The sequence below is a fragment of the Phyllostomus discolor genome, chromosome X (genome assembly GCF_004126475.2).
Source record: "Phyllostomus discolor isolate MPI-MPIP mPhyDis1 chromosome X, mPhyDis1.pri.v3, whole genome shotgun sequence".
Lineage (NCBI taxonomy): Eukaryota > Metazoa > Chordata > Mammalia > Chiroptera > Phyllostomidae > Phyllostomus > Phyllostomus discolor.
Window position 1 is genome coordinate 55,772,319 of NC_050198.1, and position 113,826 is coordinate 55,886,144.

At 37.3% G+C, this 113,826-nt stretch overlaps 1 protein-coding gene and 1 long non-coding RNA gene across 4 annotated transcripts; one reads left to right on the forward strand and one right to left on the reverse strand.

Moving 5' to 3' along the window:
* Positions 1 to 15,576: 15,576 nt before the first annotated feature.
* Positions 15,577 to 79,837, reverse strand: DNAAF6 (dynein axonemal assembly factor 6). 3 transcript variants are annotated; one of them, XM_036016499.1, is made up of 7 exons: positions 79,763 to 79,837; positions 71,386 to 71,544; positions 66,002 to 66,074; positions 63,544 to 63,649; positions 58,515 to 58,611; positions 29,279 to 29,364; positions 15,577 to 15,951 (listed from the first exon to the last, which is right to left on the reverse strand). In XM_036016499.1, exons 2-7 carry the CDS (start codon positions 71,524 to 71,526, stop codon positions 15,822 to 15,824), a joined length of 633 nt encoding a protein of 210 aa, XP_035872392.1. In that variant the 5' UTR covers positions 71,527 to 71,544; positions 79,763 to 79,837; the 3' UTR covers positions 15,577 to 15,821. The 3 variants fall into 3 exon arrangements, with proteins under 3 accessions (XP_035872392.1, XP_028378953.1, XP_035872393.1); XM_028523152.2 differs by having other exon boundaries at positions 71,389 to 71,544; positions 79,763 to 79,834; XM_036016500.1 differs by lacking the exon at positions 79,763 to 79,837 and adding an exon at positions 79,059 to 79,276.
* Positions 79,838 to 79,908: 71 nt separating this feature from the next.
* LOC118498437 lies at positions 79,909 to 80,949 on the forward strand. Its single transcript, XR_004900926.1, has 2 exons — positions 79,909 to 80,248; positions 80,434 to 80,949. It is a non-coding gene; the product is annotated as an uncharacterized LOC118498437 (long non-coding RNA).
* The last annotated feature ends 32,877 nt before the right edge of the window (positions 80,950 to 113,826 follow it).

Below are 113,826 nucleotides of genomic sequence, written 5' to 3' on the forward strand. Positions count from 1 at the left end.
GATGTTGGCTGAAAGTCTCTGATATATGGACTTTATTATGTTAAGGAAAGCTCCCTCTAGTCCCACTTTGCCGAGTGTTTTTATCATGAATGGGTGCTGTACCTTGTCAAATGCTTTTTCTGCATCTATTGATATAATCATGTGGTTTTTGTCTTTGCTTTTGTTTATGTGATGTATTACATTTACTGACTTGCGAATATTGAACCATCCTTGCCTCCCTGGAATGAATCCCACTTGGTCATGGTGTATGATCTTTTTCATGTATTGTTGGATGTGGTTTGCCAGTATTTTGTCGAGGATTTTAGCGTCAATGTTCATCAGTGATATTGGCCTGAAGTTTTCTTTCTTTCTTCTGTCTTTATATGGTTTTGGAATTAGGATGATGTTGGCCTCATAAAAAGAGTTTGGGAGACTCCCATCTTTTTGGATTTTTTAAAATAGTCTGTGAAGGATAGGGGTTAGCTCTTCCTTAAATGCTTTGTAGAATTCTCCTGTGAAACCATCTGGTCCAGGGCTTTTGTGTGTTGGGAGTTTTTTGATTACTGCTTCAATTTCTTTTGTTGTTATTGGTCTGTTCAGGCTTTCTGCTTCTTTTTCATTGAGTTTTGGAAGATTATATTTTTCTAGAAATTTGTCCATTTCATCTAGGTTTTCAAATTTCTTGGCATAGAGTTCTTTCTAGTAATTTCTTACAATCCTTTGTATTTCAGTGGTATCTGTTGTAATCTCTCCTCTTTCATTTCTGATTGTGTTTATTTGGGTCTTCTCTCTTTTTTTCTTGATGAGTCTGCTTAAAGGCTTGTTGATTTTGTTTATCTTTTCAAAGAACCAGCTCTTGGATTCATTGATCTTTAGAATTGTGCTTTTAGTCTCCATGTCATTTAATTCTGCTCTGATCTTGGTTATTTCCTTCCTTCTACTTGCTCTGGACTGCCTTCATTGTTGTTCCTCGAGTTCTTGTAGACCTAGGGTTAGGTTGTTTCTTTGGAATGTTTCTAAGCTTTTTAGGTGGGCCTGTATCGCTATGAACTTCCCTCTCAGGACTGCCTTGGCTGTGTCCCATAAGTTTTGGGTTGTTGTGAGTTCGTTTTCATTTGTTCCAGAAACCTTTTGATTTCTTCCCTAATATCATTCTTGACCCATTCATTATTTAATAGCATGCTATTTAATCTCCATGATTTTGAGTGTTTATGGTTTTTTTCCTTGGGGTTGGTTTCTCATTTCAGTCCCTTGTGGTCCGAGAAAATGCTTGGTATGATTTCAATTTTCTTGAAATTCTTGAGGCTTGTTTTGTTACCTATCATGTGGTCTATCTTTGAGACTGTTCCGTGTACATTTGAAAAGAATGTATATTTAGCTTCTTTTGGATGGAGGGCTCTGAATATATCAGTAAAGTCCATTTCCTCAAGGGTATTGTTCAATGCCACAATATCTTTGTTGATATTTTGTTTAGAAGATCTGTCCATTTTTGATAGTGGGGTGTTAAACTCTGCCAGTATAATTGTGTTGCTGTCAATATCTTTCTTGAAGTCCTCTAAGATTTTCTTTATGTATTTGGGTGATCCTATGTTGGGTGCATATATATTTACAATATTTATGTCTTCTTGGTGGATTCTTCCCTTGAGTATTATGAAGTGACCTTCTGGGTCTCTCTTTATGGCCCTTTTTTGGAAGTCTATTTTGTCTGCTATGAGTATTGTTACCCTGGCTTTTTTCCCTGTCCATTTGCTTGGATGATTTGTTTCCAGCCCTTCACTTTCAGCCTGTGTAGGTCTTTTTTCCTGAAGTGGGTCTCTTGTAGAGAGCAGATATGTGGGTCATTTTTTGTTATCCATTCAGCTATTCTGTGTCTTTTGATTGGAGCATTTAATCCATTTACATTTAAGGTTATTATTGATAGGTACTTATTCATTTTCTTTTATGTACATGTCTCTCTCTCTCTCTCTCTCTCCCCCTCTCCCTCTCCCTCTCCCTCTCCCTCTCTCTGTCTCTGTCTCTCTCTTTTCCTTCCCTTCCTTAAAGCAGTCCCTTTAGGATCTCTTGCAGAGCTTGTTTGGTCGAGGTGTATTCTTTTAGACTTTTTTGTCTGGGAAGCTTCTTATTTGGCCTTCTATCTTGATCGACAGCCTTGCTGGATATAGTAGCCTTGGTTGCAGCCATCTGGTTCTCATTACCTGGAGTATTTCTTGCCATTCTCTTCTGGCTTGAAGTGTTTCCATTGAGAAGTCAGCTGTTTGCCTTATTGGGGCTCCCTTGTGTGTTACCTCCTGTTTTTTCCTTGCTGCCTTTTAGATTCTCTCTTTGTCTTGAAAGTTTGCCATTTTAATTATGATGTGTCTTGAGGTGGACCTCTTTGGGTTCCTCTTGATTGGGACTCTCTGTGTTTCCTGGATTTGTGTGACTTTTTCTCTCATCAAATGAGGGAAGTTCACCTTCATTACTTGTTCAACTAGGTTTTCGATCCCTTGCTCTTCTTCTTCTCCTTCTGGTATCCCTATTATACAGATACTATTACGTTTCATATTGTCTCGCATTTCTCTTAATCCCTCTTCATTCTTTCTGAGCCTCTTTTCCTTTTCTTGCTCTTTCTGGGTGCTGTTTTCTACTTTGTCCTCCTGTTCGCTAATCCTATCTTCTACTTCATCAAGCCTGCTTTTCATTCCTTCTACTGTGTTCTTCAGTTCAGAAATTGTATTCTTCATTTCCTCTTGACCTTTGTTGAGAGTTTCTATTTCCTTTTTCATGTTTATGTAGTTTGCAGTGAGATTGATGTAGTTTCCCTGTAATTTCTGAACGCTCAATGTGATTTCATTGAACTTCCTGGTAATCATTGTTTTGAACTCACTATCTGATAGTTGAGTTGCCTCTATTTCATTTAGCATTTTTCCTGAGGCTTCCTTGTTTCCCTTCAATTGGGGGTTGTTTATTTTTTTCTCATTGTTCGTGGGTTTCTTCTTTTTTCTTGTTTCTTAAATTGATCTGTTCTGATTCCCTGTAATTATGGTGTGAACTTCTGTGGTAGAATATTTGTGAGATTCAGTGGTGCAATCTCCTTCGTGTATCCTGGTGTTCACATCTTCCCCCTACTCTTGTGATCAGTTGGAGGAATAAGGCAAAATGGTTTCAGACAGCAAGACAGTATACTATGATATTTACATTAGCAGCCAGTAGAGAAGAGATGGGTTATCCTTTGGCTCCTTATAGTGTTAACCGTGATCCTCCACCCCACTATCCACGTTTTAGAAAGGATGGAAAGAAGGTAAGACTCTTATTGGGGACGAGAGGATTGTTAGTTGGATCCAGAAAGCTGTGAGGCTTTGGGAGGTCAGATTCCAAGGTAGGGTTGGATTAAAGATTAGTATGTAGGAGTAGTGTGTAAAAGAATAGAGACAACCCCCACAATAGTATAGTTCAGAAAATTGCAAAGTGGGCTGAGATCCGGTAGGGGTATTGAGAAGTATTTACAATTGTATAGACTAGGTCTTACTAAGTGTAATAGTAAAGTGACAGTCTTGTGGCAGAATTGATGAGGTCTAGATAACAAGAATAAAGAGTATAGAACCTTGAGAGGTGTATTAATGGAAAACAGATGAAGGATAGTAACTTATGAACACATTGTGACTGAGATACCAGGGGGAACCTATCAAATGACAGTATAACCAGCCAAGCAAAGAAGATTATACAGAACGAAAAAGAATACCAAAATATTATTAAAATAAAAAATGTCGGAAAAGTGAGAAAAAGATAATACAAATTTACAGTAACTTGCCAGATTTAAAAAAAAAGGAAAGAAAAGCAGAAGATGTAGTGCAGGAGAGATAAATTTGGAATGGAAAGAATCATATTAGGATGAATGGAAGAGAAACATAAGGGATTGTGAGATAAAAATAATAAGAATTGAAAAATAAAATGTCACATAAAACAGAAGATAAAATCAATCAACTAACAACAGCCACAAAAACCAAACCAAACCAAACCAAAGAAAAAAGAATAGAGAAAAAAAAACCAAAACCTCTTGTTGGTTTCTAACTGGCCAGACCAGTTTTTCTGATCTTGCTGACTTCAGCTGGCTGAGGGACCTTTGAAATGCTTCTGTCTCTCCCAGCCCAAATCTCAGCAAGTCTGTCAGGTAACCTGGGCGCTCCCGAGCACATTGGCTCTCTGGATCTCACTTCTCCGTTCTTTCAGACTCCGGGGTCCTGCAGGGTTCCAGCTCTATGATCTTAGTAGGCACCCGCGACGTTTTGGGATTCACTGCGCCCTCCCTGGGAATCATAAAAGGGCGTGCCACTCCCTGAAACATTTGAAATTCGGGGTCTAGGATCACCCTAAGAGCCTCGCCGCAACCGTTCCGGGTTCACAGCGAGCACGAGACAGTCTTCCCAAGGGTGCACGAACGGAGCCCTTTTCAGCTCCGTGGTCCCTGCTGAACTGCACTCCGACCGGGTGTTGGTGCCTTTCCCCGCTCCCCGGGTCGGGGTGGCTGGAAATTTCTGAGCCACTACTGTAGGAACGCACCAAGCGCCACGTCCCTTCCGGGATCAGGGCGCCCGATTCAGGCCTCCCTATGGGGCATGAGCCAAGCGCAGCCTGACTCTGTGCTCTTCACCGATCTGCACTTCCACCGCGCTTGGGGTGCGGGCTCTCTTCCAGGCTGCCCTTGGTCCTGTCGGCTAGAGGTCCTCACTTCTCCCAAGTCTCTGGGCGGGTGTTCATAGTCCCTGGGTGATTTTTTTCCCAGTCCAACTGGCCAATCTGTTCCTTCTAGCAACACGTTCTCCCCTGGAGTTGCTCACCCCCCATATTCGGGGAAGGGAGCAGCGACTCCCCTCTCCTGGGCGCCCCGAGGCAGACCCGGGAGCACCGGGCCTGGAGACTGCACACCCTTAGTCCCCGCACTGATCCCTGGGCCCCTTTTGTCCTGAAGAAGTCTCCTTACCATCTGGTTTTTCCGTGATCGCAGTAATTTTTGATGTCCTGCTTTCAAAAGTGATTTGGTAACCTAGTCCACTTGCTCTGTTTCTCCACTGATCTGCGAGTTTCCCTCCTCTTCACAGAAGCCGAGAAAAACGGTGCCTAGAGTAAAGCCGCCATCTTCCCACCTGGAAACGAATATTTCAAGCAAATGGACAGGAAAAAAAAAGCCAGAGAAGCAATACACATATCAGACAATATAGACTTCAAAAAAAGAACCATAAAGAGAGACCCAGAAGGTCACTTCATAATACTCAAGGGGAGAATCCATCACAAGATATAAACCTTGTAAATATATGTGCACCCAACATAGGAGCACACAAATACATTAGGAAAATGTTGAGAACTTCAGGAAAGATATTGACAGCAACACAATAATAATAGAGGATTTTAACCCCACGGTGAAAAATGGATACGTGTTCCTAAGAAAACATCAATAAAGATTCTGTGGCATTGAATAGCGTCCTAGATAAAATGGACTTAGCTGATATATATAGGACCTTTCATCTCAAAGAAGCAAAATACACATTCTTTTCTAATGCACGTAGAACATTTGCAAAGACAGATCACATGATAGCACACACAACAAGCCTCAACATATTCCAGAAAAATAAAACCATATCAAGTATTTTATCTGACCACAAGGGACTAAAACTAGAAACTAACCTCAAGGAAAGAACTCAAAATCGTTCAAACTCATGGACACTGAATAGCATGCTGTTAAACAATGAATGGGTCAAGAATGAAATTAGGGAAGAAATCAAAAAGTTTCTGGAAACAAATGAAAATGAACTCACAACAATCCAAATCTTATGGTACACAGTGAAGGTAGTCCTGAGAGGGAAGTTCATAGCAATACAGGGCTACCTTAACAAGATAGGAGCATTTCAAATATAGAACCTAACCCTACGCCTATAAGAACTTGAGGAAAAACAACAAAGACAGCCCAAGAGCAAGCAGAAGGAAGGGAATGACCAAGATCAGAACAGAATTAAATGTCATAGAGACAAAAAGCACAATTCTAAGGATTAATGAATCCAGGAGCTGGTTCTTTGAAAAGATAAACAAAATCAACAAGCCTTTAAGCTGACTCATCAAAGAGAGAGAGTGAGAGAGAGAGAGAGAGAGAGAGAGAGAGGACCCAAATAAATACAATCAAAAGAGAAAGAGGAGAGATTGAAACTGATACCACACACATACAAAAGATTGTAAGAAATTACTACGAAGAAGTATATGTGAAGAAATTTGAAAACCTAGGTGAAATGGACAAATTTCTAGAAAAATACAATCTTCCAAAAGTCAATGAAGAAGAATCAGAAAGGCTGAACAGACCAATAACAGCAGATGAAATTGAACCAGTAATCTAAAATCTCCCGACACAAAAAAGCCTTGGATGGTTTCACAGGAGTATTTTACAAAGCATTAAAGGAGAGCTATCCCTTATCCTTCACAGACTATTCCAAAAAGTCCAAAATGATGGAAGGCTCCCAAACTCTTTTTATGAAGCCAGCATCATCCTAATCCCCAAACCTAGGTACTAAAGTACCTAGGAATAAACCTAACCAAAAAGACAGAACAAAGAGAGAAAACTTCAGGCCAATATCACTAATGAACACAGATGCTAAAATCCTCAACAAAATATTGGCAAACTCCACCAGCAATAGGTTAAAAAGATCATACACCATGACCAAGTGGGATTCATCCCTGGGATGCAAGGATGGTACAATATTAGCAAATCAACAAACGTAATACATCACATAAAGAAAACAAAAGACAAAAATTACACGATCATAGCAATAGATGCAGAAAAGCATTTGATAAGGTACAGCACCAATTTATGATTAAAATATTCAACAATGTGGGAATAGAGGGAGCATTCCTCAACATAATAAAGGCCATATATGAGAGATCTACAGCCAACATCATACTCAATGGGAAAAATCTTAGAGCTTTCCCACTAAGATCAGGAACAAGACAAGGATGTCCGCTCTCACAACTCTATTTCAACATAGTATTGGAAGTCCTAGTCACATCAATCAAAGAAGAAAAAGAAATGAAAGTCATTGAAATTGGAAAGTAGGAAGCAAAACTGTTACTGTTTGCAGGTGACATGATAGTGTACATAGAAAATCCTATAGACTCCACCAAGGAACTACTTGATCTAATAAGTGAATTTGGAAAAACAGCAGGATGCACAGTCAATATGCAGAAATCAAAGACATTTTTGTACACAAACAATGAAATATCAAAAAGAGAAATCAGGAAAAAATCACAACTGATATAGCAAGAAGAAAAATAAAGTACCTAGGGATAAACCTAACCAAAAAGGTAAAAGACCTGTACTCATAAAACTACACAACATTGCAGAAAGGAATTAAAGAAGACAAACACATGGAAGCATATACCTTGTTTGCAGATTGGAGAATTAATGTCATCAAAATGTCCATATTACCATAAGCAATTTATGGATTCGATGCAATACGTATTAATATACCAATGGCATATTTCACAGATATAGAACAAACATTTCAAAAATTTATATGAAACCATAAACAACCCTGAATAGCTGCAGCAATTTTGAGAAAGAACAAAGTTGGAGGGATCACAATACCTGATATTAAAATGTATTAAAAGGCCATTGTAATCTAAACAGCCTGGTACCGGCATAAGAACAGACACACAGACTAATGGAACAGAAATAGAGAGCCCAGAAATGAACCTAAGTCTCTACGGAAAATTAATATTTGACAAAGTGGACAGAAGCATAAAATTGAGTAAAAATAGCCTGTTCAACAAATGTTGTAGGGAGATCTGAACCTATACATGCAAAAAAAAAAATGCAACTCAATCACCAACTTACACAACACACTAAAATAAATTCAAGGTATAAAAAATACTTAAATATAAGTTGTGAAACCAGAAAAGTCATAGAGAAAAACTTAGGCAGCAAAATCTCAGATATTCCATGCAGCAATATTTTCACCAAAATGTCCCCTAGAACAAGGGACATAAAGGAAAGAATAAACAAATGGGATCTCATCAAATTAAAAACTTTCTGCTTGCCTAAGGAAAACAGCATCAAAATGTAAGGAGAACCAACTGCCTGAGAAAACATATTTGCCAATCATACCTTGGGCAAAGTTTTGATCCCCAGAATATGTAATGAACTGACACGACTCCACTCCATTAAGACAAACAACCCCATTAAAAAATGGGTAAAGGACTTGAACAGACACTTCTCCAAGGAAGACATAGAGAGGACCCAGGGACATATGAAAGGATGATCAGTTGCACTAGCCATCAGTGAGATACAAATTAAAACCACAATGAGACGCCACTTCATACTGGTGAGAATGGCCATCATAAACAAATTAACAAACAACAAATGTTGGAGACATTGTAGAGAAAATGCAACCTAGTGCACTGTTGGTGGGAATGCAGACTGGTGCAGCCACTGTGGGAAACAATATGGAATTTCCCCAGAAAACTAAAAATGAAATTGCGTTTTCCCCGGCAATTCCATTGCTTGGATTGTACCCTAAAAACCCTGAAACACCAACTCCAAAGAACCTATGCACACCAATATTCATAGCAGCACAATTTACAATAGCCAAGTGCTGGAAGCAACCTAAGTGCACATCAGTAAATGAATGGATCAAAAAACTGTAGTACATTTACACAATGGAATACTACACAACAGAAAGAAAGAAGGAGCTCCTACCCGTTGCCACAGCATGGGTGGAACTCGAGAGAATCATGCCAAGTGAAAGAAGCCAGGTGGTGAGGGACAAATATCATATAATGTCACCTTTAAGTGGAACATAATCAACAAAACAAACATGCAAGCAAAATATAACCAGAGGCATTGAAATTAAGAGCAATCTGACAGTAACCAGAGCAGAGATAGGAGGGGATAATGGGGAGTAAGGGGGGAAGGGTTTTCAGGAATAACTATAAAGGACACATGGACAAAACCAAAGGGGGTTGCAAGCAGGGGAGGGAGGTAGGGATGGCTGCAGTGGGGGGAATGGTGGGGGGGGTAATTTAAGACAACTGTACTTAAACAAGAATAAAACAATTAAAATGAATAAATAAAAGTAAGCTATGGAAATTAAAGTAAAAATAATTCAAGGAGGAAAAAGTATAGAAAAAGGCAGAAAAGAGAAAAACCCCATAATAAATTGATGTAAATAAATCCAAATATATACTTAATCACAGTGAATGTGACTGGACTAAAACTTGTAAGTTTAAAGACAGGAACTTTGTTGCACTTTAAAATCCAAAATTTAGCTAATTTCTGTCTGTAAAAGACATATCTAAAAAATAACGGTGTGGTAAGTGATGGAAAAATATATTCTAGGCAAATATTACCTGAAGTCAATGTAGCTATGTTAATGTTAAGCCAACATTACTTTAAAGCAACAAATATTTTTGGAATAAATTGTGTCATGGCATACTGATAAAAGGAATAATCCACCAGGAAGATATAGCAATTCTAAGTCTGTCTGCACCTAAATATATAGCCTCGAATGATATAAAGAAGAAATTGACAGAATTATAAAAAGAAACCAATAAATCTATCATCAGCCATAAATTATAATACACCATTTCATGTTGATAAAGAAAACAGACAAAAATTAATAAGAATGGAGCTTTGAACAACACAATTTTTTAAAATTTTATTTTAATCATTGTTCAAATAGCTTTCTCCTTTTTACTCCCACTCCAGCCCCCCCACCCATCCCCACTTCCCTCCCATTACCACCCTCCCCCTAGTTTTTGACCATGTGTCCTTTAAGTTTGTTCCCGTGAACCCTTCCCAATGTCCCCTGAAATTCCCTCTACTCTCCCCTGTGGTCACTGTCAGCCTGTCCTTTATTTCAGTGTTTTTGGTTATATTTTGCTTGCTTCTTTGTTTTGTGAACACAATTAAAAAAAAATTCTTGAATTTGTATACAGGGTAGGGAAATGTAGGTTTACAGTTGGGAGTATGTGAAATGTAGAGTTTATTTGTGTATTGTTACTTATTAATTATTCTATTATTTTCCATATGAACAATGGTAAACCTACTTTATCTTCACCTTGTATATAGAATTCTGTGCAGAATAACTACAGAAACTTGTTCTTTAAAAATACACATAGATCATTTATCATGATCTTTATCATAATACAATAAAATTTGAATTCTTTGAAACAAAACAATGATAAAAAGGAATACACTTTGAGTAAGAGTTCTGGCCAAGATGGAGGCATAGGCAGAAATGCTTCAGTTCCTTACATAACCAAAAGAAGGACAACAATGAACAAAAAACAAAACAAAACAAAACAAAACAAAAAAACCCAGAACTGCCAGAAATTCAAACTGCATGGAATTCTGACAACCAAGGAGTTAGAGTAACATTCATCCAGACAGACGGTGCCACAGTGAAGCGATGTGAGTTGTCCCTCCCTGGCAAATACCAACATAACATGTGTACCAAGACAAGAAAATATGGCCCAAATGAAAGAATAGATCAAAACTCCAGAAAAAGAACTAAGCAACAAGGAGATATCCAACCTCTCTGATGCAGAGTTCAAAACCCTGGCAATCAGGATGCTCACAAAAATCAGTGAGCTCAGTTGCAAAATAAAGGAAGAAATGAAGGCTGTAGGGAGTAAAATAAAGGAAAATATACAGGGAGTGAAGAGTGAAGGGAATCAAACCGGGAATCAAATCAACAATTTGAAACAAAAGGAAGAAATAAACATCCAGCCAGAACAGAATGAACCAACAAGAATTCAAAAAAAATGAGGAGAAGCTAAGGAACTTCTGGGACAATTTTAAATATTCCAACATCCAAATCATAGGGGTGCCAGAAGAAGAGTAAGAGCAAGATATTGAAAACTTATTTGAAGAAATAATGAAGGAAAACTTCCTCATTCTGGCAGAAGAAATAGACTTCTGGAAAGTCAAGGAAGCTCAGAGAATCCCAAAGAATATGGACCCAAGGAGGAATATGACAAGACACATCATAATTAAATTATCCAAGATCAAAGATAAGGAGAGAATCTTAAAAGCAGCAAGAGAAAAGGAGAAAGTTACCTACAAAGGAATAATGATAAGACCATCAGCTGATTTCTCAAAAGAAATCTTATAGTCAGGAAGCAACTGGAAAGAAATATTCAAAATCATGAAAGGCAAGGAGCTACATCCAAGATTACTCTATCCAGCAAAGCTATCATTTAGAATGGAAGGCAAATAAAGTGCTTCCTAGCTAAGGTGAAGTTAAAGGAGTTCATCATCACCAAGCCCTTATTATATGAAACATTAAAGGGGCTTATCTAGGAAATAGCAGAAGATCAAATCTATGAACAGTAAAATGACAACAAACTCACAACTATAAACAACTAAACCTAAAAAACAAAAACTAAAACTAAGCAAACAACTAGAACAGGAATAGAGTCACAGAAATGGACATTACAGGGAGTTATCAGTTGGGAGTGGGAGGGTTGAATGGGGGAAAAAGACACAGGGAATAAGAAGCATAATTTGTAGGCACAAAATAGACAGGAGCAGGTTAGAATAGTATAGGAAATGGAGAAGCCAAAATACTTATATGTACAACCTACGGACATGTACTAAGGGTGAGGGGAATACTGGATGCAGTCGGGTGAAGGGAGGAGGGGAACAAAAAGTTGGGACAACTGTAGTTGCATAATCAATAAAATATACTTTAGGAACATGTATAAAGGACACATGGGAAAAGCCAAAACGGGGTAAGATCGAGGGTAGGAGGTAGAGATTGGTAGGGTGGGGCAGAGTGGTGGGGTGAAAATGGGGACAACTATGTTTGAACAACAATACAAAATCCTATTAGAAATAATAAATGAAATATACTTTAAACATATAAAAAATGAAATGTGGAAGAAAATTAAAAATTTTTAAAAATTACACTGGAAATTAAAAGTAGGTTATAAAACCAATAGGTGTAATATCATCCCATTTGGGGAAAAATAATATCCATGTTATGCATTGGGGGAAAGAGGTTGGAAAGAGCCACTAAAAATGGTAAGAGTGATTATTTATGGTTTCTAAGCTTAATGGTGATTTTTAGTTTGCTTATTTTTAATTTTTATTGTTGACACTGTTACAAATATGCCCCTCCCCCACTTTGCTCACCTCCTCCAAATCCCTGACCCCCTTCCCTCTGGCTATCACCACACTGTTCTCTGTGTCTATGAGTCATGCATATATGCTCTTTGGCTAATCCCTTCACCTTTCATCTGGCCACCACCTCCAGTTTTGCTTTATTTATTTTTTCTTTTTTAGATTTTATTTATTTTTAGCTATAAGGGAAAAATTTACATTTTTCTTCTGGTAATGCTGTTGAACATTTTTATGTGTGCATCAGCATATCTTCTCTGGTGAAGTATCTATTCATATCTTTTGCCCTTTCTTTAAAAAAAGTATTTATTTATTTTTAGAGAGAGGAAAGGAAGGATAAAGAGGGAGAGAAACATCAATGTGTGGTTGCCTTTCGCGTGCTCCCTACTGGGGACCTGGCCCTCAACCCAGGCATGTGCCCTGACTAGAAACTGAACCTGCGACCCTTTGGTTGGCAGGCTGGCACTCAATCCAGAGCCACACCAGCCAGGGCTATTTAATTTTTAAAACCATTTTTTTACATTCATTTTTGTTCAGTTACACTTCTCCTTCATTTTTCCCCATTGCTCTCCCCTACCCTGCCTGCCCCACTCCCACAGTCAATCACCCCATTGTCCATGCCCATGTGTCCTCTGTTCATGTTCCTTGACTTGCCTCCTCCTTTTTTCCCCTGTTATTCCTCTTCCCCCTCCCCTCTGGTCACTGTCAGTTTGCTCTTTAGTTCCATGTTGATGGTACTGTTTTGCTCATTTGTTTTGTTGATTAGGTTCCACTTATAGGTGAGATCATATGTTATTTGTTTTGCTTTATTTTAAAAGAGATTTTCTGTATTGTTAAAAGTTCTCATATGGAGCATGTAAGCATGTTTTTTTTTTCTAATTAGAAAAAATATCAACAATGAACTTTACTTAGGATAACATATAGAATAATATCTTTTGCCTGGGCTAGTGCAATGCCTCCTAACTTGTCTACCCATTTCAATTCTTGCCTCCTAAGACATTCTTTTCCTTAAAGCACTTAGCATAAAATCGAAATTCCCAACCATAGCCTGCAATGTTCTACATGACACTGCTCCAGACTACATTTCCAGATTTACATCCAATCACACTCCCCAGGTTGACTCTACTCCAACCACACAGCTTTAATTTCCTTGAACTGTGCAAGTTTTTCTAGCCTGGTTCTTCATATTTGCCACCCATAGCCCCTAGAAACCCTACTGTTTTCCTTACCCCAAGACTCTCTTTGCCTGACTAAGTCCTAGGTGTTTTTCAAGTTCTAGCTGACGTGTTAAATCCTTAGGGAAGCTCTTTGGGCTCTCCCTCCTCAGACTAGGTTTGGTTTCTCTGATAGATATACTCAAAGCACTTATTTTTTCTTTCATAGCAGTAAAAACAAACTTGAACATATACATTTATGTGTTTACTTGGTTATTGTTTTTCTCCCTTGCTTAACTGTTTGTTCTGTGAAGACAGGGACCATATCCAGTTTTCTAATTGCTGTTTCACTAGCTCTTAATTCAATGCTGGATGGATATTTAATGAAAGAATGCATAAATGAATGAATGAATAAATGACTGAATCTTCACAAATTTTACTGGAAATTATTGTACCAAAAATTGAGGTAAAAAATTGTGAAAGAGAAGGCTAATGATATGCCACAAACACTGTTTTAACTTCCAGTTCTGGTAATGGCTAAGATTCATTGAAAAATGCTGACAAAATAAATTTCCTTTTGTATTCTCTTTTCCTACATTTGCATTAGTGGACTATTCCTCTTTAAAGGGAAAAGAAGTCCTGTGAATTAGCTTAAAAACAAAATAACAGTAGAGTTGTTACTTCTGATGTTAAGGACACAAGGACAGTGAAATAGGATGGTCTGTAGATGAGTATAAATTAGTGTATCACATTTCATTGTCTTGAAGCTCTGTTTCATCATATAATTGATACAGTGCCACATAACCATAGCCCAATACAAGTTGGCCTCATATGCTCTACCTTCTCTTCCAGAGACAACTTGTACACATTCAGTCAGCTTGAGTAATGACCATCTCTGTAATTAGGGCCAGTACATAGGAAAAAGAGATACATTTTCTGATTTACTCACTGTTGCTACTCTAGAGAAGAAAAATATTGGTTACAGTTTAGGATTTCTCCAGAGTTTACACATTATGGTATAATCTTAAATTCTTAAAATACAGCCTTGTAAAAAGATGCTAAGAAAGCAGTGCAGGATGCTCTTTTGATCCCGCAACATCGTGCAACATTCACATCTAGCTTTCTTTCAGTTAAACCCACCTTCAACTCTTAACCTCCATAGAAGAAAGTCATGATGGTAATTTCAATGTCAAATTCTCTAAAAGAGCTTAGTGCTTCAACACAACCACTTTTTCCAAAATCTCAGGTTTTTTTCTTAAATTTGATCTAGTCACAAACTAGATGCTTGATAGTTATCTACATAAGTAAGTATAGAGAATATCTGCTAGAGCCCTAGCCAGAGTGGCTCAGTGAGTTGATTGCCGGCCTGTAAACTGAAAGGTTAAAGGTTCGATTCCCAGTCAGGGCACATGCTTGGATTACAGGCCAGGTCCCTAATAAGGAGCATGTGAGAGGCAACCACGCATGAATATTTCTTCCCCTCTCTTTCTCCTTCCCATCTCGAAAAATAAATAAATAAGATATTAAAAAAACAATATCTGCTTGAGTATTTAGTCCCTTAATAGTTCACATTGAAGCAATACATATCTTTCAGTTATTCATCTCTTCAGAATTTACTCCCATGTAACACCACAGTTCCACAATGATGTGTGAGGCAAAGTCACACAAGCTTTAAAATATAATTTATCCATAAATAATTCTGAAATAAACTTATGCAAATCAGTAGAGAAGAGGTAGGGGACACTGGCATAATTCATAAAATAGGTATGGCCAATTAAAGAATAAAGACAGGAAATGAGAGAACAGGATTTGTAAATAAATCACACTTTTCTTTATATTCCTTTTAAATATCAAGGATTTCAATTACTAAATATAAACACAGTATGCTGAAAGGCACTGTTAATAATTATTAGTGCGTAAAAGGAAAAATATTTTTAACCTAACTAGATCCAAGCACTGACAGCAGGACTGATGAAGCCAAATAATACAGTGTGCTCAGGAGTATTTTACATTCAAGTAAAACACGTTATCAGTATGGTGCACAAAACTATTTATAATCCTTTGTTATTTGTATATTCTAGAACAACAATGAGACCCTAAAATGGAGAAGAGTCAGTAAGTCATTTGATAAAATCAATGCAAAGACAACCAAATACACTTTTCTGGTGATAATAATGACCAAATGCTATGCAACTGATTGTATCAGGGCATAATTAAATGGCTTAAATGTTTAAGACTACCAAAATACGTAGAGCAACTACTTCATGGTCATATCTGTTATTTAATTGATCATACAATAATCTAATGGTCAACCCATAAATTCTATCTGGTTATCACTATAAAAATGGAAGAGCTTATTAATATGAGAAAACAATGTTCTCTACCAGTATAACAGAAATGACTGTAAATGATCAGAATGACAGTATAATTGAAATTAGGCCCTCTCTGAAGTATGTCAGAATAATAAAGAGAAGATAGAAAATATTAACCAATCTTAAAAACTTTATATCAGGATTATTTTGCCATGTTTTTGCTTCATTCATGCAGCTTCAGAAAAAATTAACAAAATCCAACTCTCTCTTCACATTTACGGTAACTTCAAGAGTTTCAGTTTCCAGGATATAGAAAGCTTTGGCACTGTTGCAATCCACAGGATGGGGGAGGTTCAGCAACAGTTTTCTAGACAAAAGTAAAACAAAAACAAGAGAATCAGCTTCCTAAAGTAATATCAGAAGATATTACTTTTATAAGGCAATGGAAAGCAATATATACCATCTGAACATTAGAAACCAAAAACAAACAAACACTATTTAGATAATATAAGTACATGATTAAAAGTATGTTTAAATAACATAAATTGTATACCAGGGTTTTGACCTTAAAAATCCTAGCAGTGGTCTTGACTTCTCCCTCTTTTCTTCTAAACTGACCACAATTTGTATCATGGAAACATAGTCTTAGGCTATGTTTATAGGCATAGAAGTAGAACCATTGCAACTTTCAGCTAGTTAGATAGATCTGCTGCCAGCCACACATAAGTGTGCATGAAAAATCTGAAAATTGTAATGGTTCTATAAGAACATTGCTAACACAATTTTAGCCTGTCTCTACTGAAGATGTAGTTATTGAAACTCAGGCCTGCAATGATTTCAATACCATATCAATGACAGTACTTCCCTCTGCTTGCTTCTGATTCTTTCTCCTGTACATTGACAAAAATTCCCTGTGAGGGATTCCTGGTTTATTTTGCAGTTGATGGCTCAGTCACTGGATAGCTTCAGGGTTTAGACACATTGTTGGGATGTGATATACATAATTCTGTCATAGTAGTATGAACCTGACTTATGCATGGGGTTGGCACATGCTGGTATCTGAAGAAAATTAAATGTATGAAATGCTTGTTACCTCACATTCTTGATAAAGAAAGCTTAAGTATTTCTATAAAAAGTGGACAGAGGGAGGAAGATGGTGGAGAGGTGGATGGGTGCTAAACCCACTTAACCCACTTGCTGGAACACCTAGCGAATCTTCTGAAGAACACAGTGAACAGCCAAGAGAATCCCAGCTGATATGAAGTTTGGAAGACAAAACGTGCATAAGTTGCTTAAAAAAAGACGGTAAGGAGATTCTGTAGGCCGACAAGAAGGTCCCTGGGCCTTGTGACAGAGACCACAGCTGCTGTGGAAGCATTGGAGGAGAGCCAGGTCAGTGACAGCAACTGAGCAGCTCCCTGCCCTCCCAAAGCCAGAAAGTCTCAGACTGATGCCAACTGAGACCTAGACAAGTTAAGTTGCTAGGGAGATAAAAAGGCCGTAAGTGACAGACAGCTGCCAGCATACCTCAGCTGGGGTGGCAGTCACCAGCTGGGACAGTACCGGAGAAGTTGGGGAGTGGTGACACCTGGAGTTGAGAAAAGAGATGGGCCCAACTGGCCGTGACCTGGTCAGAGAGTTGACTGTGTGGAAATCCAGGTGCTTGTTAGGAGCTGCAGGCAGCACCCAGGGGGACTTCTCAAAAAAAAAAAAAAAAAAAAAGAACTGAGGAGCCATGTAGGGACCTTGTGTTGGCAGGGATTGCATGTGCCAGCAGCCAGGCCAGAGAAAAGGGGTGGGGGGAATGATTTGCTCCCACTCAGGGCACCTCATGGGTTGATGAAAGGGTCTCAAAATGAGGTGGTTTATTGCCCAGATGGAAAAAATGTACAGAGTGGACAGGGAGGGCTCCATAGTGCTTTGAGGGCATGGGATGGAAACTGGGCACCTGTGATTATTGTATCCGGACTGAACCCCATCTTTGCAGAACCACAGGAAAGAAAATAAGGGATCTCAGTCAGCTTCTTCCTGCAGGATCCCGAAAGACCTGCAAAACTGGTTTGGCAGGTGTAAAATATGTAGGAGCCTCACCTCTTCCCAAAAGTAAGACAATAAGACCTGCAACTGTGAGAAAATCAGAGGATACAGAAAGAAGTCAGTGGAGCACCCAACAGCTGAGACAAATTTAACTCTGATATCTTTCAGCACTTGCATGTTTTTTATTCTCTTCTTCCTGTTTATATAGTTTTTTTGTTTGTTGGTTTTTATTGTTTAATTTGTTTTTATTCTCCTTTTCATAATGCACTTTCATTTTTCTCCTTTCATTTCACTCGTATTCCAAATAACCCACTACTTTTTACTTTTAATTTTTATTGTTATTCAGATTATATATTTCTTTTAAAAAATATTTTATTTATTTATTTTTAAAGAAGGGAAGGGATGGAGAAAGAGAGGGAGAGAGACATCTATGTGTGGTTGCCTCTCAAGTGTCCCCCAATGGGGACCTGGCATGCAACCCAGGCATGTACTCTGACTGGGAATTGAACTAGGGACCCTTTGGTTTTGCAGGCTGGTGCTCAATCCACTGAGCCACACCAGCCAAGGCCAGATTATATATTTCTTATCATACTATTGTTATTCCTGGTCTTAATACATTTTGTCATCCTGAGCTTTATTATTGTTGTGGTTAACTTTATTTTGTCTTACACTTCTATCCCTTACTCTCACTATTCCTCCTCCATCTAACCTTGCATAAGCACTCTTCTTTCTGAAGTCATCTCATAATCTTTATTCTCTTCTAATAAGACTATTAATTCTTTTTCTACTTTTATAAACAGGGGAAGTAGGGTGAAATATCATGGTTATTGGTGTACTTCTGCAAAGGAACTCCTATTTGTTCACTACTTGTTTGCATTTTAAATCCCATAGAATACTCTCCCTCTGTTTTACCCTATTTTGCTTTAGCCCTGCCCAAGATCAGTTGAGTAAGAAATTTTATTTCATTGTATTCTCTCTCCCTTTTTTCCTTGTTTTTCTTTTTACCCCCTCTCTCAACCAAGGCTTTACTCCTTCCTCTTACTGGATTCTTTCCCCCAACTTCTCAAAATCATTTTTCTTTTCTGTAGACATTTAATATTCACTTTTTGCTTGTCTACAACATTCTGATTCCTGTTCCACCTTTATTAAATGTCATTCAGCAGTCGTTGTTATCAACCCTGCTGTGGTTTTTATGCACTTTTTCTCCTGTTGGTCCAGTACCTTTTCAATTTTACTTCAAACCTCATAGTACACTCATCCCTCTTCTTACCCCATTGTTCCCATTACTTTTTTTGTGTTTTACTTAAATTGTAAATTTTGCTCTCTCCTTTTCTTTGCCTCAGTTCCAGCCCAACTCTTATCAATTATCCTCCATCATACCACAGAACATTTCCCCCTTTTCAGTCATCTCATATTCCTTCTGTCATACTTTAAAATCCACAATCTATCCATAATCTGTATTCGCCTCTATTAATCTTACTTCGATTATGGTGGAGACTGCTGATATGATAATGGGGTTCTTTTTGCTGGTGTAGGTTGGGTTGTCTAGTACTACCGCTTTGTTAACCAATACCTGTACAACAGCATTCAAGACAAGGTGGGAGTTGTGAATACCAGTAAACCCACTGAGAGGGGAGAAGCCATCAATAAGTGAGTCACCAACAGGTAGAGCCCAAGTACAACAAGAGAGCCCACTCAAATGAAATAAAAGGCAACTCTAGAGCATCCGGACAAGGAGATCTAAAAGACAACACCACTGAGTCCTACAGAACTCCTATCACAGAAGTTCACTCTTCAAAGTCAGCTGACAAAGCAGAGCATCTAGAATTACAGAAACAAACAAAAACAGTCACCTAAAATGGGGAGATGCAGAAAGAACCCTCAGTCAAAAGGAATGGAAGATTCCTCATTAAAAGAACTAAGAAATGGAGGCAAGCAAAGTATCTGATATATAATTCAAAAGTATGGTTTTAAGGATGTTCAAGGAAGTCACTGCAACTACAAGGAGCTGAGTGGAAACTACACAGTATGAAAAAGGAAATAGAAACTATAAACAAGAACCAGGAATAAATGAAGAATATAATACCTGAAATAAAAAATACTATAGAAGGTATTACGAGCTGACTGGATGAAGCAGAGGACTGAATTAGTGTGCTGGAAGACAAGGTACAAAGAAATACCCAGGTAGAGCAACTGCATGAAAAAAGACTAAAAAATATGACGATAGCTTAAGGTAACTGCAGGACAACAGGAAACACAGTAACATTCAAATCATAGAAATATCAGAAAGAGGAGAAGAGGAGCAAGGGATAGAACAACTGTTTGAAAAAAAAAACAATGACACATAACTTCCCTAACCTGGAGAGGGAAAAAGCAATGCAAGTTCAGGAAGCACAGAAGGTTCTAATCAAGATGAATCTAAAGAGGTCCACTCCAACACACATTATAATTAATATGCTACATTTTATAGACAAAGAGAGAATCATAAAGACAGCAAGGAAGGATCACATAGTAACATATAAAGGAGCTCCAACAGGCTAGCAGCTGATTTCTCAATAGAAACACTAGAAGCCAGAAGAGAATGGCAAGAAATACTCCAAGTAATGAAAAGCAAAGGCCTGCAACCTACTACTGATACAGGGTGCAGCCAGGGTGGCCCCAAATAGGAATTTTTAATGGGGCCCAGAACTCAGGGTGTCCAGGACATATTAGAAAAATATGTATATAGGATGCCTTTACCTCCACAAGTCTGAGCTGGGGGATGGGATGCCTGGAGCAGGACTATTGAAAGCTGTTTTGCATAGCAACAGTTTTGCAGTTAACCTCTGGCATGGTCTATCTATAACTTTTAACTGTTTTTGTGGATATGTTAAATAGCTGTGGCCATGCTTTGAGCCAGGGGGATAGGAGTGATTTCAACCCCTGATGTAACTGGAAGGCAACTTCCTCTGGTTAGAGCACCCACGTGAGAGCATGGAGATGACTGGCTCCACACAATGAAGCCATGCCTACCCGGACTTACTATGGCAGCCCAGTAAAGCTGGACAAATATAGGAATGCTGGCAGGTATAACTGATTATGGGAGGACTCAGAAATGGGGCTGCAGAGGAAGACTGGCACTGGGATTTAAACCCAAGTGTGGCAGCCATGCCAAGGGGGTACCTCTCGGCTTTGGTGAGAGTCAGGATCACACGGGTTTGGGGTGCTCCCTTTTGCCACATGGCTTAGGAAGCAGGAGAGACCTTTCTGGGAAGAAAAGGGGTGAAAGGACTCTTGTCGGTGGGCAATGAGAAGGTGCCACATAGTTTTGGATTAACTGGAGATCATGGCGGTGACACAGCTGATAATGCCAGGAGCCGAGGGGCTACCTAAGCCACAGACTTCTACTTCTTTTCCTGAGATACAGTACCCTGGACTGGGCAGAGTGAGGTGGAAGGACTGTGTGTGTTTGTGGATATTCTAAAGGAGTTTAGTTAAAATTTTAATGAAGACATTAAGTCATTACTCTAAATCTGTATAACTTTTTGAATAAATAATTCCTTTCCTTTTCACCAATCTATGGCATTTTCCTTTTCACTCAATTCCTGGCAGTGGGTGACACAAACCTAGTATAGGATGGGGGGACACTGGGAGCAGAAAGGGGGATCCATTCAGTAATAGTATTTTGTTCCCCCACATCTGTTCTGTAACACTACTCTATCCAGCAAGGGTCTCAATTAAAATGGAAGGGGAAACAAGGAGTATCCCAGACAAATGAAGGCTGAAAGAATGTATCTCCACCAATTCAGCACTGCAAGAGATTCTAAAGGGACTGCTTTTTTTATTTGTTTCATAAATTATTGTTGTTCAATTACAGCCATCTGCATTTTCTCCCCAGCCTTCCCCCCAACCCAGCCAAACCCACCTCACTCCCTTGCTCTTACCCTCCCTCTTGGTTTTGTCCATGTGTCCTTTATAGTAGTTTAAAGGGACTGCTTTAAAAAGAGGAAGAAAAAGAGAGAGGAACAGTACAAATTGGGGAAAATGATTAAGTACCTATCAATAATAACCTTAACTATAAATGGATAAATTGCTCCAATATAAAGACACAGTGTAGATGAATGGATAACAAAACATGACCCACACATATGCTGCTTAAAAGATACCCATCTCAAAAAGAAAAAAAGGCCTACACAGCCTGAAAGTGACGGGTTGGAAAAAATACTCCAAGCAAAGGGACAGGAAAAAAAAGCTGGGGTAGCAATACTGGTATCATACAAAATAGACTTCAAAACAAAGGCCATAAGAAGAGACTCAGAAGAACACTTTATAGCACTCATGGAAGAATGTATACACACACACACACACACACACACTATATATATATATATATATATATATATATATATATATATATATATATAGTTTCCATTTTCCCCAATTCCCTCTCCCCTGCACCACTCACCCAAACCTCGTGCCCTCAATCCTACCCCCTTTGTCTTTGTCCATGAGTCCATTATATATGTTCCTTGACAACACTTCCCCTTCTTTCACTCATTATCTCCCTCCTCCTCCCCTCTGGTTATCATCAGTCTGTTCTATATTTCAATGTCTCTGGTTGTATTTTGCTTGCTCCTTTGTTTTGTTGATTGAGTTCTGCTTATAGGTGAGATCATATGGTATTTGTCTTTCACCACCTGGCTTACTTCACTTAGCATAATGCTCTCCAGTTCCATCCATGCTGTCACAAAGGGTAGGAGCTCCTCTTTTCTTTCTGCTCCATGGTATTCCATTGTGTAAATGTACCACAGTTTTTTGATCCACTCATTCACTGAAGGGCACTTAGGTTGCTTCCAGAACTTGGCTATTATAAATTGTGCTGCTGTGAACATTGGGCTGCACAGGTTATTTTGAATTGGTGTTTCAGGGTTTTTAGGGTATAATCTCAGCAGTGGAATTGCTAGGTCAAAAGGCAGCTCCATTTTTAGTTTTCAGAGGAAATTCCATACTGTTTTCTATAGTGGCTGCACCAGTTGGCATTCCCACCAAGGGTGTATTAGGGTTCCCTTTTCTCGACAGCCTTGCTGGCTTGTATTGTTGATTTGTTTATGATGGCCATTCTGACCGGTGTTAAGGGGTATCTCACTGTGGTTTTACTTTGCATCTCTCTGATGGCTAGTGATGCTGAGCATCCTTTCATATCTCTATCGGCCCTCTGCATGTCCTGTTGGAGAAGTGTCTGTTCAGGTCCTTTGCCCCATTTTTTAATTGGAATGTTTGTCTTCCTGGAGTGGAGTCGTGTGAATTCTTTATATATTTTGGAGATCAAACCCTTGTCCGAAGTATCATTGGCAAATATATATTCCCATATATTTGGTTCCCTTTTCATTTTGCTGATGTTTTCTTTAGTTGTGCAGAAGCTTTTTATTTTGATAAAGTCCCATTTGTTTATTTTTCCCTTAGTTCCTTTCCTCTAGGGGACATATTGGTGAACACACTGTTGCATGGAATATATGAAATTTTCCTGCCTATCTTCTCTCGACTTTTATGATGTCATGGCTTATATTTAAATCTTTTATCCACTTTGGGCTTATTTTTGTGTATGCTGTCAGTTCTTGAGTTCATTTTTTTTGCATGTAGCTGTCCATATCTTCCAACACAATTTATTGAAGAGGCTATTTTTACTTCATCTGATGCTTCTGCTCCCTTTGTCAATTGTTAATTGACCATAGATACTTGGGATTATTTGTGGACTCTGCATTCTGTTCCATTGATCTATGTGTTTGTTGTTCTTATGCCAGTATCATACTGTTTTGATTATAGTGGCCTTGTAATATAGTTTGATATCAGGTATTGTGATCCCCCCAACTTGTTCTTCTTTCTCAAAATTGTTGTGGCTATTCAGGATCCTTTATGGTTCCATGTAGATGTTTAAATGTTGGTTCCCTATCTTTGAAATATGTCATTGGTATTTTAATAGGGATTGTGTTGAATGTATAAATTGTTTTGGGTAGTATGGACATCTTGATGATGTTAGTTCTTTCCATCCATGAACATTGTATATCCTTCCATTTATTTGTGTCTTCCTTCATTTATTTCCTTAGTGTTGTCTACTTCTCTGAGGACAGGTCTTTTGCCTCCTTGGTTAGGTTTTTTCCTAGGTACTTTATTTTCTTGTTGCTATAGCAAATGGGGTTTTGTTCCTGATATTTCATTGTTGGGGTACAAAAAAATGCCTTCAATTTCTGAATATTGACTTCATATCCTGCTGCTTTGCCAAATTCATTGTTAAGTCGAATCGATTTTTGGTGGAGTCCATAGGGTTTTCTATGTACACTATCGTGTCCTTTGCAAACAATGATAGTTTTACTTCCTCCTTTCCAATTTGGATACCTTTTAAGTTTTTTTCTTGTCTGATCGCTGTGGCTAGGACTTCCAATACTGTGTTGAATAGAAGTGGTGAGAGCAGACATCCTTGTCTTGTTTCTGATCTTAGTGGGAAAGATTTTAGTTTTTTCCCATTGAGTATGATGGTAGCTGTAGGTGTCTCTTGTATGGCCTTTATTATGTTGAGGTATGCTTCCTCTATTCCCAGTTTGCTGAGTGTTTTTATCATAAATGGGTGCTGTCCTTATCAAATGCTTCTTTTTTTCCTCATCTATTGATATGATCATGTGATTTTTGTCTTTCCTTTTGTTTATGTGATACATTACATTTATTGGTTTGTGAATATTGTACCATCCTTGCATCCCTGGGATGAATCCCACTTGATCATGGGGTATGATCTTTTTAATGTATTGCTGGATACAGTTTGCCAATATTTTGTTAAGGATTTTAGCATCTAGGTTTATTAGCAATATTAGCGTATAGTATTCTTACTTTGTTGTGTCTTTATCTAGTTTTGGGATTAGGATGATGCTGGACTCATAAAAATGTTTTGGGGTCTCTCCTTTGTTTTTTTGGAATAGTCTGAGAAGGCTAGGGGTTAGCTGTTCCTGAAAAGTTTTGTAAAATTCTCCTGTGAAACTGTCTTGTGTGTGCTGGGAGTTTTTTTGATTATGGCTTCTGTTTCATTAGCTGGCCAAAACAGACAGTTTTGTGAATTAAATAAAGTGTTCTTTTGGTTGAATAATGTTAAATATCTGGGTACTATTAATAATTACAATGTAATTGATTGTCATTTGACTGATATTAGTAGTCCATTCAGTGAAAATGAATTCACATGTTCTCTGCCCTATGAACAAAATGTCTTCTCTTATCTTTCTTAAAGCATGTAAACATAGTTTTACAGGATGTGAAAGTCAGAAACAAAAGAAAGTACACATGTGAATGTAAATAAATTCAAAAAGAAGACACAGATCACTTCTGGCATATATGAAGACTGAGGTAGACATACTTTGCCTCTGTGCACAACCAACAGAAGGAGAGCAACACATTAGAAGCAAAAAGCAACCAGAATTGTGAGAAAATGGAACTGTATATAAGTCTGACAACCAAGGAGTTAAAGAAGAAACATTCATTCAGACTGGAAGGAGGGGTGGAAAGAATTAGTGCAAGGCATCGGGTGGAAGACTGGGTGGGCAAGGCACTGGCTGGCAGATCAGAATGGTCAAGGTGGTGGCTGGTAGCAACCTAAGGGTTCCAGTGTGGGGAAATAAAACCTCAAAACCTCTGGCTGTAAAAACCAGTGGGCCTTGCAGTGGCAGGAGAAACTTCCAGCTTCACAGAATTCACTGGAGATACCCACAGGGTCCTAGGACATACACAAAACCACCCACCTAGAAATCAGCACGAGGCAGGCTGAATATGCTTGTGAGTAGTGGAGGAGGTGACTGGAAGCCTGCCGAGAGCTGAGCAAATGGTATTGTTCCCTCTTGGACCCCTCCCCCACATATAGTAGCACAACACAGAGACTGGGTTGCTCTGCCCTGGCAAATACCTAAAGCTCTGCCCCCTACAACATAACAGCTGCACCAAGACTAAAAATTATGTCCGAAATGAAAGAATAGATCAAAGCTCCCAAAATAGAACTAAACAATGAAGAGACAGCCAACCTTTCAAATGCAAAGTTCAAAACACTGGTAATAAGGATGCTCACAGAAATAGTTCAGTATCATTGCAAAATTGAGGAAAAAGTGAAGGCTATGCAAAGTGAAATGAAGAGAAATGTATAGGGAACCAACAGTGAAGGGAAAGAAACCAGAAATCGAATCAGTAACTTGGAGAAGGAAGAAATAAACATTCAACCAGAAAAGAAGGAAGAAACCTCAATTCAAAAAATGAGGAGAAGCCCTGGCTGGCATAGCTCAGTGGATTGAGCATGGGCTGGGAACCAGGCATCGCAGGTTCGATTCCCAGTCAGGGCACATGCCTAGGTTGCAGGCCATGGCCCCCAGCAACCGCACATTGATGTTTCTCTCTCTCTCTTTCTCCCTCCCTTCCCTCTCTAAAAATAAATAAAATCTTTTTAAAAAATGAGGAGAGGCTTAGGAACCTCCGGGACAACTTTAAATGTTCCAACATCCAAATCATAGGGGTGCCAGAAAGAGAAGAGGAAAAGCAAGAAATTGAGAAAATAATGAAGGAGAACTTCCCCAATCTGGAGAAGGGAATAGACTTCTAGGAAGTCCAGGAAGCTCAGGGTCCCACAGAAGTTGGACTCAAGGAAGCACACACCAAAGCACATTATAATTACATTACCCAAAATTAAAGATAAGGAGATAATCTTAAAAGCAGCTAGAGAAAAGGAGACAGTTACCTACAAAGGAGTTCTCATAAGACTCTCAGCTGATTTATCCAAAGAAACCTTGCGGGCAAGAAGGGGCTAGAAAGAAATTTTCGAAGTCACAAAAGGCAAGGACCTACATCCAAGATTACTCTATCCAGAGAAATTATCATTTAGAATAGAAGGGCAGATAAAGTGCTTCCCAGATAAGGTCAAGTTAAACAAGTACATCATCACCAAGTCCTTATTATATGAAATGTTAAAGGGATTTATCTAAGAAAAAGAAGATGATTAAAAATATGAATGTTAAAATTTCAGCAAATTCACAACTATCAACAACTGAGCCTAAAGAAATACATAAACAAAAACAACTATGCAAACAACTAGAATGGGAATAGAATCACAGAAAGGGAGATTACATGGGGTTTATCAGCAAGGAGGGGAATAAGGGAGAATGTGGGAAAAGGTACAGGGAATAAGATGCATAAATGGCAGGTACAAAATAGACAGGGAGAGGTTAAGGATAGTATAGGAAATGGAGAAGCCAAAGAACTTATATATACAACCCATGGACTTAAAGTAAAGTAGGGAAATGCAGGTGGGAGGCGACATGCAGGATGGAGGGGAATAAAGGGAGGAAAATGGGAAAACTGTAATGCCATAATCAATAAAATACATTTAAAAATTTAAGAAAATAAGATAAAAAAAGAAAACAGAAAGCTGTGGATCAAAAGTAGGTTATTGGCATTAGAATTGCTAAGGCCCTGTGTATGACTCAGTATCCATGTGTATGAAGTAGGATTATATCTTCAAGTCAGTTGGGGATGGACAGGGAGTTTAAGCATCATTCTCAAAAAGACCTTCTAGTTCAGAGTTTTAGCTGCTAGAACACGGATAGTAGTAGTCCAGGCCAGGTACTGACTTCTATTAGTTTTCTGCCCTTGGTATGATTAGCTAGAATAATAGGGAAGTATTATGTCATCTGATTTAATGGAGTAATATATTTATAAATAAATTTAATTGCAGATTATATAATAGCTGAGATGCTCTAAATACAAACCACAAAAAGAAAAAAGAAAACAAGACACTTTTCCAACAATACAATTTTAGTGAATAGTATGGCTTCAGAGAATGCTCCTGTGTTTAAGAAATAAGGTAAAAACCTAATTCTGTCTTTTGTCTTCTATCTTAATGATTTTTTCCCTAAAAGCCAGTACCTCTCTGAAGTGGTCATTTAATATATGAGTACAGTATGATTCAAATGACCTAATGCAGCCCACATTCTATATGGAAATGTGTATCTGTGTGAGTCTTTCATTTAGTGGGATCTCATAGATATCTGGAATGACAGCACCGAGAGCAGCTGCCTAAAGATTGATGAGGAAAATGAGAACTGCTAGAGGAATGGAAATTAACTCCATGGTGTTAGATATGTGTGTACTTTAACATGCACACAAATATAATGGAAGATTGTCCATTTTACTAACTTTCCTTGCAAAGGTTGGGTGCAAGAATAAATGTGTGTATAATATGCAATGAAAAAAATTACAATACTCCTTGAAGTGAGTGGTAGGAATAGTCAATGTAATTTTTATAACATGAGACAAACATGAGGATACATTTTTGAAATTACTATATAAATAATGAGAAATATTTGCTATTTTCTCATTTGGTATTCATCTGAAGATCATTTTGGGTTAAATGCATCTAGTGTAGAAATCAAGGTTAAGCTATGTGTATACATTGTGTTGTTTACACATATAAGTCATTTGTATGAGGGATCCACTTTTTTTTCAAGCTCTAATATCAACAAAGTAGAGCTACATGTACTGATAATGGAAAGAAGAGAACGTGTCAGTAGTTGACAGCTCCTCACACCCAATTTAAAATGTTGATGAGTTATGAAGAAAGAGCCACTGTAGTCAACCAGAGTGTGCTCACTGCTATATATCCAGATGAAAGTGAACAAAGCAGTGAGATATTTAGATATTTTATCTGGCACACACCAGGTTCCATCGATTCCCTCTTTATAGCATTAATTTTGAGAAACAGGACTGATTCATATGGGTTTCAGGATAAACATTTTACATTATTTTTTACTGTTTGTCCTCTGTTTTTGGAACATGATTTGAACTTGTGTAATAAAAAGAATATTTTGAGCCCTGGCTGGTGTGGATCTGTGGATTGGGTGCCAGCCTGTGAACCAAAGGGTTGCCAATTCAATTCCCAGTTGGGGCACATGCCTGGGTTGGAGGCCAGGTCCCCAGTAGGGGAAGTGTGAGAGGAAATCACACATTGATGTTTCTCTTACTCTCTTTCTCCCATCCTTCCCCTCTCTCAAAATAAATATGTAAATAAATCTTTAAAAAAGACTATTTTGAAAGTATCAAAATATTTAATTGAATCATTATATTATCATCTGTATCATATGTATTATTTTAAAATGTATTTACATGACTTGAGGATCTAGTGATAAATTAGGTCTTAGAATTTTTGTTTTAAGTAATTGATGACAAGAAATTTTGTTGATTTTTAGATGAATATAACTAAATTTATCTTAGAGCCCCACAATATCCAACACATTTAAAGATATCGCTTCTCTTATGACATCACTGTACAGAAAACATACACAAGACTTACAATTTAAGGGATTTTCACCTCTAGTTATTTTTCCTGACAGATAAGCCAACCAATTTTAATGTCAAGGACTGTGTTTTGGTGATATCAACCTACTCCAAGTGTACAAATGCACAGTAGAAAAAAATCTAGGTATTCCCAAATACATTTATGTTTATATTATGTAGATCAAAGATCTGAATGATTAGCTGATTTTTTAACTTTTCATCAGACTTCATGGATGATGCAAAATAACTATGTACATTTAAAAAAAAGAATATTGACTAAAGATTCATTAATATTATAATACAGTATTCTAGTTCTAAGTTTTACTCACTTATCAGGAGTACAAAGGTCAAGGATCATTTCCTGGACATTAATTCTAATCTCAGAAGGGTTTGTATTTGGCAGTTTAATTTTAACCTGAAAGAGAAAATGAGAAGAAAATGCTGTGGTCTTGAAGAACACTTAATTTGGAGAGTATAAGAAAATATAGGGAAATGAGAACTAATATTTATTAAGTCCCAACTATGTGCCAGGCTATGCCCTTTCTTCATAACAATCTTGAGTAGCAGGGATCATTACCAACATTTTACAGATAAAGTAACTGAAATACATGGAAGTTTAGTGAGCGACCCAATAGTTTCTAATTTGACTAACATCTATCTGACTGAAAAGCTATATAGAAATACTTCAATTACTTGCCTGTAGCCTTCATTGTCTGAAGGTGCATTCCAGTGTACCTGCTCAAGTTGAAGACCTTCAACTGCCTTTATATCAGTGGGCCCTTTGTATAAAAAAGTTTAGTTTTTATGTTAGGTACAGGTAGATGATGCCATCTGGTAGTCTACTGGTATAAGCTCCCATACCACATAGTGATGGTTACACTTCCTAGAGAAATATAGGAGTCTAGAAAGGTTGTTATATAAGAGAAATAAGAATCTCTCTTCCACATAAAATGGGAATATTTATTAGTTTGGTCAGATTTCACTTGAAAATGATTCACTTCAATTATCACAAGCCCCAGAAATTATACTCCTGGATATATACCCAAGAGCATTAAAAACAGGTGTTTAAACAAAAATATGCATAATATTTTTGTTCACAGTAGTAGTATTCACAATGGCCAAAAGAGAAAACCACCCAAATGCATATAAACTAGTGAATGGATAACCCAAATGTAGTATATCCATAGAATGGAATATTATTCAGCCATAAAAAGGAATTAAGTACTATTTCAAGGATGAACCTTGAAATCATTAAACTAAGAGAAAGAAGCCAGGTACAAAAAGCCACCTATTGTAGGATTTTTATGTGAGATATCCAGAATTGGAAAATCCATAGAGACTGAAAACAGATGGGTGGTTGCAAGAGGCTGGGGAGAAGGAAAAGAGGAGTGACTTTTAAATGAGTATGGATTTCCTTTGGGTTGATAAACATGTTCTGGAATTATATATTGGTGATGGTTATACAACATTATGAATGTACTAAATTCCAGTAGTTTTATGTGTAATAGTCAAATTTTTATATATAATAGGCAAATTTTATATTAGGTGTATTTTATCATAATACAAGGTCTCATCCCTCTAATTTAATTAATTTTTGATAGAAGTTGATTATTTATGTATCTGTCTATCTGAGATGTCATGATATATTATTTACAAAAACAAAGAAAAACAACATAAGCTTAAGGTAAATTATGAAGCCCTATTTAAAATGATCTAAAAGACCTGAAATAGTGGACATCTAGCAATTTCAGAGCTAGAATGGCAAGGACAAAAAGCCAAAGATTTTGAGGGCAATGCATATCAAATAACTAACGGGAAAAAATGGAGTTCCCCATAATAAGCTTAAAGGAGGTAATAATATTTTTGCAATATAAATTATGTACTCACACATGTCTGTGAGTTACAGCTTACTTTATTAACTGTGTATATATAAATATAGGTAAATAGAGCTATAGAGGTCCTACTGTCTAAATATATCCTATCCTTCTTCTCACAGGGGATTCACTAGCCCCATCCTCCAGACTCCCCATTCTTCCTCCCCTGCTGAGCTCAGGCTTCTGGCATAATCTTGGACAGACTGAAATGTGTGGATATAGGATGGGGTTCATTTTTCCTTCACATGTCCAACTGGAACACAGCCCTTCATTCATATAGCCAAATCTTGGTCTGTTTGGGCTTGATAAACTCTGCTGGCCTCACGGTGATGCCTCCCTGAGAACCAGCCCCATCACAAAAGTCTGTAGCACCCAGTGGGTGGCAGCTAGATTTGGTATACCCAGGGGCATTTGCTGAGTGGCTTCAGACCCAGTATGGGAACTGAGTTTGAACCTGTATCAATCTAGTGAACACCCTTACATGGTGACTCATTGAGACCTACCTTATGCACATTGAATACCAACAGAGGCTCTTTCAGTGACTGAGGTTATCAATGGTTCAAAAAATGGTTATAAACTGACTGGTAGAGGCATCCAGAGGCAGATCCCGGGGTACCTTGAAACTTTTCCTGACTTTCCCCTGCCCCTGGGCCCAGTGATAATAAAAACTGCCCTTTGTGCAGAGTTTTGTCCTTCCTGCACACAACTAGGCCCAGCAGAGGCAGCCCAAAACTGTGGAACATTTTGTAGCTCTGAACAGGTTGCCAGGGCCAGTTACAGGTGTAGTCAGATACTGCCCAGCACCAGAGTCCCCCCCTCTAGAGGCCCCAGAACAAATACAACCAGTGACCAACTTCATTCAACATCAGAGCAGGATCCAATTAGCTTCACAAGTGGCATATCCAAAGAAAAATCATGGCAGGCACCAGACCCTGCTGAGGTGAATTCTGTTTCATATGGTCAGCACCTGCACAGCAGCTCATACACTGTGGTTTTGGTTGATCCCCACAGTCAGCCAGCTTGAGGGTCAACCCCATACATGAATGCGGAAATAGTAATTAGGCTTGATTACAACAGAAAGAAACATATAACCCATATAAGGGACATTTCTGGAGCACCAAGATTAGGTGATCAAGAAACTACACCACTGGATACCACAGGATTCCTACTACATAAGGTCACCCTACCAAGACTGGGAGTTATAGAAGGTCTACCTAATACATAGAAACAAACATAAAATGGCAGCCAACATGGTGAGACAAAGAAATAGGTCCCAAATAAAAGAACAGGATAAATATCCAGAAAAAGAGCTAAATGAAATGGAAGCAAGCAATGTACCAGATATAAAGTTCAAAAAAAATGGTTATAAGGATGCTCAAGTAACTAGTGAGGATGTCAATAAAGAGATAGCAAGCATTAAAAAAATAGAAACAAAAAAAATAGAAACAGTCAGAAATGAAGAATACAGTATCTGAAATGAAGGAATAAACAGCAGGTTGAATGAAGCAGAGGATCAAATCAGCAATTTGGAACACAAGGTAGCAGAAAACACCCAGTCAGAGAAGCAAAACTGAAAAAAGAATTAAAAAATAAGGATAGTTTAAGGGACCTCTGAGACAACATGAAACATAATATCCACATCATAAGGGTACCAGAAGGAGAAGAGAGAGAGCATGGTGTTGAGAATGTATTAGAAGAAACAATGACAGAAAACTTCCCTAACCTGGAGAAGGAAAAAGAAACACCAATCCAGGAATTGCTGGGAGTCCCAAACAAGATAAACTGAAAGAGGCCCACACCAAGACACATCGTAATTAAAATGGCAAAGATTAAAAACAAAGAGAGAAGTTTAAATGCCACACAGAAAGTTAGTTACCTACAGGGGAGTTCCCATAAACAGTGAGCTGATTTCTCAACAGAAACTTTTCAGGCTGGAACAGACTGGCATGAAATATCCAAAGTGATGAACAGCAAGGACCTACGACCAAGACTACTTTGCCCAGCAAAGCTAATATTTGAAATTGAAGGACAAATAAAAAGCTTCACAAAGAAGAAAAAGCTAAAGGAGTTTGTTGCCACAAACCATTATTACATAAAATGTTAAAGGGTCTTCTTGAAGAAGAAAATGTAGGAGGAGGAGGAGGAAGAGGAAAAACAGAGGAACATTGTTAAAAGAATAAAATGGCAATAAATGTGTATCTATCAATAATCACTTTACATATAAATGTCTTAAATGGTCCAATAAAAAGACATAATGTACTTGAATGTAAAAGAAAACAAGACCCATATATATGCAGTCTAAAATAGATGCACCTCAGAATGAAAGATAGAGACTAAAAGTAAAGGATGGAAAATGATATATCATGCAAGTGGAAATAGAACAAAAAGCTGGGGTAGCAATACTTATATCTGATTAAGTAGAGAGAGACTATAGAGAAAGAGCTGGCTGACAGCTGTTGTGGGGTGGGTGTAGGGGCTAGGTGGAGGGATGGATGGATTGAGTGAAAAAAAAACCTATAGTAAGTGACAAAGAAAGATACTACATAATGATAAAGGTAGCAATCCAACAAGAGGATATAACACTCATAAACATTTATGCACCCAACACAGGAGCACCTAAATATATAAAACAAATCTTGATGGATATAAAGGGAGAGATTGGCAGTAATACAGTCATAGTAGGGGATTTTAAAATCCCATATACATCAATGGATATATCTTCCATACAGAAAATCAACAAGAAATAGCAGCCTTAAATGATACACTAGATCAGGTTGATTTAATTGATATTTTCCGAGCATTTCAGCCCCAACCAGCAAAATACACATACTGTTTAAGTGCAAATGGAACATTTTCTAGGATAGACCATATGTGAGGACACAAAACAGGTTCCAAAAATTTAAGAAGATTGAAATCATATCAAGCATCTTCTCTGAACATAATGGTATAAAACTACAAATCAATCATGGGGAAAAAATTAAAAAATGCACAAAGACATGGAAGCTAAAGAACAGTTACTAAAAAATGAACGTGTTAACAATGAGACCAAGTAAGAAATCAAAAGATACCTTGAAACAAATGAAAATGAGAACATAACAACCCAAATTTTAAGGGAAACAGTGAAAGCAGTTCAAATAGGGAAATTCATAGCATTACAGGCCTATTTCAAGACACAAGAAAAGTCTCAAATAAACAATCTAATTTTGCACTTAAAAGAACTAGAAAAAGAACAACAAACAAAGCCCAAAGTGAATAGAAAGAAATAATAAAGATCAAAGCAGAAGGAAATAAGATAGAATCTAAAAAATTGAAGGAAGAAATAAACATTCAACTGGAAGATAATGAAAAAATAGAATTCAAAAAAATGAGGAGAGGCTTGGGAATCCCCAGGACAACTTTAAATATTCCAACATCTGAATCATAGGGGTGCCAGAAGGAGAAGAGGAAGAGCAAGAAATTGAAAACTTATGTGAGAAAACAATAAAGGAGAACTTCCCCAATCTGGTGAAAGAAATAGATTTCCAGGAAGTTCACGAAGCTCAGAGAGTCTCAGAGAAGTTGGACCAAAGGGGAAACACACCAAGGCACATTATAATTAAATTACCCATGATTAAATAAGGAGAGAACCTTAAAAGCAGCAAGAGAAAAGGAGACAGTTACCTACAAAGGAGTTCCCATAAGACTCTTAGCTCATTTCTCATGTAAACTTGCAGACAAGAAGCAGCTGGACAGAGGTATTCAAAGTCGTGAAAGGAAACGACCTACATCCAAGATTACTCTATCCAGCAAAATTATCATTTAGAATGGAAGGGCAGAAAAAAGTGCTTCTCAGATAAGGTCAAGTTAAAGGAATATATCATCACCAAGCCCTTATTGTATGAAATGTTAAATAGACTCATCTAAGAAAAAGAAGATCAAAACTATGAACAGTAAAATGACAACAAACTCACAACTATCAACAAGTGAACCTAAAACAAAAACAAAAACAAAACTATGCAAACAACTAGAACGGGAACAGAATCACAGAAATGGAGATCACACGGAGGGTTATCAGTGAGGAGTGGGAGTGGAAAGAATGGGGGAATAGGTACAGGGAATAAGAAGCATAATGGGTAGGCAGAAAATAGACAGTGGGAGGTTAAGAACAGTATACTAAATGGAGAAGCCAAAGAACTTATATATATGACCCATGGACATGAACTAAGCGGGTGATGGTAAAGGGACAGACAGGGTGTACAGGGCAGAGGGGGTTACTGTCAATGAAGTTCAGGAAAATACCACAGGGCAGCTGATGGCGATTGGAGGAACTGTGTGAGACCCCAAGGTGCCTAATTTAAAGGTAACTGATGCATCATTGTCCTATGTACAATGTTTTTTTTTAATCTTATAACTTCTTCAACAAATGTCTCTATTTTTCATTTTACATGGCTGGATATCTTCTGGACAGACTTTATGTGTCTGTGTCCTATGGTTAATATTTTCATTAAATAAATAATCACCTTCTAATTTATGTTTTGAAAGTTTAAATGTTCATATTAGAGGTACCTTAAGTCAGGGGTGTCAAACTCATTTTTACCATTGGCCATATCAGCCTGATGGTTGCCTTCAGAAGGCCAAATGTAATTTCAGGACTGTATAAATGTAACTATTCCTTAATAGTTAAGCAAGAGCTCTGTGCTGCCGCTGGGTAGAAACAAGGGATAAAACAAGGTGGAGGGCTGTATTTGACCTGCAGGACTTGTGTTTGCCACCTGTGCCTTAAGTGAAAGAAATTAAATGTTTCTCAAAGAGGTAGTTATAGGCACTCTACCTCAAAGTAAATGAGTGTTTTACTGGACAAAGACAATTTTCACTGTAATCACATTCAGATACGACAGTCGAATTGAGGTGTTCTTTAGTTGCAGGATGACTCATGTCCCCTGGACCAAGAGATACAAATATTTGTTCTTTAGTCAGAAATGTTCAGACCTTTCAAGAGAAAATATTATTTCCTCAGGTTTGAAATGGCATTTGAAGGAGGAAAAATTTTATGACTTTTTTGAAATGTAGATATAGCTTTTGGGTAGAATTTCAAAGTGGTTCTTGAAATAACTTGCAACTCTAGTGAAAGGTAATTCAGAAACAACTAATTTTTCCTTTTAAGGAAATAAAAATAGTGTACTAAAATGGCTTCAGAGGCAGGATGGAATAGGGAACAAATTAAGTGGAATGGTACATAATAATATCTTATAAGAATGAAGGTTCAATGAAGAATCTTAATAGAAAAAATCCTCCTGAAATATAGATAAAACTTCTTTAGAGATACTTTTAATGAACGCCTTAAAATAGACATAATTATTTATTGACTTCTGATTGTACCCAAGACCTGACTTGTTCAATATTAGTAAATATAGTATGTCACTGACCATGCAAAGTATCAATATTTGTCTCTATATAAAGGATGTAAATTGAATTCATTTCAAATAATAAATTATTTTAACAGGTAAACTAAGAAAAACTGTCAAAAATTTCATTCGGAAACTTGCAAACTTTTGAGAGCTCAAACTTTGGAGTCAAACTTGGTTTTGAATTCTCGTTCCATCACTTTTACTTATTATTAGTTCCATATTGTTATATAGCCAAAACAAATTTCAACCTCACACCCAATTTATGACTCGAAACAGCAATAAACATTTGTTGTCTCACATTTTCCATGGGTTAAGAATTGGGGACTTAGGATCTATCATGAGGTTGTAGTCAAGATACTGGCTATTGCTGTAGACAACTGAATGCTTTACTGGGGCTAAAGTTTCTGCATCCAGGATAGCTCACTCACATGGCTGTGGGTAGGAGGCTTTAGTCTCCATAAGGCTTAGGGCTGCTTGAATGTCCCTATGACGACACAGCAGTCTTCTCCCCAGAGTTAATGATCCAGGTAGTTAATGATCCAGATCCTAGGTAGAAGCAATGCCTTTTTAAACATAGCCTCAGAAATTATATCCTTTTTTTCCTATACTACCCCATTGGTTATTCAGGGCAGCTCTATTCAATGTGAGAGGGGACTATACACAGGGAATAATGTCAGGAGGTGAGAATATTTGGGGGCCATCTTGAAGGGTGGCTACCACAGTATCTATCACTAACTTAAGGTCAAACCTCTGTCTTCTGGTCTTGTGAATAACAAGTAACAGAAAAAAAGTCTACTAATTTAAGGTTTGTGAGATCCCCTCTTCTCACTTTTTCATTTTGTCTTCAGGCAATTAGTCAACACTACTCATTTAGTCTCTCTATCTCTGGGAATTCACTTTGGGGATTTCCTGCAGATAGGTAAAGATAAGTCAAATCGCTTACAAGTTAATTTTCATGGTCCTTCATTTATTCTCCTCTATGTGTTATAATGGACCTGGCTTAATATACCAAAGCCTTTGGGAGAGCTTTCATTAATGTGGGATTATCATTTTGAGTTTTAAATTCCCTCTTTCTTATCTTGTTTATATGATAAATTTACATAACAAGACGGTTCCTGAAAAGACCATATTCCTATAATCTGAAAGTGATTAATACAGACTCCGTAGCTCCTCAGATAAGTGTCTGTGATCATATGTATTATAACATGTTTCAAAATTGAAATGAGAAGGTTTAATAGAAAATATTCTAAAGACTTCATCCATTCTAGGTTTCCTCTTGAACTTCCACTTCCTGACTACCAGAACAGAAGAATAAATGAAGCATATCTTATATGTAACTTGGCCAGTCTATGCTGTTTACTGAAATTTCAGTGAAGCTTAAGATATGCAAAAGGGTTTGGACACTTTGGAAGATATTCTTATTTAATTTATGGGTTCTATATAGTTCACCCCCAATCACTCATAGCCTCATCACCAATAAATGTCTTGAGACTTCCAGAACTGAAGTTATTATATTTTTAACTTTGTCAATAAACACAAGAAGCCTCAGATTCCCATGTCCTTCTTTATTACCTAATAATTACCATCTGGATCTTCATATTGCCTATTTTGTTTCCATTTTCTACCTCTTGGATTAGGCCCTCTAGAACACATAGTACCTCATCCTTTATCTCATAAGCCTCTTTGAATATTCTCTTCAACTTCTTAGTCTTATTGAAATCCAGATCTCCCTTTATGACACTGCATCCCTTATAGCTTTCTTAATTGGTGCCTGTTTTATTTTCTCCCATCCTTCTTACATCACTGGGCCTAAGCCTTTCCTCCAGCTTTTTAAAATAAATCTCATGTCTTCACACTATACTATCAATCACCTCCTTGCTGCAATTATCTACAATTACTGGGTCACACCCTCACCCTATGTTTTCTAATAGTTGTTTGTTCTCCATTGATATTTTAAACATTAACTTATGTCTTAAATCTTTGTCATTTAAATATCCACTTAGATAACCTTTCCAACATCTTAGCCTTACTTCTTCATCTCTTTCAAGTCTTTGCACAAACACTGCCTTCTCAGTGAGATGGTCCCTGACCACACTACTTAAAACTGCTGCCACAACCAACTCTAGTACTCCCTATCACTTCCCCCTTGTTCTTTTCCCCTCCATAGAATTTATCACCTTCCAATGTACAACCAAGTTTATGCATTTCTTTTGTTCATTTCTCTCTCCCACTAGAAGGCATGCTCTGTGAGGGCAGTAATCCTTCTCTTTTGTTTACTACAGTATCTTCAGTATTTATACTGCCACATTGTAGGCACTCAGAAAATATTGTTGAATAAGTGAATAAATACAAGGATGGTTAAATATTAAGAAATATACCATAATTTACCAATAGATCAATTCAAGGATGGTTCAATATTAGGAAATTTACCATAACTTACCAAGAGATCAAACCTAAAAAATCACGTGATTTCCACAAATGTTAAGAAGGCATTTGATCAAATTCATCATCTATTCCTGATTATGACTCAATAGTCTCAGAATAGTTAAATAGTTCCATAATACACAATGTAAAATTCAGTATCAGGCTGAATGAGGAAACACTGGAAACATTCTCATTAAAGTGAGAAATACAAAATAATAGCCAGTATTTACCACTATTTTTTAATTTTATTTTAATCATTATTTCAATGTACAATGAAACAATGTACAATGAAAAAATCAAGTACATTTTTTCTGTCCTTTACTCCCATTCCAGCCCACCCACCCATCTCTCCCCACCTCCCTCCCATTTCTACCCCCCCTAGTTTTTGTTCATGTGTCCTTTATATTTGTTCCTGTAAACCCTTCCCATTCTCCCCTGAAATTCCCTCCCTTCTTCCCTCTGGTCACTGTCAGCCTGTCCTCTATTTCAGTACCTTTGACTATATTTTGCTGGTTTGTTTGCCTTGTTGTTTAGGTTCCTGTTAAAGGTGAGATCATATGGTAGTTGTCTTTCACTGCCTGGCTTATTTCACTTAGCATAATGCTTTCCCGCTCCATCCATGCTGTTGCAAAGGGTAGGAGCTCCTTCTTTCTTTCTGCTGCATAGAATTCTGTTGTGTAAATGTATCATAGTTTTTTGATCCATTCATTTACTGATGGGCACCTAGGTCGCTTCCAGCACTTGGCTACTGTAGATTGTGCAGCTATGAACATTGGGGTGCATAGGTTCTTTTGGATTGGTGTTTCAGGGTTCTTAGGATATAGTCCCAGCAATGGAATTGCTGGGTCAAAAGGCAGATCCATTGGGATCTCATCAAAATAAAAAGCTCCTGCACGGCTAAAGAAAACAGTATTAAAATAAAAAGAGAACCAACTGTACGGGAAAACATATTTGCCAATAATACCTCAGACAAGGGTTTAATCTCCAAAATATATAAAGAACTTAAATGACTCCACCCTAAGAAGATAAGCAACCCAATTAAAAAATGGGCAAAGGACTTGAACAGACATTTCTCCAAGGAGGACATACAGAGTATCCAGAGATACATGAAAAGATGCTCAATATCACTAGCTATCAGAGAGATGCAAATTAAAACCACAATGAGATATCACTTCACACCAGTCAGAATAGCCATCATAAACAAAGGAACAAACAACAAGTGTTGGAGAGGTTGTGGAGAAAAGGGGACCCTAGTGCATTGTTGGTAGGACTGCAGACTGGTACAACTACTATGGAAAACAGTATGAAACTTCCTCAGAAAACAATATTTACCACTATTACGTAATGTAGTTATTAAAACACTAACTGATGCATTTAAACAAGAAAGAAATATAAGGTAAAATTATCATTTTTCTTAGGGAATAAATAACATTGCAAATAGAAGGAACAGCAAGTAATCTGGAAATAATCTGACATATTGAAGGATCAGAAAGAAAGTCAGGATAGCTAGAACATAATGAACAAGGAAAAAATGTGGCATCAGATGAAACTGAAAAAATAGGTAGGAGTTGTATCATATAGGGCCTCGTAGGTCAAGAAAAGGAGTTTGGATTTGTTCTAGGTGCAGTGGGAAGCCATTGTGGATTCTGAGCAAAAAGACTGTCTCTGAACACTGTGGAACAGTTGCTAGGAAACAAGAGTAGAAGGAGGGATAAAAGTCAGGAGGGAATCATAATGGTCCAGGTAAGAGGTGATAGTGGTTTGGAACATGGTGATAGTTGTGGTGGTAATAAAAAATGAGAGGGATTTAGAAGACATTTTGAAAGTAGAACTAACAAGACTTGCTGATGGATTGTATATAAGGTACAAAGGGAAGAGAAATGAGGGGTGATTTAGGTTTTTAGCTTCTACAATTTAGGTGAATGCTGTTGTTATTTCCTGAGATAAGGAACATCAATGAGAAAGAGGTTTGGGGAAGACAATTAAGAGTTTGGAGACTATTATTCTAAGTAAAATAAGATATTCAGAGAAAGACAAACACCATATGATCTCACTTATATGTAGAATCTAATGAACAAGATAGAAACAGAGGCATGGACACATGGAACAGGCTGATAGATGGCACAGGGGAGTAAGAGGGAGGACTGGATGAATGAAGGTGAAGATATTAGCCACAGAACACACATGCATAATTCACAGACAATGACAACAGTATGGTGATGGCAAGAGGCAAGGAGGTCGGGGTTGGGTGTAGGTGGGTAAGGGTGGGGAATGTGGATATCTGTAATAGTGTTAACAATAAAAATAAAGAAAAAAAGAATTCTATTTTGGACATTAGGTTTGAGTAGCCTATTAAACAAGTGTGAGAGGTCAAGCCTAGAGAAATAAATAGTATTTAAAGCCAGGTGTCTAGATAGAAAGATAATAGAGAGAAAAGACAGAGGTATTTTTCAGACACCTAGAAAACTTCAGGCACAAGTGGAAGTACCAGTGATTTGCGACCAAAAGCAATGATGAATGCCCTGTGATTTTGGAAGCAAACCAGGAGAGTGTTGGGTCATTAAAGAGAAAAAGGTGTTTCAAGAAAGAAGTAATCAACAGTGTGTAATATTGCTGAGCAGTCACTGTCATACCTTTAATTTCTCTTTTTCTAATTTTGTGAAGGACAACTGTTCATTTTTCAGGAGTACCCCACTCATTGAAGGATTTAGAGCATCCTTGGCCTTTGAGTACTAAATGCCAATAACATCCTATAACTAAAAATGCCTCCAGACATTTCTAAAAGTCCCTTAGGAGCCCATACCATTGTTACTTTTTTACTATTTTCTCATTAGCTTTAGTGACACACAGTAAGCACTCAATAAATATTACCCGAGTGAATGAGTTGATCCTTGTCATCAGTTGAAACATTCTTAAGTCTTTCCTATCCTAGACATACACACACACACACACACACACACACACACACACACATCCAATCTTTTGGTATCTCTGGGCCACACTGGAAGAAGAAGAGTTGTTTGGGGCAACACATTAAATACACAAACACTAACAAAAACTGATGAGCGAATAAAGGGTTTTAAGGAAGTTTATAATTTTGTGTTTGGACCACATTCATAACCATCCTGGGCTGCATGTGGCTCATGGGCTGTGATTTGGACACCCCTGCTTAAATCCTGTCTCCTTTCAATAAGCATGTCCTCTTTTTCCTATTTTCCCCTGCTAAACTTCCTCAAAGAACAATCTATATTTGCTGCCTTTGCATCCTAACTTCCTATTCACCCCTCAGCTTTCTTCAATCCAATGTTGGTCCCTACCACACCACTGAGGCTGCTCTCCTCACCAAAAACTTCTTAAATGACAGATCTAAAATTTCCTTCTGCACCCTAATTCTGCTTTACTTCTCTATAGCAGTAGCTGCTATTATGGTTTCCCTCATATCTGTATATTCTTCTCAGCTTCTCTTCCTTTATCCATTCCTCATATGCTGGTATTTTCTAGGGTCAACCTGTGAATCTGCTTGTATTCACATGTTTAAGTCAGTTCTGGTTCAGAGATGCTGGATCATTTGATTCAGATATTTTGATGAGACTTCCTCAAAATGACAACATCAAAATGTATTAAAATTACTGATTTTTTATTACCAAGTAATGTGTATAGGACATCCTATACCTTTACTTCATTCCTGACCTTAAGAAGCCCATCTTCTGCCAGCACCTCTCCCCCTACCTCCTTCTCTCTCTCTCTCTCTCTCTCCACACACACACACACACACACACACACACACACACACACACACACACAATATCTTCATTATTATGGGGACTTATTTTCAGCTCTATTAATTAGAAATATATTAAGTCTATACACATAGATTAGCTCTTAAGGAGTATTCCTCTACCCTCATTATGAAAGTGGGTTATGGTATTAACTACAAATGTATGTATATTACTGAGGTACCTATTAGAAATTTAATTGAGGGTTTACTCTGTGGGCTGATAATAAGGAATTTTATGCATTATAGCACAAATATCCTTCTCCTTGCCACACACTCTGATATATAACCAATCAAATCAGGTTAGCATAATCAGAAAGCCTCCAAAAAATGCCCATCCTATGGAATTTTAAATGGAAAAGAGAATCCATTCCATTATCAATAAGCCAAATATATTTATTAAAAGTAAACACATATGACTGCTTTATCAAGTATTTGAGAAGCAGGCCATGGAAGAAGCAAGTGAATTCTCAGGATGGGTAGACACTTTGCTCAGAATGATTGATAGCATTTTCTGAGGTGAATATGTGAGACAAACAAGTAATTTTTCATTACCAAGTAATGTGTATAGGACATCCTATACCTTTACTTCATTCCTGACCTTAAGAAGCCCATCTTCTACCAGCACCTCTTCCCCTCCCTCCCTTGGTGAATATGTGTGACTCCTGATTGTGTCTAGCAGATAGTGACAGACTCTTATCCCATTCTTGACTCTCACTCCATTCCCAATGAGATTTAGAGAGGGAGTAAGGTTCATATATCAGTTAGGAGGTGACAATGAAAAATAAAAACCCAGCTTAATGGCTTATTTCTTAGGTCACATCAAAGTGTCCCCTAATCAATATAGATCCATTAAAGTAGGAGTACCAAAATGTTGTGTATACACTGAAGCTGAAAAAAAAGTATCAAGCTATCTGTAGGTACAGCTTGCAGGTATAACTCTTCCCTTTTCCTAGAACAAACAATGGATCATTTGGCAGAATATCAATAACCATAGCCCCATTCATTTTTGGATTTTAGAGATAGTCTGTTGCACATCACCCATGGGTGAAAATGGGAATTAATTGACCTACTCCCCCCTGCAAAAACAGACAGAGAAAGACAAGTGCCATATAATTTCACTCATATGTAGAAGCTAATGAAAATGAACTAACAAGCAAAATAGTGACACACTCATAGACAAAGAGTAGGCCGACAGCTGTCAGGGATAGGGATGGGGGGATGGAGGGACTGAACAAAAAAGAAAAAAGAAAAACTCATGACCAAGGACAACAATGTTGTGAGAGTCATGGGGATGGGGCAGAGAGAAGTGGAGGAGGGTATAGGAGGTATAAATGCTGATGGACAGAGACTTGACTTGGGATGGTGAACACACAGTACAGTATGCAGATGATGTGTTGTAGAATTGTGCACCTGAGGCCTATATAATTTTGTTAGCCAGTGTCATCCCAATAAATTTAATAAAAAGGAAAAAAATAGTCCTATATGTCTTTGATACCTAAAGTTCCTTTTCCCATACTTTCCACCTGGCACCCAAGAGATCAATGATCTCAGTCAGACCTGTTTCTCAGGGGTAGGCAGGTTCCCATTCCTTGTTTCCCTAACTTGTTTCTATGACAGCTTTTTGGCTGCCACCATCAAAACTCCAAAGCCATGCTACTATCTCAACCTCACTTCATTTATTCAATTCCTCTTGGTTTTCAATACCTGGCCAGGAACTGGATGAGAATTTATGATGCCTCTGTTTGAAATTTATTTCTGATTATTTTAAAAATATATTTTAATTTTTAATGTTTAATTTTTTATTGTTGTTCAAGTACAATTGTCTCCATTTTCCCACCACCCCTTTCCCCTGCCCCACCCACACCCACCCTCAATCCTACCCAACTTTGGCTTGACTCCATCACAAGGGTCACCTATTCTGTTTCAAGTCTGTCCCATTTCTGCAAGTTTCCTAGTATCCCTATCAACAACTCCTCCTCTCCAAGCACACACATGCTACCTGAAATCAGTTTTAATTCATTCCAAGTCCAATTCAAAGCCATCAATCTATGAAAATATTCTAACCCTTGGAGAGGGCAAACACAAACTCTGAGAATCAACATCTCCAGTTCCTATCTTTGAGTTCAACATAAATTTGTATTTCTAACAACCTAGTAGATACTTGCAACATAATTTCTTACAGGTAGTTCAAACTCAGAATGACCCAAACTTATTATTTTTCCTAAAACTTTGTCTTCTTTCTTTTGCATTTCATATTTGATCTCCACAACAGAAACAAAAACACCCTTTGGTGATTATTATTCCAAAAGTAATAGATAGTAATTGTAAAAAATGTGGAAAACTGAGTAAGAAGAAATACAAACCATCTTTGAGACAACCATCCAAAGATAAACCACTTTACATTCCATACCCTGATTAACGCCATCACCATTCACCTAGTCACCAAAGCTAGAAATCTGATTCCTGTTTTTCCTTTACAAATCACATTTGACAAGTTGCTAAATCAATGCTACCTCCAACCTCTCTGCTGAAGCCATTCTTTTCTATCTTCTTTGCCATAATCTTAGTTCTTTTACTTCTCTCACCTGAACAAGTGCAATAGTCTATCATCTGATTTTTCTACTATTAGTCTTCAAAACTCACACTTATCTCTTAGCATAATCTCCACTGAATTCTTCACCATAATCTGCCAGTGGAGTTGTTCTGAAATGTGCATCTACTTAAACTCACTTGCCTTAAAACATTTAATAAAGCCCTGGCTGGCATAGCTCAGTGGATTGAGCACGGGCTGGGAACCAAAGTGTCCCAGGTTCGATTCCCAGCCAGGGTACATTCCTGGGTTGCAGGCCATAACCCCCAGCAACCGCACATTGATGTTTCTCTCTCTCTCTCTCTCTTTCTCTCTCTCCCTCCCTTCCCTCCCTAAAAATAAATAAATAAAATATTTAAAAAAATTAAAAAAAAACATTTAATAACTCTAATACCCACAAGATAAAGTCCAAATTTCATGGTGTATTAGTTCCTCAGGCTGCCATAACAAAATGCTATAGGTGGGAATTCTGAGCATGCTGGACATCCCACCATGGTTGGTTGCTAGTGAGAGCTTGTGGACAGCTGCCTTCTCACTGTATGCTCACAAGGCAGGGTGAGATAGCAAGCAGAGCAAGTCCTCTTGTGTCTTTTCATATGAAGACACTGATATCATCATGAGAGCCCCACCCTCATGACATCTTCTAAATATAATTACTTACCAAAGGCTCTATCTCTGAATACCATTACACTAGGGGATACTGAATTGGGGTGGGCACAATTCAGTCCATGGCACATGGTATGGTAGCTGCCTATTCTGTTTTATATTTTATTACTGCATGCATTCTGAGGCTCAAAAAATGCCAAATAGTGGTCAAATATGTCATTTACTTCCATAGAACTATACCTTTGATCATGCTGTTCACTCTGCTTAGACCACTTTTCCACCCTGACAAACTGTTATGTCCTTCAAATGTGCAAGTCTGAGAGATGGAGATGGCAGTGATATGGGTGGGAGCTGAGCCCACTTGCTTGTGCACCCAACTGGGACACTTAGCAGATCTTCTGAAGAAAAGAGTGAACAACCAACCAACAGAATCCCAACTGATATGTTTGGAAGCCAAAATGTGCAGAGGAGACTTAAAAATGGGTGGTAAGGATATTTTGTAGGCCAACAGGAAGGTATCTGGGCCATATGCAGGACAGGCTGCTGAGGGAGCATTGGAGGAGAGCCAGGTCAGTGATAGCCACCAAGAGGCTCTCTCACCTCTCAGAGAAGGGAAGTCCCAAACTCACACCAGCAGAGACCTGGACAGGTAAAGTTGCTGGAGGTTAAAAAGGCAGTAAGTGACACATAGCCAGCAGCATAACCAGCTCCAGTGGTGATCGCAGACTGGGACAGTACCAGAGAAATTGGGGAGCCTGATGACACCTGAGGCTGGGAGAAGAGATGGGCTGCGACTGGTAGTGACTCAGATAGACTCTGGACTGGTCAGCGAGTTGACCTGTGTGGAAAGCCACACACTTGTTAGGAACGTCATGCTATGCCCAAAGGGACTTCTGAAAAAAAGAACTGAGCGGCCATGTAGGGACCTCACGAAAGCAGGAAATGTGTGTGGGCAGAGGCCCAGCCAGCAAAGAGGGAGGAGTAGGGACCCAATTTGCTCCAACTCAGGGCACCTCATTGATTGATCAAACAGGGGCAACAGAGGCTTGGAGGGGCAGCAGCTCCCAGACAGATTTCTTCAATAGCAGAAATGGGCCACCTTGCAGGGGCTTAATGCAGCCAGGCCAAAAAAGGGAGGGAGGGGGGCACGATTTCCCCCCACTCAGTAGTGCACCTCACAGATTGATCAAAGGGTCACAAAATAAAGTGTATTGTTGGTGCTGGCCTGGTGAAAATGCACATAATGGATAGTGCAGGCTGCACAGTACTCTGAGGGTGAGGGCTGGAAACTGGGCACCTCTGATTACTGTAGCCCAGACTGAGTCCCCATCCGTGGAAAACCACAAGAAAGGAAAAAAATGTAGCTCAGCCCCTCTTTGCCTGCAGGATCCTGAAAGACCTGCAAAACTGCTTTGGTGGGTGTAAAATCAGCAGGAGGCTTTTTTTTTCTAAGTGTAAGACAATAAGACCTGGAGCTGTGAGAAAACCAGAGACAGATCCAGAAAGAACTCAGAAGGTGAATACCAACAACTGATGAAAATTTCACTTTGCGATCTTTCAAACTTGCATATTTTAAATTTCTCTCCTTTCTGTTTATTTAGATTTTTTTTGTTTTGTTTGTTGGTTTTTATTGTTTCATTTGTTTTTTATTCTCTCTTTCATATTGCATTTTAATTCTGTAATTTCACTCATATTCCAAACAACACACTACTCTTAGTCTTTTACATTTTATTCTTTTTATTCAGATTATATATTTCTGTCTTTTTTTAACAATTTTTATTTAATTTTAGAGAGAGGGAGAGAAACACTAATGTGTGGTTGCCTCTCATGTGTGCCCAACTGGGGACCTGGCCCACAACCCAGGCATGTGCCCTGACTGGGAATCGGACCAGTGACTCCTTGGTTCACAGACCGGCACTCAATCCACTGAACTACACCAGCCAGGACCAGATTATATATTTCTTATCATACTATTGTTATTCCAGATCCCACACAATACCCTTTCCTGGTCTTAATCCATTTTGTTATCTTTCTGAGCTTTATTACTGTCACGGTTAACTTTATTTTCTCTCACATTATGCCAAGTTTCTATCTCTTACTCTCACTATTTCTCCTCCATCTAACCTCACATAAGCACTCTTCTTTCTTAAGTCAGCTCACCTTCTTTTTCCCTTCTAATAACAGTCTTTCCTTTTCAATTTTTATAAACACTGGCTATTTGGGGTGAAATATCATGGGCATTGCTGTACTTCTCCAAAGGAACTCCTGTTTGTTAACTACTTGTTTGTACTTTAAATTCCAGAGAATACTCTCCTGCTGTCTTATTCCATTTTACCTTCACCCTGGCTATGATCAGTTGACTAAGGATTTTATTTCATTCTTTTCTCTCTCCCTTTTTTTCTTTTTTCTTTTTTTTCTTTATTCCTAGTCTCTCACCCTGGGATTTACTCCTTATTCTTATTAGTTTGTTTCCCCCATTCTCTCATAATGATTTTTCTTTACTGTAGACATCTCATATTCACTTTTTGCTTTTCTACAACATTCTCATTCCCACATTTATTAAACTTCATTCAACCGTCTATGTTATTGACTCTGTCTTTTTTTTTTTTTTTTGGAAATTTTGCACCCATTGGTCCAGTACCTTTTCAAATTTACTTCAAACCTCATAGTACAGGGGTGTCAAACTCATTTTTACCAGGGGCCACATCAGCCTCATTGTTGCCTTCAAAGGGTGGTGTAATTTTAGGACTGTATAAATGTAACTACTTTTTAACAGTTAAGAGAGAGCTCAGTACTGTTTCTGGGTCGGAAGAAGATGCCAGGCTGGATAAAACAAGGTAGAGGGCTGAATTCGGCCTGCGAGACATGTGTTTGCCACCTGTGGCATAGTATATTCTTCCCTCCTCTACCACATTGTTCCCATCTCCCTTTTGTGTTTTACTAACATTGTAAATTTTGCTGTCTCCCTTTCTTCAGGTTGGATCTCAACTCTTATCAATTCTCCTCCCTCTTACCACACAACAACATTTTCCTTTTATTAGTCATCTCATACTCCTTTTGTCATATCTTATAATATCCACAATTTGTCTTCACCTTTATTAATCTTAGTTCAAATGCAGTAGAGATGGCTGATGTGGTAAGGGGGTTCTTTTTGCTAGTATAAATTTGATTGTCTGGTAATAGCTCTTTGATAACCAACAACTGGACAATAGCCTACAAGACAAGGTGGAGTTGAAAATAGCAGTAAACTCACTGGAAGGAAGAACCCATCAGCAAAGAAGCCACCAACAGCTAAAGCCCAAATACAACAAGAGAGCCCACACAAACAGAACAAAGGGCAACCCTAGAGCAACCAAACAAGGAGATTAACGAGTACGCATCACTGAATCCCACAGAACCTCTACCACAGAAGTTCACCCTATGCAGACAGCTGGCAAAGCAGAGCATCTGGAATTTCAGAAACAAACAAAAATAGTCACCTAAAATGGGGAGACAAAGAAAGGACCCATAATGAAAAGGAATGGACGGCTCCCCAGTAAAAGAGCTAAATGAAACCAAACAAACCATCTGATACAGAATTCAAAAGAATGGTTATAAGGATGCTCAAGGAGTCACTGGCAACTACAGGGAACTGAGTGGGAACTATACAGTATGAAAAAGAAAACAGAAACTATAAACAAGAGCCAGGAAGGAATGAAAAATACAATATCTGAATAAAAATACTCTAGAAGGAATTACAAGCAGACTGAATGAAGGAGATAACTGAATTAATGAGCTGCAAGATAAGGTATAAAGAAATATCCAGGCAGAGCAGGAAGAAATACTAAAAAAAAATTATGAAGATAGCTTAAGGGCACTGCAGGGCATGAAACACAACATTTGAATCATAGGAATACCAGAAAGAGAAGAAAAAGAGGAAGGGATAACACACTTGTTTGAAAAAACAGCGACAGATAACTTCCCTAACCTAGAGAAGGGAAAAGCCATGCAAGTTCAGGGAGCACAGATGATCCCAATCAAGATGAATCAAAAGAAGTCTACTCTAAGACACATTGTAAGTAAAATGCCAAATTTGAAAGACAAAGAGAGAAACTTAAAGGCAGCAAGGGAGACACTACAAGGGAGCTCCAATAAGGCTAGAAGCTGACTTTTCAACAGAAACACTACAAGCCAGAAGGTAATGTCAAGAAATACTCCAATAATGAAAAGCAAAGGTCTGAAGCTAAGACTAGTCTACCCAGCAAAGTTCTCAATTAAAATGGAAGGCAAAATAAGGAGTTTCCCAGACAAAAGAAGGTTAAAAGAATACACCTCCACCAAATCAGGATGGCAAGATATGATAAAGGAACTGCTATAAGAAGAGGAAGAAAAAGAGTGAGAGAGAGAGGAACATAGGAACACGGGTGGGGAGAATGAATAAGTATCAATAATAACTATAAATGGATATAAATGGATTAATTTATAAATGGTTAAATATAAATGGATTAATTGCTCCAATATAAAGACATAGGGTACCTGAATGGATAAGAAAACATGACCCGCACATATGGTGTCTACAAGAGACCCACCTCAGAACAAAAGACCTACACAGGGTAAAAGTGAAGGGTTGGAAAAAATGTTCCAAGCAAATGGAAAGGAAAAAAAGCCAGGGTAGCAATACTTGTATCACACAAAATAGACTTCAAACCAAAGGTCATTAAAGAGACTCAGAAGAAGGATACTTCAAAATACTCAATGGAAGAATCCATCAAGAAGACATAGCATTTAAACACATATGCGCCCAACATAGGAGCACCCGACTATATAAGGAAAAGCTTGGAGGACTTCAAGAAAGAAATAGACAGCAACACCCTTATACTAGGGGATATTAACATCCCACTGCCAATAATGGATAAATCTTCCAAACAAAATATCAACAAGAATGTTGTGGCATTGAAAAAAAAATGCCCTAGATCAAATGGAATTAAATGATATATACAGAACCATTCATTCCAAACAAGCAAAATACACATTTTTTTTCAAATGCACATGGAATATTTTCAAAGATAAACCACATGATGGGACAAAAAACAAGCCTCAACAAATTCAAGAAAATTGAAATTATATCAAGCATGGTCTCAGACCACTAGGGCTTAAAATTAGAAGCCAACCCCAGGGAAAAAACTCACTCATTCAAATACATGGAGATTTAATAGTATCCCATTAAACCATAAATGGGTTAACAATGAGATGAAGGAATAAATAAAAACTTTCTAGAAACAAATGAAAATTAATACACAACAGTCCAAACCTATGGGACACAGTGATGGCAGTCCTGACATTGAAGTTCATTGCCGTACAGGCCTACCTAAAAAAGATAGAAACATTTCAAATGAACAACCTAACCTTACATCTACAGGAACTGTAGGAACAACAAAGCCCAGAGTGAGTAGAAGGAAGGAAATAACCAAGGTCAGGGCAGAATTAAATGACAGAGAATAAATGAGTAATTCAAAAGATCAAAAAATCCAGGAGCTGTTTCTTTGACAAGATAAACAAAATTGACAAGCCTTCAAGCATACTCATCAAGAAAAAAAACAGAGAGGACCCAAAAACACAATCAGAAATGAAAGAGGAGAGATTACAACGGATACCAGAGAAATGCAGAGGATTTTAAGAAATTACTATGAACATCTCTATGCCAATTAATTTGAAAACCTAGGTGAAATGGACAAATTTCTAGAAAAATATAATCTTCCAAAACTGAATGAAGAAGAAGCAGAAAGTCTGAACAGACCAATAAGAGCTGGTGTGATTGAAGCAATAGTCAAAAACTCCCAACACACAAAAACCATCCTGGAGCAGTTTCACAGGGTAATTTTACAGAATATTTAAGGAAGAGCTAACCCCTGTCCTTCACAGACTATTCCAAAAAAATTCAAGAAGGGAGATGACTCCCAAAGTCTTTTTATGGGCTCAGCATCATTCTAATCCAAAAACCAGATAAAAACACAACAAAGAAAGAAAACTTTAGGCCAATATCACTGATGAACAAAGACACTAAAATCCTCAGCAAAATATTGGCAAACTGCAACCAGCAATACATTGAAGAGATCATATTCCATGATCAAGTAAGATTCATGCCAGGGATACAAATTGGTATAGTATTTGCAACTCAATAAATGTATCATCATATAAACACTGTAAAAGACAAAAAACACATGATCATATCAATAGGTGTGGAAAAAGCATTTGATGAGGTACAGCGCCCATTTATGATAAAAACACTGAACAAAGTAGAAGTAGAGGGAGTGCACCTCAGCAAAATAAAGGCCATATACAAGAAACCTACAGCCAACATTATACTCAGTGGGAAAAAACTAAAATCTTTCCCAAAGATCAGGTACAAGACAAGGATGTCCACTTTCACCACTTGTATTAAACATAATATTGAAAGTCCTAGCCATAGCAATTAGACAAGATAAACAAATAAAAGGCATTTAAAATGAAAAGGAGGAAGTAGACCTGTCATTGTTTGCAGAGGACATGATAGTGTACATAGAAAACCCTATAGACTCCATCAAAAATACTACTGGGCCTAATAAGTGAATTTGGCAAAACAGTGGGATATGAAGTCAATATTCAGAAATCGAAGGCATTTTTGTACACCACCAGTAAAGCATCAGAAACAGAAATAAGAAAAAAAGTTTGATTTCCTATAGCAACTATAAAAATAATGTACCAAAGAATAAACCTAACCAAGGAGGTAAAAGACTTGTACTCAGAAAACTACAGAACACTGAAGAAAGGAAATAAGGAAGACACAAATAAATGGCAGCATATACTATGTTCATGGATTGGAAGAATAAACATCATCAAAATGTCCACATTAAGAAGGATCACAATACTTGATATCAAATTATATTACAAGGCCACTATAATTAAAACAGTCAGGTACTGGTATAAGAACAGACTCATAGATCAATGGAACAGAATAGAGAGCCCAGAAATAAACCCATGTCTCTATGGTCATTAATATTTGACAAAGGGACAGAAGCATAAAATGGAGTAAAAATAGCCTCTTCAACAAATGGTGTTGGGAGAACTGGACAGCTGCATGTAGAAAAATGAAACTCGACCAAGAACTTACACCATACACAAAAATAAACTCAAAGTGGATAAAAGACTTAAATATAAGTTGCATCATTATAAAGGTCCTGGAGGAGTACACAGGCAGAAAAATCTCAGATATTCTATGCAGCAATATTTTCACTGATATGTCCCCTGGAGCAAGGTATGTAAAGGAAAGAATAAACAAGTGGGACTTCATCAAAATAAAAAAGCTTCTGCATGGCTAAGGAAAATATCAGGAAATGTAAAAGGGAACCAACTGTATAGGAAAATATATTTTCCAATGATACTTCAGAGAATGGTCTGATCTCTAAAATATTAAAGAACTCAGTAGATACAAAATAGACAGGGGGAGGTTAATAATAGTGTGGGAAATGGAGAAACCAAAGAACTTACATGTACACTACATGGACATAAACTAAGGGGTGGGGTGAATGTGGGTGGGAGGGGTGGTACAGGGCAGAGGGGAATAAACAGGAGGAAAATGGGACTACTGTAATAGCATAATCAATAACATATATTTTTAAAAAAGCTAAAACGAAGTCTATAAGATTTTTGAGGTAGAAAAAAAAAAAAAGAACTTACATGACTCCACTCTAGGAAGACATACAACCTAATTAAGATTATGGGCAAAGGACCACTTCTCTACGGAGGACATACAGAGGGCCCAGAGGCATATGAAAAGATGTTCAGCATCACTAGCCATCGGAGAGATGCAAATTAAAACCACAATGAGATACCACTTCACACCGCTCTGAATGGCCATTATACACAAATCAACAAACAAGTGCTGGTGAGGTTGTGGAGAAAAGGTAACCCTAGGACACTGTTGGTAGGAATGCTGACTGGTGCAGCCACTGTGGAAAACAGTATGGAATTTCCTCAGGAAACTAAAAATGGAACTGCCTTTTGATCTGGCAATTCCACTGCTTGGATTATACCCTAAGAGCTCTGAAACACCAATCCAAAAGAACCTATGCACCCCAGTGTTCATAGAAACAAATTTACAATAGCCAAGTGCTGGAAGCAACCAAGTGCCCATGAGTAATTGAGTGATTCAAAAAACTATGGTACATTTATTTACACAACAGAATACTATGTAGCAGAAAGAAAGAAGTAGCTCCTACCCTTCAGGATAGCATGCATGGAACTGGAGAGCTTTATGCTAAGTGAAGTAAGCCAGGAGGCAATAGACAATTACCATATTATGTCACCTATTAATGTAACCTAATCAACAAAAGAAACAAGCAAGCAAAATAAAACCAGAGACACAGAAGTAAATAACAAGCTGAGAGTGACCAGAGGGGAGTGGGGACAGGGATAATCGGGGGAAAATGGGGAAGGGTCATCAAGGGACATGTTTAAAGGACCCATGGACAGACCAAAGCAGGGTAGGATTAAGGGTGGGCAGTGGGAGTTGGTGGGGAAGGGAAGAGCTGTGGGGTGAAAATGGAGACAACTGTACTTGAACAACAATGAAAAAAATAGGATTTGTAATAAAAATGTGCAAGTCAGATGCCACCTGTATTATGAAGTGAGCTTGGTTTTCCTCTTCTTTGTGCCTGTATCATTTTGTACATAGTTCTATCAAATTCAAATTGCCTGTGTGAAAATTGTAGTTCTTCCAGATTCTAAATGTGTGACCTTAAGCAAGTTTCCTCTTTGTGCTTCAGTAATCTCATTAGTAAAATGGGGATAATAGCACTGATTTCATAGAGTTTTGGTGTGGGGATTGATGAGTTACTATGCACAAAGTTCTTAGAGAAATTCCTGGCTCCTAGTAAGCATTATATAAGTTATTTGCTATTCTTATTGTATTAAGTGAAAACAACCAGAAAAATCACTTTTACTCATAGACTATAAATGTATTGAAATGGCTTTACTCTGATATTCTGGTGACTTTGCACTATTTACATAGACAACGTAGGCAAGGCTAAATTGTGGTCCACCCCAGGTCTTGGCAGAACATACAGTGATCCTCTCACAAGTGGGAAGATAGGCAGTCTTGTGAGGGGTTGCTTCAAGGCTCTTTTTTATCTGTCTTTCCTTCCTGGTGGGAGGCTCCCTATCTTGCAGAAGGCTACAGAAGGCAAATTGTCATCTCACCCCCTGGTTACGGTGAGGCATAGGACTTTTCTGTTCCCTTCCCCAAACCGTGGGTATACATGCTGGCTATCAGGAATATCAGGAGCTGACACTGTGCTGATCTTATTTATGCTGTATGTGTAAGTAATAATCTATACCCATTTGATTGCATTGTTTCCTTATTGCATGGATCTATGAAGGTCTGTGCTGTTGCTTATGGCCTGCTTGATCTCCTGATAGTAAGCTCTTTGGGAGAAAGAGAAACATCAATTTTTCCAACACTATATATATTGAGTGTCTGGTCTATAGTAAGTGCTTAGTATTTGTTGAATTTTCAAAAGATATAGCAAACAGTGATAAATACTATTCAATCATATATAGTCAAGGATAAATATCAAACCCATTATAACCAAAGCAAAATAAAATAAAATAAAACAAAACAAGATAGGGGTATTCTACTCATGAGGTTTAAAGAAAAACATAGACATGCCACGTAGGAGAAAAAAGCCCTCTAGTTCCCTTATTGTTTTTCCATTAATTTATATGAACATTTTATAATGCTCATATAAATTACCTTGTAAGCTTGACCTTATTTTCTTAAATGAACTGTAATCTAAGGAAGAAAGGCTAGATTATCATCTTTATGTTCCAAGGGACCCCCGATTTTTTTCTCCTAGGAGCTGCTGCATGGGTGATAGTAACCTTTTAACCAAGATGAGGGTGGTTTTATGTATTTTATATGTTGGGTTTTCTTAGAGAATTTTACTTGAAGAAAATGGTTGACAGCTAAAAACAAGGCAAAACAAAACAAACTTGCAAACCACTGGCCTAACTCTAGCTCTAAAATTAATGTACAGTGTGATGACTGTAGTTAATAATACTGTATTGAGTAAGGGGAATTTGCTAAGAAAGTAGATTTCAGGTGATCTCACCATACACTCACATGAATGGTAACTATGTTAGATGATGTGTTAATAGCTTGACTGTAGTAATCATTTCTCTATGTATATGTATATCAAATCATCATGTCATACACTTTAAACACACACAATTTTTATTAAAAATAAAATGTCTATGTATAGATTAAGGCAAGGGAAGTTTGTTAGCTATCAACTCAGGAGTAGAGCATAAGGCAGAATTTGGATAATGGAGCTCTTTGGATTGGGGTATGATGGAAAGAATGGAAGGCTTGCTGAAGATATACATATCAGTAATGCAGAATTTTGTTTAGTGTAATTGCTTTATTTAGGACTCATATATCCTGCTTTCTTATTTGGAGTTTGGGAAAGGTAAAATACAGGGTGATCCTCATAAATTTTAAACCTCAAATCACTCCTTGTATATAAACATTGTCTGTACTACTATTAAAGCTTCCTCAGCTTAAAAAATGTCCCTTTCTTAAAGTCTCTGGGTTGAATTGTTACATGTACACCGTGTCCAGGACCCAAATAGCATATTTAGTCAATTCTAAGGTGCAATTTTCCCTGTATTTTAATATTTCTGATATTGAGATGTAACACACAATCAACATGTGCATTTAATGTGGTAGCATACCTATTTTCCTTTATTATTAAATAAATGTCACATTTGCAATTTGATGATGTCTTAGATTTGAGAAAATGACATATAATCAACAGGAATAATAAGCTTGTAAATTTGAGCAAGAAATACTTGAGGTAATGTCAACCACCTTTTTCGTCTGTGTTTTGCCTGTGGGGTTAAGCAATGATAGTGGATGCCATCATTAATATGTCTATGGGATAAAATTGAAGCTACAAATGAGTTCTTTTTTTCTTTTTTGAGTCAGCTTACCAGTATACCACTATCTACAATTATTCTTTTATTATTGTTATAATCATTGCTTACTCGAATAGGCCATGCTACTTCATGCCCAGTTACCATTCCACATGCTCTTGCCTCTACTTGGAATGTCCTTCTTGGAATGTTGTCCACTGTAGAAATCCTATCCACCCAAATAGAGTTGATCCCTTCTGCTTTATGTCACTGTGTACCTGACATACACCTCTAAATATATACTGACCATATTGAACTGCAGTGATTTATTGGGTGTCCATTTCCTTTACTGGAAGTTCCTTGAGTATAATTGTTTCTTATTTATCTCTGTATATCTAGTACTTAGGACAGTGCCTGGTACATAGTAGTATTCACTATCTTCAAAGATTGAATATATAAAAAGAAAGAAGGAAAAAAGAACAATATAATGTGGTAAAGTTCCATTACATCAACAAATGTTTCATTTGCTGCTGCCATTCAGTAGTGTTCATTCCTTATCCAAACCCTCTGAACTGGTGGTAAACATATAATTGTCAACACTGAGTTTAATTGTTAATAATAAAACAAGACATTTATGTCTCCCTGATTAATTATAAGTTCATTGGGGGGAGGTATCAAGTCGATTTCTGTATATACTTTTGAGTTTTAGATTGTATATTCCTATTCTGAGGTGTGATTTAGTTTCCAAGATGCATCATTCAGTATACCTTTATCATTAATACTAGTGGCAATTTGCATAAGAGAAATGGAAAGGCCCACAACAGTTTTATTTATTTAGGGCCTAGAACTTCTCCAGTGTTTAGAGCAATCCTTAATATTAGACATCAAAAACATAATTTTACAGTAATTTAAGAGAGAGGAATTTGAATATTACTGCTAAAACCCTGGGAGCTAATTATTTCAAGATCACTTGAAACCTTAACTCATTCGAGTTTGAAAAATCTCTTGAAGTACTTAAAGTCACTATTCCCATTATGTTACTTGATTCAATTTAATGTCTTAGATCTTGCTAATGACATTAAAACTGAATTTCATGCCAAAGAGAGGTTCTATTTGACATTTGCTTAAGGAAAAATATTAAGTATCTCCTGTGGGCACCTTAGTACCCTATACCATACTGTATTGTAAGAGAGGAAGGGGAAAAGATTGATGCACAGCCTCCGATCTCAAAAAATAAATTCTTAGCATCAGAATTACTAGTGTATATTGTCAAAATGGGTTGTATTCTACACTTTTCATTGGACATAGACTTTTCAACAAGATTATCACAAGGCTCAAATTAGCAAAAATAAGGTGTATTCTATTGATATTGTTGGTGTTGCATTGTAATTATACAGAAATGGTGGCTTGGCAAAGGATGCTATCCAATATGCTGTAGTGTCATTCAGATTAGGAAGCCAAGTGACACTTTAGATGTCTTTTTTAGGTATATGTTTAGAGTTTTAAAATCAGAAGTTCCAAATATTAAGAAAAAAATTCCTTTTTAAATTTCCCAATGTAAACCAAGTCATCAAAAGAAACAGTCATAAGAGAGAAGACAGATTTAGGGAAGGAAATATTTCATTTTCATTGCCTGTCAACTCATGATACATTACTAACCATTCAGATGGTATGCATGAAATAGAAGTAGAATGAAAGAAATTCAGTCCAATCAGATTGGGCTGTTTAATAGGAGTAGAAAGTGTATTATATCATATGATTCTATTATATTTATTTGTAAATCTTATCCACATGTGTAAGGTTAGTTTATTTTGTGCATATTTACCAAATTTAAACTGCTCCATTATTCCCTGAGTACTTGAAACATATCAACCAATATTTTTAAAGAGTTTACAGTCTTGCCTACAGTGTTATATATACAACAGGCAGTCAATTTAGCTATAATGGTCATAAAATGGGGAAGGGAGAGAAGCTTACCACTAGATCCTCACAACATGCTGTTGAAGTGTCCTTTTTCGTCAATCCTAGGAATATATCCTCAGTTCCCACCTGCTGTTTGTATATAATATCATACCTGAAAAAGTCATCAATATAGAAACTCAAATGAAAGAGAAATTTCCTGTCATAGAGAGGAAAACTAGAGACTTATGAGAACATGCCATTGCAATAAAAATAAAATGACTGCCCTGGCTGGCGTAGTTCAGTGGGGATTGAGAGCAGGCTGCGAACCAAAGTGTCGCAGGTTTGATTCCCAGTCAGGGCACATGCCTGGATTGCAGACCACGGCCCCTGGCAGCCGCACGTTGATGTTTCTCTCTCTCTCTCTCTCTCTCCCTCCTTTCCCTCTCTAAAAATAAATAAATAAAATCTTTAAAAAATGACTAAGTAAGTAAAATTCTTACAGTTTTTTTTCAGGCATATAGCAGAACATAAAGAAATAAAAATCTAGAAATTTAGTCAAAAATACCTAACTCTGTAAAGCAGGATTTATATCATATCTACTTCTTTTCTAAAATGAAGCTTAACTGTTTTAGAGCTAAATAAAATGGACTGAGAAAACTTCTAATAAGAGTCTCATAAGATTCGATGTAGAAGAAAAAAAGGAAGATCCTTTCCAGGAAAACAATGGCTCAGAAAAATAGTGGGCCCATAACACAGGATTTGATGGATAGATAGAAACTCTCCACCGATAAATTTAAGCGACAATGAAGAGTTCGAAAATCCAGGTTAAGTACCATTTCTGTCATTAGCCATGTGATTTTCATCAAGTCACAAACTCATGGCATCTTGGTTTCTACATTTGTACAATTTATGGAAGAGGGTGGGTTTGAATTAAATGATCTCTTTTTTCTATCTCTAGAATTCTACAATAGAAACACTGGTAATGTAGTCAGCACAGCTACACTATAATGTTTAGAATCTAGTCCTATAGGATTCTTAGTTCAATGAAAGATTTTCCTCACACATGACAATTCACAAATCTTTCCTTGGCCCCAAACTTGGGCCCTTAGAGATAGGATGGCTTATGGAAGCACTAAGACATAGTGTACCCTATTATTTTACATGGAATGAAGTAAGCAAATAGTTACAAATGACCTTTTCTATTTAATTTAACCTAATGGAGAATGGTAAATCACTGGACAGGAAGACTAAAGGAGTACAATGACTCTGACCACTAGCAAATAGGAATGGCCAAGAATGAAAAGAGGATTTCTCTGAGTTGAAACAAGAATAATAAGTAGCTATTTGATATGGGGTGTTTCTTTTCTTAATAGACTATAACTTCTACCAGATATTTACAAAGATGAAGCCAGGTTAAACAAAATAGAAAGGTATTGATCCATATGCCCATGATTCCCAAACAGATTTGCTCTAGCTGCTGCTGCTCTTCTCATCTCCAGAAGCAATTTTTTCCTATTGCCTACTTTACCCATTTGCCTGGATCCAAAGGCACCTCACTATCTATACACCCAAAACCAAACTCATCACTTCCCCTCCACCTATATTCCCACTTACAGTTAATTACCCCACTATTCACCCTGTCACCCAAGCATCATTTTTGACACTTTCCTCTCATTCATTAAATCTAATCAAATATGAAATCTGACTTTAAAACTCTGTAAAATAAAGACCCTAATGTTTATCTCTGGGGTAGTGACTTATATTGGGCCCTTATTATTTTTTTTATTTGGCCAGTAACCATTATTCTTTTGTGAATATCCTGTCCATGTCCTTTAACCATTTTTTCCCTCTTTACCTATTGGGATATTAGAAGTATAATTGCATGAGAAAGAAAATAAAGATTTTTAAAAAATCTTTAAAAGCCATTTTCTTCATATCCTGACTGAATTACTTATTATTGTAAAGCTTTCATGGATGTTCTTTCTACAGAACATCAAACAAGAAAGGTGTTATTATGCTAAGTAAGTGAAATAAGCCAGCCAGAGAAAGACAAGTACCATATGATTTCACTCATATGTGGAATCTAATGAATAAAATGAACTAACAAGCAAAATAGAGACAGACTCATAGAGAGCAGACTGTCAAGGGGGATTAGGGGCTGGTGGGGTGGTGGAGGACTGAACAAAAAATTACAAAAGAGAAAACACTCATGGGCACAGACAACAGTGTGGTGATTGCTGGAGGGAGTGGGTAGGAGGAGGTGGAGAAGGGTATAGCATGGATAACTGTGGATGGAAGGAGACCTGACTTGGGGTGGTGGTGAACACACAATACAGTGTACAGCTCATGTTTTGTGGAATTTGCACCTGAAACCTGCATAATTTTGTTAACCATTATCACCCCAATATATTCAATAAAAAGGAAAAAGAAAAACTGAAAATTTACCCAAATTTGGGGCTGGCCTCATATGGATGTTTGACATTTATTAGACAATATGACAAATGAGTGACTTTTTAAAAAAAATATATTTTACTGATTATGCTATTACAATTGTCCATTTTATCCCCTTTATTCCCCTCTGCCTTGCACACCCTCTCCAATCCCCATCCCCCCTCCATTACTTCATGTTCATGGGTCGAACATATAAGTTCTTTGACTTCTACATTACCTATGCTATTCTTAACCACCCCCTGGCTATTTTCTACCTACCATTTTCTACCTATCTACCTAGGTATTTATTCCCTTTACCTTTTCCCTCATTCTCCCCACTCAGCCTCCCCTCTGGTAACACTCCACATGATCCACATGATCTCCATTTCTGTCCTTCTGTTTCTGTTCCTGTTCTAGTCGTTTGCTTAGTTTTTTTTTTTTTTTTTTTAGTTTCAGTTGTTGATAGTTGTGTTTGCTGTCATTTTATTCTTCATAGTTTTGATATTCTTTTTCTTAGATGAATTTCTTTAACATTTCATATAATAATAAGGGTTTGGTGATGATGCACTCATTTAACTTGACCTTATCTGGGAAGCACTTTATCTGCTCTTCCATTCTAAATGATAGCTTTGCAAGATAGAGTAATCTTGGGTGTAGGTTCTTGCCTTTCATGACTTTAAATACTTCTTTCCAGCCCCCTCTTGCCTGCAAGGTTTCTTTGGAGAAATCAGCTGAGGGTCTTATGGGAACTCCTTTGTAGTAACTGTCTCCTTTTCTCTTGCTGCTTTTCAGATTCCCCCTTATCTTTAAAAATCTTGTGTAATGTAATTATTATGTGCCTTGGTGCATGCTTCCTTGGGTCCAACTTCTTTGGACCTCTCTGAGCCTACTGGACTTCCTGGAAGTCTATTTCTTTCACCAGATTGGGGAAGTTCTCCTTCATTATGTTTTCAAATCAGTTTTCAATTTCTTGGTCTTCTTCTTCCTCTTCTCCTTCTAGCACCCCTATGATTTGGATGTTGGAATGTTTAAAGTTGTCCCAGAGGTTCCTATATTTCTCATTTTTTAAAATTCTTGTTTCTTCATTCTGTTCTTGTTAAATGTTTATTTATTGTTTAAATCATTGATTTGAGTCGCTTCACTGTTTGTTCTTTTTATTTCACTCTGTATAGCCTTCACTTCTTCCTCTATTTTGTGACCATACTCAAGCAATTCTGTGAGCATCCTGATTACCAGTGTTTTGAACTGTGTGTCTGATAGGATGGCTATCTCTTTGTCACTTAGCTATATATTTTTTTCTGGAGCTTTGATCTATTCTTTCATTTGGGGCATTTTTTCCTTGTTTTGGTGTGCCTGTTATGTTGTAAGGGGCAGAGCCTTAGGTATTCACCAGGGTGGGACAACCCACACTGCTGTGCTGTGGTGCTGTATGTGGGGGGGGGAGCCCGAGAGGTTACAATGAGGCTTGCTCACCTCCCTGCCAGCTTCCAGTCCCCTCCTTCCCCACCCACAAGCAAATTAGGCTCTTCTGGTGCTGATTCCTGGGTGGGTGGGTTTATGTATGTTCTAGGACCCTGTGGGGCCCTCCAATGAACTCTCCTGTGAAGCTTGGAGTTTCTCCTGCTACCTCAACCCTCATAGGTTTTTTCAGTCAGAGCCTTTGAGGCTCTATTTCCCTGCACTGGAACCCTGGGTTGTATGGTCCATCTCACTCCCCTGTTGTTTGTCTTGGTCTATCCACACGCAAATATGAGACTGCTGGGTCCTCCAGCTGCTACCTTGCCACAAGTCCTTTCTGCCCAGCTGCCTGTCTCTGGCCCTCCTATTGGTCTGCATGAATGTTTCTTCCTTAACAACTTGGTTGCCAGATTTCCATACAGTTTGATTTTCTGTAAGTTTTGGTTGTTTTTTGTTTTTAAATTTGTTGTTGTCCTTCTTTTGGTTGTGCGAAGAGGCACAGTGTATCTACCTATACTTCCATCTTGGCCAGAAGTCTAGTAACTTAATTCTTATCTTTCATATGGACGTGTGCATACTGTATAAACATAACATATTTACTCTCTTCATTCTTAAAATGCAGACTGAAGTGTTTTAAAATCCCATTTGATTTTTACGAAGGTTATAATTTTTGACATTGTTTATTTGAAAGCTGGATACTTTTTTTCCAGTTAATTATCTGCCATCTCTGACAGCTTCTATTTTCAGAACTGACTTAGAAGATAGAAGCATAGAGTTTCTTTATTTGTTTGAGGCATTGGACACAGTTTTATAGTTATAGTTAATGTGGAACATTGAGTAATTAAAAACAGATCTTTGACATATAAATGTGGCATAATAATTTAGTTTGTATGAATGTTTGTAATTTAATAGGCTATTTTCTTACTGTTAGTTCCACATTATATAAGTAACTGACATTAAACATAAATATATAACAGAAAGGACTGTATTTTTCATTTTTGTTAGATAATAAGTGAAAGGAAGGTCTTATGTTTTATTGTTTGTTTCTGCTTTAGCAGGGAAAAAGTCATCAATTACACATGCCTTCTGTGTGTTGCTGTAGTTTTATCTTTCACATGGTAGAAGTCACTTTATAAATCTTGTCAAAAATAGAATGGTATCAGATGACACATTTAGTTTAAACCCCTAAATGCATTCTTGACTTTATTTGACTTACTCTGGTATTTCTCTAGCATCCCACATGTCAGTGTGTTCTGCTCCTTCTGGAACTTCTTCTGGATTCCAGATGGCCTCGCTAGTTTCATCACTGGTTTGAGGAATAACTGTAAATAAAGGGAAGAGAAAGCTGAAGCTGTTGCCCATTCCCCTCAAAATTGCTCTTGTACGCTCAGTTGGGGATCACAAAGTAAAACATTTCTTATTTGTATTTTCTACTTTTACCAAAAACAAGCTAAATTAGTAACAACTGATTATTTTTTAAAATGCATAATCTTTATTATATTTTTCCATTACCATTTAGGCCCCTTATACTCCCCTCCTTTAAGCAATTAACACACTGTTATCTATGTGCATGAGTCCTTTTTCCTTTTTGCTCAATCCCTCCACCCCCTACCCTCCTGCCTCTAGCTGTCATCTTGCTCTCTGTATATAAGTCTGTCTCCGTCTTGCTTGTTAGTTCAGTTTGTTCGTTAGATTCTGTATATGGGTGCAATCAGTAACAACTGATTAAATATTTTTATCAATACACAACCAATACCTTGTAGAGTTATAATAATAATTGTAGGAAATTTAGAAAAGACATTTAAGGAAACAGAAGAAAATAAAACAATCTATAATTCAACTACCTGGAGATAATGAACGAGAGCATTTTGATGTATATCTTCCAGTCTCTTTCTCCCTCCCTCCTTCTCTTTTATGTGTGTGTGTGTATAACATATATTTAATATATAAAATGACATTGTGTTTAATATAATGTAAAATATATTTGCAATAAAACAAATAGAATCACGTGTAAATATTTTTATATAAAAGAACAAATCAAACACATACTTTGGTTTAGGTAGAAATGTCTTATCTTGTACTGTGTTTTATTGTATAAAAGTCATTTGATACGTTTTATTCAAGCATAACATAATTTTTAAGACAAACCATCAGTTAAAAAACTTAAAATGTTAATTTTTTAATCCAGTATTTTCCTCATGTAGGCATCAGCTTTAAAGAAACTCTGTCACTTGTCCTTTATGTAGAATTGAGCATATACCTGAGTCTCTACATGTCAACTCAAACTGTTTAAAAGTAAATAGGCATATAAAACCCAGCTTACATTTGTTCCAACTATTAGGGCAGCAAATGGATGCTTAGATTAGGTGCAGAACATTAGTTGGAGTCACGTTAAGCATCCTTCCTCAAATTCACCTGATTTTTAATTCTGCTGACCTTTAAAATTTATCTGCTTCTGTTTATAGCATAGGCTTTGTAAAGCCTAATTACAGATTTTATATATAATGCTTTACATATTACTCATTGTCCTCAGAACTGGGAGATTATTAGACCTAGATTATCAGAAATACAGAGAGCACAGAAATGCATCTAAACTCAACTAGTGTTCCATGGAGTGAATATCTCTTGAATGAGGTAAATATACTCTTGAGTAGTAATAACTAAAATTTTAAAATCATCCCCTCAGACCTCATTTTATCCATTATTTAAAATATATTTTTCAGATAAAATCTTTTACAATTAGCTAAATTGATGAGAGGACTTTACTTCCTTTCTATGCCCGCCTTCTGGTAACTGTGATCTTGACCAACAGAATTAGAGCCTTCTATAAGTTTTTCATTAAATTTTTAAATTTTTATTTATTGATTTTAGAGAGACAGAGAGGAAGAGAAAGAGAAACATCAATGTGTTGTTCCACTTATTTATGCATTCATTGGTTGATTCTTGTATGTGCCCTGACCAGGGATCAAACCTACAACCTTTGTGTATCAGGTCAACACTTAAACCAACTGAGCTTCCCAGCTAGGGCAACCCTTCTAGTTTTTAAGATGTATAAAATGCTCATCTCCATGAAAATGTATAAGCCAAATTACTGGGAATACATTCAAAATATTTATTCTAGTTATTGGACTTGTGACTCTTATAAGTTACCCCATGGGTTTTATTTTATAAGCAGTTCAATGTAATATAAAATTGTGTAGTTCTCTTGGGAACACAGATAACTTCTATTTTGCTTTCTACTGTAGTCTCAGAGATAATCATATTGCCTAATGCATACTAGGCTCTCAATAAATATTGATTGAATGAAATAAAGAATGAATTATGTGAAACTGCCAGAATATAGCAGGGTAGAAGGTGAAGAAGCTAAACATCTTGGTAACTAAATCCTGAGTAGTAAGTTACTTAACTACATGTGACTGGTGGCCTTCCATCTCAGGAAATATGCCAAAATATGAATAATTAAAGGCAAATTAATTTCCATGACTAGAAAAACAACTTACCTGTAACAGTAGAGTAAAAGCAGCATCTTTATATATAAATGACTGTTCATCATTTCTACAATTGAGTTAATCTTTAATAAGTGCTAGCGTTAGTATTATTCTCCCTATAATTTTCTTCCCAAAAGAAAGAATGTACTACTTATTTTGGCCCATATACTCTATTAAATAACTTACCTTTAAGCTCTTCTTGTTTTGGTGGTCCAATATGCCCAGGATCCATGGCTCCAATCACAGATGAACATTTAAACTGGGAGAGAAGGAAAAAAGCCCAACTTTTTGTACTACTTGTATATGTATGTGACCAGTAATACTTTAAACCTGATATGCTTTCCAGCTAAGATTTCATAAAGCATTTAAGTTTAATTACCTATAGTTATTATACAACAGAGAGCCAGATGTCAAGTATTATTTTGATGTGTTTTACTTGTCTTTCAAAAAGTATTTGGTTTAACAGAGTCTAAGGCAGAATTGACCTTTGATCAGTCTAAATCCCCAGCTCCAACTCAGTGAATTATGGATTCCTGGGGTCAGGGGAATGAACTACATTCATCTCTTTGAAGGTTAAAACCAAGTATTAATATAAGAGCATCAACACCTTTGGGCATAGGCAATGTCTGGTCACAGTTAGATGGGAGACAGAAGTATGGGGAAGTTTTATAAAAACAAAAACAAAGCATTAAATAGAGTCTTAAGTATTTAGACATCAAATGACTCATTCAAAGTCTTGATTTCTCCTGGCTGAGATGGAGGCATAGGTAGAAACACTTCGCTTCCTTGCACAACCAAAATAAGGATAACAAAAAATTTAAAAACAAAAAACAACAAGAATTGCCAGGAAATCAAACTGCATAGAAGTCCAATGACTAAGGAGTTAAAGAAGAAATGTTCATCCAGACTGCACCACAATGCAGTGACATGGGTTGTCCTACCCTAGTAAATAAATAAGGCTCTGCACCTTACAACGTAACAAGTACACTGAGACCAAGAAATATGGCCCAAATGAAAGAACAGGTCAAAACTCAGAAAAAGAACTAAGCAGTGAAGAGATAGCTAACCTATCGGATGCAGAATTCAAAACACTGGTAATCAGGATGCTCACAGAATTATTTGAGTATAGATGTAAAAACAGGGGAAGAAGTGAAAGCTATACAAAGTGAAATGAAGAAATATATACAGGGAACCAACAGTGAAGGGAAGGAAACCAGGACTCAAATAAATGATTTGAAGCAGAAACAAGAAATAAACATTCAACCAGAAAAGAATGAAGAAACAAGAATTCAAAAAAATAAGGAGAGGCTTGGGAACCCCTGGGACAACTTTAAATGTTCCAATAACTGAATTATAGGGGTGCCAGAAGGAGAAGAGGAAGAGCAAGGCATTATGAAAGAGAACTTCCCCAATCTGGTGAAGGAAACAGACTTCCAGGAAGTCCATGCAGCTCAGAGAGTCCCAGAGAAGTTGGACCCGAGGAAGCACGCACCAAGGCACATCATAATTACATTACACAAGATTAAAGATAAGGAGAGAATCTGAAAAGCAGCAGGAGAAAAAGAGACAGTTACCTACAAAGGAGTTCCCGTAAGACTCTCAGCTGATTTCTCCAAAGAAACCTTGCAGGCAAGAGGGGGCTGGAAAGAAGTATTCACAGTCATGAAAGGCAAGGACCTACATCCAAGATTGCTCTATCCAGAAAAGCTATCCTGCTGACTTGAAGGGCAGATAAAGTGCTTCCCAGATAAGGTGAAGTTAAAGTAGTACATCATCACCAAACCCTGATTATATGAAATGTTAAAGGAACTTATGTAAGGAAAAGAAGATCAAAACTATGAAGAGTAAAATGGTAACAAACTCACAACTATCAACAACTAGACTTAAAGAAAACAAAAATGAAAACAAAAACAAACTAAGCAAACAACTAGAAAAGAAACAGAATGACAGAAATAGAAAGCACACTGAGGATTATCAGTGGGGAGGAAGAAGGGAAGGATGGGGGATAGGGAATAAGAAGCATAATTGGTTTGTACACATTAGACATAGGGAGGTTAAGAAGAGTATAGGAAATGTAGAAGCCACAGAACTTATATGTAAGACCCATGGACATGAACTAAGGAGGGGAAAGCTTGTTGGAGGTGGGGTGCAGGGTGGAGGGGAATAAAGGGGAAAAATAATAGGATAACTGTAATAGCCAAATCGATAATCAATAAAATGTACTTTAAAAAAAGTCCTGATTTCATCTTTTACTTCTTTGCTGTAGGTATGAAACACTGCTTCATCTCACCACTTCATATTATAGAACTAGAAAATTTAAACAGCAAATCCAAATCAATACTGTCAACTATATGCTGAACTACTATAAGTCTTCAAACAGGTTCAAGGTTATTTTGCCATAGTCTGCACAAGCATATATATGCTCACAGGACTGCCCCTGATGCACCAGTACAGGAACAGCTTTCTTTTTTCAACTACGCCTAACACATATTATAACATCATTATAGTGGCAACCACTTCATTGGTCCCTCTCAGTGGTTCTTTGCTGTTTGAAGAAAATCTTATTTTAAAAATTTGATTGTTCTTGTTGATGTCAGATTCTGTGCTCTAATTCACTTCATTTGCTGGCAGTCAAAAAATTTCTTATCTCCTTGGGTCCTGGGAAAGTAGCACCTCTAGCTCGTTTTTCTCAGGCCTCCGTAGCAATCTCCCAAGGCTTAATACACTCCTGTTCAGGCAAGAGAAATAGTGTCTGTCCTTGAAAGCTGGTAGAAAAACTCACCTGGGATTCTTTGTGCTAAACTATTCCAACAGCTATAAATCAGAAATTAATTTATAATGTCAAAAGTTACTGAGACAGTAAAAATTCCTTTTCAAAAGGTGCTTCGAAAGTGCTATATATGTGGTTAATGTTACAGGCATTTTAATATGAATATCCCAAGAAAATACTTTGTAAATTTTTTCTTTTTTAAATATATTTATTTATTTATTTATTTATTTATTTTTAGAGAGGGAAGGGAGGGAGATAGAGAGACAGAGAGAGAAACATCAATGTACGGTTGCTGGGGGTCATGGCCTGCAACCCAGGCATGTACCCTGACTGGGAATACATTTTTTCTTTTTAAGCACTAAAGTCATATAAACTTGTAGTGCTTCTCTTAAATTATTAATCACTGGAATACCAATAGTCAGTTAGGGTAAAGAATTCTTGGAACATGAGAGCCTCTTGTTTTTTTGAGTGCCTCCTTCAACAACAACAAAAAAAATCTGTATAAATGAAAACTTGAACATTTCTGAAAAAATTGGTATGCCCTCCATGGACAGTGATGATTGGATCAGTATATCATAACATGGGTGTTTCAGTTTATTAACTTAATGAAAATAATTAAAAATATAACTTTGAAGTGAAAAGATGGATCAGGGTGATAAAATTAGATGATAAAATCATCTGGCAAGTATTTTCTACAAGACTATCATGTCAGCCTTCACTATGAATCCATATCCAATTATCTGAGCAATTTATCACTGCATTTCATGCCACTTTGCAATATGTAAGAGAGTCAGAACATCCTTGTTACAATGTCTGTGAAGAGCAGTGAATGGTATTTCCCACAGTCTTTAAGATCCCTTTGTGAATTAAAAAACAAAACAAAACAAAACAAAACAAACAAAACAACAGATGTACTATCTTCCCAATCTGCCAGATTCTTCACAATTCACGGTGGGGATAGATGAACCAATGTGTATGCAACAGTTCTAATGTTATTTTCAGAGACTGTATTTTCAAAATATATCACTCTTGTAATCATGCCATAGTTCCCAAGGTTAATGAGTGAAAAAAAAAAAACTACTTTTGCCTGGAAAATTTACTAGTTTATTAAAAACATTAATTATTCTCCTACTGTTCTGATAATCCAATTCTGTGTATCTTGTAATGATATCTGTACTGAGGTGTCTGAATGACCAATTATCTCAAAATTGCTTATAACCCAGATATACAGAATCACACATTATTATAGTTTTCCTCTATAAATTATACAGTTTGGCAAAATAGTCCTAGTCTCTCTATTCTCATAAGCACTCATCATTATCCAAGAAACAACTCTAGATGCAAATAACTATGTCCATACTAAAATGCCAAAGGGAACAGGCTTTGTTACCAGAGTCATTCCTTATTTCTGAATCTGTTTCAAATACAATTTCTACTTCTTGTTCAAGAGCACTGTTTCTCAAATACTTAATATACTTGTTGTATCTGACATAACCACACCTTTCCCAGGATGTATCATTCTATTTCAGCTGAGTCAGCAAAAATGAGCTTGCCTTCCCAAATTCACTGATACATGCTCATAACTTTTTCTCCTGTGTCTTATTTGTTGTAGATATTTAAGGTGTTATTAACATCCACTTTTTCCTTATTTTGACCTCTACTAGGACTTTTCCCTGTCTCAAAAGTCTTGATTTCTGGTTCTGGCTCCAAGCTGACTCAGTTCCCCTCTTCCACAAATTTTATTTCCATTGTACATCTTATTTGATTCTACTCTGTTCCACCTAAGCTCTTCCTGAAGGGTGGAAGCTAGGTCCACTGTGCATCTGAGCCACTAAATTTGCTGCCCATTCTGATTATAATAGTTTTTCCACACAATGGCAAAGAAGAATTTTGGCAGGAGCAAATTGATATGCACTTTCATGGGAGATAGTTTGCTTATGGTAAACTTGTTATAATAATGAAAAACTTTATTAAAAATAGTGAAAGCAAATAGATATATTCTGCTATAGTATAAGATTTCTACCCCAAATTTTGTTTGTCTTAGGCAGTCTAATAGCCAAAGTTTGCTGATATCTAAGGAGTAGGAAGTGGAGATTGGGGGATTACATAAAATGTATTTTGATTATACTGGGAATATTAGCAGTAACTGTGGAGTGCCCAAAGGTCAGCTCATGGAACTCTTCATATTCAAAATGTTGCCCATCTTTGTTGCTGCAAGTTTCCCTGGGGTTACCTGTCCTGACTCCAAATGCTATTCAACTATGTAATTATATCCCACAGTTCTGTATGAGCATGTACCAGGAAATCAATTTTAGTAGGCTGTGGGTAGTACATCCCCTTACTTGTCTCAAAATATTTTCTGTTCTGTTTCATCTGTAGACAAATAAAAAATAAGGGGACCGAATTTGGGTGGTATAATTAATATTGTCTAGTTGAAATTATTTGTTTTATAGAAATACTGTCTATGCTTTAACATTCTAGCTAACACACTTTGTAATGATTGTCAAGCATTCTTTGGCCATAAATACAAATGACAAACATTTTGAAGTGTGGCTATTGTTACCATGGTTACAGAATGATTTTTTTTTCCTATTTAGCATTCAGGTAGTTTAGAAAAAATATATAATTATGTTTTCTAGAAATGTATTAAAGGTTTTACTGTCATGAATAATCAACTCTGTGACCTCTTGCAAATATATCAAATGACATAGCCTTACTCTCAGAGTAAGGTTGGAACAAGTTGTTCAAACACAGTTTTACAGTATATTGTGAACAGAACTAATTCATCTGTAAGTACAACCACCTGTTCGGACTCAAAATCATCCTCTTCTTCAGGATAAAGTAGCTTAGAAAGGGCTTGCAGAGTTGAAACTGAAGAAATAGTTTCAGTTTCCATATTTTCTAATTTTATGTTTTCGGTTTCTGTATATTCAGGTTCCATATTTGCCAGTTGGATATTCTGAGGAAGAAAATAATCAGAAAGAGGTATTTTAGTTTTCTATTTTATTTAAGACATGTTTTTTTATTGTCATATCTCCCTTATTTCCCTGGGTCACTCCATTATTTCTTATTCTTCCTTGAAAATCCTTGTAAACTCCTTCAGTTATATATGTAGTTAGCTGATGCACAGACCGGGGGCAGCAAGTAAAGTCAAGTATTCAGCTTACTTTACTCAAACTTCATGCTCAACCTAACAAGCATTTATTGAGCACCTACTATAATGGTTCTAAGGTTTAGTGTGCTTAAGAATACTTGTGGAGTTGTTTAAAAATGCAGATTTTAGCCTTACCTCCAGAGAGAGTGGAGTCCGTGTTATATAGAATGTACATCATTATTGTACAAGAAACATACTTGTGTAAACTACCTTTTTATCTGTCTTATATATGCTGTCTCATGTAAGGCTGTATATTCCCTTTAATGAACTGAAAAGAATGTTTGTTGTGGACTATGACTCAAGGAACTTACTTCACATTTTGCCTCAGCTAAGCCTGTACTTTCTGCTTTATTTAAATTTTTAATTAACTGTAGATGATATCTAGCATTTTATTACCACTAGAGAACTCAAATGGGCTAGTTCACAAAATAGAAACAGATTAATAGATACAGAGAACAGACTGACAGTTCTCAGAGGGGAGGGGTAGAGGAGTTGGGTAAAAAGAGGTGAAGGGATTAAGGAGAAAAAAAACATTGAATAAAGACAACGATATGGTGAGTACCAGAGAGGAAGGTGGTAGAGGGTAAAGGGGGATAACTGGTGACAGAAGGCAACTTGACTTGGGCTGGTAAATACACAATACAATATACCGATGATGTATTATAGAATTATACCTCTGAAACCTATATAATTTTGTTAACCAATGTCACCCCCCAAAATTCAGTAAATTTAAAAAAAAAAGCAAGAAGAAAAAAGTTCACACAGAATAAATTGTTTTGCTGGTTATAATAATGATACAGTATAAGTGTATTGTGAAAATTTTAGGAAATAATACATTAAAAGTATAAATAAGAAAATCACAACTACATATAATCCTACTAACCTGACATCACTCTTTTAAATAATTTCTACAGTTATATTTGGAGTAGGAATTCAGGATCTTTAAAAATCATGGAAGTGTCAGACTTGAGTGACTAACCTAAATAAATACTGTAGAATTAGGCCTATTTTTAGTGATTTAGGCATAAACATAATAGGACTCTTTTTTATATTTCTTCTGATATTTTAAATATTGTTTTATAAAATTAATTCACATGAAACATTACTTTAGTGCTATAATTAAATTGCTATTTTTTTCCATTGTGTCTAGAACAGGAATACAAAAGGGATTCTGAAATGTGTACTGGCATAATCACCTGTCAAAATCAATCTGCATGCAAATGGTGTTTTACAAACATTCTGTTTTATTTTAACTATTATTTTTATTTTCATTTTTAAATGGAAAACTGATTTTAATGATTATAGGAGATATCAAGAATATGAATTAAATGTTAAATTGTCCTGTACATCCAAGTATAGAAGCAGTATATCACAGTGGTTAAGAGTAAGATATCTTGAGTGGTTGGGGGAAAATGCAGACAACTGTAATTGAGCAACAATAAAATAATTATTAAAAAAAGAGTAAGGGATCTGGAGTCATGCTGTTTAGATTTGTTATGTATCATTTACTTCTTAGCTCTGTGCCTTTTGGCACATAATTTAAACTTTCAGTGTCTCATTTTTATTATCTATAAAATGAGAATAATAATAATAGTGCTACCTCATAGGGTTTTTACAAGGATTAAGTAGTTCAATACTTGTAAAAGAGCTTGGAACAGTGCCTGGTACATAGTCAGCTCTCGACACCTGTTAGGTATTATTGGCTCTTTAAAAATTTTATATTTCTGGGCATGAATATCACTTCTAATAATTATGTTGAATAAGTTAATGATAAAACTCATTTCATTGGAAACTCACTAAATTGGAAAAGTGAAATTAAGAGGTAAAAAACCCAATCTTTTCTCACAGTATGGTCTGGTAGTCTGCTATGGAAATGAATAATATTTACTTAACATTAAAAGCAAAACATTTAAAACATTTTCTACCTTTGACAACAAAAGGGGGAAATCGATGCAAATATCAGATGCAATCATATAATTACTATTCTGAGTTGAGATTGTACAGTGAGAATTTTTTAAAAAATACAGCAATTTTTTTTTATTTCAGCATTACCTACCTAATAAAATTGTGATGCCATTTTATGCAACATTTTTGAACAAGTTTGCTACATTGTGAAACCCTATGTAAAAATATCATTATTGCCTGGCACATAGGGCCAGAACCCACAGATACTTGATGATGAGGCTTGTGAGATCTCAATGGTGGGCTGGTGAGAGGGGGAATAAACTGAAACCAGTAGAGCTAACATGGAAGAAGGGTATTCAGAAGTCCCAAATATAGTGTCTGAGATGGTAATCAAAACTGCTATTCATGTGTCCTGATTTGCAGAAAATATGGCAGAAATATGGCCAGGGGAGTTTCAGGATATGATCAATGTTTCAGGGAAGGAAGGTTGAATTGTCAAGGTTACAGGGAGGCCCACTTAGGGTGAAGTAAGACCCTGGCCCATAGGTGGGGGGATAGGAGGCAGGGTTTAGTTCATGAGGATTGTGGGAGAGTTTGCAGATAGATCAAGTTATAGAATAGGGCAGGACTAACAGTCACAGCTAGGAAAGGGAAAACAAACCAGGTACTGCATCAAAGGCTTTCTCATGTCACCTGGGCATCCACAGTACAAGTTATAAAGAAAGCCTGTGCTTCAGTTAGTACACTGGATACTGGATTTAGGGAAAGTAGATTAATTATAAATCCCCACACTGGGAAGAAGCCCTGGCCTGGTTCTCATTTGGTGAGAAGCAGAACAGTGTAGGTGGTAGGAAGCTATACCTGTAGGCTAAATATCTTCAATAACTGAAACTGGCATGTAGTCAGCAGTCAATGAACACTGAATGAAGTATGATTAACTTCATACAAATTTTATATTTTAAAGTACTCCCTTTCCACAAATCTGTTTGTGGGAAGCGAGGGAAGTGACAGAAAGTGGATGAGAGCAGAGTGAGCAGTATGTCCCCTCTCTGACTCCTCCCCGAAAGACAGCACCACAACTCAGCAAAGAGGGTTGCCCTTCCCTGGCGAATACCTAGGCTCCACCCCTTACCACGTAACAGGTGCACTGAGACAAAGAAATATTGCCCAAATAAAAAAAAAAAAAAAAACAGATCAAAACTCCAGAAAAAAAACAAAGCGGCGAGGAGACAGACGACATATCTGATGCAGAATTCAAAACACTGGCAATAAGAATGTTCTCAGAAAAGACTGTGCTCTATTGCAAAATGAAGGCTACACAAAGTGAAATAAAGCAAAATATACAGGGAAACAACAGTGAAGGGGAGGAAACTGCGACTCAAATCAACAATTTGGAACAAAAGGAAGAAATAAACATCCAACTGGAACAGAATGAAGAAACAAGAATTCAAAAAAATGAGGAGAGGCTTAGGAACCTACAGGACAACTTTAAGTGTTCCAACATTTGAATCATGGGGGTGCCAGAAGGACAAGAAGAAGAGCAAGATATTGAAAACTTATTTGAATAAATAGTGAAGGAGAATTTCCCCAATCTGACGAAGGAAATAAACTTGAAGGAAGTCCAGGAAGCCCAGAGAGTCCAAAAAAAAATGGACCTTAGGAGGAACACACCAAGACACATCATAATTAAGTTACCCAAGATTAATGATAAGGAGAGAATCTGAGAAGCAGCGAGAGAAAAGGAGACAGTTACCTATAAAAAAGTTCCCAAAATGCTATCAGCTGATTTCTCTAAAGAAACCTTGCAGGCAAGAAGGGGCTGGAAAGAAGTATTTCAAGTCATGAAAGGCAAGGACCTACATCCAAGATTACTCTATCCAGCAAAGCTTTCATTTAGAATGGAAAGGCAGATAAAGTGCTTCCCACATATGGTCAAGTTAAAGGAGTTCATCATCACCAAGGGCTTATTATATGAAACGTTAAAAGGACTTATCTAAGAAAAAGAAGATGGTCAAAAATACAGAATAAACCCTGGCTGGTGTAGCTCAGTGGATTGAGCGCGGGCTGCGAACCAAAATGTCGCAGGTTTGATTCCCAGTCAGGGTACATGCCTGGGTTGCAGGCCATGACCTCCAGCAACCACGCATTGGTGTTTCTTTCTCTCTCTCTCTCTCTATCTCCCTCCCTTCCCTCTCTAAAAATAAATAAATAAAATCTTTTAAAAAGGACTTATCTAGGAAATAGAAGATCAAAACTATGAAGACTAAAATGACAACACACCCACAGCTATCAATAACTGAACCTAAAAACAAAACAAAACAAAAACAAACTAAACAAACAACTAGAACAGGAACAAAATCACAGAAATGGAGATCACATGGAGGGTTATCAGTGGGGAAGAGGAGGAGAAGAATGGGGGGAAAGATACAGGGAGTAAGAAGCATGATAGGTAGGCACAAAATATACAGGGGTAGGTTAAGAATAGTATAGGAAATGGAGAAGCCAAATAATGTATATGTACAATCCATGGACATGAACTGAGTGGGTAGGGGAATGCTGGAGGGTAGGGGCAGTGCAGGGAGGAGGGGGGTAAAGGGGATAAAAAAATTGGGACGACTGTAATAGTATAATCAAAAATACATACTTAAAAATAAAATAAAGTAGCCCTGGCTGGTGTATATCAGTGGATTGAGCGCAGACCTGTGAATCAAAGGGCTGCCAGTTCAATTCCCAGTCAGGGCACATGCCTGGGGTGCATGCCAAGCCCCCAGTAGGGGGTGCACAGGAGGCAGTCACACACTGATGTTTCTCTCCCTCTCTTTCTCTTTCCATTTCCCTGCTCTCTAAAATTAAACAAATAAAATCTTAATAACAATAATATAAAATAAAGTAGTTCCTTTGGAAGGTTATGCACTGATAAAAATTATGCTATCAATGCTCAAAATATTTTTGAATTCCTTAATATGTACTACCAAAAACATAGGTACCATTATGGTATGACTCAGTTTCATAACACATGAGATTTATCTCCAAGTAATTTCTAGATATATCTAGATATCACATCCACTTTCAAAATATGAAGATTTGCTACAGTGAGGATATTCAAAAGAATGTATTATTGGCCTCAAGGCAATTCTAAGAGAGTAGTTTCAAAGTATTATGAGCAATAACAAGAACATTAAAATGAGTGTGTAGTCTTCCAACTGCTTTAAAGGGGATGCCACTCCTTGGGACATATATGTTTGAGTGTATTTGTTAAACAAATCACACACAATAATTTATAGTAACATTCTATTTATCTGAAGCATATTATGAATTTGACTTTTTAAATTCCAAGTTATGTTGGCATAAAATAACATACATTTGTACTAAGCTAAATTAGAGTAAAGTTATCACAATATAATTGGCACTTTAGCAAAACAACTGTATTAAATCCACTGTAATAATAATCTGTAAACACAATATGATAAATCATGACAGGTTTGTGGATATTAAATTTTGAGACAACAAAAGAATCACCAGTAGCATCAAAAGAGGAAAACAAGGTGAATTCTTGAAAAAATTCTAAATTTAATGGAACTAATATTCTACTAGCTTTTTAGAAGTCTAACACATTACAAATAATTTAGTAGAATTTATTTAAAAGATATTAAAGATATTCATTTGACAGAAACAGATAACATTGGTAAAACTAAGTCAAGATGTTTCTTTATGAACTATGCAGTGTTATTTATTTGTAGAGCTATGTTATTTGTAAATTTGATATACATTAAGTTTATCTTGAGACCGGCAGTCAAGGTTCTTCAGGATATTACCCCAACTTAATTTTCTTCCCTTCCCTCCTATAATTCTCCTACATGTAATTTGCATTTTGTTAAAAACTGAACTATTTATTAAACAGTTACCCAAATTAATACCCAATAATCTTCTGCCCTTGGAATATATTCTTCCTTTTGCCCAGACTACTCAGGCAGTGTAGTGCAGGGATAAAAATATATTCTAGAGTCACAATGCTTATGTTTGAATCACATTGCCACTTAAATAGGCCAATAAATTTAAACTAAGAAAAATTTAAAAAAAAAAAAAAAAAAAAAAAAGAAAAATTTAAGTAGGAGTTTCATTTAAAATGTATTACTAAATCTTTTACTTGAGATTTGGTTATTTGGAAAATAAATTTTCTGGGCCCTTTGTTTTTATTTATTTCACTTTCCTTTGCTAGGCCAATCCCAATGGAAGCATATTCCAGACAGAGTTTCTGATTTTCCTATATCAACGGGAGCCCTTAGGACCACAGTGAGCTAAAGAGCTGGTCACTTCAAAACTGGCTCATTACCAAAACATTGGAACCAGTTAGGGACTATACAAGCTCAACCAGAATAGCTCCAGACCAATAGCACTGAAGCAATATCAATAACTTGGTTGTGAGGGTTAGGGTCATGCTTTCTATTTGATTTGCCTCCATTCACAGTATCAATGGTGATGGCTCTTTGACTTGAACTAATTGGAGAGAAGTCCAGGTTAAATTAGTGAAAACTGTGGTTTTTAGACTATTCAAAAAATAATGCTATTTTATAAATTTAACTATATGTAGTAAATAAAATAATAATAAAGAATCTCCAAATAGAATCCTTTGGGAAGCTGTTTAACAGGTAAATCTATACTCCTTTATAAAGCACTATTTATAGCTGAATATCTCCAAGTATTCAAAAATCCATGTACTCTCTTAAATAAACTTGGCATTTGTTTTGCAACTTTACTTACATAATGCCTTATTTAGCAATAGTGGTATTAATATTCTTTGGAAAACACAAAAGTAAATATCACCTTTGCCTATGTCTGAATTAAATTATAATATACTAGCTAATTATTTCCCCTTTTTTACATTTTTTCACAACTATACACATCCATGAATCTGTGTCCGTTAAAATAATTCATCTTTATGTTTACAAAACTAAGAATGGGTTCTTTTTTTATGTCTCTAAATTTCACTGCCACTCAATGTACCAAGGCATGAAGAACTATGAGGACTTAAAAGAGTTTTGTAACAAACTTAAAATATATTTAATGGAAGATTATTTTTGAAAGTACCTGGAATTTTTCATAAACCTAAAGGTCAAGAAATGAGCTTCTTTTTGATTTTAGCCAAACTTAACACACCTGTCAATAACTTTTCCTGTTTCTCTGTCTCATTCTCAAGTTTCACCTCTATCTAAAAAGTAGTTGGGACAAAAAGTTTTCCTTCAGTAATTTGAAAAATTTCCCCAAGAGTCCTGTTTTCTCCATATTCTTTAGGAAATAGTCTCTGTCCTGAATCCTTTGCACAACAGGAAACTCTTAGGAGACATGACCCCCACCTCTTGGTCAAATTCAGTTTTCTCCCCTCACTCAAATTTCATTTTTTGATAGTTTCTTACCGGATGACAGGGCCGTACTTTCCCAATTAGCCCTTGACGAGTAGCAGGTTTGATAGGTACAAGTTGTCTTTATACACTACACTCCAGTCCACTAAGTATGGACTGACTGCCTCTCACTCCTCAAGGGATCTGACCAAAGTCGGTTAGAACCCGCAGGCCAGGACGTTCACGTTCTAGAACACCAAACGTCGTCCAAGTAACAATGGCACAGGCCAATTTTTTTCAGCATTATACTCCCTAAAAATTATATCCCAACCAAGGCGTGGTGGTCCAGGATAAATCATGCCTATACGTGTAAAACTCCCACTTGGAGCACCCAGATTTACCCAGGACACGTAGTTTTGACTCTCAAATTCGTGTTACAATCGTCTTAAGTGTGTGAGTGGAGTACAAGGCTTTGAGAAGCCTACACTTGCTTATTGTTGCTTTCTGACATTCGATCAGCATCCATCCCCTGTATGGTAAAACTGCCCCCTCTCTAATTCACATTCTGATAACACTGAGTTTTGTTAAAGCTTTTTGCTTAGAGTTTCTCGGGCAGGGGAATTTAGGATTTGTTCTATCTGCGACTTGCAGCTTTTGGGGTGGGCGGCGGGGGCTATTTCTCAGCGTTAAGTACCTAGAGTACTCCCCACTTTTCTCTGATAGCCACGAGATCTGAGGACCCTTTGTTTCCACCCCCTTGTAAGGTATGGGTTCCTCACCTGGGTCAGTTTTCTGGTCACAGGCTAGGCTCAGAAAATAGCCCAGAGCTCTGCGTCTGTTGCCTGGGTAACAATTTCGTTTCCCCCGCCCCCCGCCCACCCACCTCCGGGTTTCCGCTTGACTTTCGTGGCCAATTGTGGAAGAGTCTCCTTTGAAACAATACTAAAATCAACCAATCCGAGCGCTTGCCAGTCAAGGTCTATGGCTGCCCTTTCCTCTTGACTAGGTCGACCAGCTCTGTGTTGGCCAACGTCACTCCAGCGGGAACTGTGTTCTGTGGAGTCCGGTTATTTCCGGCCACAGTAGAGCCCAGCCCGCCTTTCTGGCCGCTACCCAATTACTTTGGGGTGTTGATAGTGATCGGCAGTAGCGCTAGCCACCAAGGGTTTTTGCTTGTCCGGGTCGTGCGCAGGCTTGTTCTTCATTAAACTTTTCCAGTACCCGGATTCCAGATTGGACAACTCCAGAGTTGCTGGAGCGGAAGGGTAGGCTCCGTGGTCCAGCGGTTCAGAGGTTTTCGGCTGCTCTACAATTGCTCCCCAAGACTCCTTCCCACCCTGAGACAGAGACAAGAGTTTTGGTTCCGCCCTGGCTTAGTGCTCATGTGTGTAGAGTGAGATCGCACTTTTTCCCCCCGCGGCTGTGGGCAAGTCTGTGTCTGGAGCCGCAGTTGGAGCACCCCTTCCGCGGTCACGTGGGTTCTGTTAGGCACCAGCTGGAACTCTCCGTGGCTCCCACTTCCCGGGACATCGCAGGACCCGATGACCCGCTTTCCCGCCTGAGAGTGGAGAAATGCAGGTGCGCTTCTGTCTTGTCACTTTCTGGCAATCAGAGTATCTTCACTTAGAGGTACACTAGTGACCGTAGGTTCCGACAGATTCCGTGGTTTGGTTTTAATCAAAGGGGTAAAACAGAGATGGCTTTGGAGTATTGGAACTGATTAGCTCTGTTCGCTGGTGGGGTCCTGCATTCCTTATTTGAGTTTTGTAAGCAAGAAGACATAGAATGATTTTAACGGATGGTTACTTTTGGTTATCCAGGGCTTGGAATTCGATAATGAATTAAGTAAAATAATTTCCTTCTTTCTGCTGTCATGTTTTTCTAACTTTCACCACATATGGGGAAGGGGATAGGGAAGCTGGAGTAATGTGTTTATTCTACTTGTTACCATGGTAAACAAACAAAAACGGAGGTAAAATAGTCATTTTTCTCTAAAGCCAAGTTATTGGCTTTTTGGCCAAATTACTTGTACCATAATACCCCTTATTCTTTCTCCCTCTTTTTCTTTTGTTTTGTTTCTTGAGCTTTATCCCTATAGATGATCAGAGTTTAAGTGTCTTTTGTTTTGGCTAGGTACTTAAGGAGCTTAAGTTATATGTGTTATGCTATCTCTTCGCTTTTTTGTTTCTGTTCCACCTCATTTTGCAATATTCTAAGTCCATAATACCTAGCTCATGCTTTTCAGACCTTTTGGCAGTGATTCACAGTTAGTAAATAAATTCTATGTTGTGACCCAGCACATAATACAGATATATAACTGATATCTGTTTTGCAGAATAAGTACTTAGTACATGTAGTGGACTCAAATATTTTCCATTATATATACTTTTAAAATGTAGATCACAACCCACTAATAAATTGTCATTCACAGGTTGAAAAACGCTGGCCCTTAGACCTTTGATTTTCAAACTTGTGTGCGTTTAGGAATTAATTAGGATATTTGTTACAAATGCAGATTTCCTTGTCTCACTCCTGGAACTGGTTCTGTGGTCTATGGTGGTTCATGTAGAATCTACAAAGTACTTGGTACAGGGCCAGGCTCACAAGTATTCAATAAATAGTAGTTTTCTTCCTGAGAAACAAATGCTTTTTATCTTTATGGATATAATCACCACCTCAAGGTTTGGCCTGCTCTTGGCAAGGTGAAATACAATGCTAAGCATTGTATTCTCCAGGGTTGATGAGTTAAGAAGGTAGGAGATGGGTCCTGGATCTGAGATAAATATTCAAGTATTTGACTTCCTTGGAGAATTTTGTAAATATAGAAACTTAGGGCTTGAGGAATACTAAATTACAGAGGTTCAGTAAGATAGAACTCACTTGATTGAGTCTAATATTCTTGTCCATCCTGCTTTGATAGCAGGTCAGATCTAGGGGCAGAAGTTGAACTAGGATGAGGGCTTCCCTGTATTGCCTATCCCAGAAACAGAGGTAAAAGATTTTCCAGCTTTTGACTTCTAGGTTGACTTTAGAGTAATGAAAGTTGAGAGATCTAAAAGTTAAAAAAAATACACCTAAAAGTTTCTGTGGGTTATAGCTATGAAAGAGCGATATAGTTTAGATAATTATTTTATAATATATAGATGAACTGCTTTAAAACACTAGTTAAATAATTTATTAAACTAGCATTAAAGAAATTAAAGATGAGAATTTTTTTTTTGATTTGGCTACCACAATAACTGATATTTCTATTCTCCTTTGTATGTATATGTACCAATATTTTTACATAATCTTCATTTTTGTTTATAAAATATTTATTCCTTTTATTTGATACTGTTGTGGAATTTTTTCCATGTTGATAGTCTTCATATTTTTCATTATTAATTGTAGCCTAATAGTTCATAGAATGAGATGACCATAATTTACTCAGTCTAGATAAACCAACAAAAGATTTATTTCTAGTTATTCCATGCAATCTTTAGCACTGTAAAGTCTTGGCTGTTTAAAACCATTTATATCTCTTTCACTTTTAATGAAACTCAAGAGGAATCCTAACAGGAAAGCCAGGTATATAGACAGCAGCTGTGAGTTTTTTGCCCCCTTGAATGTATAGATTTGCCTGTAGGTTTCTATGTGCTGGAGTAGCAGGGATTAACCACAATATTCATTATACATATGAGACTTAGGTTGAATACATTTTTTAAACTAATAAATATAAAATTTTTCAAAATTATTTTTTAAAAATATGAATCATAGCAGATTCAAGCATATTTGAGTGACACAGTAACACTCAAGCTGATTAGCTTTCTTTATGAATACATTTTCCAAAGATTATATGAGTGTGTATTCATTTATAATTAAAAAATGTTGGTACTCACCTCCTCCCACAACCACATCAAACTTATAACTAAACTACAGAACAATCATCATTCAAAACTGCCTGAAATATACATGAATGGAAGTCCTATGACTAGGGAATTAAGGGAAGAAGCCATATTGAAACTGGTAGGAGGGGCAGAAACGAGAGTGAAGATGTAGAACAGGATGGTCTCTCACCCACATGTTGCAGATCAATTTTGTGAGGAGTATCTTGGTGGCAGAGGTCCCATCCTGACGAAGAACAGGTCCCAGCTCACACCAGGCACCCCATCCCAGCATTCCAGTGCCATGAATAGAAATCCCATAACTTCTAGCTGTAAAAATCAGTGGAAATTGAGGCTGTGAGAAACAGAGGGCTTCTGCAGTCCTAGGCAGTTCCTTTGAAAGGGCCCACACATGGAATTACTCAGACTTACTCCCTCTGAACTCCAGCACTAGGGCAGCAGCCTGAAAGGCACCAGAGACATATGGGAGGTTCTGAATTGTCTGGCATCAGGGAGAGAGCTGGGGGATGGCTTTATCTGATACAGAAGTGCTGGCAGAGGCCATTGTTCCTTGGCTGGGCCTCCCTACACAGAGCCAGAAGGCTGGCGCCATATCTGAGACTACGTCAACCTGGCTTACACTGTGTACCCTGCTCTGGTGATTCCCTAAAACCCTGCCCCACCCAACATTCTGGCCCACCCAAGCTGTTTCTAGTGGCTTTTCCATACAAATGGCCTGGCTTGGCTCATGCATTAGATACTCCTAAAATATTTGAAACAAGCACCATCTGGCCCCAGTGTGCTGGTATCTCTTGCTAACTGGCCCCAGGCCTGGCACTAACAGGAGTTGACCTTGGTTTGCAGCTAGGCCTTTCCAGGGTACCACAAAGCCCAGCACAGGTAGCAGTCACCTGCAGATCGCTTTGTAGCTCACGCCAGGTGGCCCCAGGCAGAACTTAGGTGGTGGCTGACTTTGGCCTGCATTTCTCAGGTAGTCCCAGGCAAGTGCACCCAGTGGACAGTTTCAGATAGCTTTGAAGCATCACCACCCAACCACCTCCACAAGTGACACACTCAGGGGTGGATTCAATGGGCACCAGAACCCCACTGAAGAAAGTGCTACTCTGTGGGTTTGGCCTTGCACATTTGATCCTTCATGGTGGTCAAAGGTTGGTTGGTGGTGAGGGTCAGAGCCAGTGCTTGCAGCTGATTGGCCTGGGGTAAATCCCTCCCATTGATATGCCAATAGCAGTCAAGACCCAATTACAACAGGAGGGTATACACAGCCCACACAGGGTACACCTCAAGCACCCAGCTTGAGTGATTGGGAAGGCTGTGCCGCTGGACTCTACAGAACACATACTACATTAGGGCACTTAACAAAGCCTGAGAGTCATAGCAGCTCTACCTAATACATAGGAACAAACACAGGGAGGCTGCCAAAATGAGATAAAGAAGTATATCTCAAATGAAAGAACAGAACAAAACTCTAGTAAAAGAACTAAACAAAATGGAGACAAGCAATGTACTAGATGCAGAGTTCAAAACACTGGTTATAATGATGCTCAATGAACTTAGTAAGAATCTCAACAGCATAAAAAAGGACCAGTCAGAAATGAGGGATACACTAACTAAAATGAAGAATAACTTACAGGGAATCAACAGTAGAGTAGATGAATCTGAGAATCAAATCAGCAATTTGGAATATAAGGAAGCAAAAATGAAAACAAAACACCAAAAAGAAAAAAGAATCCACAAAAATGAGGACCGTGTAAGGAGCCTCTGGGACAACTTCAAGCATACTAACATTTGCATCATGTGGATGCCAGAAGAGGAAAGAGAACAAGAAACTGAAAACTGCCCTGGCTGGTGTGGCTCAGTGGATTGAGCACCGGCTTGCAAACCAAAGGGTCATCGGTTCGATTCCCAGTCAGGGCACATGCCTGAGTAACAGGCCAGGTCCCCAGTGGGGGAGTATGAGAGGCAACCACACATTGATATTTCTCTCCCTCTCTTTCTCCCTCCTTTCCCCTCTGTCTAAAAATAAATAAATGAATGAAAAGAAATTGAAAACTTATTTGGAAAGAAGAATGACCAAAAAGCTTCCCTAACTTGGTAAAGGAAATAGACATAGAAGTCCAGGAAGTATAGAGAGTCCCAAACAAGATGAACCTAAAAAGGCCCACACCAAGACATATCATAGTTAAAATGCAATAGGTTAAAGACAAAGAATCTTAAAAGCAGCAAGAGAAAAGCATTTTGTTACCTATAAGGGAGCTCACATCGACTGTCAACTGTTTTCTCAAAAGAAACTTTACAGGCCAGAAGGAATTGGCAAGAAATATTCAAAGTAATGAAAAGCAAAGACCTACAATGAAGATTGCTCTATCCAGCAATACTATCATTCAGAATAGGACACATGAAGAGCTTCCCAGACAAGAAAAAGCTAAAGGAGTCCATCACCACCAAACCAATATTATATGAAAATGTTAAAGGGTCTCAAAGAAGAAGAAGGAGAAAGAAGGAAAAGATAAAAATGTGAACAATGTGGCAGTAAGTAAATGTAAATCAACAGTTGAATCAAAAAGACAAAATAAATGAACAAGCAGAACAGAAACAGACTCAGATACAGGAACATTTTGGCAGATGCCTGGTAGGAGGGGCTTTGGGGGGAGTGGTGAAAAAGCTGAAGGGATTAAGAATACAAATTGATAGTTATATAATAGTCATTAGGATGTATAATACAGCCTAGGGAATATAGTCAGTAATATTCTAATAACTGTGTATGGTATCAGGTGGGTATGAGTTTTATTGGGATGATCACTAAGTTCTATAATGTCTTTAATCACTGGGGTATGCACTTGAAACTAATATAATATTGTATGTCAACTCTAATTGAAAAATAAAAATGATTAAAAATGCAAATATAAATAAAAGACATCTGTAAAATTTTTTTAAAGGTGGCAATTATGATGATTGGGAAAATAAAGTTATAATTGGCCTACATTAGCATATCTCCTTTTTCAAAGCAATATATTATCTTATTTTGTATCGTAACATTTAACCAGAAAAGTAAAGACTGTTATACACCATCATCCATGTGTTACCAAAGATTTAACAGTTGTTAACATTTTGCCATAATTTCTTTAGATATTATTTTTTAAAGAACTAAAACAGCTCTGACTGGTGTGGCTCAGTTGGTTGGTTGGTTGTTATCCTGCACAGCAAAAGGTTGCTGGTTTGATTCCCAGTCAGGGCACATGCCTGAGTTGTAGATTCGGTCCCCAGTTGGGGCAGGTATGTGAGGTAACTATCAATGTTTCTCTTCCCCTCTTTCTCCCTCCATTCTCCTCTTTAAAAATAAATGAAATATATATATATATATATATATATATATATATAAAACTAAAACATTATAGCTACTTCTTTGTGCCCCTTCTCAATCTCATTTCCTTCCCATCTCAGAGATAATTGTTCTTCAGAAGTTGTTAATGTATTTTTCCTGTTTTTAAGTGCACTCAAATGCAGATGGCTGTAAATTGTAATATATTGTTTTGTATGTCTTTTAACATGAACATAAATGGTATACTGTACTTAGTCTCCTGTAACTTGTTTTGGTCAGTATTGTTTTGAAATTTATTTATATTGACATTATGTGGATAAAGTTAGTTATATTTTTGCTGTGAATTATTCCATCATGTAATTATGCCACTTTATTTTTCTAAATTTACTGAGATGTAACTGCCATATAACATTGTATAAATCTAAGCTGTACATTGCAATGGTTTAATATACATACCTGTTGTGAAATGGTTACCACAACAAGGTTAGTTAACATATTCATCAAGGTTTTTTTGGGATGTAAGCATTTAAGATCTATTCTCTTAGCAACTTTCAAGTATATATTATAATACAGTATTGTTAACTATAGTCACCTGCTGTACATTGGATCCCGAGAACATGTCTTATTTAGCTAATTGTATTATTTTAATATTATGTAATTTATTATTATAAGATTGGCTATTAATTAGCTATTATTTATAATAATAACTATTGTTTAATAGGGGTTTATCATGTGCCACATGCTATCCTAATTTATCTCTTTTAATTTTCACCTGAAAAAGATGTTTGTACTATTGGACCATTATCTCCCTATTTCCCCAGACGCTGGCAGCCACCATTGTACTCTTTGTTTCTGTGAATTAGGCTTTTTTGATTCCACATGTAAGCGAGAACATAGTTGTCTTCTCTGACTTCTTTCATTTAGCATAATGTCCTCAAAGTCCATTTATGCTGTTGCAAATGACAGGGTTTCCTTCATTTTCATTCTTGAATAATATTTCTTTATATGTATACACACATATACACATTTTCATATACCACATTTTTCTTATTCTGTCCTCTGTTGATGAACAATGTTGATGGACACTTAGGTTGATTTTATGTCTTGACAATTGGGAATAATGCTGCAATGAATATGGGGGTACAGATATTTATTTATGATAGTGATGTCCTTTCTCTCAGATAAATACTCAGAAGTGGGATTGCTGGATCATACGGTAGTCACATTTTTAATTTTTTAAAGAACTTCCAGCCCTGGCTGGTATGGCTCAGTGGATTGAACATAGGCCTGAGAAGCAAAGGGTTGCTGGTTCGATTCCCAGTCAGGGCATATGCCTGAGTTGCAGGCCATGTCCCCAGTAGGTGGCACACAAAGGCAACCACACATTGATATTTCTCTCCCTCTCTTCTCCCTCCCTTCTCTCTCTAAAATTAAATCAATAAAATCTTTTAAAAAAAGAAAAAATAAGAACCTCCATACTATTTTCCATAGTGGCTCTACTGATTTGCATTGTTACCAAACAGTGCATAAGGGCACCCTTTTCTCTACATCCTTGCCAACGCTTGTTATTGCTTGTCTTTTGGATTAATAGCAATTTTAATAGGCCTAAGTTGTTATCTCCTTGTTTTGATATGCATTTCCTATATGATTAATGATGTTGAGCACCTTTTCATGTACCTGTGACCTTTTGTATATCTTCTTTGGAAAAGTGTCTATTCAGGTCCTCTGTTCATTTTTTAATTAAATTATTTGGGCTTTTTTTTTTTTTGCTATTGAGTTTCTTATATATTTTGGATATTAACTCCTTATCAGATATTTGGTTTGCAAATATTTTCTCCCATTTTTTAGATTACCTTCTTATTTTGTTGATAGTTCCCTGTGCCATGCAGAAGTGTTTTTGTTTGATATAGTTCCATTTATTTATTTTTTACTTTATTGCTTTTGCTTTTGGAGTCATATCCCAAAATTGTTGCCTAAGCCAATGTCTTGCAAGCAATGTATGCTTGTATAGAGATTTTATGAATACTGTGCTTCAGAATTCTCCAGTTTTTTGTTTGTTTGCTCTATTTCTCCAACATTTTGGGGAAAGTCCTTCTTAAGGTAGGTTTGCCTTTCAGAATGTCTCTTCATTTGAATGCTAATTTTTCTTTCTTTTTTTTTCACAAGTTCTCTCTAGTGTTTTCCTCTCTTCTCTTTCTCCTTCCCCCTGTGTATAACCCTTGTCTCCACTGCACTGCTCTCTTGGGTCCTCTCTGCCCCCTTACACATAGCCATGCTTTCTATTTGGGTCTCTCTGCCCTTCACACCCACTCTTTCTTGAGTATCGCTCTCTCATACACATATCCTGTCTTCTCTTGGGTCCTTCTCAGCTCCTCCAAGATTCTCCCCCTTTTTTTCCATTTCATATGTGTATTTCCACCAGAAATGTATGAAGATCCCTGTTTCTCCATATCCTTACTAATACTTATTATTTTCTGTTTTGTAAAAAAAAAAAAAAAATAGAGCTTCAGCACAACGTGACAGGTAGGGAGTACAGTGGATGCGGGAGGGCTGTCTGGGTACCCATCAGCAGTGGCTGAAGCACCAGAGGGATATTTGAACAACAGGTTGAAGCCTCCTGAGAAGTGTGGGGTCTAAACCCTAAGCTGAGATTCCCCAGCCTAGACTACCAGAGCTCGAAAAGTAATATTCCACTGCCAAAAGTGGCAGGGTTGCTCTCTGCCAGAGACGGGTGGCTGGAGATGCAAAGAGCCGTGTAAAGGGTCTGCACATAAATTTTCATTTGCAGCCACTTACCCTGGGCTCTGGCAAAAAAGTGGGAAGAGTGGATTTGAGATGCTTGAGGAGAGACAGGACAGAGGCTTTCCAGAGAGAACTGAGACAGTACCTGCTGGAATCCCAGTACTGAGTAATCCTCCATACTGCAGCAGCCATCTTGCTCAGGCAGACAACTCCCCTGTGAGTGGCTGCAGCCTGAGGGGAAACAATAGCCCTGACCCCAGGAGGGTTTCTGTCAGGGTTATTCTGTGGTCCTTAAGCCTGACTGCTGAGTGCAGAGTGACTAGGTTAACAACTGAAGGTGTCAGCTAGAGACAGTAGACCCCTGGTAGTCACTAACAGGCTGCCTAAGGTCAGATGGGGTCAACATTTGACATCAGCAGAGGCAGATCCAGAAAGAAAAAACAGTGGTAAACACTAGGTGCTACTGAGACAAAATCCACCGTGGTCTTCTCTATGATTTGCAGTATTTTCTTTCCTGCAAATCTTTCTAACATTCATTTCTTGTCCTTCAGGTATGGGCATATTAAGACACTAGATTTTATACTATAGTGTCTTAATTCACATATTTTGCCCCTCCCTTCTCTTACCCCATTTTACCTTCTTCTTTACTCTTATTATTTTCCTTTTAAATTTTGTTTTCTTTTTTGCTACAATGTGTTTCCATTCAACACACTTACCATTTCTCCCCCATCAAGCCTTTGAAAACCTATTTTCCTGTCAATAATCATCTCACATTAATTTTTCTGCTCTTAAAATACACACATTCTCTCTCCATATTTAACAGTCTTTGCTCATTAATTGTGCATAGGGTAGTTGTTGTTGCATTTTTTCAGTTTTATCTTTAGATCTTCACTAATTTTGCATTTCAAATCTCAAATTTTATGTTCCACTCTCCTACTGTTCTTTTATCTCTAATTTTAATTTTGCCCTATCTTAATCTTTTTAAATCTTTTTTCCTTTTCATCCTGTCCTGTTTCCTTTTTTTCTTTTTTTATTTTCCTTTTTATCTCAGCTTTTAATTTTTCGCAGACTTAGCCTGGTTTTCGTTCCTCCCTCTATCATCTCTAAATCACTTGCTTTCCTCTAGACATCTCTTAAGTTTCTTTCCTTCTTTCTTTCCTTCCTTCTTTCTTTTTCTTTCTTTCTTTCTTTCTTTCTTCCTTTCTTTCCCTTTCTTTCTTTCTTTCTTTCTTTCTTTCTTTCTTTCTTTCTTTCTTTCTTTCTTTCTTTCTTTCTTTCTTTCTTTCTTCTTTCCTCTTATTTCCATCCCACCTATATTAATTTTAGCTCACTTGTTGTTGATAGTGCTATGGTGGATCTTTCTGATTTGGTTCCTATTTTTTTATTATTTATTTACTTTTTTCCAATTCTTCTCACTTTATTTTTTTTATTTTAATTTCTCTTTAAACCTAATACTATACACTTCCCTTCTCTTACTCCATTCTGACTTCTTCATTCCCTTTTCTATTTATGATGTAAATTTTATTTTCTCTCTTTGCATTGCTCCGATTCCCTCCTCTAATTAGTGCTCCTCACTCTATGCTCTCAAAATCACTTTTCTTTCAATTATTCATCTCATATTTGCTCTCCATTCTTATAATATTTGTAATCTCTTGACACCCTTATGAATACTGGTTCATTTGCTGTTGGTAGTGGGATTGCGGATGGGAGTTATTTTTGTGGCTGTGGGATTGTTTCCTGGGCTTTGTGGTTCTGTTCTGGTAGCACCTGCACAACAGCATACAAGATGTGGTAGTTGGAGTGGCCCTCACTCAACAAGCTGGAAGAAAGGACCCACCAAAGAATGACACTACCACAGTGAAATTCAGAGAGCCAACATAAAAGGTATAAAGGACACCCCAAGTGTCTATTACGTTCAGGAGATCAGGGAGACTGCACCATGGAATCACACAGGTCTCCTACTATAGAAGATCACACCACAAAGACAGAGAGTCAACGTAGATCAATTTAAGAAGCAGAAGCAAGCAATAAGAACCTCTCAAAAAATGGGAAGATGAAGAAACAATGCCCCATCTAAAGGAAAGGAGGAATTCCCAGAAAAAGTGCTAAACGAAATAGAGGCAAGTAAACTATCCGATACTGAGTTCAAAACAGTGGTTAAAAGGAAGCTCAATGATCTTAGTGAGAATTATGAAAAACTACAAGGAAGCTACAAGGAACTAACTGTGAACTACATCAGCATGAAAAAGGAAATAGAAACTATCACTGAATCAGAAGGAAATGAAGAATACAGTTTCTGATTTGAAGAACACAGCAGAAGGAATCGAGAGTAGGAGAGGCCCTGGCTGGTATGGCTCAGTGGATTGAGTGCCCACCTGAGAATCAAAGGGTTGCTAGTTCAATTCCCAGTCAATGCCCATGCCTGGGTTGCAGGCCAGGTCCCCAGTAGGGGGCATGAGAGAGGCAACCACACATTAATGCCTCTCCCTCTCTTTCTCCTTCCCTTTACTGCTCTATAAAAATAAATAAAATATTTAAAAACTGACACAGAAAAGGAAGCTTCATAATACTCAAGGGAAGAATCCATCAAGAAGACATAAACGTTGTAAACATATATACAGCTAACATAAGAGGGAACAAAAACATAAGGAAAATGTTGGACGACTTCAGGAAAAATACAGACAGCAACACACTTATAGAGGGGATTTTGACACCCCACTCTGAACATTGGATAGATCTTCCAAACAAAATATCAAGAAGGATATTGTGGTACTCAATGATGCACTAGATCAAATGGATGTAATAGATGTATAAAGAACCATTCATTCCAAAGAATCAAAATACATAATCTTTTCAAATGCACATGGTACATTTTCAAAGAGAGACTACATGATAGGACAAAAAACAAGCCTCTGAAAATTCAAGAAAATTGAAATCATATCAAACATTTTCTCAGACCACTATGGCTTGAAATTAGAAACCAACCTGAAGGAAAAAATCTCAACATTTCAATTCATAGATACTGAATAGCATGGTATTAAACAATGACTAGGGCCCTGGCTGGTGTTGCTCAGTAGATTGAGAGCCAGCCTGTGAACCAAAGGGTTGTTGGTTTGATTCCCAGTCAGGGCACATGCCTGGTTTGTGGGACAGGGCCCCAGTAGGGGGGCACAGAGAAGGCAGCCACACATTGATGTTTCTCTTCCTCTCCCCTTCCCTCTCTAAAAATAAATAAAATCTTAATAACAATAAAATAAAGTAGTTCCTTTGGAAGGTTATGCACTGATACAAATTATGCTATCAGTGCTCAATTTCTGATGTTCTGAATAATGGTTATTCTGTAGTTTAGTTGTAATTTTGATGTGGTTGTATGTGGGGGTGAGCTCTGTTTACTTAGGCCACAATCTTAGCTTTCTTCTATGTAGTAATTTTTTTGAATTGTAATTTGAAATCCATTTTACATTCACTCTCTGGGCCAGCTAAGAGACTGCTCCATAAATATCCCTGATGTATTGATCTTCTAGTGACAGCAAGGAGAACCCAGGCTTTATATTTTGGAAAGCTTTTATATAGTACTTTAGATTAAATTAGAGAAAGTAATATATGTGGAGGACCATTTGTAAATTTATTGTAATATATTTAGTTACTTAATTGAACTGCAAGAATTTTAGAGGTGAATAAACTGAGATTCCAATGCATTTAAAGTGACTAGCACAGTCTGATCACTAAAAGAAAAATGAAGCAACATTAATGGCAGTGGCACTCATTAAATTTTTCTTTTCTGTCCAATAGTTTATCTAATTCAGCAAGCCCCATTTATGTTGGACTGCTAGGGAGGGAACACCTATCTTCCCATTTCCAGGGGCCTTTTCAGTGAATACCAATAATTTCTTTTGAGTGTAGTGGATTTTCTGCAGAAGCCTTTTACCATCCATTATTTCTTTATTTGAACATGTGTGCTTGCATTAAGGTGTCCAATATAAAACCGTAAGGTGAGACCAACATAAAAAGCTGTAGCTTTGTTAACTTTATGCTGTACAGTTAGGCAGTATGGATAAGGAAAGGATCACTCTGAAGATAGACTAGACGTTGGCTGGAGGAATTCAACAATAACAAAGACAGATGTTCCTACTCTTAGCCAGATATGGGAAGTACATATTTGTTTTCCATTTTTACTAAAGCAGTGCTATGTATGCATAGGGAAGTTAAAGTGTGCAAAGGTCCTGTTTGTTAAAAAGGATAGAGAATACTGATTAATTTCAGGTTTTGTTAGAAAAACATGGATTTGTCTGTGTATTAAAAGAAAGAATTCAAGAGAAACTCAAATATTAATATAATTAGAATATATAGCTTTAAGGCATAGGAAAACTAAAGGTAATAAATTCCATCAATTCAAATATTCAGAAAAAGATAAAAGATATATAAAACATGGCAAATTAAAAAACAATAAAATGGAAGAAGTAAGTCTTATTGTATCAGTAGTCACCATAAATATGAATAAATTAATCTCATTAAGAGAGTCTTAGATGGGATTTAAAATTTTTCATCTTTGTTATTTACTAAAACCATACATAAAATGACACAGAAAGGTTAAAAACAAGGGGATGGAAAATAATACACAAGACAGATACCACCTGAAAGAAAATGATGAAGCAGTATTAATGTCAGACAGAATGTATATAATTCAGGGAAATTTAGTAATAAAGAAACATTTCACACTGTTGAAAGGAAGGAAATCTACCAAGAGATTACCAACCGTGGTTTTATGCTCCTAACAACATAATCTTGAAATATTGTGTTGCATTAAATAATCTAAAAAGTCTGTTTAGTTTTTTCCATAAAATGAGAGTTTACTTTTTTAAAAATTGTTGTTCAAGTACAGTTGTCTCCATTTTCACCACACCACACCCCTGCCCCACCCATCCCCACCTCCAACCCTCAAACCCACCCCTTTTGGCTTTGTCCATGTGTCCTTCATACATGTTCCTTGATGTCCCCCCCTTGTCCCCTATTATCCTTCTCCTTCCTTCTCATTTGTTACTGTCAGATTGTTTCTTTATTTCAATGTCTCTGGTTGTATTTTGCTTGCTTGTTTGTTTTGTTGATTAGGTCCCACCTATAGGTGAGATCATATGGTATTTCTTTTTTACCACCTGGCTTGTTTCACTTAGCATAATGCTTTCCAATTAAAAGACAATTTTTATTTTCACCAATAACCTTATTGATTTGGATATTTTGAGTATGTTAGCTATGTCCCACTATTGGCTTCTAGTGGGTAAAAGCCAGGAGTGCTGGTAAATATCTTCTAATGCATGACAGTCCCACAGCAAAGAATTATTTGGACAAAATACCAATAGTACTGAGAAACTATGCAACCCATTTTTGAAATGTTCGATCAGTCACAACACCTTCTCCATACACTGCACAAATCTTGCGTTTCAGTCATGTTTTTTTACCTTTCTTGAAATAATAAAGAAAAATACACTGAAAATGTTGTGTATCTTCCATCTTCAGTATTAAAATGGCTGCACAAAAATTCTCCAATTTTAATAAAAAAAACACATGCTGATGTGACAGCTGTCACAATACAATCTAACAAAATTGTTTCCACTGAAGTTAATCACAGCTAGTGATTATCATACTAGTAGAGCTATCGTATGAGAAAAATTAAATGAACTTTTTGGCCAACCCAGTATATAAAAAAAAGCAATGGGATTATAATGAGAAATTATAATCCCTGGTAATAACAGAAGACTTTTTTAAAACACATTGTCAGAAATGATCTCACCTATAAGTGGAACCTAATCAACAAAACAAGCAAGCAAAATATAACCAGAGACATTGAAATAAAGAACAAACTGACAGTAACCAGAGGGGAGGGGAAGAGGGATAATGGGGAAAAGAAGGGAAAGGGTCATAAAGAAATATGTATAAAGGACACATGGACAAAGCCAAAGGTGGGTAGGATTGAAAGTGGGAGGTAGGGATTGGTGGTGTGGAGGGGATTGCTGGCGTGGAAATGGAGACAACTGTACTTAAACAATAATAAAACATAAGGAAAGAAATGTTTAAGCAAAATAGGTTGTTTAAAAGTATATGTATATGAACAATTTAGATGTAAATGAGATGGAAGGGAGAAAATGTTTAGCTTCAAATTCTTAGTGACAAAAATGGATTTTTAGTTCAAAAGTGATTTTCTCAAGTTTCTAAGGTAGAAAAAATTTAAAAGTTCATGCATATTTAACAGGGAGTTTCTCAGGTTACTTCCAAAAGAATAGAAATTCCACAAATGCAAAGGCACAGAAAGAAAATTCCACCTTTTAATGGCTACCAGAAGACTTTTCTTTGGCCTGCAGTATGACTTTGATGACAATATCTAAATCTGAAAGTGTCAATTTCTCTTACAGTACCAATCCATGGTTTGACAACAATGAGTTTTTCTGCTGACATTTAAAGTATTATGTAAATATATATTATAAATTTATAATGTATAACTAGATATTACATAAGATATGTACTAATATACCATTATTGTAATATAATTTATAATACATAATCTCATGAGAGTGGTACCTAGCACTAGTAGAGCTACCACTTTAGTCTAGTAGATTAAATATACCAAGTACTCTTATCTGCCTAGAATGTCTCTCATTCTATGCCTTCCAGGACTGAGTTATTATACTTCAAATAACCATTTGGAGCTTACATGTTTGAAGTTTTAGGTGTATATATGATTTAGCAACATGTCATAATTAACACATTCAGATGGATATTGTCCTTCAGAGTTACCCTTGGGAAGGTGTTCATTTATACCCATGGCACTAACTTTACTAAAGATACCATATTTCAATTTTAAGTATTACAGTTTTTCATATTTTAACATCTCTGAAATTGAAATGAGTCTTAACAGTTGATAGGATTTTACAATCCCTTTTGACAGGTGATAGTTAGGACATGCTAGTTGTTCCTGCATTTATAATCAAAACTTGCACAATGAGTGGCTTGAGTGAAAATCCCTGAGACAAGAGGGAATCACCTTTAACTCCTAGAAACCAATGATTTTGAGGAGAGAATGGAGATTTATGAATCACATTTAATTATCGATTATGCTGAAATGGGAGACAAAAGGAGGCTAATCTATACATTTGTATAGCTGACTCAAAAGATAGTAAAAATGGCTTTTAGTTCTCTTGTGACTGAAGAAACACTGAAGCAACAATGCTTTTGGAGAAGAAAGATGTCAAGGAGTTTGGGTTGAAAATTGAGTTTGAAATATTTTTCTTAGTGTATGCATATTTGATTGAAATCTACATTGAAAAGAGCTCTTTCAAAAAGTATAAAAAATTTAAGTAATAGGGAGTAATTGTGAGAGGTTGCTTTTTTTTCTTGTGCAAAATATTGGGGCTCAGCCCTGGCTGGCGTAGCTCAGTGGATTGAGCGCGGGCTGGGAACCAAAGTGTCCCAGGTTCAATTCCCAGCCAGGGTACATTCTTGGGTTGCAGGCCATAACCCCCCTGCAACCGCACATTGATGTTTCTCTCTCTCTCTCTTTCTCTCTCTCTCTCTCCCCCCCCTTCCCTCTCTAAAAATAAAAATAAATAAAATCTTTAAAAATATATATATATTGGGGCTCTTAAATTGAAGAAATATTTTTGAAACTGATTTCTGAGAAGTGACTTTCAGAGCTATTGTGAAAAAAAACTGATTTTTAGTCACATCCTTGTATAAATCTTGATAGGGATAGAATTATAAATACACAATGATTTTTCCATTGGCATATAAAAGGTATTATTCCATCATCTTTTAACATTTATTGTTGCTAATGAAGAGCCTGATGTCACTCTTGTTATTACTCCTGATTAGGTAAATCTGTTCTTTCTCAATGGTAATATTCATATTTTTCTCTATACTTAATATTCCAGGGTTTCAATATGTTGTATACTAAGGTCTGCCCAGAAAACGTCCAACCATTGTTAACATAATGAGAATAGTTAGCCCGGCATCAATGTAACCTGGCAGCCAAGGAGAGAGGACTTGAATGCACATGCATGAAGACTGACAACTTCACTGTACTAGTCATTGGGGTGGTAGATGCCATTGAGTGAACGTGTGTACTCTGTGGCCGTTGTATTAAAAAATGACTGAGTGAGTAGAGCAACAAATCCACATCAAATTTTGAATTAAACTTGAACATTCCTTTGCAGAACCTATTGGGAAGATTCAGAGGGCCACAGATATGAGCAACTGGTGATTGGCAGCTTCACCAGGACAATGCACCTGCTCGTGTATCACATCTCTTGCAGAGTTTTTTTGGCAAAACATCAAATCACCCAGGTGACTCAGGCTCCCTACAGTGCAGATTTGGTGCCATGCAACTTCTGGATTTTCCCCAAACTAAAATCACCTTTGATTATAGTGGTCTTGTAATATAGTTTGGTATTAGTATTGTGATCCCTCCTATTTTGTTCTTCATTCTCAAAATTACTGTGGCTATTCTGGGTCGCTTATGATGTCTTTCTCCAGAGATATCTCTAACTATGATCATTATGACCTTGAATATACATTAATCCCTCCTGCATCTCAGAATTTTTAAGAGAGCACTCTTTTAATGCCTTTCTATGCAAATCTAGTTGGACCTTCTCCATGTCTTTCAGTAGTACTTGATAGTCCAATGAAAGCTAGAGTATTCCTTCTGGAATTCTCCCCTATTCTTTTAGCTATCTAATAATCTGTAACTGTAATATCTGGCTATCTTTTGTTTTGTATTGAAATGAAATAATGTGGGACTTTGGCCAAGATGGAGGCATAGGTACATACATTATGCCTCCTCACACAACCAAAAGAACAACACATTTAAAAACAAAAATTAACAAGAACTGCCTGAAAACCAAACTGTATGGAAGTCCAACAATCATCGAGTTAAAGAAGAAACATTCATCAAGACTGGTAGGAGGGGTGGAGATAGGCAGCCGGGGCACAGAGGACTCACGGCAAGGTGGTGGATGGAGGATTGGGGTGGGTGAGGCGACAGCTGATGGAGTGGGGGTCCCACATTTGCATGTGGGTAAACCGGGAGGAACAACAGTGGAACGAGACAGACCGAGCAGCCCAGGGTTCTAGTGCAGGGAAATAAAGCCTCAAAACCTCTGACTCAAAAACAACCTGTGGGGGTTGAGGTGGCAGGAGAAACTCCCAGCCTCATAAAGAGAGCTCATTGTAAAGACCCACAAGGTCCCATAGTATACACAAACCCACCCACCTAGGAATCAGCACCAGTAGGGCCCAACTTGCTTGTGGGTAGTGGAAGAAGAGACTGAAAGCTGGCTGAGAGCCCAGCAGGCAGCATTGTTCCTTCTCGAACTCCTCCCCTACATATGGCGTCACAATGCAGCAAAGTATGTTGCCCTGCCCTGCTGAATACCTAAAGCTCTGGCCCTGACTACATAACAGGTGCACCAAGACAAAAAAAAATGGCGCAAATGAAAGAACAGATCAAAGCTCCAGAAAACATACAACTTAGCATTAAAGAGATGGCCAAGCTATCAGATGAAGAGTTCAAACCTCTGGTAATCAGGATGCTTACAGAAATGGTTGAGTATGGTCACAAAATAGAGGAAAAAGTGAAGGCTATGAAAAGTGAAATAAAGGAAAATACAGGGAACCAACAGTGAAGGGAGGGAAACTGGGACTCAAATCAACATTTTGGAGAAGGAAGAAATAAATATTCAACCAGAACAGAATAAAAAAAAACAAGACTTCAAAAAAAATTAGTAGAGGCTTAGGAACATCTGGGAAAACTTGAAACGTTTTAACATCTGAATCATAGGGGTGCCAGAAGGAGAAGAGGAATAGCAAGGCATTGAGAACTTATCTGAAAATATAATGAAGGAGTACTTCCCAAATCTGTCAAAGGAAATAGACTTCTAGGAAGTCCAGGAAGCTCAGAGAGTCCCCAAAAAGTTGGACCCAAGGAAGCATGCACCAAGGCACATCATAATTACATTACCCAAGTTTAACGATAAGGAGAGAATCTTAAAAGCAGCAAGAGAAAAGGAGACAGTTACCTCCAAAGGAGTTCCCATAAGACTATCAGCTGATTTCTCAAAAGTTACCTTGCAGGCAAGAAGGGGCTGGAAAGAAGTATTCCAAGTCATGGAAGGAAAGGACCTACATCCAAGATTACTCTATCCAGCAAAGCTATCATTTAGAATGGAAGGGCAGATAAAGTGCTTCCCAGATAAGGTCAAGTTAAAAGAGTTCATCATCACCAAGCTCTTATTACATGAAATGTTAAAAGGACTTATCTAAGAAAAAGAAGATAAAAAACTATGAAGAATAAAATGGCAACAAACCCACAGCTATTGACAACCAAACCTTAAAGTAGAAAAACAAAAACAACTAAGCAAACAACTGGAACAGGAACAGATTCACAGAAATAAAGATCACATGTTGGCTTTTTAGGGGGAAAGGGAAGGGGAGAAAATGGAGAAAAGGTACAGGAAATAAGAAGCATGAGTGGTAGGTACAAAATAGGGGGAGGTTAAGAATAGTATGGGAAATGGAGAAGCCAAAGAACTTACATGTACAACCCATGGACATGAACTCAGCAGAGGCGGGGGGCGTGTGCTGGTGGGAGGATGGTACAGGGCAGAATGGAATAAAGGAGGAAAAATGGGACAACTGTAATAGCATAATCAATAACATATTTTAAAAAAGAAATGAAATAATGTATAGAAAAATATGTAAACTGTTAGTATTTAAAATGTAATTTGACAGGAGCTATGTAACCTAGCTGCCAGAGAATGTTATATTGATATTTTCCTTTTTCTGCGTAGAATAATTGCACCAAAATTAAACTTTGACAATACTGTTTTTACATAACCTGCAGTGATTACAGTGGTTTTGGGCTGGGTACACACACTCTTACTATTGCAGTGACAAACACTGAATCCCCATCACACCAGGTAACATCATCTACTTTTTTGCTTTTGGCTCTCCTACCCTATCTGCTATTCACCCTGGAATTGCTACAGATCTCTCACTAACAGATGAAGAGCATCTCAGACTGGGAGTACCAGATTCTCCACAGGGAAGGAAGCTCAAGCAACAGCATTTGCAAGACTACCCCTTATTCCTGCCACTGAGGCATTGTAGAACAATTGCTATACAGCAAATTGCTCCTTTCAACCTTGACACCCAGTCCATTGGTAAGGTTCAAACTTTGTTCTCTAATGGAGAAGCTTAGTATTCAAGACTGATGTTGAAATTCTTGTGTGATTGCTTTACATATGAGTATAACTCACTTGGTGGAGATTGTTGTCATTGATGAGCGTGATAGAGATTAAGTCAAACTGTTGGTTCTCATTTTGCTGTTTTAGGTTGAGAACCAAGTAATGTGTGTGTGTGTTTTTTTTTTGAAAAAGTTTCCTTCTAAGAACCAGCAGTCTGAACAGATTGGCATTTAGTAATAATAGATTTGAAATGTTTTATTTAATCATTTAATGCTTGTGTTTAGCAAATGTATTCTTGTTCACAACTTGTTGATATGTTCTGTTTTCTTTTTTTAAAATAAAACTTATGAAATGAAATTTATCAGAAGGTACAATAGAACAGGAAAGAATATCTTTGGAGTAGTATAAAATTTTAGACAATATTAAAATAGTAATGCAATAATAAGTCAGTTATATGGCACGGTTGGGGTATGGTAAAATAGTGTGGCTGCTAGACACATCTGACGTGCGTGGGTTATAAACTTCCAAATAATTAGGATTCAGGGGAAAAAAAGAAAAGAAAAGAATAAAAGAAAAAAAAGATAGGATTCAGTAAAATACATGTATCCTCTATTGAACATTGATCAGAAGACGTTTAGAATCTTGCTAAAGCAAAATGTAGTCAATAAAGAGTTCTGGTTTATAAGATATATAAATTTGGTTTCATTGTAGATATCTCTGTAAGCATCATCTTCATTTACATTTTCTAGTTACTAGTAAAGCTGATATTTCAAATTAGTTATTAATTGTTTTTGTGTGTGTGCGTGGAGGGGAGAGAGAATTCTCTGTCTTGTGCTATTTTCTTTCTTTTTCTTTTTTTTCTTTTAATCATTGTTCATATACAGTTTTCTCCTTTTTACTCCCAATCCAGTCCCCCCTCCCACCCTCCCCACTTCCCTCCCATTACCACCCTCCCCTTAGCTTATGACCATGTGTCCTTTAAGTTTGTTCCTGTGAACCCTTCCCACTGTCCCCTTAAATTCCCTCTTCTCTCCCCTCCACTCACCATCAGCCTCTCCTCTATTTCAGTGATTTTGGTTATATTTTGCTTGTTTCTTTGTTTTGTTGATTAGGTTCCTGTTAAAGGTGAGATCATATGGTATTTGTCTTTCACTGACTGGCTTGTTTCGCAAAGCATAATGTTTTCCAGCTCCATCCACGCGGTTGCAAAGGGTAGGAGCTCCTTCTTTCTTTCTGCTGCATAGAATTCCATTGTGTAGATGTACCATAGTTTTTTCATCCACTCATTTACTGATGGACACCTAGGTTGCTTCCAGCATCTAGCTATTGTAAGTTGTGCTGCTAGGAGCACTGGGATGCATAGGTTCTTTTGAATTGGTGTTTTAGGATTCTTAGGATAGAGTCCCAGCAGTGGAATTGCTGGGTCAAAAGGCAGATCCATTTTTAGTTTTCTGAGGAAGTTCCATACTGCTTTCCATAGTGGTTGTACCAGTCTGCAGTCCCACCAGCAGTGCACTAGGGACCCCTTTTCTCCACAACCCTTCCAACACTTGTTTGTTGCTTTGTTTATGATGGCCATTCTGTCTGGTGTGAAGTGGTATCTCATTGTGGTTTTAATTGGCATCTCTCTGATAGCTAGCGATATTGAACATCGTTTCATGTGTCTTTGGATTTTCTGTATGTCCTCCTTGGAGAAGTGTCTGTTCAAGTCCTTTGCCCACTTTTTAATTGGGATCCTTGTCTTCTTAGAGTGCAGTCTTGTAAGTTCTTTATGTATTTAGGAGGTTAAACCCTTGTCTGAGGTATCATTGGCAAATATGTTTTCCCATACAGTTGGTTCTCTTTTAATTTTGATACTGTTTTCTTTAGCTGTGCAGAAGCTTTTAATTTTGATCAGGTCCCATTTGTTTCTTCTTTCCTTTATGTCCCTTGCTCTAGGGGACACGTCAGTAAAAAAGTTTCTTCGTGAAATATCTGAGATTTTCCTACCTACGTTCTCCTCCAGGACCTTAATGGTGTCACGTTTTATATTTAAGTATTTTATCCACCTTGAATTTATTTTTGTATATGGTGTAAGTTGGTGCTCAAGTTTCATTTTTTTGCACGTGGCTGTCCAGTTCTCCCAACACCATTTGTTGAAGAGGCTATTTTTATTCCATTTATTGTTGCTGCCTCCTTTGTCAAATATTAATTGACCATAGAGACTTGGGGTTATTTCTAGGCTCTCTGTTCTGGTCCATTGGTCTATGTGCCTGTTTTTATGCCAGTACCAGGCTGTTTTGATTACAGTGGCCTTGTAGTATAGTTTAGTGTTGGGTATTGTGATCCCTCCTACTTTACTCTTCTTTTTCAAAATTGCAGCAGCTATTCGGGGTCGTTTATAATTCCATATAAATTGTTGAAGTGTTTGTTCTATGTCTGTGAAATAAGCCATTGGTACTTTAATAGGTATTTCATTGAATGTGTAAATTGCTTTTGGTAGTATGGACATTTTGATGATACTAATTCTTCCAATCCATGAACACGGTATACGTTTCCATTTGTTTGTGTCTTCCTTGATTTCTTTCCTGAGTGTTATGTAGTTTTCTGAATACAGGTCTTTTACCTCTTTGGTTAGGTTTATTCCTAGATATTTTATTTTTCTTCTTGCTATTTCAAATGGGATTTTTTCCTTGATCTCTATTTCTGCTGTTTCATTGTTGGTGTACAGAAATACCTTTGATTTCTGGATATTGACTTTGCATCCCGAAGTTTTGCCAAATTCATTGATTAGGTCAAGCAGTTTTTTGGTAGAGTCTTTAGGATTTTCTATGTATACTATCATGTCATCTGCAAACAGTGACAATTTTGTTTCCTCCTTTCCGATTTGAATGCTTTTTATTTCTTTTTATTGTCTGATTGCTGTGGCTAAAACTTCCAGTACTATATTGAATAGAAGTGGTGAAAGTGGACAGCCTTGTCTTGTTCCTGATCTTAGTGGAAAAGATTTTAATTTTTGGCCATTGAGTATGATGTTGACTGAAGGTCTCTCATATATGGCCTTTATTATATTGAGGAATGCTCCCTCTATTCCCATTTTGCTGAGTGCTTTTATCATGAATGGGTGCTGTACCTTATCAAACTTTTTCTGCATCAATTGATATGATCATGTGGTTTTTGTCTTTGCTTTTGTTTATGTGATATATTGCATTTACTGACTTGCGAATATTGAACCATCCTTGCATCCCTGGAATGAATCCCACTTGGTCATGGTGTACGATCTTTTTAATGTATTGTCAGATGCGGTTTGCCAGTATTTTGTTGAGGATTTTAGCGTCAATGTTCATCCGTGATATTGGACTGAAGTTTTCTTTCTTTATTGTGTCTTTATCTGGTTTTGGGATTAGGGTGATGTTAGCCTCATAAAAAGAGTTTGGGAGACTCCCATCTTTTTGGATTTTTTGGAATAGTCTGTGAAGGATAGGGGTTAGCTCTTCCTTAAAAGCTTTGTAGAATTCTCCTATGAAACCATCTGGTCCCGGGCTTTTGTGTGTTGGGAGTTTTTTGGTTACTGCTTCAATTTGTTTTGTTGTTATTAGTCCGTTCAGGCTTTCTGCTTTTTTTTCATTGAGTTTTGGAAGATTATATTTTTCTGGAAAGTTGTCCATTTCACCTAGGTTTTCAAATTTCTTGGCATACAGTTCTTTGTAGTAATTTCTTACAATCCTTTGTATTTCTGTGGTATCTGTTGTAATCTCTCCTCTTTCATTTCTGATTGTGTTTATTTGGGTCTTCTCTCTTTTTTTCTTGATGAGTCTGCTTAAAGGCTTGTTGATTTTGTTTATCTTTTCAAAGAACCAGCTCTTGGATTCATTGATCTTTAGAATTGTGCTTTTAGTCTCCATGTCATTTAATTCTGCTCTAATCTTGGTTCTTTCCTTCCTTCTTCTTGCTCTGGGCTGCCTCTGTTGTTGTTCCTCGAGTTCTTGTAGATGTAGGGTTAGGTTGTTTGTTTGAAATGTTTCTAACCTTTTTAGGTGGGCCTGTATCACTATGGACTTCCCTCTGAGGACTGCCTTGGCTGTGTCCCATAAGTTTTGGGTTGTTGTGAGTTCGTTTTCATTTGTTTCCAGAAATCTTTGGATTTCTTCCTTAATCTCATTCTTGACCCATTCATGGTTTAATAGCATGCTATTTAATCTCCATGATTTTGAGTATTTTTGGTTTTTTTTTCCTTGGGACTGGTTTCTAGCTTCAGTCCCTTGTGGTCTGAGAAAATGCTTGGTATGATTTCAATTTTCTTGAAATTCTTGAGGCTTGTTTTGTGTCCTATCATGTGGTCTATCTTTGGGAATGTTCTGTGTACATTTGAAAAGAATGTATATTTAGCTTCTTTTGGGTGGAGGGCTCTGTATATATCAGTAAAGGCCATTTCATCAAGGGTATTGTTCAATGCCACAATATCTTTGTTGATATTTTGTTTGGAAGATCTGTCCATTTTTGATAGTGGGGTGTTAAAATCTCCCACTATAATTGTGTTGCTGTCCATTTCTTTCTTGAAGTCCTCTAAGATTTTCTTTATGTCTTTCGGCGCTCCTATGTTGGGTGCATATATATTTACAATATTTATGTCTTCTTGATGTATTCTTCCCTTGAGTATTATGAAGTGACCTTCTGGGTCTCTCTTTATGGACCTTTTTTGGAAGTCTATTTTGTCTGCTATGAGTATTGCTACCCCAGCTTTTTTTTTCCTGTCCATTTGCTTGGAAGATTTGTTTCCAGCCCTTCACTTTCAGCCTGTGTAGGTCTTTTATCCTGAGGTGGGTCTCTTGTAGGCAGCATATATGTGGGTCATGTTTTCTTATCCAATCAGCTATTCTGTGTCTTTTGATTGGAGCATTTAATCCATTTACGTTTAAGGTTATCATCGATAGGTACTTATTCATTGTCTTTTATGTATGTGTGTTTCTCTCTCTCTCTCTCTCTCTTTCTCTCTCTCTCTGTTTCCTCCCTTCCCTCCCTTCCTTAAAGCAGTCCTTTTAGAATCTCTTGCAGAGCTGGTTTGGTCGAGGTGTATTCTTTTAGACTTCTTTTGTCTGGGAAGCTTCTTATTTGGCCTTCTATCTTGATCGACAGCCTTGCTAGATATAGTAGCCTTGGTTGCAGCCTTCTGGTTCTCATTACCTGGAGTATTTCTTGCCATTCTCTTCTGGCTTGAAGTGTTTCCATTGAGAAGTCAGCTGTTAGCCTTATTGGGGCTCCCTTGTATGTTACTTTCTTTTTCTCCCTTGCTTCCTTTAAGATTCTCTCTTTGTCTTGAAATTTTGTCATTTTAATTATGATGTGCCTTGGGGTGGGTCTCTTTGGGTTCCTCTTGATTGGGACTCTCTGTGTTTCCTGGATTTGTGTGACTTTTTCTCTCATCAAATTAGGGAAGTTCTCCTTCATTACTTGTTCAACTAGGTTTTCGATCCCTTGCTTGTCTTCTCCTCCTTCTGGTATCCCTATTATACGGATATTATTACGTTCCATATTGTCTTGCATTTCTCTTAATCCCTCTTCATTCTTTCTGAGCCTCTTTTCCTTTTCTTGCTCTTTCTGGATGCTGTTTTCTACTTTGTCCTCCTGTTTGCTAATCCTATCTTCTGCTTCATCAAGCCTGCTTTTCATTCCTTCTACTGTGTCTTCAGTTCAGAAATTGTATTCTTCATTTCCTCTTGACCTTTGTTGAGAGTTTCTATTTCCTTTTTCATGTTTTTGTAGTTTGCAGTGAGATTGATGTAGTTTCCCTGTAATTTCTGAACGCTCAATGTGGGTTCATTGAACTTCCTGGTAATCATTGTTTTGAACTCACTATCTGTTAGTTGAGTTGCCTCTATTTCATTTAGCATTTTTCCTCAGGCTTCCTCGTTTCCCTTCAATTGGGGGTTGTTTCTTTGTTTTCTCATTGTTCGTGGGTTTCTTCTTTTTTCTTCTTGTTTGTTAATTTGTTCTCTTCTAATTCCCTTTAATTATGGTGTGAACTTCTGTGGTAGAATATTTGTGAGATTCAGTGGTGCAATCTCCTTCGTGTATCCTGGTGCTCACAGCTTCCCCCTATTCTTTTTTTTTTGATCATTTGGAGGAGTAAGGCAAAATGGTTTAAAACAGCAAGACAGTATACTATGATATTTACTATAGCAGCCAGTAGAGAAGAGCCAGGTTATCCTTTGGCTCCTTATAGTGTTAACCGTGATCCTCCACCCCACTATCCACGTTTTAGAAAGGATGGAAAGAGGGTAAGACTCTTATTGTGGATGAGAGGATTGTTAGTTGGATCTAGAAAGTTGTGAGGCTGTGGGAGGTCAGATTCTAAGGTAGGATTGGACTAAAGATTAGTATATAGGAGTCGTGAGTAAAAGAATAGAGACAACCCCCATAATAATATAGTTCAGAAAATTGCAAAGTGGGCTGAGATCAGTTAGGGGTATTGAGAAGCAATTACAATTGTATAGACTAGGTCTTACTAGCAGTAATAGTAAAGTGACAGTCTTATGGCAGAATTGATGAGGTCTACATAACAAGAATAAATAGTATAGAACCTTGAGAGGTGTATTAAAGGAACACAGATGAAGGATAGTAACTTCTCAACACCTTGTGACTGAGATACCAGGGGGAACCTATCAACTGACATTATAACCAGCCAAGCAAAGAAAATTATACAGAATGAAAAAGAATACCAAAATATTATTAAAATAAAAAATGTCGGAAGAGTGAGAAAAAGATAATAGAAATTTACAGTAACTTGCAAGATTAAAAAAAAAGGAAAGAAAAGCAGATGTAGTGCAGGAGAGATAAATTTGGAGTGGAAAGAATAATATTAGGATGAATGGAAGAGAGACATAAGGGATTGCGAGATAAAAATAATAAGAATTGAAAAATAAAATGTCACATAAAACACAAGATAAAATCAATCAACCAACAACAGCCAGAGAAACCACACAAAACCAAAAACAAACAAAAACAAAGAACAAAAAAAAGAAAAGAAAAGGGAAAAAACAAACAAGCAAAAACAAACAAACAAACAAACACACAAAAGAAACAAGAAAAAAAAAAACCTTGTTGGTTTCTAACTGGCCAGACTAGTTTTTCTGATCTTGCTGGCTTCAGCTGGCTGAGGGACCATTGAAATGTTTCTCTCTCTCCTAGCCAGACCTCAGCTGGTGTTTCAGGTAACCTGGGCGCTCCGGAACACACTGGCTCTTTGGATCTCACTCCCACGTTCTTCCGGACTCCGGGGTCCTGCAGGTTTCCAGCTCTATGCTCTCAGGAGGCACCCGTGACGTTTTGGGATTCACTGTGCCCTCCCTGGGAATGGTAAAAGGGCATGCCCCTCCCCCAAACTTTTGAGATTGGGGGTCTAGGATTGCCCTAAGCGTCTCGCCTCGACCCTTCCAGGATCGAAGTGCGCGAGAGTCAGCCACCCTGATGGCACGTGCCCAGCCATTTCCAGCTCCGTTCCCCGCTGATCTGCACTTGAACCGGGAGTTGGCGTCTTTCCCGGCTCCCCTAGTGGGCTGGCTGGAAATCTCTGAGCCACCACTGTAGGAACGCACCAAGTGCCACGTCCCTCCCAGGATCGCAGCGCGCGAAGCAGGCCTCCCTGTGGGGCGCGAGCCGAGCGCTGCCGGGCTCTCTACCCTCCACCGATCTGCACTTCTACCGGGCTAGGGGTGCAGGCGCCCTTTCAGGCTCCCCCTGGTCTTGTTGGCTAGAGTCCCTCACTCCTCCCAGGTCTCTGGGCGGGCGATCTTAGTCCCTGGGTGATTTTTTCCCAGTCCAACTGGCCAATCTGTTCCTTTTAGCAACATGTTGTCCCCTGGAGTTGCTCACCCCCGTATTCGGGGGAGAAAGCAGCAACTTCCCTCTCCCGGGTGCCCTGGGGCAGGACCCGGAGCACCGGGCGGGCCTGGGGTCTGCACACCCCTAGACCCCGCGCTGATCCCTGGCTCGTGCTATTTTCTAATATGGTGCTCATGCCTTTCTCACTGACATAAGAAGTATTTTTCCCAACTTGTTTGCTTTTTATTTTTGTAAGAATTTAATAGATATTAAAATATTTTAAGTTTTAAATTAAGTATTTTATTTTTATCTAGTTGTAGGTAGATATTCACTTGTAAGAAATAGTACAAAGAGATCCTACAGACCCTTGCTAATTTTCCCCTAGTGGTAACATCTTGCATAACTGTAATGCAGTAATCTCATCCAAGATATTGGTATTGATAGTAAAAATATAGAATAGTTCTGTCACCACAAAGTATCCCCATTTTGCCCTTTCATAGCAACACCCACTTTTCTTTGCTCCCACCCCCATTTAAATTTGGCAACCATAGCTCTGACTGATGTGGCTCAGTGGGTTGGGCATTGTCCCACAAAGTAAAAGGTCACTTGGTTGAATTCCTGTTCAGGGCACATGCCTGGGTTGTGGGCAGTGTCCCCTGTTGTGGCATGGGTGGGAGGCAACTGATCAATGTTTCTCTCACATATCAATGGTTTTCTCCCTCTCTTCTTCCCTCCCTTCCCCTCTCTCTAAAAATAAATAAATAAAATATTTTCAAAATAGAGGGTTCTGGCCAAGGTGGAGGCATAGGTAGAAATCCTTCACTTCCTCACACAATCAAAAGGAGGATAACAACCAATCTAAAAACAGTAAACAATCAGAAGTGCCAGAAAATCAACCCGCATGGAACTCCAACAATGAAGGAATTAAGGAAACATTCAGTCAGACTGGTAGGAAGGAGATGGGAAGCCAGGCCTGCTGAAGAGACCTGTGGCAGGGAGGTGGACCTCAGGAACAGGGCTGGCTGAAATGACCCTCAGTGAGGCATCAAATCGTGCAAGTGAGGCAGGGCTGGCTGAATGGGAAACTAAGACTCAAAACGAGCAATAAACTACAGTGGGGGTTGCCACGGTGGGAGAAACTCCCAGTCTCACATGAGAGATTTTTGGAAAGTGGGGCTACAGTCGAGCAAGTAAGCTGCATTGTTCCCTCTCTGACCCCTCCCCCACAGACAGCGCCACAACCCAGCAAAGAGGGTTGCCCTACCCTGGTGAATACCTAAGGCCCCACCCCCTTACAACTTCAGAGGTGCGCTGAGACAATGAAATAGGGCCCAAATGAAAGAATAGATCAAAGCTCCAAAGAAAGAGCTAAGTTATGAGATAGCCAACCTATCTGACAAAGCGTTCAAAACTCTGGTAATCAAAATGCTCACAGAACTGATTAAACTTGGTTGCAAAATGAAGGAACAAATGAAGGCTACCCAAAGTTAAATAAAGCAAAATATTCAGGAAACTAACAGTGACAGGATGGAAACTGGGACTCAAATCAACAATTGGGAACAAAGAGAAGAAATAAATATCCAACTGGAGCAAAATGAAGAAAGAATTTTAAAAAATGAGGAGAGGCTTAGGACCCTCTGGGACAGCTTTAAACATTCCAATATCTTAAATCATAGGGGTGCCAGAAGGAGAAGAACAAGAGCAAGAAATTGAAAACTTATTTGAACAAATAATGAAAGAAATCTTCTCCAATCTGGTGAAGGAAATAGACTTCCAGGAATTCTAGGAAGCCCAGAGAGTCCCAAAGAAAGTGGACACAAAGAGGAACACACCAAGGTACATCATCATTGAATTACCCAAGATTAAAGATACATAGAGAATCTTAAAAAGCAGCAAGAGGAAAGGTGAGAGCTACCTACAAAGGAGTGCCCATAAGGCTATCAGCTTATTTCTTGAAAGAAACTTTACAGGGAAGAACAGGCTGGAAAGAAGTATTCCAAGTCATGAAAGGCAAGGACCTACATCCAAGATTACTCTATCCAGCAAAGCTTTCATTTAGAATGGATGAAGCAGATGAAGTGCTTCCCAGATAAGGTCAAATTAAAGGAATTCATCATCACCAAGCCCTTATTATATGAAATGTTAAACAGACTTATCTAAGAAATAGAAGATCAAAAACTATAAACAGTAAAGTGACAACAAACACAACTATCAACAACTGAACCTAAAAAAAAAATGAAAACAAAAACTAAGCAAAGAACTAGAACAGAAACTGAATCACAAATGGACATCACATGGAGGGTTTTCAGTGGGGAAGGGGAGGGGAAAAATGGGGGGAAAGTACAGTGAATAAGAAGCATAATTTGTTGGCATAAAATAGATGGGGAGAGGTTAAGAATGGTATAGAAAACAGAAATCAGTGTCGCAGGTTCGATTCCCAGCCAGGGCACATGCCTGGGTTGCAGGCTATAACCCCCAGCAACCACACATTGATGTTTTTCTCTCTCTCTCTCCCTCCCTTCCCTCTCTAAAAATAAATAAATAAAATCTTAAAAAAAAAAAGAAAACAGAAATCAAAGAACTTATATGTACAATCCATGGACATGAACGAGGGTGGTGGGGAATGCTGGAGCGTTGGGGATGCAGGGCAGAGGGGGGATAAAGGGGGAAATACTGGGAAAACTGTAATAGCATAATCAATAAAATACTTCAAAAATAATATTTTAAAAATAAAACCTGGCAACCATTAAGCTGTTCTCCATTACTATATTTTTGTTATTTTTAAAATGCTATATAAATGGAATCATATAGTATATAATCTTTTTGGAATGTTTTTTTCTCCACTCAACATAATTTAAAGATTCATCCAGATGGTTTTGTTTATTGATTGTTTTTTTTAACTGCTTTATAGTCTTATTCCATGGCATGGATGTACACAGTTTGTGTTAACAATTTGCCCATAGATGGACATTGTTTCCACTTTTGCAGTATTATGAATGAAACTGCTGCAAACGTTTGTGTACATAAGTCTTTATTTCTCTGGAATAAATGCCCAGGAGTGCAATTGCAGAGTCATATGCTAGTTGCGTATTCAGTCTTATAAGAAGCTGCCAAGCTGTTTTCCAGAGTGGTTGTACTATTTTACATACTCCTCAGAAAGTATGAATGATCCAATTTCTCTGTATCTTTACCATCATTTTGTATTAGAAATATTTTTCATTTTAGCCATTCTTGTAAATAGTGATAGCATATGGCAAGTTTTGTTTATATTTCTTTAAGTTCTAATGATAATATGGCATTTTTCCTGTGCCTATTCATCATCTATATATCTTGTTTGTGAGCATCTACATATCTTGTCTTTTTTAGCCAGAAAAAAAATCCAAATATAGCAGTGTATATGTGGGTCCTTTTTACAGAGTGATTTGGGAAATATTTTTACAAAAGACAAAAGTGTTCTTCAACTGCAACATTTTCCCTATCATTAGATTTACTCTTAAGTATTTCTTCTTTTTTAAAAGTGATCATAAATGGTACTGTATTTTTAATTTCAGTGTTCACTTGTTTGTTGATAGTATGTAGAAATATAATTGATTTTATATACTTATCTTGTATCCTGTGACTTTGTTGAACACACTTATTATAGGAGGTTGTATGGAGACTTTTATTTTAGAGAGAGAAAGGAAGATAGAGAGGAAAAAATATCAATTTATTGTTTCACTTATTTATGCATTCATTGGTTCATTCTTGTATGTATCCTAACTAGAGATTGAACCCACAACTTTGGCATATTGGGACAACACTCTAACCAACTCAGCTACTGGGCCAGGAGTTTGGAGATTTCTTAGGACTTTCTACACAAATTGTTGTCACCTGCAAATACGGACAGTTTTATTTCTTTCTTTCCAATCTAGATGTCTTATTTTTTTTCCGATACTCTGTTGGATAAGAGTGATGAGAGCAAGAATCCTTGTTTTTCCCCAATCTTAGGGAGAAATATTTAGTTTCTTACCATTAAGTGTGGTATTCGCTGTAGTTTCTTATAGATGCTCTTCATTTAGTTGAGGATGTTCCCCTCTCTTCCTATTTCTGAGATTTTTTTTTTTTTTTACCATGGCTGGGAATTGAATTTTGTGAAATGCTTTTTCTTCATTTGTTGATATGATTATGTGCATCACATTGATTGATTTCTAAAATATTATACTTACCTTGCATCCCTAGAATAAATTTTGCTTGGTCATGGTATGTAAGCCTTTTTATAAAATGCTGAATTTTATTTACTTACATTTTGTTAAGGACTCTTACATTCATATTTAAGAAGGAAAATGCTGTGAAGTTTTCTTTTTATATTGTCTTTTTCTAGTTCTGCTTAGGATATAATAGTGGCTTCATAAAATAAGTTTGGAAGTGTTTGTCTTCTTTTATTCTCTAAAATTAATTCTTTAAACATTTGGTAGAATTCTCCAGTGAAAGCATCTGAAGTTGGAGATTTGTTTTTTTATGAGTATTTATATTACACATTAAAATTCCGTAATAGACCTCAAATTATCTATGTCATATTAGTGAATTATAGTAGTTTGTGTTTTTTTGAGGAGTCTGTCAATTTCTTCTTCACTATTAAATTGGGAGCATAATATACTTTTGATGTCTGCTTGGTGTGTTGTGACATCTTGTTTCATTCTTGTTACTGGTTGGTTATTTGTGTTTTCTCTCTTTTTTTCTTACTAAGGGTTTGTTCATTTTATTGATCTTTTCCAGAAATCAACTCTGTGTCATTGATTTTTTTTCTATTGTTTTTGTTTTCCATTTCATTGATTTCTGCTTCTTATTATTTTCATTCTTTTGCTTGCTCCAGGTTTATTTTCCTCTATGAGTAGGTTCTTCAGGTGGGAGCTTAGATTATTAATTGGAGATTTCTTTTGTATATAAGTTTTATTAAGATACAATTAACATTAGTTTCATATGTAAATTATAATGATTTATTATTTGTATATATTGCAGAATTATCACTGAGATTCTAATGATCACACAGATTCATCACCACACATAGTTACAAGTGTTTCTCTTGTGATGAGAACTTTTAAGAGGTTTATTTTCTTAGAAACTTTCAAATATACGATACAGTATTGTTAACGATAATCACCATGCTGTACATCTATTTTTTTCTAATGTGTACATTTACTGCTATGAAATTTCTGTTAGTATAACTTTAACTGTATGCCACCAATTTTGATGTGATATGTTTATTTTCTTTTTTTACATTTAAGTAATTTTATTTTATTTTTTATTATATTTTCCATTACCATTTAGTCCCCTTATACCCCCTTGCCCTCTGCAGTCACCACACTGTTGTCCATGTACATGAGTATTTTCTCCTTTTTGCTCAGTCTCTCCATCTCCTACCCTCCCCCAACACATACATATTAGCTGTCATCCTGCTCTCTGAGTCTGTTTCAATTTTGCTTGTTAGTTCAGATTGTTCATTACAATTCTCATATGAGTGAAATCATATGGTACTTGTTTTTCTCTGACTGGCTTATTTCTCTTAGCATAATGCTGTCCAGATCCATCAATATTGTTGCAAAAGGTAACATTTTCTTCTTTTTTATGGCCCCGTAGTATCCCATTGTGTAAATGTCCCATAGCTGTTTTATCCACTCTCTATTGATGGACACTTGGGCTGGGTCCATATCTTGGTGCTTGTAAATAACACTGAAATGAACATTGGGTGCTTGTGCTCATTTAAATTAGTGTTTGGGTTCTTTTGGATATATTCCCAGAAGTAGGATCACTGGGTCAAAAGGCAGATCCATTTTTATTGTTTTGAGGTACCTCTATACTGCTTTGCATTGTAACTGCACCAATCT

Coding starts and splice junctions, on each gene's coding strand:
- DNAAF6 (XM_036016499.1), bottom strand. CDS start 71,526: ATGGAACCTGAATATACAGAAACCGAAAACATAAAATTAGAAAATATG. Junction 58,612..63,543: donor GATGCTAGAGAAATACCAGA/GTAAGTCAAATA, acceptor TGACTTTTTCAG/GTATGATATTATATACAAAC. Junction 29,365..58,514: donor CATGTTGTGAGGATCTAGTG/GTAAGCTTCTCT, acceptor TTTCTCTTTCAG/GTTAAAATTAAACTGCCAAA.